This window comes from Boleophthalmus pectinirostris, unplaced genomic scaffold, assembly GCF_026225935.1.
Source record: "Boleophthalmus pectinirostris isolate CB_2022bp ecotype Guang Dong unplaced genomic scaffold, ASM2622593v1 HiC_scaffold_6, whole genome shotgun sequence".
In the NCBI taxonomy this organism is placed as follows: domain Eukaryota; kingdom Metazoa; phylum Chordata; class Actinopteri; order Gobiiformes; family Gobiidae; genus Boleophthalmus; species Boleophthalmus pectinirostris.
Window position 1 is genome coordinate 623,194 of NW_026571447.1, and position 131,807 is coordinate 755,000.

General features: G+C 45.1%; 7 protein-coding genes across 13 annotated transcripts in view; 4 read left to right on the forward strand and 3 right to left on the reverse strand.

Annotated features, from left to right (window-relative positions):
- Positions 1–16,881: 16,881 nt before the first annotated feature.
- On the reverse strand, positions 16,882–36,817 carry thbs3a (thrombospondin 3a). The gene is made up of 22 exons (XM_020922266.2): positions 35,282–36,817; positions 33,790–33,996; positions 33,297–33,550; positions 33,069–33,189; positions 31,900–31,982; positions 30,951–31,002; positions 30,725–30,873; positions 30,139–30,276; positions 28,148–28,222; positions 27,833–27,985; positions 27,625–27,735; positions 27,291–27,398; positions 26,790–26,949; positions 24,304–24,422; positions 24,009–24,061; positions 23,576–23,757; positions 21,398–21,576; positions 21,180–21,228; positions 19,726–19,922; positions 19,333–19,505; positions 17,707–17,846; positions 16,882–17,199 (listed from the first exon to the last, which is right to left on the reverse strand). Exons 1-22 carry the CDS (start codon positions 35,364–35,366, stop codon positions 17,138–17,140), a joined length of 2,850 nt encoding a protein of 949 aa, XP_020777925.1. The 5' UTR covers positions 35,367–36,817; the 3' UTR covers positions 16,882–17,137.
- A 139-nt stretch (positions 36,818–36,956) lies between these two features.
- Positions 36,957–47,525, reverse strand: LOC110157898 (metaxin-1-like). The gene is made up of 8 exons (XM_020922285.2): positions 47,395–47,525; positions 46,389–46,458; positions 42,446–42,525; positions 42,255–42,347; positions 39,916–40,098; positions 38,756–38,832; positions 38,314–38,471; positions 36,957–37,259 (listed from the first exon to the last, which is right to left on the reverse strand). Exons 1-8 carry the CDS (start codon positions 47,473–47,475, stop codon positions 37,033–37,035), a joined length of 969 nt encoding a protein of 322 aa, XP_020777944.1. The 5' UTR covers positions 47,476–47,525; the 3' UTR covers positions 36,957–37,032.
- Positions 47,526–49,570: 2,045 nt separating this feature from the next.
- On the reverse strand, positions 49,571–58,019 carry LOC110157895 (retinol dehydrogenase 13-like). Its single transcript, XM_020922283.2, has 7 exons — positions 57,986–58,019; positions 57,451–57,585; positions 54,801–54,992; positions 54,366–54,527; positions 52,333–52,452; positions 49,902–50,106; positions 49,571–49,673 (listed from the first exon to the last, which is right to left on the reverse strand). The coding sequence occupies exons 3-7, from the start codon at positions 54,976–54,978 to the stop codon at positions 49,571–49,573; spliced, it is 768 nt and encodes a 255-aa protein (XP_020777942.1). The 5' UTR covers positions 54,979–54,992; positions 57,451–57,585; positions 57,986–58,019.
- A 1,238-nt stretch (positions 58,020–59,257) lies between these two features.
- On the forward strand, positions 59,258–84,558 carry pogzb (pogo transposable element derived with ZNF domain b). The gene is given in 27 exon segments (XM_055163329.1): positions 59,258–59,673; positions 60,350–60,460; positions 61,968–62,042; positions 62,806–64,597; positions 64,815–64,822; positions 65,004–65,239; positions 65,480–65,636; positions 65,708–65,818; positions 66,392–66,902; positions 69,568–69,698; positions 69,845–69,945; positions 70,111–70,257; positions 71,456–71,587; positions 72,022–72,194; positions 72,285–72,428; positions 74,611–74,673; positions 75,181–75,293; positions 75,670–76,022; positions 76,084–76,154; positions 78,566–78,763; positions 79,878–80,061; positions 80,182–80,387; positions 80,451–80,844; positions 80,921–81,269; positions 81,362–81,392; positions 81,463–81,910; positions 81,912–84,558. Coding segments are annotated over 26 exon segments (7,866 nt in total). The 5' UTR covers positions 59,258–59,673; positions 60,350–60,351; the 3' UTR covers positions 83,541–84,558.
- Positions 84,559–85,223: 665 nt separating this feature from the next.
- On the forward strand, positions 85,224–95,310 carry mat2b (methionine adenosyltransferase 2 non-catalytic beta subunit). Of its 5 annotated transcripts, none has more exons than XM_055163664.1 (10): positions 85,224–85,384; positions 87,827–88,030; positions 88,408–88,522; positions 90,428–90,580; positions 90,723–90,916; positions 91,001–91,114; positions 91,425–93,904; positions 94,028–94,205; positions 94,391–94,488; positions 94,667–95,310. In XM_055163664.1, exons 1-7 carry the CDS (start codon positions 85,355–85,357, stop codon positions 91,596–91,598), a joined length of 984 nt encoding a protein of 327 aa, XP_055019639.1. In that variant the 5' UTR covers positions 85,224–85,354; the 3' UTR covers positions 91,599–93,904; positions 94,028–94,205; positions 94,391–94,488; positions 94,667–95,310. The 5 variants fall into 5 exon arrangements, with proteins under 5 accessions (XP_055019639.1, XP_055019637.1, XP_055019636.1 ...); XM_055163662.1 differs by having other exon boundaries at positions 91,425–93,894; XM_055163661.1 differs by having other exon boundaries at positions 91,425–94,205.
- Positions 95,311–107,140: 11,830 nt separating this feature from the next.
- On the forward strand, positions 107,141–124,515 carry dcst1 (DC-STAMP domain containing 1). Its single transcript, XM_055163330.1, has 16 exons — positions 107,141–107,203; positions 108,663–108,779; positions 109,052–109,126; positions 109,313–109,441; positions 110,696–110,835; positions 111,104–111,272; positions 111,668–111,811; positions 111,987–112,114; positions 112,501–112,658; positions 114,994–115,093; positions 115,301–115,396; positions 115,635–115,761; positions 116,122–116,238; positions 123,316–123,458; positions 124,247–124,348; positions 124,405–124,515. Exons 1-16 carry the CDS (start codon positions 107,158–107,160, stop codon positions 124,474–124,476), a joined length of 1,863 nt encoding a protein of 620 aa, XP_055019305.1. The 5' UTR covers positions 107,141–107,157; the 3' UTR covers positions 124,477–124,515.
- Positions 124,516–128,474: 3,959 nt separating this feature from the next.
- The window catches only part of adam15 (ADAM metallopeptidase domain 15), a 29,139-nt gene continuing 25,806 nt past the window's right edge, over positions 128,475–131,807 (forward strand). For 2 of the 3 annotated variants that reach the window (XM_055163537.1, XM_020922265.2), the window contains exons 1-2: positions 128,475–129,024; positions 131,229–131,314. In XM_055163537.1, coding sequence (XP_055019512.1) covers positions 128,910–129,024; positions 131,229–131,314 — 201 coding nt within the window. In that variant the 5' untranslated portion in view covers positions 128,475–128,909. The remainder of the gene's footprint in view (positions 129,025–131,228; positions 131,315–131,807) is intronic. The other variant, XM_055163538.1, reaches the window with a different exon arrangement.

Consider the following 131,807-nt stretch of genomic DNA (forward strand, 5'->3'; position numbering starts at 1 on the left):
CAGTGTGCGTCCCGGTAATGAAACTACTGCACATCACAGGTTTGTCAAGTTGCTGTGTAGTTTTGTATCTTGTTTTGTATCATGTAGGCTTGTGGGCGGAGCCTCGTTCAGGATTGTACTTTTAACTATAAGGAGGTTTGCCTGATCTAAAACCTCTTCAGGCATGTTTTTGATGAGGGAACATGATGGCTAAAATAAAAAAAAGTTGTTGCAGAATACCCCTCATGAAATGTCAGCTGACAAAACTTGTTTTGACAGATAATGTGTTTCTGTGTAAACTGTCAAACTTTTGGACTGAATTCTCTCTGATCTCATCAGTGGGTTTACTTCCTGTAATTTTCAACATATTTTTCAAGTTTTCTTCACAAATCTTTCTTGATTTGTGAGAAACTATATTTTATATTTACAGGTTTTATCCCACCAGATTCCATTCAATTTAGAGAATCATAAAAACCTGTCATAGGCCTGTCACAATAAAGACTCCACTTCTGGTTCAGTCACACACTGGAACAAGATCTTTTTTGGGGTCAGTATTCATTGTGTGTACTTTCCCTTTGTACTAGTGGGAGAGAAGGCTTCTGATTGGTCTGTTATTAATGTTCACATCTTGATTTAGGAACAAAATAGTGAAATAAAAACCCCAGGATCATGCAGAGCAGATTCAACCCGACAACAGCAGGGACAGAGAGAGGGGCCACACTTTTTCATTACAAAGTGAACAGAGTTGATGGAGCCAACCTGCGCCCATACTCACTTCCTGTTTGGAATGCAGTGGCTAGTGGTTTATCTTTGTCCAGAGACAGAGTCTATGAGAAGGCTAGAAATGCCTTCTGTGACTCTTTACACACTACTTAACGTGTGTATGACACGTGGACCATTCTCTCATTTATACTTCATTTGTTGTGTTAAAACCTGTTGTAAAGATAAATTATAGTTTTACAACAAACAAAAAGTAATTTGTGATGAAAATTACAGATAGTAGAGTTTTATTTTAGAGAGTCCCACATCGATGACATCACACTGGGAGAATGCTGTTCAAGAAACAATTTTTTTGAGATTTACAGTAACAGTTGTCGTGTCATCATTTCTAACCAGGAAGTACAATTTGAAATCTTAAAAATGGCCAAACTGGGCAAAAAAATGTACTTTACTTTTTTGTTTGTTTGTAAAATCTTGTGATCTTAAGTGTGGTTTAGTAAAATGAGTGATCCAATCTGTCAGAGGAATCTTTTAATTTCTGCAGTTTGTGTTTTTATATTTAGAATCGGTTTTGGGGAATAACTAGGGGATAATTATGTGGTTCTTTTTTTTCCAACAACATATAGCACTTTAAAATGTGCTCATGATCACGTTTGTGTTTCTGACATTCTCCAGTCCAACCATCGCTCAGACTGATGGAGCAGCTCAACTGAATGTTGTTCAGATACACATGTATGTCGTCATACACTGAGCTCGTGGCTGTACTCACTAATAATGATCAAGTTCAACATTTGTGAATTGACCTTTTGGAGATTTCCTTGTAAAGTTCAATGTGATCACTAGAATTGTGACCTCTGACCCCGTCTGAGAGTGTGACATCATCACCTACAATCTGAAAAGCACATATACAGCGCTTTTCCATCTTCAAGGCTCAAAGCGTTACGTCAGTGAACACACACACACACACTCACACTCACACACACACCCCCGGGTTGAGGGGGTCAAGTGTTCCGCCCAATTTATGGTCGTGCATCTAACAGTTGGCATCACGACACACAGAGTCTACGTCATCGTGAACCCTCCACAGGTACTTTACTTTCCCGCTTCATTTTGTAAACACGAACACCGTTTTTCATGCAGAGTTCATGCAATTTTGTGACTCAGCGCCTCCTAGCTTTGTGCTGGTGAATTACTTCGTGGCGCATAGAGCTCCTACACCCATGAACCAAAAACGATGGCAACAAGGCGACGGCGGTAGTGTGCGTGAGTCAATGGAGAACTATTTAAGTGTCTTGCTCAAGGACACAACAACAATGTTCATCTATGGGAGCTGGAATCACACCACCAAACTGTGGGTTAGTAGATATGACCTTTATTTAACCAGGATAGACCCTCTGAGATTAAGAATCTCCTTTTCAAGGGAGTCCTGGTCCCACAGGGGACCCTCCAGAGACATTATCAGAGTACGTCACTTTGTGCTCTACTGCGCATGTCTCCTGCAGAGAGAGACATGTCCTGTCTGTATCATGTCTCCTCTGTCCGCTGTGCCACTGTGCTACCAGTGATGTTTATGTCGAGGGATTTGAAACTCCAACCTTCCAGTCGGTGGACAGATCACTGTCACCCGTTTACGTTTGTGTTTTTAATCATTCATCATCAAAATCTATAATAATAAATACAAAATAATAAACACAAAAATCTGCATTTTATTTAAAAATATATTTGTACAAAAATAGTTTATATCAAATTCTGTTGATTTGGTACAAAAATATAACAAAATAAACATAATCTATTCATTAAATAAGACACAAGAATAAATATTCAAAAGGGGTCGCAAAGAACTAGACCAGGACTGAACCAGGTCTGAAACACCACTGAACCAGGTCTATAACAGGACTAAACCAGGACTAAACAGGACTACACTAGGCCTAAAATGGGACTTCACTAGGTCTAAAACAGGACTAAACCACATCTAAACCAGAGCTAAAACAGGACTAAACTAGGAACAGGCCAGGTCTAAATCAGGTCTAACCCATGACTAGACTAAGACAGAACCAGGACTTAACCAGGGCTAAACCAGGACTAGACTAAGTCTTGGTCTTGGTCTACAGTAGCAGGCGCATGTTCATGCTCATTACTGCCACCTGCTGGATCCAGCACTGGAGACACTGCAGAGCCCGAAGAGTCGAGTCCGAGTCCAAACTCAAGCCTGGACTCTGAGTCGAGTTACAGAACACCGGGTCCTGGTCCAGACCCTAAACAGAGAGAGACAGAAGGAAGGAGGGGCGAGGAGGAGAGCAGGAAGGGAGAAAGAGAGGAGGAGAGATGAGTAAATACACCACAAACAAATGGAAACGCCTCACACGAGAAAAGACGAGTCACAGTTTACGGCTCTTAAGGTGGACTCTTAAGGTGGAATCCCCTCTGGGTTAAACCTGCTTTGACTCATCTTCAGTGTCTCTGGGTTAAACCTGTCAGGAGCAGTGGGAATCATCTCCAGATACTGAGCAAGTCTACTGTGCCACAGACACTTGGAGAACATGCAAACTCCACAGTGAAAGGCCGAAAGTCGAAACAGGGACCTTTTTATTGTGAGAAAGTGCTAAACACTGCGGCACTGTTCCACCCCAGTTCTCAGACTCTCACAGACTGCTCCCCTGTGCTTCTGTGGGGCGGTCCTTGCGCCCTCTGCTGGTGTCCTGTACACACACATTAGACTGATGTACCAGCACACACACAGCCCCAGGGGGCGCTCTCACCAGGCGCAGCAGCAGGTCTTGGTTCAGCGTCACCGCGTCACAGAAATGTGGCGAGAACAGCGCCAAAGGGGCAGAGCAATTCTGCAGCCGAGAGAGGGCGCTAGAGAGCTCCAGCCCGCCCTGAAACAACCAGGAAGTGTCAGACCAGAAACAGCCCCCCACCCCCGCCCCCACACAAGCTGATTGACAGGTCTCACCTGCTCCAGAAGAACCACACGATCTGTACAGGAGAAGGCAGGAAAACCCTGCAACACAGAAACAAGACTAAACCAGGACTGAACCAGGACTAAACCTGAACTAAACTAGGACTAAACTAGGACTAAACTAGGACTAAACCAGGACTAAACTAGGACTACATCTGGACTTCCTCTCACCTGGTCTCTCAAGTGTTGTCTCATTTTGAGCTGAGCTTCTCTCAGGTTCTCAATGTCGGCTCGAACTCCGTCAAGTCGTTTACGCAGAGTCGCTGTGGCAACAAGGTCCACCCCCAACAAGAGAAGAAGACTCCAAATCCCACAATGCACTGCAAGAGAGAAAGGGGTCAGACTAGAGGAGCAGAGCCAGAGAAGCAGAGAGGATCCAACAAGAGCAGTAAACTGTTTCAGAACCAGCTTGTCTCTGATTCTAAAACCAGAGGAGCGGCTTTGTTATAACGCTTTGAAGAGTTTGGACAAAAAAACTTTTTGAAAGGTTTTTGTCTCAAAATAATGTGTAATAATCTGAATAATGTAATAAGCACAATCATCTGTGAATAATAATGTTACATGACTTATTACAGACTTTTGGTTCAAGTTTTTTTTTTTTTTTTTTTTTACAGTTTTATATCAGCACATTGTTTAATCTCAAGAGTCCAGTCCACAGAGTTACTCGAAGTTACTGTCGTCTGTCCTCACAGTGCGGAGGATTCATCAGTGCAGGACTTTTAGTTCTTTTATGGGACCTGTTTGCAGTGTTGTGCATGAACGAGTTCAAAAGAACACGTTCATTGAACACGTTCATTTTTCAGTGAACTTTGAACTGAACCCAACACTTTTGTAAATCAAGAACTTGAACGTGAATTTGTTCAAATTATGTGTGATGAACGACGTACGTCACTGTTGGGGTTCAAATAAAAGTCGGAAGTTGTTTTCACCTGACGAGTGACGATCTTCTCGCACTTAACCTCGCGAAACCACAGCCGCGTGTCAACACGAAGGCGACTCCACCTGCAGCTGCCCAGGGAGCACGATGTGCTGATGGTAAATGCACAAATACAACAATAGATACATGCTCTCTGTGGATTTTAACAGGGATACGCGCCTATGCTCACGTAGAGTCAAAAAAATAGGATGGATCCTATTTTCTGAAATCTACACACACAGGACGTGCTGCTCCGCGCGCGGCTCCATAGTGGTTATGGTTAATATCTTGTCAGTGTTGGGAGTAACGCGTTATAAAACTAACGAATTACTGTAATGCGTTGCTCTTTGCTGTAACACAGTAATGTTCGGCATCATAGGGAAAAAATTGTAATATTTTACTCGGTACAAATGTCAGTAACGCACGTTACAATGCTTTTTAAACCTGGATTGAAGTGGTGGGTTTTTCGTTTTTCTTCATACAAATTTGCTAAACGAAACGCCGGAGGTGCGCCCGCATAGACCGTGATCGTGAGCGAAAGGACCAACGCAGAACTCCGCGCTCCACGGAGCTAAACGCAGCTGACGCGCTCGGGGTTCTCTCAGGGGCAGTCCTAGATTCCTGGTTTGGTCCTGGTTTAGACCTGGTTCAGTTTTGGTTTAGTCCTGGTTCATTTCTGGTTCAGTCCTGGTTTAGTCCTGGTTCAGACCTGGTTTAGTCTTGGTTTAGTCCTGGTTCAGTCCTGGTTCAGACCTGGTTTAGTCTTGGTTTAGTCCTGGTTCAGTCCTGGTTTAGACCTGGTTTAGACTTGGTTCAGTCCTGGTTTAGACCTGGTTTATTCCTGGTTTAGTCCTGGTTCAGTTCTGGTTTAGTCCTGGTTTAGACCTGGTTCTGTTCTGGTTTAGTCCTGGTTCAGTTCTGGTTGAGACCTGGTTCAGTTCTGGTTTAGACCAGGTTAAGACCTGGTTTAGTCCTGGTTTAGACCTGGTTCTGTTCTGGTTTAGACCTGGTTCAGTACTGGTTTAGACTTGGTTCAGTTCTGGTTTAGTCCTGGTTTAGAATTGGTTCAGTCCTGGTTTAGACCTGGTTTAGTCCTGGTTTAGACCAGGTTAAGACCTGGTTTAGTCCTGGTTCTGTTCTGGTTTAGACCTCGTTCAGTTCTGGTTTAGTCCTGGTTTAGACTTGGTTCAGTCCTGGTTTAGTCCTGGTTTAGACTTGGTTTAGTCCTGGTTTAGTCCTGGTTTAGACCTGGTTTAGACCTGGTTTAGTCCTGGTTTAGTCCTGGTTTAAGTCCATATACGACGCAAAAGTTCAGCATCTTAACAGTTCTTTTGGTGAGAGTAAATTAAAAGTGCTGCAATAGTCATGTAATGTTTTACATTTTAAATACAGTAATATTGTAATGTAACAAATGACTCTGAAATGACACTAACAAGTCATAAATAACACATTACAGTTTTAAAGTAACTTGCCCAACAGTGTATCTTGTAAAGTTGTTGTAAACTAGAAGTCAGTTTGAAAAATAAGTTCAGCCTTTCATTTACAGATCTCACCTCACCTTAAACTAGTTCAAAATTAAAATTGTGAACTATGAATGTGAACTGTTCACTTTGAACAAATGTGAACTGAACTTTGAACTAGTTCATGAAAAGTGTGAACTTGCACAACACTGCCTGTTTGTTGGATCTGTTCATGTTAAAGAGCTGTTCAGACTCTTTACCATTTATTTATGACAGAAGCCAGTGTGAGACCTCGTTTATCTACAGATGAATCACAGAGACACGAGCCAGGCTCAGATGGGTTTAAAATGGTTCAGACTGAAAGTGGGAGAGTTTTCACCCTTTGGAACGATGCATCATGGAAATAATATGTTGCACCACAAGAATCATTTAAAAAAAGGTTCTTATGATGACAGATGTGTTTTTGCGCACACATCTGTCACTTGGTGACGCCTGCTCTCATCCTTGTGTTGGTTCATTTGTTAATCAAGATTTAAATACATACATTTGTCGCTTTTCAAAACTGAGATCCAGTTCAAGTTAAGGAACAAAAGAATTCAAAAGTGTCAACTCACCAATGTCACATCATCACTTTTGGGGTATTTTATCACTTTTCCATATCCAGTCCTTGATTTTATAACTGGTTCAGCTCCACTATGAAAGTAGCACACAGCCTACTGCCGCCACAGCTGCCCTGAGGCACACTCACAGCAGAAGCTGCCAATCTGCACCATCAGCCCCTCCCACCAACACTCACACATCACACTCAGACTAAGCTTGAGGACACAGTGACAGAGGAGCATACTCACTTGTACAACAGGATCCTGGAAATGGTAGTAGCAGTATACTGGTAGTGGTAATAGTAGTGGTAATAGTAGAAGTAGTTGAAGTAGTAGTAGTAGTAATTGTAGTAGTAGTAGTTTGATGTACTCCATGGTTATATTTATACTTGCAGAGATTTATTAATCACTTTTCTGCGAAGTGTAAAAGAGGAAGTGAAAGTGTGTTGGCCGGGTTGCGCTGAGGTGCTCCAGAGGTGCCTTTCTCTCACAACTCATCGCCACGGAAACCTGACGCAATCACATCAGACTCCCGACTCATTTTGCTGTGGAATTTTGGATTTAAATCTGCTTTACATTTGTTTGAGTCATGGAGCGATCATTTTCTGAAGCTATTTTAAAACAGAGTTCCGCTGATTCAGCACATTTCCATGGGTCAAGTGCCACTGAAACAAGAGCTCTTATCTCCATTTTATGGTTTCACCTGAGCGCCCGAGTCAAGTGAGGGCACAACCCTGTGCTCACTTCAGGTCAGCACCAAGCAAATGCAGACCACGTGTTTTCCTACTTTCACTTCGTAGAAACTGTCTGACCTTGCAGTGTTAGAATTAGTTTGCTCGACGGTAGACGGTACTTTTATACTTTCATTTAACCAATCGCTGCTATTTGGTCGTCACGTATGTAATGCGCCGCTAATGGGGCTAACTGTTTTTTTAAGTTTTCCCAAAGAACAATAACGTCTTTCCCCTTGATGAAATTCACCAAACATTCTCTTTGTTCCAGCTTTAAATCCTCGATCTCGGGAATCGTTGACAACACTGAATATATGGCTCTTTGCTGATTGGCTGGTGCCTTAACTTGCACTTCCGGGGTTTTTGTGAACCGTCTAGTGTAGTTTGATTCCTGAACTAATCGCAGAATAGAAATTAAATTGAGCGAAGACACTAGGTGGTGCCAGCCTGGCTAATAATATTCCACAGTATGGCATAAAACATGTCACTTTCTGTTTCCATAGAAACATGCAGGTGACATGAAACATCCAGAAAGTTACATACTGTGACCTAAAAAAATGTAACACTGATTATTTTATTAAAACTGTTATATCATGATATCATGAAAACAAAAGGTTTGAAAACTAAAGAAAGTCCAAAGAAACCAGCACTATACCAGGTCTAAACCAGGTCTAAACCAGGACTAAACCAGGTCTAAACCAGGACTAAACCAGGTCTAAACCAGGTCTAAACTAGGACTAAACCAGGTCTAAACCAGGTCTAAACTAGGACTAAACCAGGTCTAAACTAGGACTAAACCAGGTCTAAACCAGGACTAAACCAGTTCTAAACCAGGTCTAAACCAGGACTCTAAACCAGCTCTAAACCAGGTCTAAACCAGGACTAAACCAAGTCTAAACCAGGTCTAAACCAGGACTAAACCAGGTCTAAACCAGGTCTAAACCAGGTCTAAACCAGGTCTAAACCAGGACTAAACCAGGTCTAAACCAGGTCTAAACCAGGTCTAAACCAGGTCTAAACCAAGTCTAAACCAGGTCTAAACCAGGACTAAACCAGGTCTAAACCAGGTCTAAACCAGGTCTAAACTAGGATTAAACCAGGTCTAAACCAGGTCTAAACCAGGTCTAAACTAGGACTAAACCAGGACTAAACCAGGTCTAAAACCAGGTCTAAACCAGGTCTAAACCAGGTCTAAACCAGGACTAAACCAGGTCTAAACCAGGTCTAAACCAGGACTAAACCAGGTCTAAACCAGGTCTAAACCAGGACTAAACCAGGTCTAAACCAGGACTAAACCAGGTCTAAACCAGGTCTAAACCAGGTCTAAACTAAACCAGGACTAAACCAGGTCTAAACCAGGACTAAACCAGGACTAAACCAGGTTCTAAACCAGGTCTAAACCAGGACTAAACCAGGTCTAAACCAGGACTAAACCAGGACTAAACCAGGTCTAAACCAGGACTAAACCAGGTAAACCAGGTAAACCAGGTAAACCAGGACTAAACCAGGTCTAAACCAGGTCTAAACCAGGTAAACCAGGAAACTAAACCAGGTCTAAACTAAACCAGGTCTAAACCAGGTCTACTAAACCAGGTCTAAACCAGTAAACCAGGTCTAAACTAGGACTACACCAGGTCTAAACCAGGTCTAAACCAGTTCTAAAGCAGGTCTAAACCAGGACTAAACCAGGTCTAAACCAGGACTAAACCAGGTCTAAACCACTAAACCAGGACTAAACCAGGAAAACTAAACCAGGTCTAAACCAGGACTAAACCAGGACTAAACCAGGTCTAAACCAGGTCTAAACTAGGTCAAAACCAGGTCTAAACCAGGACTAAGTAAGGCTTAAACACAAGGAGAGGGTGTTCCAGTTTTAACACTGTTCTCACAGCTCAAAGCTCCAACACTCCCATCACAACAGGACTCTTCCTCCACTGCTCAGAGGCTACACCACCGCGCTGAAAAAGCAACGCTCACTATGCTAATGGTTGAAGTCTCTGGTCCACAAAATACAACACTAGTTTTCCATCCATGGAATTTTTCTGAAATATCTGCAGTATCTCAACATCTGCCCAATCCCACAGCATCAGGTCAGATTTTTGCTAAAGAACTTAAAACGAAACCTACTTGAATGGCACTAAATTGCTGATCTACTTCAGAACAGTGAAATGCGATGCAATCATGTCCACTGGAAACATGACTCTAATGCTTTGTAGAGAAGCTGTGAACAACATTTGCACAGCGATCTCCAAAGCCTTTCCTGCCTCCATTGATACTGACAAAATCCAGTCCTGCAAACAAAGAAACACTGAGGACCCTGAAGAGTTTCTCACAGCAGTGGATTTACCCAGTGGATTTATAAGACCTGATCACTTAGGTGTGACTCGTGATGTATGGGAAACATACTTGTGTAACTACTTCATCAATGGACTAAAAACAGACATTTCTTCAGCTGTGAAGAAAACTTGCATTGACTGGAATGCTGCTCGCCTAACTGAACTGAAAAGACATGCCACACATGCACATGAACAACTACTGAGAAAGTAATGAAGCAAGAGAGAATGCAGAGAGAACTGCATATGGCAGCTGTGACCATGTATAATAAGACTCAACAACAAGAAAATAAAAATCACAACACAAAACACTTCAGCCAACATGTAAACGCAACAAAGAGAGAAGAGACAGTCGATAAAACAAGAGAAGATTTTCTAAAGAACCATGCTTTATCTGTTGTCAACTTGGACATTAAAGACGAGAGTGCTCTTTCCACCATGAGCCCTCTGCTTGTACACCATCTGCTCCCAGTCTTCACTGGAACTACAAAGCACCAACACCCTTTTCCCTAACCTGTGATATCCGCTGCTGTGCTGACTGTGGCCCAGTCACATCCCCCACACACAGTGTGGGGAGTAACAGATTACTTGTACCGGAGTTACGTAATCAGAGTACAAATTATGAGTAACTGTATTCAGTTACAGTTACTGTTTCCATGAGTGGTAATTGGATTACAGTTACTTTGTTGGAATAAATTGATTCCTTGGTGGTCTTTTCCTGTTTTTACATTTTGGGCTAAACCAGGACTAAACCAGGTCTAAACCAGGTTTAAACCAGGATTAAACCAGGACTAAACCAGGACTAAACCAGGTCTAAACCAGGTTTAAACCAGGATTAAACCAGGACTAAACCAGGTCTAAACCAGGACTAAACCAGGTCTAAAACAGGATTTAACAGGACTAAATCCTGCTGTGTGGACGTGTCTCCTCATCTTCTATCAATAATATTTTTAATATGGTTAAGGAAAGTCTGGGCTTTTTATTTTCTTTTAGCAGACAAAACCTCTTATGTGAAGATTTCCTCATCTTTGCTGCTCTACAGCAAATCAAGTAATCCAAAGTAATCAGATTACGTTACTCACTTTAAGTAATTTATTGGATTACATTACAAACTACATTTTGGAGTATGTAATCTGTAATCTGTAGGGGATTACATTTTAAAAGTAAACTTCCCAACACTGCCCACACATGATCCTCCTCCAACTCCATGTGACAGAGACTGTCCACATCTGATGTAACAAGAATAAACCTTTGTCTGTATCCCAAAAACTCACCGAGCTTCGCAAATTAATTCATTATTTATCATCAAGAGATATATAATTTTTTTCTGAAACACTGTACAACAACTCAGCCTTATGTAACAGAAAACCCTATGTGCTGTCAGTCATCACATCATGTACAATTTCTCCTTACGCCTTCCTGGATAAAGATCAAATCAAATTCAATTGATTTGTACAACACTTTTAGAGCCAAAGTTTACCAAAGTGCTGAAGATTTACAGTGAAATAAATTATACAATAAGCAAAACATAATAATAATAATAATAAGAAGAAGAAGAAGAAGAAGAAGAAATATAATATTCCATCCATCCATTATCTTCTGCTTATCCGGGGCCGGGTTGCAGGGGCAGCAGTCTAAGCAGGGACTCTCAGACTTCCTTCACCCCAGACACGTCCTCACCCTATCTCTAAGGGAGCACCCAGCCTCCCTGTGGAGGAAACTCATTTCAAGCATTTGTATCCACGATCTCGTCCTTTTGGTCATTACCCAGAGCTCATGACCTTAAGTGAGGGGAGGAACGTAGACTGACCGGTAAATCTCTTCACCACAACGGTCCAATACAGTGACCGCATCACTGCAGATGCTGCACCAATCCACCTGTCAATCTCACGCTCCGTCCTCCCTCCAAGACCCCTGCAAACCACCCCAGTGCACATTGCAGGTCCTGGCCTGATGAAGCCAACAAGACAACATCATCTGCAAACAGCAGAAATTAGATCCTGTGGTCCCCAAACCAGACCTCCTCGGGCCCCTGACTGGACCTAGAAATTCTGTCCATAAATACAATGAACAGAACCGGTGACAAAGGGCAGCCCTGTCGGAGTCCAACATGCACCGAGAACAGGTCTGACTTACTGCCGGCAATGAACACAGCTCCTGCTCCAGTCATACAGGGACCAGACAGCCCTTAGCAAAGGACCCCGGACCCCAGACTCCCAGAGCACCCCCCACAGGACACCACGAGGGACACGGTCGAATGCCTTCTCCAGATCTACAAAGCACATGTGGACTGGTTGGGCAAACTCCCATGAACCCTCGAGCACCCGATGGAGAGTGTAGAGCTGGTCCAGTGTTCCACGACCGAGATGAAAACCACATTGCTCCTCCTGGATCCAAGATTCGACTATCGGACGGATTCTCCTCTCCAGTACCCTGGCATAGACCTTACCGGGAAGGCTGAGAAGTGTGATTCCCCTGTAATTGGAACACACCCTCCGGTCCTCCTTCTTATACAGAGGGGCCACCACCCCGGTTTGCCAGTCCAGATGTACTGTCCCCGTCCGCCACGAGATGTTGAAGAGGCGTGTCAGCCAAGACAGCCCCACAACATCCAGAGACTTAAGATACTCAGGACGGATCTCATCCACCCCCGGAGCCTTACCACCAAGGATCTTGCCAACCACCTCAGTGACTTCAGCCAGGGTGATGGACGAGTCCTCCTCCGAGTCCCCAGCCTCAGCTTCCTCTTCGGAAGACGTGACGGTGGGATTGAGGAGATCCTCAAAGTATTCCTTCCACCACCGGACAACGTCCCCAGTTGAGGTCAACAGCTCTCCCCCCGCACTGTAAACATTGTTGGTGAAGAACTGCTTCCTCCTCCTGAGGTGCACTGTTTTTGAATTGTTCAGCAGAATTATTTTAAAAAACAAACTAATGAAACTGGCCTGGACAAAAATGATGGTACCTCTAGAAAAGATGGTAAGTAAGTGGACAACAGGGACATGTTAAACTTCGGTGTGTCTCTAATCTGCATCACAGGTTCTTCAAACTTGTCCTCAGTCAGTGTGTCTGTTTAAAGGAGGACATGTGTCATTGTGCTGTTTGGAGACATGATGGACACAACACTGAACATGGACCAGAGAAAGAGAAGAAGAGAACTGTGTCAGGAGACTAGAAAGAAAATGAAAGACAAGCAGGTTAAAGATAAAGACAATAAGACCATCTCCAAGCAGCTTGATGTTCCTGTGATTACAGTTACACATGTTCTTCACAAGTTTGAGGTCCACAGGACTGAAGCCAACCTCCCTGGATGTGAGACGAAAATTGATGACAAAGACATGGATCCTACTAATAACCAAAGAGCCCAGAACAACCTCTAAACAAATTAAATGTGAACACGAAGGGCAAAGTACAGTGTCAGATCACACCATCCATCAGTGTTTGAGCCAAAGTGGGCTTCATGTGAGGACACCACTGCTGAGAGAAAATCATAAAAAAGTGAGACTGGAATTTGTCACAATGCAGATTGACAAGTCACAAAGCTTCTGGGAGAATGTCCTTTGGACAGATGAGACAAAACCTGAGCTCTTTGGCAAGACACATCAGCTCTATGTTCACAGATGCAGTAATGAAGCAGACCAAGAAAAGAACACTGTTCCTACTGTGAAGCACAGAGGAGGTTTGGTTTTCTTTTGGGGCTGTTTTGCTGCATCTGGCACAGAGTGTCTTGAATCTGTGCAAGGTACAACGAAATCTCAAAACTATCAAGGTATTTTGGAATGAAATGTGTTGCCTAGTGTCAGAAAGCTCGGTCTCAGTCGTAGGTCATGAGTCTTCCAACCGGATAATGACCCAAAACACACAGATAAAGACACACAAGAATGACTAAGAACAGAACACTGGACTGTTCTGGAGTGTTCTTCTGTGAGCCCAGATCTCAATTCTACTGAGCATCTGTGAAATGAGCTGAAACATGCATCTGGAGAAGGGACCTTCAAACCTGAGACAACTAGAACAGTTTGCTCATGAGAAATGGGTCAAAATACCTGTTGACCAGAGCAGAAGTCTCACTGACAGTTACAGAAATCGTTTGTTTGCAGAGTTTGCCTTAAAAGGTTTGCAACAAAATGTTAAGTTAAGGGTAACATCATTTTTGTCCAGGCCAGTTTCATTATTTTGTTTTTTCTAATGATTCTTTTGAATCACAAGTGAAAAACAATGATGATTGTTGATTTTTCTTTCATTGCCAGAGGGGTATCAACTATTTTGTCCACGTCTGTAAATAGGAAGGTGCCATTAAGAATCTTAAAAAATGGATTTTAAAATGTAGAGGGAGTCAGTTCAGAGATTTAAGAACAGCAGTGCTGTGGTCCCACCACTTTTTTCCAGTTAAAGGAGCTGCTGCGTTCTGGACCCTGTAGGCAGCTGAGCTGGGCCTGGTCAATGCAGCAAACACACAGTTACAATAATCAAGACATGATGTCACAAATGCATGAATGGCATTTTCAAAGTAAGCCAAATTCCGCATCCCTTCTCAAGAAGTGCTAAAGTTTCACAAATAGACTAAATCAGGCTTTCACTCATGACTCATGATTATTTGACTATTTGAGTTTACATTTTAAATCTTAGCAATGTCTGGAAAACCCTAAGTGCTGCTGCTGATCTAATCTCATCATGAGCATTACAAAACATTAAAACTAAAAAATAGCATATTTATTTCTTATACTAAAAATGTCAATGTGAAGATTTGTGGATTGTACCTGGACGACTGAGGGATTGTACACACAATGTCAAGATTTAGAAATGTCAAAATGGTCAAATTAAAATGTGACAATGTTGACACAGATATGAATCATTTTGGAGTAAAATTACAATAATTAATTTGTAATTTGTGAATAAGAAACAGCACTTAAACGAGAGCACTCAGCAGCACATCACAACTGTGCACATCTATAAACGGACCAGGACTAAACCAGGACTAAACCAAAGTGCAGTCTTTGCATCCTAGCTTAGTCCTTGTTACCTCCGCCAAGGAGGTTATGTTTTTGCCGGCGTTTGTCTGTTTGTTTGTTTGTCTGTTAGCAACATAACTCAAAAATTATGGACCGATTTTGATGAAATTTTCAGGATTTGTTGGAAATGTGAAAAGGAAGAACTGATTTCATTTTGGGGCTGATCCGGAAGAAATCCTGGATTCTGGATCACTTTGAAATTTTAGTTAACATTGTGGTAAATGGGGCCAAAAATTTTGTTTCTCAATATCTTGGTTAATTATTGACCAAACCCCATGAAATTTGACTCAGGGATGGACAATGGGATCCTCTTTCATATTCCAAATTGAAAGATACGAGACAAATATTTATGGAAAACACAATTAATATGAGGGGGACTGTAGTCCTTGGCGGAGGTCTGCACTCTCTGAGTGCTTTTCTAGTTTAATCCTGGTTTAGTTCTTGATTATTTCTGGTTTAGTCCTGGTTTAGTCCAGGTTTAATCCAGGTTTAGTCCTGGTTTAATCCTACAGTCACTGGGGTCAAATATATGTATGTCACTTTGCCTCATCATAATATTATTTTTCTTTTGTTGAATTTGAATGTATTTGTTTGGAGGATAAGCCCCTTGAGATGTGTCGCCATCTCGTTTTCAAGGGGGTCCTCCAGAATCATGTCTGAGTTTGTCTGAGTCATGGAGAATCTGCTGACGCCAGAAAAAATGACCCTGAATCACCCAGCACACTTCTGCTTTATCTGCCCCCGGGTGGACACTGAGGGACACCGCACCTGTATGTGTGACTGGACAGGGACACCGCACCTGTGTGTGTGACTGGACAGGGACACCGCACCTGTGTGTGTGACTGGACAGCTGGACAGGGACACTGCACCTGCAACCCAAAACATGCTCCAGGTCTCCAGAACAGTTGATAGTCAAGGTCAGTTAAATACAATCAATCAATGAACTTGTCCAGAGACGACAGGTGAAAATTTGCACTGATGCTACAACCTGATGTACAATGCATCTGTCCTGTCACGGTAAATGCAAAAATTTTGCACTGTCCCTGTCTCAAGTAAATAAATAAATATGTGTGACTGGACAGGGACACTTCCCTGCCTCCCATGTCCCTGTAGTTTAATCATTCTTGTCTGTCTGTCAGTTTTAAAAGTGATGTTAGTTATGACAAAATGGTTTTGTTTTGACTTATTTTCTGGGCTCCACACTTGAACAGCTGCAGTGAGGTTTTTAACCACACACACAGTCATGTGCTCTTCACTACACGGGCTTCATCTTCAATTCTGTGTTGATTTTAAAATTATGGTTTTAACTCTAAACGGACAGGTGCCCAAAGACATGTGAGACTTACTATGCCCTCACGCCTCAGGTCACGCCTCAGGTCACGCCTCAGGTCACGCCTCAGGTCACGCCTCAGGTCACGCCTCAGGTCACGCCTCAGGTCACGCCTCAGGTCAAGGCCTCCTGCTTTAAAACACAGGGGCTCTTCCTTTCAGGTTGTCACCCTCAGTTTGTGGCCTGCCCTGCCTCTGGTCCTGCAATGATCTGGATAGTGTGAGTATAGCCTCACACACAGCTTCGGGGCCAAATGAAGCTCATCAGGGCTAGCAGTTATAGTGGCTACTCTGCAACCAGGACTATGTTTGGGAATCCGAGCGCAAAACCAAAAGCCAATCAGGAGAGAGGCACTGCTGGTTTCGCAGGGGGTGGGCACTTAGCAATCATCTAGGGCATGTTCAAACCAACATGTAGAAGTCAGTTGCAACCAGAAGTCGAAGGAACCACTGCCCCCCCGTGCTCACTTCCTGTTTGGAATGTGCTGACTTAGCAGGATTTTATGTGCATTTATATAAAGAGTGTATGGACCCTGTGTGCAACACACACCACTCACACTGTACAACACTTCACCTGTCGAGTGGACAGAGACACTTCACCTGTTGAGTGGACAGAGACATTCACCTGTTGAGTGGACAGAGACATTCACCTGTTGAGTGGACAGAGACATTCACCTGTCGAGTGGACAGAGACATTCACCTGTCGAGTGGACAGAGACATTCACCTGTTGAGTGGACAGAGACATTCACCTGTCGAGTGGACAGAGACATTCACCTGTCGTGTGGACAGAGACATTCACCTGTCGTGTGGACAGACACTTCACCTGTCGAGTGGACAGAGACATTCACCTGTCGTGTGGACAGACGTTTATTTATCAAAACATTCTTTTTACATAGACCTTGGTGCAGAGCCTCGGGAGCGGCTCACTGTAGAAACACTTTAATGTTTGAATCAGAAACAAAAACAGATTTTATTTACAGAGACTTGGATCAGTGTCGAGCGAGTCTTCTCAGAGACACTCGTGAGAACTGTCTGTGTGAGCCAAAGAAACACAGGGACTAAAGGCTCTGATCCTGGTTCAGACCTGGACATCGGTCAGACTTTGATGTGCATCAGGACTTGTTTCCGATGAATCTGGAAATCCTCAGGAATTGTGTCTGAAAAACAAGAACACAGACTTTTAAACCAGGAGTAAACAAGGACTAAACCAAATCTAAACCAGGATTAAATCAGGACTAAACCAGAACTAAACCAAATCTAAACCAAGACTAAACCAGGTCTAAACCAAGACTAAACCAAGACTAAACCAGGTCTAAACCAAGACTAAACCAAGACTAAACCAGGTCTAAACCAAGACTAAACCAAGACTAAACCAGGTCTAATCCAGGACTAAACAGGGACTAAACCCAATCTAAACCAGAACTAAACCAAATCTAAACCAAGACTAAACCAGGTCTAAACCAAGACTAAACCAAGACTAAACCAGGTCTAAACCAAGACTAAACCAAGACTAAACCAGGTCTAAACCAAGACTAAACCAAGACTAAACCAGGTCTAATCCAGGACTAAACAAGGACTAAACCCAATCTAAACCAGAACTAAACCAGAACTAAACCAGGATTAAACCAAATCTAAACCAGGACTAAACCTGGTCCTGGACTCACCATTGCAGCGGTAGCGCAGGTTGGACCAGATGATGTTCTCCTGAGAGAAGCAGAAGACTCCGAGTCGTCCTCCTCTCATGGTGGAGTCCAGGAGCACCCCACTGTCTGCGACCTGGTGTGAGCCCTCAAACAGCCTGAGCCTGCAACATGTGACAGCTTTAAGGAAACAACCAACACAGGAGAGCATAAAGCCCAATTTTTGGTCATCAAATCTTCTGTGAACCCCCTCTGCAGAGTGTTTGCGTCGACCTATGTGCACCTCCAAAATTTTGTAACTACTCGTTGAACCGACGCAGACAGCAGGGAAAGCCACACAGACAGTGAGGGCTGTGATTGGTCGTCTCTACACACATTTTCAGTATTTCATTTTCCCACTTCATTTTGTAAAAATGAATGCCATTTTTAAACCCTCGCCTCCTAGTGTTGTGGAGGTGAATTACTTTGCGGTGCATAAACCTTGATGTAGACGGTGGCAGTGTGCGATGAGTCGATGCAGAACAATAATTTGGCCTTAAGCTTTTAGTGATGTCGTCCTGGCAGCTCACACAGGGTGTTTCTAGAAATTAGCTGCAGTGAAGCATATATGGAGGGAAAAACAGGCATTTTTAGTCAACTTGGTCAGATCCACGCATCTGGAGTGTTGTCATTTTTTAAAGGATCTTGAATATGGCAATTCAGTTTCTGTGGTTTTACGTGGTAAAGGACATAAAAATCTACAGCCTGATTTCTGTTGATTATTTACAGAAATTCATTTTATAACATTCAAATTGAAAAATATGTTTTGAAACTGTATCTTATGAAACTCATATGTTTCATACAAGCATTTTTTTTCAGATACACTTTAATTGGACACAGTGGTGTTTGATAGGAATAAATCAGATTTGATTTCTTTTAGTGCTTCTGATGGAGTTGAGAATAACTGACTTGTATCGTGAAATATACCTTTTTTTTTTCATAAATGCAGAAGGGTCATTCCACGCCATTTCACCAAATGGCTCATGCACTTTGATCTCAGAAAATTTTGAAAAAAATACCAAATTGTCTCTTACTATCATGTACCAACCCTGTGAAGTTTTAGTAATTTTCGATCAATACTTTTTTAAGTTACAGCTCATTCAGTAAGGGGAGTATGTGTCAATTTACGGGTGTCAGAGACCCTTAAATTTTTTTTGAGAATCAAGATATGTACTAGGACTGTTATAAAAAAAATTTGAAATAGGTTATGTGTGAGTCCTGTCCTGTTAAAAACAAGAAAATGCAACATGGTCCGATTTTCACTTGACATTTATGGCATGTGGGTAGTGATACAAATGTTTTTAAAATAATTTCTATTTGAAAGACCATGAAAAAGACCTTTCATATGGTACCAAACATATGTATTTTCTGAAGCTCTTTCAATTTTTAATTGTATCTTGAACATTCACATTTGACACAATGACACAAGTATACAGTGACCATGTACTATGTTTTATTCCAGCAGCTAAAGCTCCCAAACATGAAGAATGAACAAGAATGAATCAACAGGATGAGTTACCAGTTATCTATATCTATATGTCTATCTATATGTCTATCTATATATATCTATATATTTATGCAATTTGCAGTAGCAGTATTTGTAGTACATACCTGATGTACCCGACTTGTGGTCGGTGGCTCAGGCTCCACCTGTACGAGGTCTTGTCCCTCCAGCCCTGGTTCCTTGGGTCCTTCCACAGGAGCCGCACCTGTCCTGTCGTGTCCCCTGTGTGCCACAGGGCGTTACGCAGGTACTCCCCAGGGCCTGTGTCCGACTTCACCGCCTGAGGACCAATCAGAAGAGAGAGGGGGGTCAAACAGGAAATCAGAGGCCAGAGTGTGAGAGACAGCCAACCGAAGAGAGGTGAGAGAGCCAATCAGAGACAGAGAGGGGACAGAGCCAATCAGACAAGAGAGAGCACACTGGGATAGGGCTATGTCTCTCCTGCTCTTCTCCCTCTACCCTGCACCTCCTCCTCCTCTCCTCCCTCCTCCCCCTCATACCTTGAGTTGCAGAGCAGGCTCTGCGTTGGCACGGAACGGCACGGATTGCCAGTACGTCTGCTCTGTCTGTTTCCACATGACCACATAGAAAGAGGCGGAGTCTTGGTATCCGAAGATGAAGCCGGCGTAGTCATCATCAGTGACTGTGTTTACGTGGAAAGTGCCCTCGAAGTCCACACCATTAAACGCTGTGTAACCTGAGAACACACGGGAGGGCATCTGACACACAGGGAGGGAGGGCATCTGACACACAGGGAGGGAGGGCATCTGACACACGGGGAGGGCATCTGACACACAGGGAGGGCATCTGACACACAGGGAGGGCATCTGACACACAGGGAGGGCACCTGACACACGGGGAGGGAGGGCATCTGACACACGGGGAGGGAGGGCATCTGACACACGGGGAGGGCATCTGACACACAGGGAGGGCATCTGACACACAGGGAGGGAGGGCACCTGACACACGGGGAGGGCATCTGACACACAGGGAGGGAGGGCACCTGACACACGGGGAGGAGGGCATCTGACACACGGGGAGGCACTGACACACGGGCGGGAGGGCACCTGACACACGGGGAGGGCACCTGACACACGGGGCGGGAGGGCACCTGACACACGGGGAGGGGACACACTGACACACGGGGAGGGAGGGCACCTGACACACGGGGCGGGAGGGCATCTGACACACGGGGAGGGAGGGCACCTGACACACGGGGAGGGCATCTGACACGCGGGAGGGCATCTGACACACGGGGAGGGCATCTGACACGCGGGGAGGGCATCTGACACACGGGGCGGGAGGCATCTGACACACGGGGAGGGCATCTGACACACGGGGGAGGGCATCTGACACACGGGGCGGGAGGGCATCTGACACACGGGGCGGGGAGGGCATCTGACACACGGGGAGAGGGCATCTGACACACGGGGAGGGAGGGCATCTGACACACGGGGCGGGCATCTGACACACGGGGAGGGAGGGCATCTGACACACGGGGCGGGCATCTGACACACGGGGAGGGAGGGCATCTGACACACGGGGAGGGCATCTGACACACGGGGAGGGAGGGCATCTGACACACGGGGAGGGAGGGCATCTGACACACGGGGGAGGAGGGCATCTGACACACGGGGCGGGCATCTGACACACGGGGAGGGCATCTGACACACGGGGCGGGCATCTGACACACGGGGCGGGCATCTGACACACGGGGAGGGCATCTGACACACGGGAGGGAGGGCATCTGACACACGGGGAGGGAGAGGCATCTGACACACGGGGGGAGGGCATCTGACACACGGGGAGGGAGGGCATCTGACACACGGGGCGGGCATCTGACACACGGGGCGGGCATCTGACACACGGGGAGGGCATCTGACACACACGGGGAGGGCATCTGACACACGGGGAGGGCATCTGACACACGGGGAGGGCATCTGAGTTTTCTCACCCACAGCGAGTCCAGGGTCACTGTTCATGGTCTGCACGATCTCCATCCCCTGAGACACAACACGATTAACAGTAATGACAGTAATGAGGGATCATCACTGGTCGAGTCCTGGTCGAGTCCTGGTTGAGTCCTGGTCGAGTCCTGGTTGAGTCCTGGTTGAGTCCTGGTTCAGACCTGGTCTAGTCCTGGTCTAGTCCTGGTCTAGTCCTGGTTCAGACCTGGTTGAGCACCACCCAGTTGGGGTCTATCTGTGCGTCTCCCTCGGGGTCGAGGATGACGGTCTGAAAGGCTCTGAAGTCGGTGAGCGTGACCTCAGCGTTTTCAGGACAAGCGTCGATCGCGTCCTGCACCGCGTCATTATCGAAGTCCAGCTCACACACGTCCCCCACGCCGTCCACTACACACAGACACAGAGCGGGTTAGACCGGGCTCAGTCCTGGCTCAGTCCTGAATTAGTCCTGGTGTAGTCCTTACGGTCCATGTCTCTCTGGTTGGGGTTAGTCCTGGTTTAGTGCTGGTTTAGTCTTGGTTTAGTGCTGGTTTAGTGCTGGTTTAGTGCTGGTTTAGTGCTGGTTTAGTCCTGGCTTAGTCCTGGTTTAGTCCTGGTTTAGTCCTGGTTTAGTCCTTATGGTCCATGTCTCTCTGGTTGGGTTTAGTCCTGGTTTAGTCCTGGCTTAGTCCTGGCTTAGTCCTGGTTTAGTCCTGGTTTAGTCCTGAATTAGTCCTGGTGTAGTCCTTACGGTCCATGTCTCTCTGGTTGGGTTTAGTCCTGGTTTAGTCCTGGTTTAGTACTTACGGTCCGTGTCTCTCTGGTTGGGGTTAGTCCTGGTTTAGTGCTGGTTTAGTGCTGGTTTAGTCTTGGTTTAGTGCTGGTTTAGTCCTGGTTTAGTCCTTATGGTCCATGTCTCTCTGGTTGGGTTTAGTCCTGGTTTAGTCCTGGCTTAGTCCTGGTTTAGTCCTGAATTAGTCCTGGTGTAGTCCTTACGGTCCATGTCTCTCTGGTTGGGGTTAGTCCTGGTTTAGTGCTAGTTTAGTCTTGGTTTAGTGCTGGTTTAGTGCTGGTTTAGTGCTGGTTTAGTGCTGGTTTAGTCCTGGTTTAGTCCTGGTCAGTGTTGGGAAGGTTACTTTTAAAATGTAATCCCCTACAGATTACAGATTACACATCCCAAAATGTAGTTTGTAACGTAATCCATTAAATTACTTAAAGTGAGTAACGTAATCTGATTACTTTGGATTACTTGATATTGTCATGTTTTTTTAATCGACATGAATGTAGCAACCACATCCTGAAATTCTTGTTTGTTGTCTTCAAATTGTCTGAGCCCAAGTCTCCATGAATAAACAACTGTTTGCTGTAGAGAAACAAAGACCACGATATCTTAATATAAGAGGTTTTGTCTGTTAAAAGACAGTAACAAGATCAGTCTTTCCTTAATATTAAAAATATTATTGATAGAGAAATTATTTTTTATATGAGATCACCTTAAATTATGTCAACCTACTGTTAGGTGTCATGTTGTTTAGACCTGGTTTAGTCCTGGTTTAGTCCTGGTTTAGTCCTGATTTTTAGACCTGGTTTACTCCTGATTCTAGTTCAGGTCTTTAGTTCTGGTTTAGTCGTGGTTTAGTCCTAGTTTAAACCTGGTTCAGTCCTGCTTTAGTCCTGGTTCAGTCCTGGTTTAGTCCTGGTTTAGTCTTGGTGTTAGTTCTGGTTTAGAGGCGCACAGGAGGAAGTGCGGTTTACGCGAGAAAACACGGTTCACTCGCGGCGCACGAGACGGCGGTGTCCGCGCTGTAACTACGGAAGGAGACGTGGTCCGCGGGTTCTCAGGTTGATGACGATGATGAAGGTGTGTGTTTGTGTGTGTTTGTGGGCACGTCCATGTGGCAGGTCACTATAGGACAGTAGTGCAGATATTATGAGTCTATGCAGGTTGTTTTCACCAGTGCCAGTAGCTCCGGTTTCACATTTAAGTTGTAGGCGATTTTATATTTGTTTTTTTTATATATATATCTCACATCGGGAGAAGAATTTCCAAGACACAAATGCGTTTTTACCAATGCACTGCTGCTTCCACTGTGTGACTGACACTGCCAACTTTAACATGACGTTTCCATCGCTCTTATTGCGCGCGTTCTGTTTGGGTTTCCGGCAATGAGTGAAATTACCGAAATAAAAAAATAAATAAATGGGATGTAGCACAAAATGTGAAAACAGGAAAATACCGCCTTGTAATCCACTTATTTCAGCAAAGTAATCTAATTACCACTCATTGAAACAGTAACTGTAACTGAATACAATTACTCATAATTTGTACTCTGATTACGTAACGGCGGTACATGTAATCCGTTACTCCCCAACACTGGTCCTGGTTTAGTCCTGGTTTAGCCCTTACGGTCCGTGTCTCTCTGGTTGGGGTTGGGGATGAGTCGACAGTTGTCATGGTCGTCCAACACGCCGTCGTTGTCATCGTCGTGGTCGCAGGCGTCCCCCAGACCGTCATTGTCGGTGTCGAGCTGAGCGCTGTTCGGGAGGTCGGGGCAGTTGTCCCGCGAGTCCTGGAGCCCGTCTCCGTCTCTGAAACAACAGAACCGGTCAGAACGCGCTCAGAAACAGCAAATACAACAAACCAGGTCCACCAGCTGTAGTTCCACCTAAGTCTGTTCTTTAGACCGTGTTAAAACAAAGCTCAGATTCAAGTCTAACGTGGGTAACAGAACTTCAGACAGTGCAGTGTCTACAGTTAGCGTCACACCCCCAGGGAACAATAAGATCAGCTGCAAAGTATCAGTAGTTCTGCAGAATTAGAGTTGGACTTGGAGTCTCACGTGTCTTGGTTTGTATCGCAGACGTCTCCCACCAGATCACTGTCCACATCGTCCTGAAAAACACCAACAGCATGTGTGGATCATTATTTGCTCTTCCTCTCTCCTCTCTTCCTCTCTCCTCCTCTCCTCTCCTCTCCTCTTCTTTCCTCTCTCCTCCTCTCCTCTCCTCTTCTTTCCTCTATCCTAGTCTCTCTCTCTTTCTCTCTCTCTCCTTGTCTCTCTCCTCCTCTCTCCTTGTCAGTCATGGGGCTGTTTGTTTGTTTGTTTACCTGCATGGGGCTGTTTGTTTGTTTACCTGCATGGGGTTGCTGAGCTCTGGGCAGCTGTCACAGGCGTCTCCCACTCCGTCTCGGTCTCGGTCCGTCTGCATTGGGTTTGGAACTTTTGGACAGTTATCCAGAACGTTAGGGATCCCTGAAAGACAAAAGAACCAGAACTGAACCAGGTCCGAACCAGGTCTGAATCAGAGAGACAGAGGCAGACAGAGAGACAGAGACAGAGGCATGTGTGGTTGTCTGTGACAGTGTTTGAAAAACAAAACATGGTCTTTCAGAGGTCTTCCATTCTTCTTCAACTATTCATTTGTTTTATTATTTTGTTTAATTCTTGCACTTTGACCGAGCAGCTCTGAATGTCATTATACTGAATAATGACAATAAAGGCTTTCTGTTCTATTCATCACTCGTCACTCTGGTGCTGGTGAGAGCGTTCTGTGGCCACACCTGCCCCGACCACCACCTTTCACACACTGCTGTCACACAGGAGCACTTTCCACTAGAGCCCCCCTCTGGACCCCCTGTGGCCCCCTCGTGTTCCTCGTGTGGCCCCGCTGTGGTCCTCGCGTGGCCCCGCTGTGGTCCTCGCGTGGCCCCGCTGTGGTCCTCGCGTGGCCCCCCTGTGCCCCCCCTGTGGCCCGCGTGGCCCCCCTGTGGTCCTCGCGTGGCCCCCCTGTGGTCCTCGCGTGGCCCCCCCTGTGGTCCTCGCGTGGCCCCCCCTGTGGTCCTCGCGTGGCCCCCCCTGTGGTCCTCGCGTGGCCCTGCATGGACACGCTGGAGGCCACATGACTGCATTGCTCAGGTGTCTCAGCGATGGCTCTACTACCTGAGGCAACTGAGGAGCACCAGGATCCCAAACCAGCTGATGGTGAACTTCTACAACTGTGCCATCGCCTTGTGTGGTTCTCCAGCTGCCCTGAAGCCGGTCACCTCTCACTCCAGAGGGTGGTAAAAACAGCGGGGAAAATCATTGGGACCAGTCTTCCCGAGATTAGTACCATCTCCACTACCCGCTGTCTGAAGAGAGTGTGCAACATCCTGCGAGACCAACACCAGACAACACAACACCATACAATACAACACAACACAACACCATACAACACAACACCATACAACACAACACAACACCATACAACACAACACAACACCATACAATACAACACAACACAACACCATACAACACAACACCATACAACACAACACAACACCATACAACACAACACAACACACATACAACACACACAACACCATACAATACAACACAAAACACAACAACAACATACAATACAACACAACACAACACACAACACACAACACACACATACAAACACAACACAACACCATACAATACAACACAACACAACACATACAACACAAACACATACAATACACACAAACACAACACAACACAACACAATACAATACAATACAATACAACACAACACAACACAATACAACACAACACAACACCATACAATACAACACAACACAACACAACACAATACAACACAACACAACACAACACAATACAACACAACACAACACAATACAACACAACACAACACCATACAATACAACACAACACCATACAACACAACACAACACAATACAACACAACACAACACAATACAATACAACAACACAACACAACACAACACCATACAACACAACACAATACAACACAACACAACACAACACAACACAACACAACACAACACAACACAACACAATACAATACAACACAACACAACACCATACAACACAACACAACACAACACAACACAATACAATACAATACAACACAATACAATACAATACAATACAACACAATACAATACAATACAATACAAACAACACAAACAACACAACACAACACAACACAACACAACACACACAACACAACACAACACAACACAATACAATACAATACAATACAACACAACACAACACCATACAATACAACACAACACAACACCATACAATACAACACAACACAACAATACAACACAACACAACACAATACAATACAATACAACACAACACAACACAAACACAAACACAACACAACACAACACACAACACAATACAACACAACACAACACAACACAATACAATACAATAACTGTGAACTGGACTTTTGCACTGCTGCATCATAAATACAGTTAAATACACATTGCAGGTTGACTGCCCTCTGTCCCTGACGTCCCAGTTTTTTTAGTTGTTGTGGTTTGTTGATCTGTCCCTTTGCTGCTGCACTGATATTACTAGTTCTGTATTCTAATGTTCACATAGTGGGTGTAATGTTTATGTGATGGTGTCATAGGGGGGTGCTCTACACTATTATGCACTTTTAAAATACTATGCTGTTTGTATGAGGCTCTAACGTAATTTCATTGTTATTTTATATGACAATGACAATAAAGGAAATTGAATTGAATTGAACTGAAGGCGTCATCAGGTGTATGACAGGTGGTACAGGTGTAACAGGTGCATGACAGGTGCTTACCGTCCCCATCAATGTCCTGGTCGCAGGCGTCTCCCTGTCCATTGGAGTCCGTGTCTTTCTGATCTGGGTTTGGGACTGTGGGACAGTTATCGCACGAGTCCCCAAACGAGTCCGAGTCCGAATTCTGCTGGTCTTTGTTTGGGACGAGGCGGCAGTTATCCTGAGGTCAGAGGTCAGAGAGCAGAGGTCAGAGGGCAGAGGGCAGGAGACAGTGAGGTTTGTTAGTGTCATCACAATTACAGTGTGCAGAGGTCAGTGTGCAGAGGTCAGTGTGCATAGGTCAGTGTGCATAGGTCAGTGTGCAGAGGGCAGTGTGCAGAGGGCAGTGTGCAGAGGGCAGTGTGCATAGGTCAGTGCGCATAGGTCAGTGTGCAGAGGGCAGTGTGCAGAGGGCAGTGTGCAGAGGGCAGTGTGCAGAGGTCAGTACTAGTGATTGACTTTGGGCGTTTAGCCTCTGGGATTTCCCTGTGACTGTGACCATAGTCCACATGAGCCTTGTACCTCGACGTTCTTGATACCGTCTCCGTCTGCGTCCTCGTCGCACTGGTCTCCGATCCCGTCCCCGTCGGCGTCCTCCTGACCGCTGTTCGGGGTCAGGACGCAGTTGTCCTGGAAACACACAGGTCATCTGTGATGCTCCCGCAGGTCATACACGATTACAATAACTACATACTAAATGGACCTGTCTGCAGATGCTGTGATTGTTCCGTTTAAACCCTGGTCCTCCTTTGATCGTTTCATTTAAAGCTCCTCGCTTTTCTGATTGGCTCTCACCTGTCTGCAGTGGCTCTGATTGGCTCATTTAGACACCCTCTCTCCTCTGATTGGCTCTCACCTGTCTGCAGTGGCGGTGCGTGTCCTCACAGGGAAGAGAACGATCGGGAAAACCGTCGATGTCTGTGTCCAGTCCACACGTGTTTCCATTCCCCGCCCAGCCTACATTACACTGCAACACAGAGACCAGCACTGAACCAGGACTGAACCAGGACTGAACCAGGACTGAACCAGATCTAAATCAGGTCTATCCCTGATCTGGAATTTACCGTGCAGGTGACCTCTCCGCTGCGCTCCAGGGTGCAGTGGGCGTTGGCGTCACAGGGGTTAAAGGTCAGACCGGAACAGGACTTTCGTGCAAAACATCCTGAGGTCTGGTTCCCACGGAAACCGGGTCTACAGCCACCACATTTGTACGAACCCTGAAGTGGAAAGAACGAGTTCCAGGACAGTTTACAGCACAAATCTATAGAATATCTGTAAAATGTTGTGATGTCATCTGAAACCCCTGTAGCAGTAGAATTATTAGAAGCAATAGTAGTAGTAGTAGTAGCAGTAGTAGTAGTATTTGTTGTTGTACTGACCACAGTGTTGATGCACACAGAGTTGGGAGTACAGGCGTCGGGCAGGTCCACACACTCATCGATGTCAGAACACTCCTGAAACAGAAAAGGATCAGAACCAGACACTTTTGGCTCTTCCTCTCCTCAATCTGCCCTGACACAGACCTGCTGTCCACATTTTTTTTTTTTTTAGATTCTCTAGATCAGAACCCTGCATTTGGTTTCATGTTTGACCAAAACATTTGGGTTTGAATTTTATTCAAATTAATGAATATTTAGAGGTTGCTCGAGACACTTGCCCTATAGGGCCTAAACTACTACACAGAACCAAGTAAATAAGTATTCCAATAATTAGTCATTTTAAAACACTGAAACTTGCATAAAGGTGATTTAGAAAATCCAGCTCCACTGTGGCTTTTTTGGCTTTGTCACTAAAGATGCTCTTGTGTCTTTGACTTCTGCAGTAGATCCTGTTTCTGATCTTCAGTCTTTGTTCAGTTACATCTGAAATCTTAAATAAGCTTCACTTTGTTTCAACAACATCACTGACACTTTCCTGGAATGCACCGTTTGAGCAGCTTCTCAAAGTCTGCATCATCAGCCCAGGCTGCTGCAGAAGAGCTTCAAAGAAACACATGGTGCTGGTGGAGACAAAATCCCTGATCTGCTCCTTCATAATCTGCTTGATTAAGAGCATCACGTCATGTTGGTGGAACCTCTGAACCTTTTCCATTATATTGTGAAGCATCATTAGATTCTTCTGTTCTTCTGTCACACTGGAGTGGAAGAATGTCAGGACAACTATTTCTTCACTCAAGTAGCAAAGATGTTGCCCAAAACTGTTCAGGTGCTTTCTTCACAACTGAATGTTCAGACTGTGAAGCTTCTTAAGAAAAACCAAACGTGCAGGTGTGAGTCCGGCCACAGAACTCTCAGCAATCACAGCACGCTTCTAGTGTGAGTGCTCCCTTTAAAAAAAGTGATGTAATAGTTACTTTTCCTGGTAACTAGTTTCTTTTATGTTGAGTAACTCAGTTACAAACTCAGTTACTTTTTGGGAAAAGTAACTAGTAACTAGAACTAATTACTTTTTCAAAGTAATGTGTTCAATACTGCTGAAAACACAAATCCAGTCAATATCCAGGAAACTTTTGCCACTGAAACCTGCAGGGTTCTAATCAAGCTTATCTGAACCTTGATTTTTTTTAAATGCTGTTCTGTCATTGGTCCACCCACCAGCGGGAGAGTCCCACCAGAAGGAGCCAAGATGGATTCTCAAGAGTTTGTGAACTTACAAATATCAGAGAATTCATCTGTCTGTGTGATATCACGTCTGGTACCAGGACCAGACCAGGACCAGACCAGGACCAGGCCAGGACTAGACCAGGACCAGAGCAGGACCAGACCAGGACCAGGCCAGGACCAGAGCAGGACCAGACCAGGACCAGGACCAGACCAGGACCAGGCCAGGACCAGACCAAGACCAGGACCAGACCAGGACCAGACCAGGACCAGAGCAGGACCAGACCAGGACCAGGCCAGGACCGGACCAGGACCAGGACCAGAGCAGGACCAGGCCAGGACCGGACCAGGACCAGGACCAGGCCAGGACCAGACCAGGACCAGACCAGGACCAGATCAGGACCAGGCCAGGCCAGGACTGGACCAGACCAGGACCAGACCAGGACCAGGACCAGACCAGAACCAGACCAGGACCAGAGCAGGACCAGACCAGGACCAGGCCAGGACCAGAGCAGGACCAGACCAGGACCAGGCCTGGACCGGACCAGGACCAGGACCAGGACCAGAGCAGGACCAGGCCAGGACCGGACCAGGACCAGACCAGGACCAGACCAGGACCAGATCAGGACCAGGCCAGGCCAGGACTGGACCAGACCAGGACCAGACCAGGACCAGGACCAGACCAGAACCAGACCAGGACCAGGCCAGGATCAAACCAGGACCAACCTGGCGAAGGAGTCAGATAATAACCAGTCTGGACTTATTTGTACCTGTCTGTGGGTCTTGGCGAAGCTGAGGCCGGTACCACTCACGGGCGCCCCCCACAGGCCGGAGGGACAGGGACCACACGAGAATCCCCCCACCGTGTTTATGCAGAGGGCGGGGTCATGACACGGCCACACAGAGCACTGAGATCACACAGAGAGAGGGTTAGACCAGAGACCAGACCAGAAAACAGATCAGAGACCAGACCAGAGACCAGATCAGAGACCAGACCAGAAACCAGACCAGAGACCAGATCAGAGACCAGACCAGAGACCAGACCAGAAACCAGACCAGAAACCAGACCAGAAACCAGACCAGAGACCAGATCAGAGACCAGATCAGAGACCAGATCAGAAACCAGACCAGAGACCAGACCAGAGACCAGATCAGAGACCAGATCAGAGACCAGATCAGAAATCAGACCAGAGACCAGATCAGAGTCCAGATCAGAGTCCAGAGCAGAGACCAGATCAGAGCAGAGACCAGATCAGAGCAGAGACCAGAGTCCAGAGACCAGAGGAGACCAAACATCAGCGATCAGATCAGAGACAAAAGGTAGGAGATGTTTAGTTGTGCATTGAGAGTCCAGACCTCGTCCACGTCCTCGCAGTGTGTCCCGTTGCCTTCAAACCCGGTGGGACACGGACCACAGGTGAATCCTGGGAACTGTAAACTCTCCACACAGGCCACGCCCTTAAAGCAGGGGTTAGGAGAGCAGCGCGAGCGCGGCTCATGGAAACCTGCAAACCAGAGAGAACACGGGTTAGACGTGGTTCAGTCCTGATTTAGTCCTGGTCCAGTTCTGCTTCAGACTCACCACAAACCTGACACTCTAGGATGGTGTTTCGTATCAGAGACATTTCTTTCACCTGAAACAAAAGCAAGATTCAGTCAGAATTCCACTGTCTCCCTCTCCTCACCTGTCTCCTCCCCTGTCTCCCTCACCTGTCTCCCTCTCCTCACCTGTCTCCTCCCCTGTCTCCCTCCTCTCCCCTGTCTCCCTCTCCTCACCTGTCTCCTCACCTGTCTCCTCCCCTGTCTCCCTCACCTGTCTCCCTCTCCTCACCTGTCTCCTCCCCTGTCTCCCTCCTCTCCCCTGTCTCCCTCTCCTCACCTGTCTCCTCACCTGTCTCCTCCCCTGTCTCCCTCACCTGTCTCCCTCTTCTCACCTGTTCCTCCTCACCTGTCTCCTCCCCTGTCTCCCTCACCTGTCTCCCTCTTCTCACCTGTCTCCCTCACCTGTCTCCCTCCCCTCCCCTGTCTCCCTCACCTGTCTCCCTCTTCTCACCTGTCTCCCTCACCTGTCTCCCTCTTCTCACCTGTCTCCCTCACCTGTCTCCCTCTTCTCACCTGTCTCCCTCCTCTCCCCTGTCTCCCTCTCCTCACCTGTCTCCCTCCCCTCCCCTGTCTCCCTCACCTGTCTCCCTCTTCTCACCTGTCTCCCTCACCTGTCTCCCTCACCTCACCTGTCTCCCTCACCTGTCTCTCTCACCTGTTTCCCTCTCCTCACCTGTCTCTCCCCCTCACCTGTCTCCCTCCCCTCGCCTGTCTCCCTCACCTGTCTCCCTCACCTGTCTCCCTCACCTGTCTCTCACCTGTCTCTCTCACCTGTCTCCCTTCTCCTCAGCTGTCTCTCCCCCTCACCTGTCTCCCTCACCTGCCTCTGTCTCCTCACCTACCTCTGTCTCCTCACCTGTCTCGTTCCCCTCCCCTGTCTCCCTCACCTGTCTCTCCCCCTGTCCTGTCTGTCTGGTTCTTGGTCTCACCTGTTCTCGGATGTCCTGTCTCAGTTCTCCGAGCACCTGGTTGAAGATAATGAGCTGACCGATGAGAGCCTTCAGATGGTCTCCTGAAAAGACGTGGTGAGGGTGAGTCAGGTAAATCACACTAGGGGCATGAGGACAGATCGTGAGGTCAGCTGCAGATGAAGATGGGGCCGTTTCACTTGAAAACTCCTCCCTCTGTGGGCAGGACTTCTTTAACATAACTTAAAGAATTGAATATTAAAGTGACTCTTTAAGCCATGTTAGAATGTCGTTCCCTCCTCAAAAAATGACCTGGAGCTGTGTTTTGTTTCATTCACACATTTGAGTAACACTTTATTATTAGTCTGTCTACACCTCCAAAACTCAAAATGCTCGGTTCCATCTTGTGATGTTATGCAGTGGTAGTTTTCAACAGCTACCTTTATTCATTTACATTGATTGTTCCTGCTGCTGAAAATTCTATCTATCTATCTTTATCTTGGTATATGGAGTTTAAAAACACAGTGGAGTCACTAACTGTATTACCAAATGTTGGAATAGAACGTTTTCAGTTTGAGAGAAGAACTCAGATTAAATGTGCAGGGTTTGTGTGTTAAACATGTGTGAAGGAAACAAAACAACTTCTCTGTTTGTGATGATATAACTACATTATGACAGAGATCTGAAAATAATGTTATATGACCCTTTGATTGACTGTGTCCAGATGACCTCTGACCTGTGACCTTTCTGTCAAAGATGATCATCTTTGTACTGTCCTTATGACCTCTTGTATATAACTGTATTATACTGTATTTATAATACAATATTTTACGTCCTGTACATACATTTATATAATTTATGTCTTAACTGATTATAATAAAAAGTCAAGAGATTGGTATTACATATGTTTTTACTCTGTGTTATTATAATATATAGTGATGTGTGAGTTGCCGTGTCCAAGTCATTTCCCTTGTGGACTATTCTACCTTGGACCCCTCGACAAAATGAATTTTCTAAAATAGTCCAGGTTTAGATCAGGTTTAGACCAGGTTTAGATCAGGTTTAGACCAGGTTTAGATCAGGTTTAGACCAATAGTAAGGTCAAAGTCAGAGCTGTGCTGATCTGAACCAGGTGAAGGTGTGTGGGCTTCACCCACAAATGTGCATCAGCAGAGGGCAGTGTCACTGACCGAGGATGGCACCGACGTCACTGCTGACGGCATTCGACGAATCCTGGAACGGACAATCAGCCAGAGCGCCCGCTTTGGCCACACTGCCCCCTAGCACCAGACTCAAGAACTGCACTGAACCCTGTAAAAAAAGAAAAAGAGATAGAGGAAAAAACTACTGTGTAGGCAGAGAGAACTGGTTCAGCCCTGGTTCAGTCCTGGTTCAGATTCCGATTCAGACTACATTACCTGGACTCGTGCGTAAGTCTTCTGTCCATGCCTGACATCCACCGTCTCACTGTCTTCGGGCAGGTTCCCCAGAGCAGGAAGTGATGAGGCAGAATCGGCCAATCGGCAGTCAACATACAGCTCAGCGCTGAGGCTCTGGCGCCGCAGACCTCCCAATCGCAGCACCAGGCTGTGGCTCCGCCCATCAGCCAGCGGCGCGTTCTGAAGGTTCAGCGTGTGCAGCCGACCATCAGCACGAACATACCTCACCAGCACTGAGAAGAGAAGAACAGCACTGAACCAGGACTGAGCCAGAATTAGACCTGGACTAAACCAGGACTGAACCAGGACTAAACCACCAGCACTGATTTAGGGGAGAGGCAGTTAGAGGGCTGAATCAAGACTAAACCAGGACTAGGACACTGAGGAGAGAAGCAAGGTGAGGAATAGGTCCAGTGACCACTGAGGGGAGGATGCTCTGGCCCCTCCTCCCTCCCATCCGGTCAGCTCATACCTTTGTTGATCTTGCCCATGAGCGCCACCTCCAGGATCTTGCTGTGGTCCTGTTTGTCGTAGAGGCCAAACAAAACTCCGCCCAGTTTTGGCGGCAGCTTCAGAGTTGACACGAGGTAGACGTCACTGAGCATGCTCAGCCCTGCCCACAACTTCTCCACCGCTGCTGCCGACTGCCTCGCCTCCTGCAGCGCCAGCACATCGATCACTGCAAGAGAAAGAACCAGCTCTGCATCAGCTGTGAACCAGGACTCCACCTGGGTCTGGACTGATGTCCCTCAAAACTCAAAGCACTGACTGAACTCTTACCTGAAAACCAACACACCAAGGAGCTGTCACTGGAACTGATCCTGGGTCTGGTTCAGGATTAGTCCTAGTCCCAGGACTTAACCTGGTTCTAAACCTGGTCCAGGACTAAACCTGGTTCTAAACCTGGTCCAGGATTAGTTCTGGTTCTAGACCCGGTCCAGGATTAGTTCTGGTTCTAGACCCGGTCCAGTATTAGTCCTGGTTCTGGACCCGGTCCAGGATTAGTCCTGGTTCTAGACCCGGTCCAGGATTAGTCCTGGTTCTAAACCCGGTTCAGGATTAGTCCTGGTTCTGGATCCGGTCCAGGATTAGTCCTGGTTCTGGACCCGGTCCAGTATTAGTCCTGGTTCTGGACCCGGTCCAGGATTAGTCCTGGTTCTGGACCCGGTCCAGGATTAGTCCTGGTTCTGGATCCGGTCCAGGATTAGTCCTGGTTCTGGACCTGGTCCAGGATTAGTCCTGGTTCTGGACCCGGTCCAGGATTAGTCCTGGTTCTGGACCCGGTCCAGTATTAGTCCTGGTTCTGGATCCGGTCCAGGATTAGTCCTGGTTCTGGACCTGGTGTGCAGTGGAAGTGCCTGTGTCAGCTGTAATTTATTGTGTAATGTGTTTCTTGAACTTCCTCCTTCTGTGTGTGCGCGTTTCCATGGCAACGAGCAACATAAACACTCGTACGCGCAGAACACACATGGTGCACGCGCACACACATGCGCGCGCACCACTCGCACGCACGCGCATTCTCCAGAGGAGCCCCATTCCTCCGCAGCAGTGAAACCTTTACTGCAGAGTGGAAACTAGCGGTCAGCGCGGCCCCCTCTGCGCAGCTCCACGGGCTGAAACATGAGCAAAACTGGGTCTAAACCAGGACAAACAAGGTCTAAACCAGGACAAACAAGGTCTAAACCAGGACTGAAGCAGGTCTAAGCCTGGACTAAATCTGAATCAGGTCCATATGAAGATTAAACATTCCCTGATGAGCTGAGATGCGCTTTTACAGCGCGCTGATTCACTCAGAAGATGACACTTCCATTCGTCGCACCACAAGACAAATCCCCGTGAAACCAGTAAGTCACGTGACCCACGGACGGTAACGGCGGAAACGAACGGAACCGAACCACAGTGAGACACACACAACTTTTAGTGACAAGTTCTAAAAGTGACTATGACTCATTTGACTAGTTTACCTTGGATGTCCGCTCCATCCGTGATCCCGTGCACCCCCAGCCCCGAGATCAGCGCCGACACCAGGAGCACGAGCCTCCAGCCCATCCCTGAAGACCTCCAGAAGACCTCCAGAAGAACTCCAGAAGACCTCCAGAAGAGCAGAGGAAGCGGACCGGACTATTAAGCTTTGGATCTGCGTGGAAGAGCGAGGAGCTCCGGAGAAGGAGAGGAATGGATATACACAGAGGAAAAGTTCACAAAGTCCCGGGGTGAGAGTGCGTAAAGTCCGGGGAGGGGTGGAGGAGCTCCGCTGGATGTGACCCGGAGAGCAGCACCGAAGAGCGGACTCTGCGGTGAGTCTGAGAGGTTCCGATGGAGGAAACCCCGAGTAGAGCAGACAAGCGCACGGCACCGGGGGAGGACCAGCGGAGGAGGGGACCACGCGCACGCGCCTCAGCTGGAAAATTAGGCACGCGCCCACACTCCAGGCCCTGGTTCAGACAGTGTTCAGTCCTGTGTTTAGTCCCGGGTTTAGTCTTTTTTTTTTTTTTTAGTCCTGTCCTGGTCTACTTCTGTTCTAGTCCTGGTTTAGATAGTTTAATTAGTTCAGTCCTGTTTTAGTCTTGGTGAAGTTTACGCACACACCTGGCACGTGTCTTTCAAAACCCGCAGTAAAACATTAATATTGAGAGTGAACAGTCTGGTCCGATCTTGGTTTTACGCAGCAATTCCGCATGAGAGACGGACAAGAGTTCGGTGTTTTCACGTTTTTGGACCGGTTCACCCATTTCCACGTCAAGTTGTCTTTTTATTGATCTCAAACTTTATGCAAATATTCACGCATGTAACACTTCATACGTGCGCACGCTTAATAAACCAAGACCCAGATCTCTGACCGGGTGCGGGTTCGATTCCAGCGCCCCCGGGCCTGACGCAGCTTGAAGCCTCGTGAAACAAGCGTGAGGAGCCCGTGCCGTCAAGACACTGGTGGTTCTAAAAGTGAGTCCAGATGCTGCGAGTGAATGACGCCATCTCATGTGTTAATATGCTATTGTTGTGTAATATTAACACTATCACATCGTGTCACGTAACACTTGAGCTTATCTTATATTCGATTTATCTTTCCTCTCTGTAACCCTAATGTGATGAAACGTTCCACACTGGGGCTTTAACTCCACTGGATTCTCCTCCTCAGCAGCTACCCACCAACAAAATTAGCCTGATTTAAGCTGTTTCCCTCGTCATTGCAGCAGGGGACTCTGCATTCTTGTGGCTTTAATTCCCTTTTAAATGTGCTCATCTTGGGATCAGTATTTCACATGTTCTAACTTAAAATAATGTCTGCATTTGGAAATAGGACAGCTGCACATCAGACTAGCAAGCAGATGATTTTTTTTTTTTTTTTTTTTCATTTGTACCATTATGACTGCACAACACTGCCAAATCATGTATCACCCATTAAGAAACTCAAACTGGAGAAGGATGTGTGGACGTCACAGTGGGCCTGCACCAGTGGAGCTGAAAAAGGGGGTAAATGGGCAAAATGGCGTCTTGAAAATAAGTGATTAAAGATGACTCAAACAAGCACAGTTCACTCCAAATACAACTTCAGAGGGTTAACGAGAAGGAAACAACGAGAACATGGTTCAGACTCTGAAAAGGTGGGTCTGCTTTAACATGAGGAAAGAGCTCGGCTCAGGAGTCCACAGTAGCTTTAATCATGAGAACATGACATTTATATATTTGTGATATTTTTGGTTCCTTTTGAGGTTTATCGCTCATGCTCTTGCTCGTGTGTCTCTGGCTCCTCCGGCTCTTCGTCAGGCGGCTCCTCTAGCGCCCCCCTCTGGTGCAGACTGATAGACAGGAGCCCCGTGAGAACTGCATAACTCAACATGGCTCCCACTGCCACCAGAGCCGACAGCAGCTGCTTCCTGCGTTTGTGAGGAACGTTGTCCCCATCATCTGAAGCGGCAGGCGCTGAGCGAGGGGGTGGGTCTAAGGACAGCATACAACACAAATATGTCAAATACTAGAACTACTATGAATAAGATACTACAGAAATCAGGGGTAGGCAATTCTTTTTTTCCATGGGGCCACATGAGAAACAGAAAATATTGTGGAGCTAAAATGCTTAACTCAATTCTGCATAATATTAATTGTATTTCTTTATAAAAAGCAGTAAATCTCATTGTTGTGACGAGCTGCTCAGACTGGGAAGTTTATGTTCTGACTAAATGTGGTCCTGGAGCAATGCCCAGGTCTGACATAAATACTGCTACTACTGGCTGAAGTTTGATCCCTTGAAATTCTAAATTGTTGCTTCTTTTAGTTGTAAACACTTAATCACATAATCAGCACTTAGGTCTGATGTCACTTTAAGATCCTCTATTACACAATTCTGCCTCTAGATCAGAGAAGAGTTTAAACCCTCTAAAGATACACCATGTCAGTTCTTCTGGTGAAGGCTTTACACCACAGTAAGGCATTAAACTTGACTGTCTCCATGGAGACAAGCATGTGGCACCTCCAGACCTGTTTACAACTCAGATCTGTGGAGCGGTGACCATACTCATTGTACGAATGTATGGTTTTTGTACTTTTTTGTAGCAATAAAATATAATATATTTATAATATAATAATACTGCATTAGTCTTATACAGCGCTTTTCCAGATGCTCAGTCATTTTACAGTTCTGTGCATTTTTCATTCACTCCACACTCTGTGGTGTTAAGTTATCACTGTAGCCACAGCCGCTCTGCACCATCAGCCTCCACCGTCAGGCTTTGACGTGGAGGTTTGGCTCGATCATACCAGTGTGTTATGAGGGTGGGGCTTGTTGTGGGGGTGTGTCTGGTACCTGTTTTGGGGGCGGGGCTTGTTGTGGGGGCGTGTCTGGTACCTGTTTTGGGGGTGGGGCTTGTTATGGGTGTGTGTCTGGTACCTGTTTGGGGGGCAGGGCTTGTTTTGGGGGCATGTCTGGTACCTGTTTAGGGGCGGGGCTTGTAGTGGGGGTGTGTCTGGTACCCATTTTGGGGGACGGGGCTCATACCTGTTCCTGTCCGGGGGAAGTAGAGCTGCAGGATGTTGGAGCAGAAGCCGCTCAGGTTCTCCAGACTCTGAAGGTGCTGCTGGAGTTTGGAGTTTGGGAATTTGATCTTTAAAACCGGAGCCAAGTGTCCGAAAACAAACGCATCCAGAGAACAGGGACTGAAGCAGAGAGAGAGGAAAGAGGGACAGGAGAGAGACGAGAAGAGAGAGAATGAAGAGAGAGAACAAGAACAGAGAGATGAGTTGTCAGAGGAGAGAGAAGAGTGTGAGAGAAAGAGAGGGGAGGAGAGGACATGGAGAGGGGACACATAATGGAGGGGAAGGGGAGAAGAAAAAAAGAGTACAGAAGAGGGGGAGAGGAGGAAGAGTTGAGAGAGTGAAAACGGTTCAAATCAGAGCTGATGCAAATATTTGTGATTTTAAATAAACTAAATAAAACGTACGATTCTCCGAAGAAAAATTTGTGTTGTCCGAGTCTCTGCGAAAGAAGGTTCATGCACTCCGCCGCGTCCCGGAACAACTGAGAAAATACAGAGAGAATGGAAGGGGGAAACACTGAGACCTCACAGCAGCAGGGTTCTGTAACTGCTGCACACATTAGAGAAGGTCATGAGCTGGTATCCTCCAGCACGAGTCCTAACCCTGGATCTACTCCTGGAGGTCTAACCCAGAGACACTGAAGTGAAGGAAGAGGGGCAGAGGGAGAGGAGAAGGAGGTGAGGAGGAGGTGCAGAGGGAGTGGAGGTCTAAACCAGGTCTAAACTATGTCTAAAGTAGGACTAAACCAGGATTAAACCAGGACTAAAGTAGGACTAAAACAGGACTAAACCAGGACTAATCTGGACAAATTTTGGAGGAGGTACAGAGGGAGTAGAGGGGGAGTAGAGGAGGTGTAGAGGAGGTGCAGAGGAGGTACAGATCTTTGTGCTGATCAGATCTTGAGAACTTTCACACTGAACCAGACTTATGAGAGCAGGTCTGTGGAAAGTCTGACTCAGTGGAACTCTCTCAGTCTGAGGTTTTTCCAGAGCAGAAGCCGGAGCTGGTTTCAGAGGGTAGGGCCCAATTTGTGCCGGATTGCTCTGAAATACTACAAGAATACGAATGTAAATCAGGATTAACCATGATTAACCAGGACTAAACCGGCACTAAACTACGAAGACCTGAGCTCAAAAATGAGAAGTTTGGAGGTATTTAACAAACTCACTTCAAAAGAGTGTGCAAAGAATCTCAGGTTCTTGAGGTGAGTTAATCCAGTCATGGACCTGTTTTAGACATGGTTCATTCAGACTTAATCCTCCTATATGAGACTGGATTTAGCTCAGGATTAGTCTCTGGTGTAGTCCTGGTTCAGGTCTGTTAATGTTCACATCTTGATTTAGACCAAATGGTGAAATAAAAACCCCAGGATCACATACAGCAGGTTCAAACCAACATTCTCAGGTCAGTATGAGGAGCCTGACAGCAGCAGGTACAAAGAGAGGCACCACACTTTTTACACACAAAGTGAACTGAACCCAGAGTCGATGGATTAGCTATGTCCATTTATATATGAAGTCTATGGTAGTGTCTCTATGTAATTGTGACTTCTCTCAGGTCTCACCTCCTTCTCTAGGTTCTCCTCAGGCTCCAGCAGGTCCTCTCCTCTCAAGAGCCTCAGTCTCTCATTCTGCTGTCGGTGCATTCGTCCTGGTAACACCAAACTCAGAGGAAATGGCATGTGATCGGCAAACCAGCGCCGTGTCACCTCCACAAAGTTCTTACTCTCCACCCACGACCAGTAGATCTGAGACAGAGCAGAACCAGGTCAAAATGGGGTCAAAACTGGGTCAAAACCCACAACCAGATCTGAGACAGTGCAAAACCAGGACTAAACCAAGACTAAACCAGGACTAAACCAAGACTAAACCAGGACTAAACCAGGACTAAACCAGGTCTAAACCAGGACTAAACCAGGTCTAAACCAGGTCTAAACTAGGACTAAACCAGGACTAAACCAGGTCTAAACCAGGACTAAACCAGGACTAAACCAGGACTAAACCAGGTCTAAACCAGGTCTAAACCAGGACTAAACCAGGAATTAGAGCCCGACCGATATGGATTTTGCTGTGGCCGATATGAAACCAATATAATGGAAGTTGGAGCTGCCGATAGCCGATATAATCACCGATATATTTAGTGATGTAAAAATTCACTGTAAATGTTGAATTGTTTAAAAAAAACTTAGGTTTGGCTCTGGTGGATTTTAAATTGGGTTTATTTAGGCAACATGTATTGTTATTCTGCCTCTTTACATCATATTTACAGACAGTAGGTTGACTTAATGGCATTTTTGCATCACATTCTAGACACTAGTGATGGGTATTCCAGTTCTTTTTAGAGAACCGGCTCTTTTGGCTCGGCTCACTAAAAGCTGCTGGTTCTTTTGGCTCCCAAGTGGCTCTTCAGATTGTTTTGTTGCAAGCAGGACTAAAGCACGTCTAAACCAGGACTGAATCAGGACTGAACCAGGTCTAAACCAGGACTGAAAAAGGACTAAACCGGGACTTATTTATTTTATGCTAAACTACAGTCAAATATGCTCGGTTTTTTGTTTTTTAATCCTACGTACACGCAAATTTCTCAAAGTTTCGTTTTTAGCCGCTGCCGCTGTCAAACCACGAATCTGCACGCGGCGTGAAGAGAAAAAAAGTGAGAGAAAGAGAAAACACGGCTCCCAATAAGGATCAGGCTCCCGTCGTTCCCTTCAAAGAGCCGGTTCTAAGAGTCATTTCGTTCGCGACGGACCCATAACTAGTAAAGAAACTAGCGCTATTAGCCTTTAGGCGTAAATACGTGCGCGCCGCGGTAATTAATTATATGCGCAAATGTCATAATTCACAGCTCATTTACATATCAGTGCAGGTCCAGTAGCAAATATACGGCCAATATAGTCACTTTAGAACAGACCAATAGAAAACAGTCTGTTTATGTGCGGGAGCTACAGCAGCTAACCCATAACAAATGACAAAAACTAGCTTCAGAGTCGACATATTTCCAACACTCACCGCTCATACAGGCTCCTCCTCACATCACAAATCTGCACTAATGAATGTCCTTTTAATCCAGACTCAAACCGATTGTCCGTAAAAAGAATATAATCTCAGTGTTTGGATCTAAGTCTGCAGGTGTAAACAAACACACGTGAGTGACGCGACTCTGTGGTGTGTTCAGGGACAGTACGGACACACACAGACAAATGACTCCGTAGATAAATACTGATGTGGAGCCACATATTAGGACATTTATCTGTCTGTAAATTGGATTAAATGAACAGAATGTAGAGAGTCTAAGCTTTATAACGAGGTATAACATGCCCACCTGAAATATCGGCCCCTATCAGCAAGCATATCGGCCGATATGCCTAAAGTTGCCCATATCAGCCGATAATATCGGCCAACCGATATATCGGTCGGGCTCTACCAGGAATAAACCAGGTCTAAACCAGGTCTAAACCAGGACTAAACCAGGACTAAACCAGGTCTAAACCAGGACTAAACCAGGACTAAACCAGGTCTAAACCAGGACTAAACCAGGACTAAACCAGGTCTAAACCAGGACTAAACCAGGACTAGGACTAAACCAGGACTAAACCAGGTCTAAACCAGGTCTAAACCAGGTCTAAACCAGGACTAAACCAGGACTAAACCAGGTCTAAACCAGGACTAAACCAGGACTAAACCAGGTCTAAACCAGGTCTAAACCAGGACTAAAGGACTAACCAGGACTAAACCAGGACTAAACCAGGACTAAACCAGGACTAAACCAGGTCTAAACCAGGACTAAACCAGGACTAAACCAGGTCTAAACCAGGACTAAACCAGGAATAAACCAGGTCTAAACCAGGTCTAAACCAGGACTAAACCAGGAATAAACCAGGACTAAACCAGGACTGAGTCTGACCAGTGCTGGGAGCAGTTTCTCTTCGATGAGGGAGATGAAGGCGAGGCTATCTGCTCCCTCTTTGGCTGAGAGGTCGTAGTCAGCGTTGAACTTCTACAAAGATAATACACAAACATGAGACAAAGTGAAAGTATTTACCATAGAGACAGTATATATTCTATAGTCTTATGTACGCAGTCTGTGGGCGTTACCTGTTTGCGCAGGTGGATGATGATGTCACTGGGTCTGGTCAGAGTCTCATTCTGATGGGTCCTTAAAGCAGGAAGTGAACCTGAAGAAACGTTTCACTGTTAACATCACCAGTCACAAGCAGAGAAAATGTTGCATTTAATTTCTCTTATTCTGCAAAACTGTCTCTCCTCTCTGTAACTCTGCTCTAATGTGATGAAATGTCCCACAGCGAGGCTTTAACCCTGTTCTAATGAAGTGTCCTTGTCAGAAGTAAACCTGTAATCATCTTCTCAGTGATGATCTGATTCACAGTGCACTTTGTAAACACCCAGGAGCATTCACATCTGACAGAGTGAAATCTGAACTTTAAATTCATCCAACAATCTCAGGCATTTCAAAACATGTATGTAGAGGTGCGAATTATAGGGTTAGCACAGAATAAGAGCCCAGGAACACACGGGGAGGGCATCTGACACACGGCGGGAGGGCATCTGACACACGGCGGGAGGGCATCTGACACACGGCGGGAGGGCATCTGACACACGGCGGGAGGGCATCTGACACACACGGGGAGGGCATCTGACACACACGGGGAGGGCATCTGACACACACGGGGAGGGCATCTTACACACAGGGGGAGGGTATCTGACACACACGGGGAGGGCATCTGACACACACGGGGAGGGCATCTGACACACACGGGGAGGGCATCTGACACACAGGGAGAACTGCAGAGAATTGAGCTTGATTAGAACTCATACTGTGATTCTAGTTTGATTATGATATATTCATTCAACCCTAGTTGCTAGTGATGTGACGTTCCGTGTCGAGTCTTCTAAGCGTGTGCCGAGTAGGGAGGGGGCGTTTCCGCGAAGCGCTTATCGAGGCTTGATTCATTTAGGGGAGGAGCTGAAAATGATGACGTCCGAAGCATCGCTGCCCGGCTGTACCACGTGACTGATTCAGGAAGTGGTTCGGGTTTTGCCGCGAGTTTTGACAGCGATATAAACTGCTCAGGCTTTATTCAAAATGTGGGTGTTTGATGGAGAGCTGCGATCAGTGAGAGTTTGGAAGTTTGGAGACAGTTTGGATAGAGTTAGAGTTAGAGATAGAGTTAGAGATAGAGTTAGAGATAGTTTGGAGAAAAATAGAGATAATTTGGAGAGAGTTTGGAGATTTAGGAGAGTGAGGAGAGAGACTCAGGAGAGAATGGAGCCAGCTAAGAAGAGGAGGATGTCCCCTGTGTGGGAATATTTTGATCTCATTTCTCCCAACAAGGTATGTACAGTAATATTTCTACAGAAGTTTTTTTTTCCATAATTAATATTGTTTGTGCAATGCAGATTATCTTCAGCTGTCTTTATTTTTGTACAAGGTGAAGTGTTTGCTGTGTGCCAGGGAGCTGGGGTATAATAACAACACCTCATCCATGCTTAGGCACTACAGAGCTTTGCATGAGAATAAGGACAACACCGAATGTGGACCAAGACCAGGTGAGCCATCAAAGATGGTATGATGATATAGCATGCAGTAATGTGACTAAATGACATAGCAATATTGTACAACTGTAATAAGTTAATAAGTGTGATATTTGTATGTGTGTTTTGTATTTTCTTTCCTCAGGAGAAAAATGTCAAATCGATGAAGACCTGGTTAGCATGGTGATTGAGGACACCCAGCCATTTAGTATTGTGGAGGACAAAGGATTTAAAAGATTAGTTAAATTGTTAAATCCTAGCTATGTTCTCCCTACTAAAAAGGTAATAAAAGCATTGAAAATGGTGCTTTTACTGAATAAAAACTTTAACAATGTGGACAAGCAGGACTGAGGCTCAAACCTGAGCTTATCAGTTGGCTTCACAGCCACCACCTACTTTTAAACTAAATGCTTTTTCTTTCCTTTAGGCCCTGAAAGCCATGGTGGAGGCCAGGTACCAGGAGATGAAGGAGAAAGCTAAGGCCAGCATTGAGAAGGCAGCAGCTGTGAGTCTGACATCAGACATGTGGACCTCTATCAACACAGAGGCCTATCTTGCTGTCACCTGCCATTTTGTTGATGAATCCAGTACATTAAATACAGTTGTTTTGGGAGTGCAACATTTTCCCAAGGCACACACTGCAGAAAACATTGCACAAGTGAAAGGCTCACTCATGAGGGAATGGGGTATTACAGAAAAAGTTACATGCCTTGTAACAGATGGGGCTGCCAATATGGGGGCTTGTGCAAGGGAGCTACGGCTCAAACATGCCATATGTGTAGCTCACACCCTAAACTTAGTGGTGAAGAAGGCCTTTGACCAGATCCCTGAGCTCTCTGACATCCGAGCCAAGTCCAGGAAGATAGTGGGATATTTCAGGAGCAGTACCACTGCAAAGGTAAGTTCTGTGGCCTAATTACAGTTTCTTTAATGCTACTTTACTTTATAGATCTGCTGCCTTGACAATTTAATGCTTTTTTAATTGTATTTTGTAAGGAGAGGCTTGCAGTGGTGCAGGAACAGTTGGGGAAGCCTCAACTCAAACTCATCCAGGAAGTGGAAACCCATTGGAACAGCTCTTACAACATGCTGCAGACTGTTTGACCAAAGAGAGCCAGTGGGTGCTGCTTTGGCAAGTCTCACAACAGACATCTCACCTATTTCATCGGAGGAATATGGCATAATTTCCGAGTGTCTGATTGTCCTACGACCATTTAATGATGCAACCACCGAGCTCTCTCAAGAAAAAAAGGGTGTCTGGCTCAAAGGTCATACCTTTGCTTACTATGCTGGATCATTGTGTCACTGAAGAAATGGAAAAACCACAATCCATTGGGTCTTCTCTGGCTGAGAAGCTGAGGATGCTCTTAAGAGAGAAGCTGGATAGGATCCAAACTATGAGCATTATGTGCCTTGCAACAATATTGGACCCAAGGTTCAGAAAAATTGGGTTTCTCAGCCCTGTAAGAGCGGGTGAAGCAGAAAAAAGACTGAAAGCAGAATGTGCTTCCATAATGAGGGCTACCACCACCCCTTCTTCCTCCTCACCACCACCACCATCACAGCCAACAACCTCACAAACTGTTGTGGCTGTTCCCCAAGGTACTATTGTTATTCCATTTTAGTTGCATTTATATGAACTGTTAAACTCACAAAAAAACAATTCTTATTTCTTAGGTAACAACCTGTGGCGTCGCCTGGATGACAGAGTCAGGCAGACACAAACACAAAATGTAATAGCAGAGGCAAATATTGAGGTCCAACGGTACATGATGGAGCCAAATATTGGAAGGCTGGAGGACCCCCTTCAATACTGGGAGAGACAGAAATATGTCTATCCCCATTTATATAAATTAGCAGTGGCATTCTTGTGTACGCCTGCCTCATCTGTGCCCTGTGAGCGGGTGTTTTCGAAAGCAGGAGAAATATTGTCAAAAAAAAGAAATCGCCTGAGACCTGCCACAGTGGAGAAACTGTTGTTTTTAAATAAAAACCAATGATGTGTCCCCTGAACCATAATCACCCAACGTTACAAAAGCACAATCACTGTCCATACTCCAACTCCAACCACCCTCACCTCACTGGAAATGATCATTAGCTTTTTATATTTATATATATACACACACAGTATACATCACTACCATATACATGTTTTGCATACTTCTTTACTTTGCTGACAGTTTTATTCACAGGCTTTGCAAAATGCAACACACTTCAAATTCATGTCAACTGATATTTTTTGCATCCAGTAGATGTCCTACTAGAGCAAATGAAGCTTCAGGAAGCTTTGCACCAGAGTGAACCAATTGGATGAAGGGCTTCAATGCTTCATGAAGCTTCATCTGCCCATCACTACTAGTTGCGGTACCAGTGTATAGTTTGTGTCATAGTACTTGTGTACAGAGGTAGTATCACAGTACTTGTGTACAGAGGTAGTATCACAGTAGCAGAGGTGTGTGTGTGTGTGTGTGTGTGTGTGTCTGACCTGAGGGGCTCCTCCAGGGGTTGCTGATCTTATGGACCTTCAGAGGAGCTCCAGCGAACTGTGCATAGGCCTGGAAGAAGAACACAACACAAGAGTGAATACACAAAAGACACAACAACTGCACAAACACAGACTGTAAAGAAGTGGACTAAGTGAGCATGTCATCACCCACAGTGCTCACTCCAAATGAAGCTCACTGAGGCTAGCAGTTACATATTAGGAAATTATTAACAAACAAAAGTGAAATCAAAAAGGCAGGATCCTGTGTCGTGGGTTAATACAAACATTTTAAGACCAAACTGACGAGGCTCACAGCAGTTACATAGTGAGAGAGCGTTTTTCTATGTAAAGTGAATGTGTGCTGTAGTCGATGGACCCGGAAGCACGCACATGCTCACTTCCTGTCCATTTCTATATACAGACTATGGTACAAATATTAAACATGAGAAACTGAACAATAATGAAACACAGAGCTGCTCAGAGGCTCTCCAGTGTTTAGATCTGCTCCAGATGAGTTTAGTCCTGATTTAGTCCTGATTTGATCCTGGTTCAGTCCTGGTTCAGTCCTGGTTCTGTCCTGGTTCTGTCCTGGTTCAGTCCTGGTTCAGTCCTGGTTTAGTCCTGGTTTAGTCCTGGTTTAGTCCTGGTTCAGTCCTGGTTCTGTCCTGGTTCTGTCCTGGTTCTGTCCTGGTTTAGTCCTGGTTTAGTCCTGGTTTAGTCCTGGTCTAGTCCTGGTTTAGTCCTGGTTTAGTCCTGGTTCAGTCCTGGTTCAGTCCTGGTTCAGTCCTGGTTCAGTCCTGGTTTAGTCCTGGTCTAGTCCTGGTTTAGTCCTGGTTTAGTCCTGCTTTTGGGGCGTGTAGAATGAATGACAGGAGCGTGAAGGAGACTCGCTGAGCGCCTGTCCTCTGTCCTCTGGTCCGTGATCCTCTCTGTCCCGGCTCTGATCTGATCCGGTTCGGCTCAGTTCTGCTCGGTCATGACTCGGTTCGGCCCGGCGGTCACTCACCAGCACGGTTAGGCAGTCGGTGCTGACGGATGGTAAACCGAAGTCTCCTTCCCAAACAAACAAGTGCTCGGGCGCCGCCATGATGAGCGGAAGTGCGTGTGAGTGTGGCCGGAAGAGAAGAGCAGGAGGCCGGCTACACAGAGGACACCGCCGCGGTCTGCTCCGGAGCCCCGGAGCCTTTTCAGCAAGTCTCATAAAATATGTTTCTGTTTTATTTTTAATATTCATAATAATGATGCATTTTACTTAATGGCACCTTTGAAAACTCTCACGGTCACCTTACAAAAAAGCAATAAAAACACAAAGGTACAAGGAAAAAACACTAAAACATACAGAGGACACAGGACGACTCAACAAACAATGATGGATCCGTGTAGTTCAGATCTCAGAGGCCTGTCTGAGTCTGAGGAGGTGTTTTTTGTTGTTGTTGTTGTTGTTGGTGGTGGTTTTTTAATGGGATTTAAAAGAAGAGAAGGAGTCTATGTATCGAATGGATGATGGGGGGACATGGAGGACAGACAGACAGGACTTTCTCTCTCTCTCTCTCTCTCTCTCTATATATATATGTATGTATGTAGAGAGTGTGTGTATGTATAATATATATATATATATATATATATATATATATATATATATATATATATATATATATATATATATATATATATATATATATATATATATATATATATATATACACACACACACACACATATATATACATACACACACTCTCTGGGAGGGACAGACAGCACTTTTCAGTCCTGATCAAAAAACTTTTTTTTTTTTTACTACTTTTACTTCATTGCATTCCACCACTGCAAGACACTTTACCTTTAAATAAATAAATACATGAATAAATAGAATAAATACATTACACATTATCTATTTTATTGTCTTGGTTTAATACAATTTAAGCCAAAATTATCCAACATTTAAAATGTATTACAAAGTATATTCAAATGTGATTCAGTGTCACATTTCCTCTAAATCTGAAATCATTCCAAGGACACCCTGAGGTCCCTGTACCCCTAATGTCCCTGTACTCCTGAGGTCCTTGTACCCCTGAGGTCCCTGTACCCCTGATGTCCCTGTACTCCTGAGGTCCCTGTACTTCTGGTTGGTAAGCACTGCAAAACTGAAAAACATTTCTTCTTAAGGCCAAATTATTGTTCTGCATTGACTCATCGCACACTGCCACTGTCACCTTGTTGTTTTTGATTTATGGATCTGCATCGAGGTTAATGTGCCACAAAGTAATTCACTGCCACAACACTAGGAGGTGAGGATTTAAAAATGGTGTTCATGTTTACAAAAATAAAGTGGGAAAGCAGAGTACAGAAATGTATGTGGAGCAGCTGTAGAGAGGACCAATCACAGCTGATGGTTGGTCGATCAACGCAGACGCTCTGTGAAGGAGGTTCACGCCAACGCATGGCCATAAACTGGCCTTGACTGTGAGCTGGCACGCCTCTCCACAGATCTGACCTATAACTTGGCCTGGTGGCATCAGCTGCTTGTTTCCATGAAGAGAGATGAGTTTAATGCTATGCAATGAAACATTCGAGGCAAAGCAATAACATCACCATACAAGCAAGTGCTGAGAGCGACACAGTGATCTCCTGTGGAAGAACAGTCACAGGAAAGTCGTACAAACTCTTTCAGATTTGATTAGAGTCATTTACCACAGAAATACAAACCCCACATGCATGAAGAGTGTTTATTTCAGCAGTGGTACATGGTCTCCACATCTGGAGGATTTGAACACCAATTCAAATGCATATTTTTTATCATTGGCATTTTTTTTTTTTTTTTTTTTTTTTTTTTTTTTTTAGCAAACAACAATGATTTCCACAAATTCACAGTTGGTGTTAGTCCTGGTTTAGTCCTGGTTTAGACCTGGTGTAGTCTTGGTTTGGTCCTGGATTAGTCCTGGTTAAGTCAAGGTTTAGTCAGGGTTTATTCTGGTTTAGTCTGGATTTAGACCTGGTTTAGTCAGGATTAAGTCCGGCTTTACTCCTGGTATAGTCCTGGGTTAGTTTTGGTCTAGACCTAGTTTAGTTTTGGTTTAGTCCTGGTTTAGCCCTGTTTAGTCCTGTTTAGTCTGGATTTAGACCTGGTTCAGAGCTGGTGTAGCATTGGTTTAATCCTGGTTTAAACCCGGTTTAGTCCTGCTTTAGTCTGGGTTTAGTCCCACCAATCTGCAGCTCTCGTTCCACAGGTTCAGAGCCGTTTCATCATCTTTTGCTTCTGGAGCAGGATCCTTCTCGGCACAGTCACTGCAGCGAGAGAAGACCAGTTTAACCAGGATCCTAACTGGTTTTACAGGGGTCTGAAGAGTTAGTGAGATCAGAACAGGTTTAAAAGAGGATCTGGTCTGGTTTATCAAGGATCTGTAGTGATCTATAAGAGAATCTGAAGTGGTCTATCTATAGGAGGATCTGAAGTGGTCTATAGGAGGATCTGAAGCGGTCTATAGGAGGATCTGAAGCGGTCTTGCTGAGTACCTGAAGTAGGCCCCGGACTTGCTCTCCAGTCCGGGGGTGACAGCGCAGTAGACAGACGTTTGACTTCCTTCATACGGCGTCTTCATTAACAGAAGAGCAGGCAGGCTCAGCAGCGCCCCCAGCAGAGGGAAGGAAGACTGCACGTGACGCCCGAGCTCTGTGCGGATCACCCCAGGGTGCAGGCAGAAGCAGGACACCCCTGAGCCTGGAACAGTGCAGGGCATCAGGGTCAAACAGGGTGAAGAGGTATGAGGAGGGGTGAGAAGGGGGTGAGGGGGAGTCAAGAGGAGGGAGACGGATGAGGAGGGGGTGAAGAGGGAGAGACACACACACAGGGCCGTGCTGCTGAATCAAATCTGAATCACATTTAGTCATGTTTTACTGAGGCAGAACCACACGCTGAAAAAAACTTTACAAAGACGAGCGTGTCTGGAGCCGTGTCCTGTGTCCCCGATTCCAGAGGGTGACAAACCTGTGTCCTGACCTCACTTCTTTTATCTGAGAAAATGGAGAGTGCAGAGCTTTTTAATTATTATTTTTTTCCATTAATTAATCATTGGGTTTGTATAGCCCCTTTCAAGACAGCCACAATTTTCCCCCCCTTTTTGAACATAAGCTGACATGTTTGTTTTGACCCGAACAAAGCATGTGCCTCTGATTGGTTAAACCACCTGTCACTCATCAGGAGACAGACCCAGTCCAGATCCATTCATCTTTGTTAAGCTTTGTCAACATGTTTGCATCTTCCACTGTTGGGATGTGGTGACTGTGCAAGTTTGGACCTCTCCAGTCTTTTGGTCAGCACACCTGCCATCCCTCGACTCACCTGTCAGCTCTATTTTATTTATTTTTATTTTACCTTTATTTAACTAGCAGGTCCAACTGATCTGGCCAAGGTAGCAGCCAATACAATCAATACAAAACAGTCAAATCATAAAATATCACATAATAAAACCATTTACATGTTTCGGTCACCACACTTTTGACTATTTTCTTGAACTTATCAAGTGACACCATAGATACCAATTTAAGATCTTTCTGTAAATTATTCCAAGACTATGGAGCTGTAAGAAAAGGCAGGTTGTCCCAGCTCAGAGGCACCAAGGCACAGTGAAGAGCAACTGTGAGGAGGAGTAAAGCCAGTAACTACATGAGCTCATATTAAGGAGATTACTAAGGTTCCTGGGAAGGTTCCCCAGTAAATAAATATTAACCAATTCTGTTTTATGCAAATTGTTAGTGATGTCCAGGTACACAGAGTCCAGTTTGTACAGAGTGGAGGATGAAGCTGCACATACAAAGTATCACCATAGTCCTGAACAGAAAGAAAAGTTGCTTCTACCAGTTTTCTCTTAGCACTGAAAAAAAAGAAGCAATATTTATGTCTAAAATAGAAACCAATCTTTTGTTTGAGTTTTATATGATTGAACTCTTTGAATGACTCATCAGACATACTGACAGATATTGTGCATATTGTGCTCTTTCCAGGAACAACATTTTGACAATACCATACATTTCGTTTTTGAGCATTTAGAGTGAGTTTTAGGTTTGGTAAAGCCGATACTAAAGAATGAAATGCTGGCTGTGGTTTTGTTCCACATCAGTAATAGATAGGCCCTGGGTGTAAACTATCTGCATATAGATGAATATGGCTTGCAGATCTTTCCCCAGATCATTTATAAAGATAAAGAATAGTGATTTCATCCCTACAGGACGCCTCCCCCTATACTGAGATTCTGATGTGTGACCTCTGCACGCACTGGGGATGATCTGTAAGATCGTTCTAAAATATTATAATTTTAGAACCATTTAATCAAATTTTGACTGAACGCAACTGATCTTAGTTTATTTAAAAGCAAGCTGTAAACAACAGAGTCAAAGGCTTTTGAAAGTTCTCATAAAGTTCAAATAAAGCCGCTGAGTGTTGCTTTTTGCCCAGGGCATCTGTAATGTCTTTTACTTCCAGTAATTGTGCAAAAATTGAGCTATGGCCACTTCTGAAGCCAGATTGAGATTTTCTTAAAATACTGTTTTCAGCAAGGATCTGTTTTATCTGTGATTCACACACGGCCAGTGGCGATCCTACACAGAGTGCCGCCCTGGGTGGTAAAAATAAAAAAGTGAGGACCGAGTGAACTTGTAGAACAGAGACCGTATTAAAATCAAACACATCAGTATCCACTGGAACAGGTACAGGAGGATTCACATTGTGGCTTTCAGAACCAGCCACAATAAAATGTTCATTAAACAGATTAACCATGACTTTTTTATCATTCATTTCTTCTGAACCAACAATAATTTGTTCAGGAAGCGTTGAGGGTATGAGTATGTGTGCCAGTCAGAGATTTAACCAAACAGATGAATCTCTGCACACACACTCTGGCACAGAGATTGGAAAACTCCAGAAGATTTAACTGTTTTCCAGACTCACCTGTCAGTCTCTTTGCCAGATGGCGGGTGAACAGGACATTGGCGAGTTTGCTCTGTCTGTAGCTCTGCAGAGGAGTGTAGCTCCTACGATTGAAGAACAAGTCCTCCACATCCACCACCCCTAGAACAAGACCTGGTTTAGTCCTCTTTTCATCTTGGTTCAACTTTATTTTTTTCACTTAAAGCTTCTCTATGGAGCTAGTGAATGTTAAAAAGACAAAAAGAGAGAGAGAGATCCACACTAATCCCACATGAATCACATGTGCAAAGGATCCATCTACTGTATGTTCCTCAAAGTCCTGCTGTCTGTGCTGGAGCAGTGTCAGAGAGAAGAGACAGAGAAGAGACCAGTGAGAATGCACCCAGGTCCCACAGAGAGAGACGGGGCTGCAGGAACAGCTCCTGTGAGCCAGGTCCTCAGACAGTGATCGTTTCCTTCTCTGACAGCTGTGCCTCACACCCAGGGCCCTCGCAGCAGCTTTGACCCTGTGGGATCTGGGCCCCAAACCTGGGCTCAAAGCAAATCACTTTGATACACCTCCTCCCCCCTCCTCCAGACACCTCCTCCCCCCTCCTCCAGACACCTCCTCCTTCTCCTCCAGACACCTCCTCCTTCTCCTCCAGACTCTCCTCCTCCTTCCAGACACCTCCTCCCTCCTCCAGACACCTCCCCCCTCCTCAGACACCTCCTCCCCCTCCTCCAGACACCCTCCCCCTCCTCCAGACACCTCCTCCCCTCCTCCAGACACCTCCTCCTCCCCTCCAGACACCTCCTCCCCCTCCTCCCAGACACCTCCTCCCCCTCCTCCAGACACCTCCCCCTCCTCCAACTCCTCCCTCCTCCTCCAGACACCTCCTCCCTCCTCCAGACACCTCCTCCCCTCTCTCCTCCTCCAGACACCCTCCTCCCCCTCCTCCAGACACCTCCTCCCCCTCCTCCTCCAGACACCTCCTCCCCCCTCCTCCAGACACCTCCTCCCCCTCCTCCAGACCTCCTCCCCCCCTCCTCCAGACACTCCTCCCTCCTCCTCCAGACACCTCCCCCCTCTCCCTCCAGACACCTCCCCCTCCCCAGCCTCTCCCTCCTCCAGACACTCCTCCTCCTCCTCCTCTCCTCCAGACACCTCTCCCCCCTCTCCAGACACCTCCTCCCCCCTCCTCCAGACACCTCCTCCCCCTCCTCCAGACACCTCCTCCCCTCTCCCCAGACACCTCCTCCCCTCCTCCAGACACCTCCTCCCCCTCCTCCAGACACCTCCTCCTTCTCCTCCAGACACCTCCTCCTCCTCCTCCAGACACCTCCTCCCCCTCCTCCAGACACCTCCTCCTTCTCCTCCAGACACCTCCTCCTCCTCCACCCTCCTCCTTCCCTCCAGACACCTCCTCCTCCTCCTCCAGACACCTCCTCCCCCTCCTCCAGACACCTCCTCCCTCCTCCAGACACCTCCTCCCTCCTCCAGACACCTCCTCCTCCTCCTCCAGACACCTCCTCCTTCCCCTCCAGACACCTCCTCCTTCTCCTCCAGACACCTCCTCCTTCTCCTCCAGACACCTCCTCCCCCTCCTCCAGACACCTCCTCCTTCTCCTCCAGACACCTCCTCCTTCTCCTCCAGACACCTCCTCCCTCCCTCCTCCAGACACCTCCTCCTTCTCCTCCAGACACCTCCTCCTTCTCCTCCAGACACCTCCTCCCCCTCCTCCAGACACCTCCTCCCCCTCCTCCAGACACCTCCTCCTTCTCCTCCAGACACCTCCTCCCCCTCCTCCAGACACCTCCTCCTCCTCCTCCAGACACCTCCTCCCTCCTCCAGACACCTCCTCCCTCCTCCAGACACCTCCTCCCCTCTCCTCCAGACACCTCCTTCCTCCTCCAGACATCTCCTCCCTTTCTCCAGACACCTCCTCCCTCTCCCCAGACACCTCCTCCCTCTCCCCAGACACCTCCTCCCTCTCACCAGACACCTCCTCCCTCTCCCCAGACACCTCCTCCCTCTCCCCAGACACCTCCTCCCTCTCTCCAGACACCTTCTCACCTCCTTTGTGGGCGATGGAGGAGACGGTGATGATGCGACTGGGGGCAGAGCTTTTGAGCTTTGGCAGAAGCAGATTGGTCAACAGGAAGTGACCCAAATGATTGACAGCCAACTGCATTTCGAAGCCATCCTCCGTCAGCCACTTAGGACACATCATGACTCCTAAAGGAAACAAGGACACATCATGACTCCTCATTGACACTATAGCAGTTATAGTGATGTATTTGGGGCCAAGTTCCATTCCATCTGGAATAAAAGTATGATAGAAACCAAAGAGCTGATCGGGAGCAAGGCTGTTGAATAAAAACCCCAGGAGCAGGTTCAAACCAACATTGTCACTCGCGCCCTTCCTCACTTCCTGTTTGGAACTAGGATGTAGGGCAGACATGTCCAAACTATACCTTTGGTTAGGAATAGGGTGTAGGAGACACAGACCTGCGTTGTTGACGAGCAGGTTCACCCTCTCCTCCGTCTGCAGAACCTCAGAGCAGAACGTTCTGACGGAGAACAGAGAGGCCAGGTCCAGATGTCTCACCACCACGTTCCCATTTCCTGTGGAAGTACGGATCTCCTCTGCCGCCGCCTCACCGCGCACCAGGTCCCGGCACGCCATGATGACACGCGCCCCTGCAGCCAATCAGAGAGGAGAGAGAGGAGAGAGCCAATCAACGAATAAGCAGAAGGCCTATCATTTTATTTTACATCTGTTTCTGAAACATTATAAACCAGTGAGTTATAAACCAAAGCATTTTTGCTGAATCTTATGTTTTTAGTGTGCTTTTTGGACTTAAAACCTCCATGTTATTCATATTAGTTAGCATGTAGCTGGTTCACCTCTGCAATGTCCTTAAACTCTTAAATCTGATTTTTTGGAAAAGTCTGTGGGGAAAATTTATGGAAAATGTGCACTTCCAGAACAGACGTGGGAGGTCACTGGTGAGCTCCATTCCCACACACGGAAGGTTTGGTCACTACAGCTTTAGAACAGCTCTTTTTTGTGTGTTCGCAATAAATGTTTTCTTAACAGATGAAAACAGTGTGGCAGTGATGCACTGTGCAGGAACGGCCACAGCAGAACAAATGAGGTAGAGTAATGCAGCTTGAAAGGCTCTAGATCAGTGTTTCCCAATGTTATTTTCTGGGGACCCATATTTTAAAAGTCACAAACCTTCTGACCCAATTCAATAGACATTATTCATAAATCACAAAATAAAGGTTTGATCATTATTGATCATTAATGAGGATATTTTACTGTTGACTGAGTGATCGTGTCTCTGAACTATTTGTATTACTCAAGTTTTATACAATGAAAAACAGTGATTGAAGCAGCAATAAAAGGATCCATGAGTCGCCTATTTGGACATTAAATGTAGAACATTTCTTTTTCTTTCAACATTTAGTTGAACCTAGCCACGCTGGCACCACCTGCCTCCACTCAGTTTCATTTCTCTCCAATGACTAGGTCAGGAATCAGAATAATACACTAGACGGTTTGCAAGAACCCTGGAAGTGCGAGTCCAGGCACCAGCCAATCAGAGAAGACACAGACTGTGTTGGCAACGTTTCCCGAGATCGAGGATTTAAAGCCGGAACAAAAAGCATGTTTGGAGAATTTCATCAAGGGGAAAGACGTTATTGTCCTTCTTCCTACGGGATTTGGGAAAAGCTTAATATAGCAGTTAACACCGTTAGCGGCGCATTACATATGTGCCTACCAAACGGCAGCAATTGGTTAAATAAAAAAAAGTCGAGTGAACAAATTCTAATGCAGTGAGGTCACTTCATGAAGTGAAACCCGCTGATGAATCAGACAAAAATGAACCAGTAATATTAAAACAAAATAGTCAAACTAGTAGGGATGTGATGATATCCATCTCTCTCGGTACGAAATTATTACAATATGCATCTCATGGTACGATATTTATTGCAATATTTTGGAAAGACTAATACAATTGTAGATGGGAGTCTTTTTTGCTTTTAAAATACCCTGACAAGATTTTGGTGTGAATCATCACTGTCATAATCCCAAGAATTCAAGTAAAAAACATTCCCTCATGTTTTCTGTGCTGAAGTGGATCATGGGATATGTAGTTGCTTATGTTTATAAGCTGTTGCTACTATAAAATAAGGCATTTAAGCAGAGGAACTTATGATTTGATATATTGTGACATCCCACCGTATTATTGTGAGACTTTTGACAATATGATATCATGATATTTCGGTTATTGTTACATCCCTAAAAACTTGTCAAAATAATTACAAAAAGATTAGAAATGATCCAAAACATGTCTTAACATTTCAACAGTTCTAATGAGATAGGTGAACCTGTCTGTGTTTTTGCAGCGTGTTCCATTCTGGGTGCAGAAGGAGAGCACAACACACAGATCAGGCAACCCAAAAGAAAACCTCTTGCAACCCACCTGAGGGACATGACCCAGTCTTTGGGAAACAATGCTCTATATTACATAAAACAGACTTAAAATGCTGTAACCTCTTCAAAAACACTGATGTTGTGTTTTGTTTCATTCACACATGTTTAAGCAACACCTTATTATGAGTCTGTCTATCTCTAAAGCTCAAAATGCTCTGTTCTACCTTGTGATGTCATGAAGTGGGAGTTTTCAAGTAAACAGCTCCTATTACTAGGGATGTAACAGTATCGTAATAATGTACCGTCAAAAGTCTCACAATGATATCGAGGTGTCACAATATATCAAATTATAAAATCCTTTACTTAAATGCATTGTTTTATTGTACCAATAGCTAATAGACATCTGGAACTACATATCCCATGATTCATTTCAGCACAGACAACATGAAGAAATGCATTTTTACTTTAATTCTTGGGATTATGTCAGTAATAATTCACATTAACCTAACCTAACCCTAACCCTAACCCAGAGCATTTTCTGTTTGAGAGAAGAACTCACTGTGAACTGTTTGTGATGTGGAAACTACATTAGAACATCAGAAAATAGCCTGTAGTTTAATTTGTAAAATATATATCTGACTCCAGAGTGGAATGATTTAAAATCCCTTGTGTGCCCCTGTGTGACCCCAGTGTGACCCCAGTGTGACCCCTGACCTCTCTGGGCGAAGTCTCGGCACGTCTCTTTGCCGATGCCGGTGTTCGCTCCCGTCACAACAGCCGTTTTACCGTCAAGTCTCACAGAACATCTGCATCTGCCACCGGCGATCCACCGCCTCAGAACACACACACCTGACGACACACAGCACACGTCAGGGATCTCTGTCCACACACACACGAACAGATGACCTGTCTCCAAATGTCTACAGTGACACTCAGATTCAGTCCTGGTTCAGCCCTGGTCCAGTCTTGGTTCAGTCCTGGTTTGGTCCTGTTCTGATTTAATCTTCTCAATGGCAGATGGTGGAACAGTGATGTAACAAATGACATAACAGCTTCTCAGACATAAACAACGTATACTGGTCCTGTTTTAGATCTATTTTAGACCTGGTTTAGACCTGGTTTAGATCTGGTTTAGGCCTGGTTTAGTCCTGGTTCAGTCCCTACTTCAGTCCTGGTTCAGTCATTACTTCAGTCCTGGTTTAGTTCTGCTTCAGTCCTGGTTCCATTCTGTTTCAGTCCTGGTTCTTACAGATGACGGTGACCCCCAGAGCAGTCCCCCAGCGTGACAGTGGTTCAGTCCAGGCTGGGACACCTGTTTTGGGCCAGGGCAGGATCAGGAAGCCCCCAGGTCCCTGGTTCTGCTGGAGCTCCATAGTGTGACTGAGAACAAACTCAGAGGTTGTACTCAGACCTCAGAGGATTACAGAGGATTAGAACTGATCTGATCCCAGGCCTGTGTGCAAGACACAGGAGACTATACGCCACAAGGCAGTCATGGCACTGGTGCGATGAAATGTCCCACAGTTGGGCTTTTACTCCGTTCTATTGAAGTATGTCCTCAGAAACTTCCCTGGCGTTTTGTAGTTGTTTCTGTAATCCTGCCACTGCTGGTACATGTCAGCAGTGTGATCATAGACCCTATATATGAGTGGACAGAGCTAACGCTGTAGCCGCCGCACATAGGAAGTTCTCCAGGAGGAACTTCCGGCTCCTTCTGACTCTGGCTCCAATGGACTTACATTGGACTTACTCTCTCTGTACCTGCTGCAGTGAGCCTTGTCATTTTGGTCTTAAAATGTTCATATTAACCCGCTCTACATGATCCTGAATTTTTTTTCCACAATTTTGTCCATCAAAAAAATCTTATTATAGAGCTTGGCTCCAGATTCGCTCCTGTAACCGTGAGCATCACAAGCCTCTTTTGAGCGGCGCTGAATGCTCTGGGTGACGTCACACTCACTTAGACCACTTCTTTAATACAGTCTATGAGCGTGATCCATGAAGCTCTTCTGGGGTTTTAAAGTGCACTCATCTTCAGAGCATATTGCCAAATCATTGTCACTAAACCCTGAAAGTAGCTATTGTTTTGGGCTTCATTTGAGCTGCTTCACTCTTCGATGTGACAGTTTGCACCCACAGAAGAACAGAGCTTTAACCACATCACTGCAGCGCTCGTCCTCCTCCCTCCCATCAGTCACCAGCACGTGTGTATATCGTCTGTGTATCTATAATCTGTGTCGACAGTGTACTGATTCTGAGTGTATTAACAATGTATTAACAGTGTATTAACGGTGTAATAACAATGTAATAACAGTGTAATAACAGAGTACACGCGCTGTAATCCCTGTGCTTGTGCACTATGACAGACAAAGAGGAGGGGGCGTGCAGAGGGAGGAGTCAGCCCGGCTGTGTCTGCTTCTTCCTGAGCTTGCCTCCTGTTCAGAGCCTCTCTGGGCTCGGTGCTGCTCGGGTTTCTCTGTCCTCTTCCTCCTTATGAAGTGGAAACGTGTTATTCAAGCCTCAAAGTGAAACATTTGAGGCGCTGCGTGTCTGTGCAGCTCACACCGTCCGCCATGTTCTGTGACGTCAGCGCGCTACTCCCACCCCCGCGTCTCAACAAAAACAAAATGGCGGCTGCTGCTGTTCCGTCACAGACAGAGCCCCACGCGCCCCCGTGCCCGCGCCTCGTCCCGTGACCCGCACCGGCCCGCGGGCCGTGAGAGGCCGTGCGGGGCCGTGCTCCGGGCTCCTAGAGCTCCGCAGCGCCGGTATACCCGTTAAACCCGCTTTAAACCAGAGCCACGGAGAAGACCCGCAACACAGGGAGGACGTGACGTAGACCACGCACAGACTATCTCAGCCAATCAGAACGCAGAGAGCTGCGGCGCAGTGAAAGCAGCGCGCCTGAAACTGACGCAGAAACTGCGCTCAAATCAGGTAAAGATTCTGTTGTTCTGGAGCTGTTCGGCCCGGCTCTGCTCCCCGGTTCGGTCCGCACAGTATGGGCTCACACAGGGATCTACACACCGGGGCTATCGGACCAAACACGCCCCCGGAGGCTCCAGCCACAGCGGACCAATGGCTGAGGTCTGACCGGGCAGAGGCGCGCTGTTCCGGGCAGACGGAGGCAGGAGGACCCGGGGAGCGCGCTGTTCCGGGCAGACGGAGGCAGGAGGACCCGGGGAGCGGAGGAGCTGGCGTGTCCTCGGCTCCAGTCAGACCAGAGTCTTCTGATTTACTCCTGATTTTCTGTTTAATCATTTGTCCTAACACCGGGACGCGCGCGGATGGTTCTGAGTCTGTAGTGCTGCAGATTTAAATGGGGGAAAGTCCTGATACTATTTCATTTAAACAAGAGATTGAGACAAAATTGTTTTTTTTTTACTACAACATAACAGCATGTGATGAACAGTGAATTTCTAAAAGATAAAAGTAAAATGAAACGGAAAATGGAAACTTTCATGTATTGTTTTATTAAATGTGTGTGACACCGGGACATCACAGGACAGTAGATGACCTAACTCTTGCTAATTTCTCTCTAAAGTTTGATTTGCTGCAGTCCTCTTTTTGATGTTTCGTATAATTTTTAAATTTATGTTTGTTTCTTTGTCAGAGATGGACACACAGCTGTTTATGGAGTGTGAGGAGGAGGAGCTGGAGCCATGGCAGCAGGTTGATGACACTGTGGAGGAAGATGATGACTTTATGGACTACACCCGACCAGGTCTGAACCAGAAATAACCCTGTCTGAACTAGAACCAGGGCTAAACTAAACCAAGCTTTGAGCCCTCCCTAGCTTCGCTCTAGCAGCTATTGATCTCATTAATCAGAACTGCTTGTTTTTGACATCACACACTGGGACGACCTAGGCCAGCATTCAGGAAGTAATGCGAAGGAAAAAAATGTATGGGGTCATTCCACACCAAATCTCCAAATGCCCCCACTTGACCATCTCAGATTTGACTAAAAAAATTCTAGGAGGTTCACACACACCGTTTTAGAAAGACAAGATGTCTCTTTTTAACATATCCAAAATTTTTGATGGTGGTCTGCCTTATTTTTTTCAAAATCAATTTTTGAAAATCGTGTTCACATTAATGTACGTTTGTGTCATGAAATCAGGTTGTTTTCTTAGCTTCTGAAAACTTTCTTAGCTTCTGTTTTCTTGGCTTCTGCATAGTCCATGACTGATGTAAATTAATGCAAACACCACATTTTCAAGAATTTATTTTGCAAAAATAAGGCCAAAAACCATCACAAATTTTTGATATGTTAAAAACAGACATCTAGTCTTTCTAAAACGGTTCATTTTATGTTAATGGGTTTTGTCATTTCTTTGGTATAACATGATAAATATGACACCAAATGTATTTTTTTTTTCCATTTTGAACACTTAATATCTTGTAGAGCGTTCATCACAAAGGGTCAGTTTTAAAATACAAAATACAAAGCATGTGTGGGAAGGTGTATGTTCAATATCAAACCTCTGTCTTTGAAATTGCACTTTCCACAGTCCTTCAAAGATGCCCTCATATTTGAAGAGTAGAGTTTTTGAGCAAATTCAAGCCCCCAGATATCTGTGACACATCAAAAGCACATGTGTAAAAGTCCAGATTCTACAAGAACTTTTGCCAAATTTTAACCACTGAAAATTTGAAGGACCGACTTAAATAGTTTTTTAGATACAGCAATCTAAAAGTGACTCCTTAGAAAACTCTGCTCAAAACATGTCAGGGGGGAGTTGACAAGATATTTTTAATGACAAAACTATAAGGAGTTGGGAGCTAAAATCTGGGACTTTTCCTATTGGAAAGTGTGTGAAGCTCCTAGAATTTTTTCAGTCAAATTTGAGATGGTTGAGCGGGGGCATTCGGAGTGGAATGACCCTATGGCATTTTGCTCTAATGAGCACAGGCCTCTGAAAACCACACAGTGCTATCTTTGGTTCAGCTTCAGATGCTTCCATGCCTAAAGACTCATGCCTCACACACATGTGCACCATTATATCTGAGTATTTAAATCTTTACATATTAGAATGGGTATTTAGTGTAATGCAGTGTGATTTAAAACTCTGAATTCACTCCAGACATGAGCTGCCTAAGATTAGTGTGTTAAAGAGTCTGCCTGCCTGTCTAAACCAGAACTAAACCAGAATGAAAAAAAGACTAAAACCAGGACTAAACCAGGGTCTAAAATGTCTGATAGTAACTTGTCTTTGCATGTTTATTCAGTGGAGGACTCCCCTGACTCCTCCCCTCCGCACGAGTCTCCACCCCCAGCTCCACCCCCTGCACCTGCACCTAAAGGTGAGTTACCAAAAGTTCCAAAACTTTGTTTTAAAAATATTTACAACATTATTGTAAATATGTAAAATTCCATCATAGACTTGATAAATACATATGAACCTACGGGGTCGAATTTGATTGCTGTTAATTGCTGCTACCCAAAATGAACAAACATTTAAAAAAGGGTCAAATTTAACCTCAAAAGCCCAGAGTGCCACTTCTGGTCCCTGCATAGAGACACGTAGTGGATGAATATTGAACTGACACGAACCAGAGTGGTAGTGACAAGATGGTTGACCACATGGTATTTTTGTTGACCTGGAAACCTACCCAAACAAAATCGTCTTCTCAGCAACCAGTGGTAGGTAAAATTGTGTATTTTTTGTTAATCTATTTAGTATTAGCCTGCAGAATGCCTAGAAGTACTTTTTATATTCTTTTTGGATAAATTAGCGACTTCAAAAATGATGGGCCAAAAATGACCCTCTGGGTGTTTGGGTGAAAAAATGACGGGTCAGAAATGACCATTTGGTTCTTTGATTGACTTTGTAGATGGAGCATGGTGACAGTCCTGTATTTGTGTGAAAAGTGCTCTATACATAAAATTTGATTGATTGATATAGAGGTCTAAAGCCATGCATGTAAATACATTACTATATAAAGAGAGGTCTGTATTCTGTTGATTGATTTCATTCAATACCAAGTGTCTGTGGATAGATTTTACTAAGTTACCAGGTAGTACAGGGCCAGAGACTAATAAAGTTAATGCCTATTATCTTTTCAGGGAATATGGCCGCTCCCTTTTCAGCACAGGGAAAGGAACAGAGAAAGTTCACTGTAAAACAAGTATTAGAGCAACTTGAAACTGATGATAGTGACTTTGGCCTTGAATTGGACAGTAATAGTGATTCTGATGAATTGTTTCAACCAGAAGAAAGTGATGATGACGAATCTTCTGCCCAAGACAATGACTCGTCCAGTGATGAAGATGTGCCATTTTCCAAGACTACTAGCCCACAGATGGAGCCAAATTGTGCCGCAAATACTTACAGGTGGCGAAAGAAAGGCTTTGAGGCGCCTGACGTGAGCTTTCAAGGTGAACAGGTTGAGTCTTACCAGGATGCCACAACAGACACGCCACTGGTTTACTTTCGACGCTTCATTTCCCTTGATATGTTGGAAAATATTGTTGAGCGTACCAATCGACACAGTGTTCAAAAGTATGGGAAATGTGTAGACACTTCAGTAAAGGAAATAGAACAGGTTCTAGGAATGTATCTCAGGATGGGATTAGTTAAAATGTCTGGAGTACGTCAGTACTGGGAAAGTGAAGTTCGTTATGGGCCTGTGGCAGACGTAATGAGTCGCAACCGATTCAGCCTGCTACTCTCTGTCATCCACTTTGTTGACAACGAAATGGCCAGTGAGGAAGTAAAAAAGGATCAACTTTGGAAACTGAGACCATTTTTGGATTCTTTTCGGAGACGATGTCTGACTATAGCTCCTCGCCAAAAACAGTCCATTGGTGAGATGTTGGTGCCATACAAAGGGAAATTTAGTGGCATAAGGCAATACATCAAAAGGAAGCCACAGCCTTGGGGTTTGAAAGTGTGGGCACGCTGCTGTGTCACTGGCTTCCTGCACAATTTTGACATATATCAGGGAAAAGGTGATGGTAATAAACAAAAAGGGAAGAGTCAGTTAGGAATTGGTGGAGACATTGTGTTGAATCTATGCGAATCACTTGCAGAGAAAGTACATTTCCAGATTTTCGCTGACAGTTTCTTCACTTCGATGCCCCTGATAGAGAAATTATTGGCAAAGGGAATCTACTACACAGGAACTGTGCGAAAAAAACGTATGTCTAAGTGTAACCTGATAACGGACAAAGACCTCTCCAAGAAAGGCCGTGGATCCTATGATTACCGAATCGAGTCCAACACCAACACTGTTTGTTTGAAATGGCAAGACATGAAAGCAGTCAGTTTGATGTCAACGTATGCTGGACCAGAGCCTTTGGGAAAAGCTTGGAGCTGGGACAAGTCCAAAAAAGAGTACACCAACATTGATCAGCCGAACATCATCAAGGAATACAACGCTTCCATGGGAGGAGTTAACATGCTGGATGCACATCTTGCACGCTGTAAATTTCCCATTAGGACCCGTCGTTGGTATATGATACTTTTCTGGCATTTCTTGTCTGTTGCAGTGATCAACGCATGGCTTCTTTACCAGCGTGACTGTGAGGCACAGGGAATCACAAGATCAAAAGTACTCAAACTTCGCAAGTTTCAGGGTTTGGTTGCTCAAGGCCTGATTGATGTTGGAACAGCAAGACAGCGAGGTGCACCACCTACTCCTGGCCCCTCCTCCCCACCACCACCAAGATTTGTTCGATTTTATCAGAGTGCAGATGTTCGTTTCGACCAAATCGCCCATTGGCCCGTCAAGGAGGAAAATCGCCGTCGATGTGCTGTGTGCAAGGACCTCAAAACTGAAATGTACTGTGAAAAATGTGCAGTTCCTCTTTGCATCAACAAAAAAAGAAATTGTTTCAAAGACTACCACAATGTCTAGTGTGATTTCCTCTCTACAGAACAGATTTTTGGGTAAGCAAAGACCCATGGTGTTGGTTTTTATCAGTCGTGAGTCTGTGTTTTCTTGTTTTGGTTGGCCAAAGTCTGTTTGTACATTAGAAATCCAGTTTTAACATGCAACAAATAAAGCAAAAAAAATTTTTGGTGGCATTGATGGTGTTTGTTATTGTGATTCTTTGAAATGATACGCCTAAAGCCCAATGGGTCAGATTTGGCCCTAATCCTAAATTAGGAATAAAGGGTTCAAATTTAAAAAGTGGATATTTTGGTGTTCAGTGAACTTATAGCAGCCATTTAATGCATAGTTCATAATTTTCCAAAGGGTTCTTAGGTTCCTTAGTTTCTCCAGGGTTAAATGTCTCTCTCAATTTTATCTCTGGTCCAGCTCCGGTCCTGGTTCAGACTCAGACACGGTCCCTCCCCGTCTCTATGCCGACTGCTCCCGTCACTATGGCAACACTAAACATCAACAAACCCACACCCACCATCCTCAAGACCACGCCCACCACGAAAGCCCCACCCATCGTCCAGCAGGCCACGCCCCTCATTCTTTCGCAGCTTCCTCAAGGAACTTTCCTCGTTCCAAGCACCAGACCCCAACAGCTGCTCATCACCACACAGGTATTAGACGAGGACTAAGTTTACACTGGTACTACACTTGTGCTACACTGGAACTGCACTGGGACTAGACTGAGACTAAAACAGGGACTAAAACAGGGACTAAAACAGGGACTAAAACAGGGACTAAAACAGGGACCAAAACAGGGACTAAAACAGGGACGAAACTGGGTCTAACCCAAGTCTTAACTGAATTTAAGATGGGCTGTTGCTCCTGGGACTAAACCAATGCTCTTATTCCAGGGCTTCCCGATGGTGAACTCAGGAACTCCTCTTGTCTTAAATCTTCCTCCGGGTTCCACTGTCCTGCAGCCTGGTCAGACCCTCGTGAAACCGGGCGAGGTCCTAAAACCGGCTCAAACTCTCTTCAAACCGGGTCAGCCGCTCACCCTGATCCAGTGTAAGCTCCTCCTCTATAACCCACTCTGTACATGCTGTAATGTTATTGTAACTCGTGTTTGTGCTCCACAGCGCCCTCTGTGGGTCAGATTGTTCGTCCTGTGACACCTGTGCGAGGCCCCGCCCCTTCCGCTGCACCTGGACTCATGCACCTGACAATCCACACCAGCACACCTGAACGAGGTGAGCAAACAGCCAATCGCAGTGCAGCATCACCTTAAGGTTCATATCTCTGTAATTACTGGGCCTTTCCTCATGAAACAAGAACTGGCACAAAGTTAAACATCTTCCCTGGCAGTAAAAATAAACAAACAAACTCAGATCAGATTTGTTTTTCATAATAATAATAATAATTTTATTATTATATTATTATTATTATTATTATTATTATCTGTTGATTGATTGGTCGTATCTCTGTGTATCTGACCCAAACTGCTCTCACAACTTTACATCTACACTGGGAGTTCATGCAAAAACTGCTATTAGTATTCAGAAGCTCTGTGTTTGTAAAACTGATTAAATTTATGAATCATAAGTTTAACTTGCCTTTTTACAGGTAAATACCATAAAATACCAAATCTTCCAAGAGCAAAGGGATGAGGAACAATAGTATGTTGTACTTGTTTTGGGTGAATATAGCATTTTCCAAACAATAAAAGACAACATGGTGATCCACCTATGTTATGTGCTACAGGTAATAGCCCATAGATGTAAAATACCTCCTGTTTAAACACTTCCATGGTTCCTGTTTTCCAGTGGCTCCAGTTGGCAGTGTTTCGTCCGTCTCTAGCCCCGCCCTCCCTGCCGGCTCGACTAATGGCGTGCCTCGCTCCATCACCATTTTGTCGCCGCCCAAAGCTGCCCCTACACGACCCTCCCCACCCACACCTCCACAGCCCCCACTGCCCCCCTCGATCTCCATCTTGAAGTCTGGTCCTGCCCACGTCTCCTCCTCTCCCGCCAAGGTCACGCCAAGCCCAGCCCATGTGACCATTGCCCCAAATCGCACTGTAGTCACCTTCTCTCAGCCGCGCCTCGTCACCATGCCCCCCTCTAGCCCCTCTTTGTCCTCTGGCCCCTCCCTTTCCTCTGACCCCACCCTCCCCTCTGACCTCTCTGACCCCTCCCGCGTCATCATGAGCGTTGAAGAGTTCTATTATGGATCGCACGATGGAGACGAGCGACTCAGAGACAGCCACAAATACACGGCAATGTTGGTCCAGTTCCCTTGCACAGTCTGCCCCCACCAGGCCAACAACAACCTCAGGTAAAATCCACATCTGTACATACCTCTGTACATACCTCTGTACATACCTCTGTACATACCTCTGTACATACCTCTGTACATACCTCTGTACATACCTCTGTACATACCTCTGTACATACCTCTGCACATACCTCTGCACTAGAGATGCGCGGATTGCGGTTACAACCGCGGTATCCGCGGTTAATCCGCGGGTCGGGCGGATGACGTGACGAAAAATTATATTTTAATTAAATTCGGGCGGGTGGCGGTTTAACTACTAAAAAAAAAAATAAATAAAGTTATTGTTAGTATTGTTACCTACATCTGAAAAGACGAGTCTCATTGTCTATGCTTGTAGTATGAAGTGTACGTCATATCCTTAATTAGCCCATTTGACCTCGTTTTTATGTTCTGAAGGTTAAGGTTGTGTCGGGTTATTGATAGCCTAAGGTTTACGAGGCACATATTATATGCAGCTTATTTTATTATCTTATCTTATTTTATTATTTCTAATTTATTTCAGCTGTTTGCCAACACGTAAGTGGCTATAGGGCCATATTTATTTAGTTATGCATTTTTGTTGTTGTTTCGATATCAGATATATTTTAAAACACATTATAGCGTAGACTGCCACTCGGGGTATTTAAAACTTAAAGAAAGACCGATGGAGTGAGGCTATGACTTTGAAATAACATCGGGCAATGGCAGAATGTTCTGAATGTAACAACATCCAACGAAGGCAAGAAGGTTCAAAAACAGCCTAGTCGGAAAACGTTGTCAGTTAATTAGCTGCGCAAGAAAACCAGGTAAGTTTGGGGTTGTTACGGACAATTAAGAATGCGAACATACACGCTGAGCGAATTTTGGAATGAATGAGCTATAGTTTGCATTTTTATCGAGGCTCCTTAGTTTGTTTGCTGTATGATTGTTCTAAAATCAATCGGCGGATGGCGGGCGGGTGCGGTTTTGAAAACCTTCGGTGCAAAATGGATAGCGGGCGGATGATGAGTTTTGTGTCGCGGTTGCGGATGAAAAAATAGCCCATCCGCGCATCTCTACTCTGCACATACCTCTGCACATGCATCTGTACATACAGTAGCTATCCCACTAACCACCGTGTTCCAAACAAACAGTGGCTCCATTTCACTGTCTGTTAAAAAGAACATGGCCCCTTTTCTCTGTACCTGCTGCTGTCAGCCTTGTCATTCAGACCTTCAAATTGCCACGTTTACATGAGAGCTTTAATTCTGAATAAAAATTATTTCATTCTGAATTAAAGTTAATTCCGCTTTAAAAAGACCATGTATATACTTAATACCTAAAAATTATTATTCGTAATGAAACTTAATTGGATGGTTTATTCCGATTTTAAAGCCGAATGAATTTATTCCTCGATTATGTAAATGTTTATTCTTCTTCAAAATACATTACCGGTCAAAGGTAACACCCTAATTTTTCCAGTTTTTTATTGCAATTCAAGTCGTGCAAGTCCAGTGAAGAGCTTGAAATGGTACAAAGGTAAGAACTGAACAGACAGGGTTTTAAAAAAAAAAAAAGATAAAAGAACAAAACACAAGTCCAAGTTCTGCCAAAACTACCTCAGGAAAAAAGAACAAGATGGTAAAACTTGAAAACCTGGAGTGTCCAGCACAGTCTCCAGACTTGAACCCCATCGATCTGGTTTGGGATGAACTAGGACAGAAGAGTGAAGCAACTTACAAGTGCCACAGTATGGGAACTTCTGAACAGACTTGGGAAGAACTTTCTGAACAATGTTTGATTTCTATTGTAAAAAGAACGAGCAACGAGTGTGTTCAGCTGTTCTATCTGCCAAAGGTGGACACACACATCAATCAAAAGTTTAGAATACGTTTTGGTCAACAGTAAACAGTAAAAAATTGTAAAAAAGTGTGGTGTTTGAAAACTTTTGACCAGTAGTGTAATTTTGGTCGTTCAGCACATGCTAGTCGGGTCGCCTTTCTGACGTGATCTGGACCATCCGGTTCCACCAGTTCTGGCTTCGGACTTTCATCCACGTCTCTTTGGATTTGTGAGCAGGATGCGGGAGTGGACTGAGGTTTAGCAGCCTCACACTCAGTTTCTCCTCAGCTCACAGACTTAAAACTTGATGAGACAGTTCTCCAGCTGCTGCGCAATTATCGTCGGAACGACTGTGAAAAAAGTTTGGATCATGTTTGTGTCCACGGTGTAACGAGAAACTGAGATGACAGAAAAGCTGGTAGTAGCAGAAGTGTTTTTTTTTTTTCCGTAGTCGTAAATACATTCATATTCCTGTCCAATCAGAACCCTTCCCCACTCCCAGACGCTGAGCCCAATTAAATAAAGGCGATTTAACATGTTTTCCATGTAAACCTCAATTCGGAATTATGATTTCCATGTAAACTCGAAGGAGAATATTTCAATTCCAATCTATTTAATTCAGAACAATTCATTCAGAATTAAAAAACATGTAAACATGGCCAATGTTGGTTTGAACCTACTCTGATTCTTGATTAAGGTACAAAATCCACTATTTTGTTCCTAAATCAAGATCTGGACATAACAAACCAGTCAGGTGCCTTCTTTCCCAGAGGTCGCTCCCACTACCGAAAGCAACAGGTTTGATTGACAGCTAATTTGGTTCTTGTTTTGACCGGTTTTGTTTCACTCCCTGATTTGGTCCCAGGTTGATGCAGCACATGTTGACTCACTGGAAGCCGGCGAATCGCGGTGAAGACAAAAAGAGCTGTAAATTCTGCTCAGCCCCAGAGCTGCAGACTCATCTGGACAAGGTGCACGGGCCCAACCCCTCCAACAGTAAGAGCCAATCACAGCGCACCACACAGCTTCAAGGACAGGGTCAGAAGAGCAGAGTAGAGGGGATCAGAGGGGGCAAAGGAGTGAGGGTCAAAAGAGCAGAGGAGAGAGGGTGGAGCAGAGCATTGAGTTGTTTTACGTTTCAGGTCTGTGTAGGATCTGTGAGTGGGCGTTCGATAATGAGCCTGTGTTTTTAAACCACATGAAAACGAACCACAAACCAGGAGAGATGCCCTACATCTGCCAGGTACTGTCTCTGCCACTACTGCAAGTACTACTACTAATACTACTTGTACTACTGCTACTATTACTACCAGAAATATCTACTACTGCTAATACTACTACTGCAACTCCACTGTTGTCCGCTGTGAGTCATGTGCGAGTTACAAGGAGGTTGTGGGTTCTGTTCCAGGTGTGCTGTTATCGTTCCTCGTTCTACTCAGATGTGATCCAGCACTTTGCGACTTTCCACAGAGAAACACGATTCCTCCTCTGTGTCTTCTGCCTCAAAGTCCTAAAGAACTCTGAAAACTACCAGCAGCACCTGCTACGCCACCAGGTGAGAGCGGGACTGCAGCTTCTGACCTCTGACCTCTGACCCTGAGCCCCCTGACCAAACTGAAAGCGAAAATCACAAAGTGAAGTACCATCATTTCCTCCACAAACAAAAAATCCTGTGTAATTTTGCAGAAACAAACTGCTATACTTGTAGTTTAGGGCTGAACAAACATGTTCTAATGTCATTATGTAGTAGTTCATCAGTTCATAGTTCAGTTTAAAAATTCTTTACATGTTTAAATCACATTTTAAACTTTGAATAGAATTCTAATTATTAAAACAGAAAAAAAACACAATTAGATATTTTTCTGAATTGTTCAGCCCCGCTCCCTGTAGAAACACATAGAAGGTGCCGGTGCTGTGAGCCTATGGAGCGCGTACTGATGGAATGGCCTCCATACGGGGACAGGACACTTGAGCATAAGAATTAGTGCAATTAGAGCTCCACCAAAAGTCATGTTTCACTTTTCCCACATATTTTAGAGCAGGAGTCTCCAACCTGTAGCTTGGGAGCTACCAGTAGCTCTCCACCCGTCCAAGTAGCTCACCAAGCCATTTTGGAATTATCCCATTGTGGTTTATTACATGCCTGTTATCATTGTAAATGTGTCATTTTGAAGCCCAACTTTGCGCTTTAATAAATGGACAGTGGTTTATGTTTTATAGGCATTTAACTGTACCCAAAGACTCACTTTCTTATAATCATCTCAATTTCTTGTGGCTACTAAAATGTGTAGCTCTCTCTCTGTTATTTTTGTTTTGTAAATGAGCTCACCGGAGACCCCAGTTTCAGATTGTATAAAAACACTCTCTATGTATATATTTTATATGATACATGTTTGTTTGGATTTTTAAGGTTAAAAAAAAAAATTGTAGATATATAATACTTCATAACTGTCACATTTATTTATTGGCTGCTGGCTTTAATTAGTTTAACTGAATTTGACTTGTGAAAGAATTAGCCTTTGTTCATGCTTTGTTTATAACAATAAAATAATCGCATAACTAAATAAAGTCTCTAGTGACCATCTTGAGACCACATCCGTTGCTGTTGCTCAAGTTACGTCTGACCAGCCGTGCGTCTTCTATGTATTGCTGTGCTGACCCTCTCTCACCTCTGAGCCCTCTGCCCTTTGACCCCTTTGACCCTGACCTCTTCACTCTGACCCCTGACCCCGTCATGTCTGGTCTCTCCTCAGCACGAGGCGTTCCACTGTAACCGCTGCAGACTCCAGTTCATTTACCTCAAAGAGAAAGTCCACCACAAAACAGAACATCACCGCAGCTACAGGAGACCGGCCCGACTCGAGGGGCTGCCCCCGGGGTCAAAGGTAACTCCCACGCACCTGTACGCACCTGTACGCACCTGTATGTAGGGGGAGATTGGGTTTATTCCTGGTTTAGTCCTGGTTTAGTCCTTGTTCAATTCTGGTTCAGTCCTTGTTTAGACCAGGACCAAAGGGAGTGTTTACACTTGAAGTGTAAGTACATGTAGACTTAGTTTAAAGTTCTTGTTTTAGTTCTGGTCTTGTTTAGGTTTAGTTCCTGGTTTAGTCCAAGTTTTAATTAAATTTTAATGTGATGTTTGTGTGAAAGCAGCCTATAGAGGACAAATGTATAATAAGACTGGAGCAGGACAGAGAGGGTAATACGTAAGGTACTAAGTGTAGTATTAGCTGTAGGAGGAGTTATAGTAATAGATGTAGTTGCAGTATTAGTTTTAGTACTTTTTTCATCTCCCATTTGCCTGTCCTCTCTGCTGCAGGTGACCATTCGGACATTCGGGCGGCGTAGGCCTGCCCTCCCTTCAGAGATGCCCCACCCCTCACAACCAAGCCCCGCCCCCTCGAACATGATTCAGCCCATCAGCATCAAGACCGAGCCTCAGCCCCTACTCCTCCAGAAGGCGCGCACCGCCCACAAGAAACTCGAGCACAGGTGAGAAAGGACGGGGCATCTGACACGGTACAGCGCAGAAGAGACAGAATCCCCGCTGTGACCCCTGACTCCTGTGTGTGTCTCCCACAGTACTGCCTTGGTCGGCCTGTGGCGCTGTGTGGAGTGTGGTGACCAGGCGACGGCCCTGTCGGCTCATTACCCCACACACGTGCGCTGTCTGCTCTGCTCCTACGGCACCTGCTGCTCCAAGGCCTATGCCAGTCACATGGTCCAGTGAGTCGTACACTTGCACACATGTGCACACGCACACACACACACACTCAGAGACTGACACGCTCACAGTCACAAATCTTCTCTCTGCATTTGACCCATCCTTCAGTGTCTCTGGGTGAAACCTGTCAGGAGCAGTGGGACCCATCTCTAGATATTGAGCTAGTCTTTGTCAGGATTACCTTAGCTGGAGGATTTAACCTAGACCCTAGGGCCGACCGATGTGGATTTTTTTTTGCATCCGATGTGATACCAATGGGATTTTTGACATTCAAATGTCTCTTATTCAGAAACTAGAGGGACTATTGAAATAAGTAAAGTATCAGAATGTAGGAAAGAGTTAACACTCCAACAGGGTAAAGTTAAACCTGTGATATTCTTTCAAGTTCTTGACAAAAAATTACAAAACTCATGTCGGTAACGGAGGGAATGAAATATGCAGCACTTTTTGGGCAATAAATCCAAACAGTGATAACTCTTGGTTCTCACTTCCATATCCTTAACAAACTGGTTTGAATATTTGCTTCATATAGTTTTCTACCATATGGTACAAGATTAGGTTGAAAAACCTCTTACTTTTTGAGTCATGAGATTTTTTATTAAGAAAGGTCATGGTAACGGAGGGAAAAGTAACGGAGGGAAAATTGTGCAAACAAGTAGAAGGTGCAAGATTTTACATAATTTGTCGCTTTTTTCTTCTGAATACTTTAATATTACTTCAAAATGAAAGGAAACTATTTCTATAAAATATGTCAGTCCTTCCAAGCAAATTTTTATCATTTTAAATAGTTTTTTTTTGAAAAATCATGTACCTTCATCAACAGTTCAAAGATGGAATAACACAAGATATGATGAAATACATCCATTTATTTACATGATTTGTAGGTCTTTGAAATTTGGGAAATAATTTTTGTTCCATATTTCAGCTGTTTAAAACGTATGGAACTTTAGAACCAAAAATGGTACAGAAAAAAGGCCAACAGTTTCATAAACTAGAGTACATATGTATCTGTTGAATCTATTTTTATATCAAATGCATTAACTGGAATTTTTGGCCTTGCTGTTTACTTCTGCTTGACCGGGCCCCAATATAACAGCCTATATATTTAGTGATGTAAAAATACACTGTAACTTCAACTGATTATAAAACTTAGGTTTAGCTCTGTTAGATTTTAAGTTGGGTTTGTTTAGGCTACATTTACCGTTATTTTACCTCTTTACAGTTATATTTAATGATGGTAGGTCAGCCTAAAGACAATTTTGCATGATTTTCTTACCTGTAAACAAAGTGAGTGAATTGCCCCTTAGCCTGTAGTGGTTACTGTAAATGTTTGTGCGCTGAAAAGTAGCTCTAAAACCGACACATTTGCTTTCACCGTGCACACACCTCTAACAACACAAGTCTTCACTAATAAGTGTCCCCTTAGTCCTGACTCAAAACAATCATCTGTAAAAATAATATAATCCAACATGTTGACAGCAGCTGTGTGTGTCCTCTGTCTGTGGGACAGTCCTCTGTCTGTGGGACAGTCCTCTGTCTGTGGGACAGTCCTCTGTCTGTGGGACAGTCCTCTGTCTGTGGGACAGTCCTCTGTCTGTGGGACAGTCCTCTGTCTGTGGGACAGTCCTCACAGTAGTTTTGTTTGTGGTCTAAACTGCATTGGGCACTTTTACTTATAGTCAGTATCATGGACTAGACACAAGAGCATTTAAAGCAGCACCTCGCTGGTGTAAACAAGAGCATGTGAGTCACATGACGTGACTCTGGGGGTGCGTTCAGGGGCAGTACGGCGTCACATTCGCAGACAAATTACTCCTGATAAATACTGATCACATAGTAGGACATTTATCTGTCTGTAAATTGGATTAAATGGACATAATATAGAGAGTTTAAGCTTTATAATGAGGCATAACATGCTCACATTGAATATCGGCAAGATTTAGGCCGATAGCCGATATGTCTCGAAGAGCCCATATCAGCTGATAATATCGGCCAACCGATATATCGGTCGAGCCCTACGAGACACAGACAGTGCCACAGACGCAAAGAGAATATGCAAAGTCCACACAGAAAAAGTAGAACCATGAACATTTTTGCTGGTAGGTCAGAGGGCTAACCACTCTGCCACTGTGCTGTAATGTGTATCATATTTAAGATGTTTAACTTGACTCTGGTCTCTTTCAGCTCTCATCACTTTCCTCGCTCCAAAGAGCCAACCCCACGCCTCAAACGAGAACCTCCGCCCAGGTACTGCAAATACTACTGCAAATACTACTGCAAATACTACTACTACTACTAGTACTACTAGTACTACTAGTACTAGTACTACTACAGCTCCGTCTGAGCCCGTCACTACTGATGGTTTAGATTTCTCTGATCATAGACTGTGGACTGAGGAAGTGTGACGACACCCACAGTGTTCGCGTTCAAATGAAGCTCATCAAGGCTTGCAGTTAGAGCACCTACTGTATTGCTAACCCTAGTAGACGCAATCTTGGGGAAGGAAAGCACCTGATTGGGCTATTATTAATGTTCATATCTTGATTTGGGGACAAAATAGCAAAATGAAAAACCCAGGATCATATAGAGCAGCTTCAAACCAGCATTTTAAGGTCAGAATGAGGAGGCTGACAGCAGCAGTGAGAGGGGACATGTGTCACTGTGGAAAGAACAAGACATGTCACAGTTTGTACAAGATTCTAAATGACCCCCCCTCTCTTTCTCTCCCTCTGTGTCTCTCTCTTCTCCTCTCAGTCGTTTCTCAGTTATCTGCGCTGATTGTCGGTTCAGAGCGCCCTCTGGAGATGAGATGGCCGTGCACCTCGCCCTGAACCCCACCCACTCCTTTGCCACATGCACACCCCGAAGTGAGCACGAGTACACGCACACGCACACGCACAGCCGCGTGCTTTGGCCAACTAAATAAATTCTTGCTGGTCTAAAGATGCAGGTGAAGGTGCACATCACACTAGTGCGTAGTAGATTTAAAAACATTTGACCAAAATGACTGTAGAAGGAAGTGCATGAAAATGGGGGTTGATCAGCAAAATGGCATGTTGAAAATAACCGAAGATGACTAAAACATGCACAAATCACTCTAAATAGAACTGCTGAGGGTCAATGAGAAGGAAGCATGTAGAACATGGTTCAAAGCTGTGAAAAGTCCAGTTGGCAGAATAGCTCTGCTTTAAACACTTCATTTTCTCTTAGGCTTTAAAACTCATTAACAAGTTTTTCTTACAGTTCTGACGGACTTGGACGTGGACTTCTCTTTGCTCGCACCGCAGCGTTCTGATTGGCCAACTGCTTCTCTTCCTGGTGTGATCCCGCGTCCTTTGGCCTGTGATTGGTCGACGCCGGACTGCAGCGTGGCGGGCGCACCTCCGTTCACACACTGGAGCGGTCCCAGTCATAACGTACCACGCTCAGGAGACGCCATCGACTTCTTCGAACTCCTGTTTCCCGCTGAGCTTGTCGACCTCATAACAGCGGAAACCAACTCACACGTCAAGACACTGCGCTTCCTTTTTCACGACCCACTGCTCTCTGATTGGACGACGCTGACGAGCAGCGAGCTGAAAGCTTTCCTGGGACTGGTGAGTCTAAACCAGGATTAAGGTGGGACTGAACCAGGACTAAACCAACCTTGTGTTGCAGGTGGTCCTCATGGGGCTGCAGACACTCCCAGACCCTGCTCACTACTGGTCTTATTCCCACTACGACCAAAGGTGAGTCTATTCCAAATGCCCCGCCACTCCCCAGTCTGCACCAGTGTCACTCATGCTAGTGCAAGTTGTAATCTCTACTAAGATAAGTGTCTTTGACTATATGTACTGTGTGTGTGTATGTACCATATTTTTGGGACTATAAGTTGCTCCAGAGTATAAGTCGCACCAGCCCAAAAATGCATAATGAACAATATACATAAGTTGTACTTTTTGGGGTAAATTTATTTTATAAAATCAGAGACCAGGAACTGACATTTCCTGTTGAAGTTCTAGTAATAAGAATAGAAGAGAGAACAACAGACTGTTAACGTCACATATAAACAGTTCTTCAGATAAACTATAACTAGTGCTGTCATGCGATTAAAAAAATTGAGAGATTAATTAATTATGATCTGTAATTAATTAATCTAATTAATCTCTTTTTAATCTCATCTAAAAATTGCTGAGAAAAGCCTTCAATTTGAGGTATTTTCATTTAAATTCATTATTACATTATTGTGGCAGATCAAAAGACTGATATAGATTTAAAAAAGTGACTTTATAAAGTCATTTATTGTTTAACAAATCTCTCCAAATTGGCTGTTGAGCCCAAGTCTCCATGAATAAGAAACTGTTTGCTGTAAAGTAGCAAAGACTAGGAAATCTGAACATAATAACTTTTGTCTACTTAAAGACAATAAAAAGTCCAGTCTTTCCTTAACCATATTAAAAATATTATTGATAGAGAAATGCTTTATATATGAGATCACTGGTTTTAGTCCTGGTTTAGACCTGCTTTAGTCCTACTTTAGTCCTAGTTTAGTCCTGGAATGGGTTAGTCCTGGTTTTAGACCTGGTGTTAGTTGTGGTTTAGTCCTGGTTTAGACCTGGTTTAGACCTGGTTTTAGTTCCGGTTTAGTCCTGGTTTAGACCTGGATTAGACCTGGTTAGTCCTGGTTTAGTCCTGGACTGGGTTAGTCCCGGTTTTAGTCTTGGTGTTAGTTCTGGTTTTGAGGCGCACAGGAGGAAGCGCGGTTTACGCAGCGTACGCGAGAAAATGTACGCGGTGCACAGGAGCACGTCGGTGTCCGCGCAGTAACAACGGAAGGAAACGTGGTCCGCGCGTTCTCAGGTTAATGACGACGATGAAGGTGTGTGTTTGTGTGGGTTTGTGTGTGTTTGTGTGCGTGTCCCCTCATGTGGCAGGTCACTATAGGACAGTAGTGCAGACATTATGATCATCAGGTTGTTTTCACCAGTGACATTTAAGTTGTAGGCGATTTTATATTTGTTATTTTCTTTTATATTTCACGTCGGGAGAAGAATTTCCAAGACACGAATGCGTTTTTACCTGTGCACTGCTGCCTCTGTTCTACTGGCTCTACGACCTCGTCCATTGTGCGACTGATGCCGCCAACGTGAACATGACGTTTACATCGCTCTTACTGCGCGCGTTTTGTGTGGGTTTTCCGGCAATGAGTGGAATTACCGAAATAAAAAAAATTATAAATGTGTTTTTTTGTGTGTGTGTGGTGTTGTCCCAACAACACATAAAATCTGATTTTATAATAAAGCAACTCGCAGACAGAAACAGTAAAGTTAGAGATTAAAAATGAGATTAACGCGATTAAAAAACATAACGCGCTAAATATGACTGTAATTAATTAATCGCAATTAACACGATAATTTGACACCCCTAACTATAACATAAACAACAGAACAGAACAAGTTTACCAAACTCTCCATCTCACTCCAAATCACTAAATCCATTCAATTCTTCATCCTCGGTGTCACCTCTGAACAACTTTGCGACCTCCGGAGGTAAACGGAGCACCGCTTCCTCTTCTGTGTCGCTGTCGTCAGACTCAGCATCAGTTCCAGTTAGAATTATTCGGGCCTTTCTGAATCCCGACAGGATGGTTTCAGTGTCACTGAAGTCCAGACTTTGTCCATCCATGATGCTCCCTCCTGGTGTCACAGGTTTCTTGCTCAATTCAAACTGTCTTTCTGCTGCTCGATTACTGTTTTCAGCTGAATATTTCACTACTTGCAGCAGGACAGCAGCTCATTGAGCAGGAGACATGTGCAGTAGAGTGAAGTGACAGTGGTACAGGAGTAATAGGAAGAGCAGATACTGACTAGACTAGAGCGCCCTCTCTCTGTCAGTGTAAAAAGTTTAATATTTAACTTGCACCGGACTATAAGTTGCATGACCACCCAAACCATGAAAAAAGTGTGACTTATAGTCCAAAACGTACGGTATGTATGTACACTGCAAAATAGACAGACTGCACATAAATTGCAAGTACTGTGACTCCAGAGTGTTTCACTCTGATCATTTCCTGTCTGTTCAAGTTAAATAAAGTGTATTAAATAAAAGTCATGTGATGTGTAAAAGAGCGCCCTCTCCTGACCACTCTGCCCGTTTGTAGTTACATGTTTAACCAGGTCATGAGTCACCGCCGCTTCACTCAGATCCTCCGATCGCTCCGCCCAGGCAGCACCGACCCCACCCCTGTGCACAGAAGCCCCGCCCCCCTCAGCAGAAGTCCCGCCCACCACAGGGACCCGCTCCAGATGTTCCGGCGCATGCTGCAGATCCAGGGCAAGGCCATGTGGGACACCTACAGGTCAGACTCTGTCATTACATCACACACTGTTAAACACACTGTATGGACTGAGGGAGAGTGGCACCACCCAGAGCGCTCAGCTCCAAATGAAGCTCATCAAGGCTCGCACTTACAGCCATGAATCTGGAGCCATTTTAAGGTAGAATGGCAGTGACAGCAGCACTTACAGGGAGAGGGGCCATTTTTTTTCAATAAAAAGTTCACTTCCTGTTTGGAATGCGGTGGCTAGCCATTTTTAGTCTGCTGTTTGCAGACGATGTTGTCCTGATGGCTTCATCGAACCAGAACCTGCAATGTGCACTGGGGCGGTTTGCAGCCGAGTGTGAAGCGGTTGGGATGAGGATCAGCTCTTCTAAGTCCGAGGCCATGGTTCTCGACTGGAAAAAGGTGGCTTGCCCTCTCCGGGTGGGTGGGGAGTCTTTGCCTCAAGTGGAGGAGTTCAAGTATCTCGGGGTCTTGTTCACGAGTGAGGGGAGGATGAAGCGTGAGATTGACAGGCAGATCGGTGCAGCGTCTGCAGTGATGCGGTCGCTGTATCGGGCCGTTGTGGTGACGAGGGATCTGAGTCGAAAGGCGAAGCTCTCGATTTACCGGTCAGTCTTCGTTCCTACTCTCCCCTATGGTCATGAGCTCTGGGTAATGACCGAAAGGACGAGATCACGGATACAAGCGCTCGAAATGAGTTTCCTCCGCATGGTGGCTGGGCGCTCCCTTAGAGATAGGGTGAGGAGCTCAGTCACACGGGAGCAGCTCGGAGTAGAGCCGCTGCTCCTCCACATCGAGAGGAGCCAGTTGAGGTGGCTCGGGCATCTGTTCCGGATGCCTCCTGGGCGCCTACCTCGGGAGGTGTTCCGTGCATGTCCCACCGGGAGGAGGCCCCGGGGAAGACCCAGGACACGCTGGAGGGACTATGTCTCTCGGCTGGCCTGGGAACACCTCGGGGTCCCCCCGGAGGAGCTGGAGGATGTGTCTGGGGTGAAGGAAGTCTAGGAGTCCCTGCTTAGGCTGCTTCCCCCGCGACCCGGCCCCGGATAAGCGGACGAAAATGGATGGATGGATGAGTTACAACATCACATTTTATGTTTATCTCACGTTCTCTGACCCTCTGATACAGACCCAGGTGCTGCCTCAGTCTGGACCGTGCCCTGCTCCCCGGAACCCCGAGCCAGGATCCAAACCAAGGACTAAACCAGGACCAGGGGCCATACCAGGACTGTCCCAGACCTGGGCCGGCTCTGCCTCAGGTCTGGCTTCTCTGTGACTCAAAGTCTGGATACTGTCACCGGCTGCACATCCAGGTGAGACTGGTCAAAAGAGATAAGTCCAAGTCATGTCACACCTCCAAGCCTTACTTCTAGGTTGTTCTTATGATTTTCCTCAGACTCTCACACTGCTCTGTCTCTGTCTGTGCTCCTCAGACCTCCCCTGGACCTGCTCATGGTCCAGACATGTCCCTGGTTCTGGATCTTCTGTCTGGGCTAGAGCATCGTCCCCATCAGCTCTTCCTCTCCAATGCTTTGTGCACCGAAGACCTGCTGCACCTGCTCCACCACCGAGGGCTGTACGGCTCCGCCTCCTTCCCCCGCAACCACCCCCACTTCCCCTCTGAGCTCTGGGACGACAGGTACGGGACCAGGACAAAACCAGGATTAGATCAGGACTAAATCTTGTCCTTTCTCTTTGTCAGGCCTCTGGAGCACCCGGGGGACTTTGTTCAGAAGCAGAGGGGTGTGGTGTTGGCGACACGGTGGAAGGACGTGAAGGAGATGGGGTGCCTGTCAACCAACGCGGCTCCTGGTCACACGGACGCCGTCTGGAGGAGGTCCCAGACCAGAGTCGGTACCCTGGACCGGCTGGACCGTCCCGAGGCATTCAGACTGCTCCAGGAGAACATGAGAGGGGCCGACATCTGCAAACAGCTGTTAGCCTGTAACGCGCTGGGGGGCGTGGCCTCAGAGCGCCGCTGGAGAAACCTCTTCTGGTTCTTGGTGAACATCAGTGTTGTCAATGCCTTCATCGTCCTGAGGGAGACTAGGAGAGACTGCCCCCCCAGTTGGGTCCAGAAGGGGCTCTTCACACAGGTGAGGTCTGGACCAGGACTAAACCAGGACTAAGGACCAGGACCAGGACCAGGACTAAACTCTATGTGTGTTTCAGGCACGGTTCCGCAAGCGTCTGGGGACGCAGTTGGCCAAATGTTTCCGGTGCTCGAATCCTGCTGACCCGCCGCCACTCAATCTTCCTCCCATCGCTCCTGCCATTGCACCTGTCCTTGCACCTGTCCTTGCACCTGAGCTTGCCCCCGCCCTCACCCCTGCCCCACCAGGGCAGGAGGCACAGCGCCACCGCATCGGCAAAATCAGCAGGATCTGCAAACGCTGTAAAAATTGTCACTCCAAAAACTTGCGTCACGAGAGCGTGCACGGCTGTGTCGTTTGCAGCGTGAACCTGTGTCAGACCGGCACCTGCTTCTGGGAGTTCCATGGACTAAGCGCCGACACGCCCGGTAAGACCTTTAGACCAGCTCTAATGTTTAGACCTACTTTAGTCTGGTTTAGTCCTGTTTTAGTCTCGCTTTAATGATGTTTTTTCTTTCAGTTTCTCCCAGACTGGGTTTTGTGATGAAGACGTAAGTGTCTGTCTTTGTTTTTTGGTATAATCCAGTGTTTGGACACTCACAGGCCTCTCCTCTTTTGCAGGGGGCAGATCTCATTCGTCGAGCCGAAGAAGGAGGGAGGCTTTAGTGCTCCCATCGAGGAATCAGATGAAGAATATGAGGAGTTCAAACCTGAGAAGGTGGAGTCTCCAGAGTCCATGGACCAATCATTTCCCTCGATTCTGCAGCAGCTGTTTTCTGAGCGTCAGCTGCAGGTGGCGCTGTGTGCTCTGTGTGAGGGCGTGAGCAAAGCCACGCGTGTCTACGCCACCGAGCCGCGTCTCATCCACCGATGGCTACGGGAGGCTAATGCTAACGTCCACCCCGACCCTGAGAGTGAGGGGGTGGAGTCTGAGGTGGTGGAGCGCCTGGTGAAGTTTGTCCTGAGCATGCGAGCAGGAGGGGGCGCTCACGTACACTGGTCTCTCAAAGAAAGTGTCCTCACTCCGACAGAAGGGCCTTCACTCCCTCAGATTCTCATACGACTGGGCCGTTAGCTTCATGCTACGAGCCAAGCTTCAGTTTCAGGGTGTGGGCACGCGTGTGTCTCAGGAGCTCCCTCTGCAGCTGGGGCAGCGCGTTGCAGCGTTTCAGACGTTTACTCAGAAGGTGATCCAAGGCCACGCTCTGGCGAGCAGCGCTGTGGCGTCCATGGACGAGCTGCACCTGTTCGCAGACCTGAGCCGTGCATCAGACGTGCTGCAGATGACGGGGACGTCTCCTCTGGTCACTGTTTACCTCACGGCGCTCTCAGACGGGACGCTGATGCCCGCCTTAGCTCTGACCGCCTCCCCGCTGGATGAGGGCACTCTGCCGGAGTTTGTGCTGACGGACATTGCTCCACAGAGCACAGATGAGGCTCTGGAGCTGTGGAGAACGAGGGTCTGGACTGAACATGTGCGAGACCTGCAGCTGCAGAAGTGTGTGCTGATCGTAGATGCTCACGGTGAGCACACCACAGACGCCTTTCTGGCCGCGCTGAGCGAATCAGGAACGCTCCCCGCTGTCATTCCCAAAGGCCTCGGTTTCAGGCTCCACCCCTTGGAGATCTGCGTCAAACCTCTGCTGCAGAGGTATCTGCTCCGCAGGTGGAGAGCGCTCCCTCCAGGACACACGCAGGCGCTGCACGAGGACGCCCTCGCCAGCATGTGGGTGAAGTGGACAGTGGAGGCGCTGTCCCACATCAGCTCACTCCCAGAGGTCATCCAGAGGTCTTTTAGGGTCGCTGGAGTGTTAGAAGAGAAGGAGGAAGAAGAGGAGCTGCAGCAGGTTCAAGACGAGTTGATGAAGACGCTGAGTTTAAAGTTGGCAGATGTGGAGATGAGCTGGGAGCAGGAGCAGGACTTCTGGAACATGGAACCCTCTGAGGAAGACAAGATGGAGGAGCAAAAAGAACGGGAAAAGCAGAGCAGGAAGGAGGAAAGTGAGACGGACACTGAAGATGAGACTGGACAGAACAAAGAGGAGGAGAGAAGAGGAGGAGAGAGAGAGCAGGAGGAGGAAGAGAGAAAGGAAGAGAGAGAGAACATAAAAACACAGGAGAGGGAGAAAGGAGAGGAAGAGAGAAAGGAGGGAAATGAAAGGTTAAAGGAGAGAAAGACAGAAGAGAGAGAGGAGGGAGGAGAGGAAGAGACTGAGGAGATCAAGGAGGAAGAGATAGAGGAGAGAAGTGAGGGAATAAGAGAAGAGGGAAAGGAGGAGAGAGACGACATGGACGCCAAAAAAGCAGAAACTAGAATGATAGAGGATAGGGAAGAGGAAGGAGAAAGAGAGGCAGAGCAAGGCGCCCAAAAAGCAGAGGGAATCACAGAGGAGAAAGGAGAGGAGGGGAGAGAGAGAGAGAGGTGGGAGGAAAGAAAGGAGGAGGAGGAGAAGACAAAAGAGCCTGAAAAGGAGGAAAGAGAGGTGGAGAGTGTGAGAGCGGCAGGAGAGGAGGAAGAGGAGACAAAAGAAGAGCCTGAAAAGGAGGAAAGAGAGGTGGAGAGAGAGAAGGCGGCAGGAGAGGAGGAGAAGGCACAGCCGAGACATGAGACTCGGATCTTGATGGGAGAAGATTTGGGAGACGAATGGCAGGTCAAAGTTCAAAGTTCAGAGGAAGACGACAAAATGGACGAAAGCTGAAAATTCTTTTAATGAATACTTTACAGGGACGTCACGCTGGGGAGGAGCATTGCTGTTCTACATGTATGTCTGTGGTGGAATGTTCAGCAGTTACAGAATGCACACATTAGCTGTTAAAGTTTTTAGATATTGTGAAAAACAGTAAAAACTCAATGTCACATGTTCAGGAGCCTGTGGTCCGTCTCAGCCTTCATAGTTCTGTTTAGGAATTGGATATTCAACAAAAGGTAAAAGTGACTAACTTTTCAGATCTAAAACCTTTTTTGTCAGTGTTTGCTAATGTGTGTATTGTTTCCATCATAACTGCTGAACATTCCACCATACACATACATGTAGAACACCCCCAGTATGATGTCACTTCAACGTATCAATATCTGGAAATCATGAAAAAAACAAATGGACATGTTTAGTGAAGTGTGAGTGTGAGCGAGTCACAGCCAGGCTGAGGAAGTATTCAAGACATTCCATCGTTTTACAAACATTTCAGGCTCAAATGTTCCAGAGTGTTCCCTCTGTGTAAATCTTTTGTGTAAATCCTTTGTGTAAATGTGAGATACGGACTCGGAGATCAACCACAAAGAATCGTGTTTTCTTATAAATCTGTACAGTTTTTCATTCTTATAGTAAGTTTTAGTTATTTTGTGGGACTGAAGTTCAAATCTGAAGCTCTTTGTCTAATGCAGTTTTTAAAAATAAAAATCTAAACTCTAAACATCATTTTAGGTTTAATAAGATCACAACTGTTAAGACTTAAATGGCCGATATTACACTATTTTCTAATCTGTTTTAATGTAGTAGAACTAACAGACCTAGTTGTGTTGTGTTTTATTTCATTCACACTTGTTTAACATTCAAACCCTGCAGATTGAGTTCTTCTCTGACTGAAAACATTTTCCACAGGGTTCCCACGGTCATAGAAATCCTGGAAAAGTCACAGAAACTGAAATTCTCATTTTCCAGACCCGGAAAAGTCATGGAATTTTAGTATCTCTCTCACGCAACTCCAGCATTCTGTTAAGTTGTCATGAGGTTATGATGATTATTTCTGAACGTCTGCACCTTTTGTTTAAAAGAGACGACAATAAATGAGAGGATTTTGAATGTTTAAAAAAACTATAATCAGAACCATCAGGTGAGTGGAAAGAGTTCACATTTCATATTTAGCCCTAAAAGTCTGATCAGTTCTACAGATGTAAGTGCTGCAAAGTCATGGAAAATTCACTTTAGGTCATGAAAAAATTTTGAAATTTTGTCAGTGAAAAACGGTGGGAACTCCGTTTCCACCTCATGATGTCACGTGGTGATTGAGGAAGTTCTCCACTGCATTTTTAAATTTCATACAGCCTTACTAGAATCATTTGGATAATTTTAGATCTAGAATTGCTGAACTGTACTGAAGTAAAGTTAAAAAGGGTTATTGACATGAAACTACTGTGACATCACAAGGTGGAAAAGAGCATTTTGAGCTTTGGAGATGTAGACAGACTAATAAAGGGTTCCTCCAGGTCAGTTTTTGAGGAGGTAACGGCTTTAGAACATGACTGAAAGCTCACAAGAATCAAGTTTGCACAATATAGACCCTGGAAACAATAAAGGCACCAGTCCAACACGAGCTGTCCAGCAGAGGGCGCTGCGCAGAGACGCAGGAGCATGCGCAGAAGCAGCGCAGAGGAGGAAGCGACGCAAAGTCAGTGCGCATGCGCGGGTATCGTTGGTTCTCCAAGGTTCTGCTGCAGAGATCCACTTGGTTCCGCTGGGTTCGGTCCTTCTGAGCCCGGTTCTGCTCTGTTCTGCTCGGAGTGGCGCGGGTCCAGATGCCGGGGTTCCGCAACGAAGAGCCGCAGGTCAGTGTCTTCTGCCCGGGTCCTGTCCCCGGGTCATGTCCTTGGGTCCTGTCCCCGGGTCCTGTCCATGAACCAGTGATGAAAGGATTATTTGAACATGTATTTAGTTACAGAATACTGAATACCCGAGTCCAAATGTGTTCTGTTCATAGGCCAGTCACAGTACTCTTTCTGAATACTTAGAATACTTTTACTCCGAGCTGCTTTGAAATGATAGTGTCAAACAGTGGATTAAAAGAGCTTTAGTTTGATCTGCAACTTGGAACCTCAGTGATACAGTTTGAAACTTTGTGTGATGAAGTGCTGCAGGGTGTTCCTTTGGTTTTAGAAAAGTAGCTGTGTTCTGTATACCATTACTAACACTCACACGTAGTATTCTGATCTGTATTCTCGGTGCAGCCCAGCCCGGAGCGCACGGGTCCGGTCCGGTCCCACAGACTTTGCACGGTCTATGGTCCGGTCCATCTGCGTCACAGTCTTACTTATGATTAACTATTGGAAAAGGGCCGAAACCTGAAACCATCGACCAGTGAGAGGGTCAGAGGATGATTCTGTGAATGAAAAGATGCTGCGCGGGCGCTTCTGTCTGTCAGAGTTCAGTCCAGGGTTCTGGTCTGTGGCTCTGGGGGATTTCATGTCACAATAACATTCAAGGTTCACTCACAGTTCTGCACATGAGTAAAACAGGACCGTTCGACTGTTCAGGTAAGCTCGGATTTGAGCAACATGAGGAAATGCAAACTTCAGACTGGTGAGATGCGTTCACACGGCTCAGGTTCGCTCGGAGCCGGTTCTGCGGGTCGGAAAGAGCTGCTCTCATCACACAAACATGAAAATAAGCCGAGATTAGCTCCAGTCCAGACACGTCCCAACAACAAGAGCCTCGGTAAACTCATTTTCATACAACAACAGACTTTTGTCTGTTGTTGCATCTGACTTCAGCGCGTCAGGAGCAGAGCAGCTCCGGGGAACCTCCCCCAGGACTGAACCAAGGACTGAACCAGGTTTACACTTTTGTCAGTGCTGGTTTAGTTCTGCTTTAGACTTGCTTTTGTCCGTTTTAATGCAGGTTGTGGAAATCTAGATAAATGTGTTTTTGGTGTGAAATGTTCCTTTGGTGTTTGTTCAGCTCAAACACGTGTGACTGGAGACTGATATCTGCATCTGAACACAGTCTGTGGCGTGAGACTGGTGTTACCAAACCCTGGATAAAGAAGTGGACTGAGGGACTGCGACGTCTCCCACACGTTAGACTCCAAATGAAGCTCATCGAGGCATGGCCTAGAAAAAAGAAATGGTGTTGTAAATGGAATTTATAAACTCAAAATTGATAATCGTATATCTGAACATCCTAAAGAAATCTCAAATTGTGTTGAGAAGTTTTACAAAAAATCTCTACTCAGTTTCTGACTCAAATAGTAATTTGCCATATGTTCTCTCTTCAATAAAAGATGACGTTAGAATCATTGACATGAATCCAGATTTGACTGTGATATAACCCTGTCTCTAGATGACAAGCCCCAGGGAGCAATGCTCTGATTGTTGAGTTTGATGAAGCATTTCAAAAGCAGATCTCTCCATATCCTTTGAACGTGTTTAAGGAAGCCAGAAAAAGGGTGAACTTCCACCCACTTTGTGTTAAGGTTTAATAACACTACTCCCCAGTTACTCTAGTGGACAATGACGCTGATTGAATAGCTCAGATTTTTGCCAAAAAATTCAAAAATGTCTAGACACAATCACTGATGATTGTCAGGATTTATGCAAAAGAGACACATCAGTACCAATATTAGAAGGATTTTAGTTTTCATTGATTATAATGAGTTCATAACAGAAAATTTTTTATTCTCTTTGTAGATGTATACAAGGCCTAGCAACCCTGTCAATCAAACCTGTTGCTAACGCTAGTGGGAGTGCCCTGTTCTGTTATTAATGTTCATATATTGATTTAGGGACAAAATATTGAAATAAAAACCCCAGGATCATGTAGAGCAGATTCAGACCAACATTGTCAGGTCAGAATGAGGAGCCTGACAGCAGCAGAAACAGAGGAGCCACACTTTTTACATCCAGGGTGAACTGCAGCCGATGGAGCCCATGCCCATTTCCTCGTCTGTGCTGGAGGAAATGAGTGGTTCTGTGGATCATATGTGGAGGGGCATGTTTGTGTCCAGCCCTGTGTGTCCCCTTGGCTCTAGGACACAGTTTAAAGAAAACTCACACTTTTAAACAGGGGACAGTGTAGTATGTTAGATTTGTTAGGCTTTTTGGAGCTTTCCACCATGTTATAACATCGTTCTGTCATTAGAAACAGCACTAAAGAGGTTTTAGATGTCCTCCGTGTATGTTTGAGTAATCTAGTGATCTTCCCTGGGTCCTATTAAACCCTCCTTGCAGTTGACAGTACGAGTCCACTGTTTTTACATTAAAATGTGTTTCCAGGTGTCTGAGGGGGTAGGGCCAGGGACCAGGGGACGTGTCCTTGTCACCGGGGCGACGGGGCTTTTGGGGCGGGCCGTATGTCGACAGCTCCGTGACGACGGCTGGAGCGTCATAGCAACAGGATTCAGCCGTGCCCTCCCCGGAACACTGCGCTGCGACCTGACGTGTGAGGAGCAAGTACACCTCATGCTACAACAGCACAAGGTACTACTACTACTACTACTACTACTACTACTACTACTACTACTACTACTACTACTACTACTACTACTACTACTACTACTTGGACTATTAGTACTACTACTACTTGGACTATTAGTACTACTACTACTTGGACTATTAGTACTACTACTACTTGGACTACTAGTACTATTACTACTTGGACTACTAGTAGTAGTACTACTACTACTAGTACTACTAGTACTACTACTACTACTACTACAACTGCTACTACCATACCCTCTGACCTGTGACCAAGTACACCACGTAGTACAAGAGCACATGTACTTTGACTTCAGATCCTGCTGCTTGTGTGTGTGTGTGTGTGTGTTTCACACTTGTTACCCGTTGGTTGTCTCCAGCCTCACGTGATCATTCACTGTGCCGCTGAACGCCGCCCTGACGTCGTCGAGCGAGCTCCTGACTCTGCTCTCAACCTCAACGTGCACGCCACCGCTGTGCTTTCCAAGGAGGCAGGTATGTCCTCTGACCTCTGCAGTGTATGACCTCTGTATGACCTCCATATGACCTCCATATGACCTATGCCCCATGCAGTGTGACCTCTGTACACCCTAGCTGCATCTCATTTCTCTTTCCTCCTCACTTCCTTCTCCTTGATTCCACAGAGCAGCAGAGGAGAGAGAGAGACTATAAATTACTAAGGATTATTTTCTAATATTATTTCTAATATTTTATACTATTACTATTCCAGAACTTTGAAATGAATGACAGATCAGCATCTTTGGTTTCAGATAAATGTGTTGGAACATATTTTATTGTTAAATTCAGCATTAATGTAACATGTCAATCATCCTTTAGTTGTGTAGATGTGACAATACAAACTCTTCACTGTTTGATTCTTTTATCTGATGTCTGCCTCCTGAATACTCACTCAGGTTTCCTGTGGTTTCCTTCCCTTGTCTCCTCTGAGCTTTGGGACACCACTTGTGGTGCAGAATCGAGGAGAAGGAAGCGATTAAAGAGAAATGAGATGCAGACAGGGCGTACAGAGGTCACCCTGCAGAAGTCAGAGGTCATGACTCCTGAAACTGTGAAATGTTTAGGTTTATTGGGATAAAAACACTGGTAAAATCCTGTCTGGCTGTAATCACAAGCACATGAAACCTTAAGGCCGCTCCACCCTACAAGATTTTTCAGTCTGAAATGATTTTAAATGTGTGACAAATAGTGCACATAACAGACATGAGGAGAATCTTAAGAGATTTTAAACCTCCGATTGTAAAGACTGCAGCAGGATCTATCTGCAGACCACAGGATATAAAGCTGTGTGCACGATCATGTCAACTGTAACCAGGCACTTTGAGACTCCTAAGTGTTCAAAAGATCAGAGCTCTGCACTTCTAATTTAGATCCAAGTCAAAATGGTGATGTTTAATGCACAGAAGGTTAGTGATAAAGTCCACAGGAAGTAGAGTCACTGTCACTAATCGATCTGTGCACTGTGTGGATGTAAACAGACACACGTGAGGAACTACTCTCACCTTTTTACTTTCAAACTGGATTCACAGCGCTGTTGACTGGGGGTCTTTATTTATGAAGGACAATTTCTATGGATAATGTGGATGAGATACTGCACTTTAAATTGACCAATTTACAAGAGGTGAGGAATAAAGTTTTCTCAGTATTTTCTCTCCATCTCGAGTTTGTATCTTGTACCTCTGTGTCTGTCACTCCCCTGCCCCTGACGCTCTGGTTTATTGGCTGTTACCGTAGTGTTGCTGGTGTTTGATGGTTATGATCTCACAGTGACACCACACACGAGGAGCACACACACACACACACACAAAAGGAGTGCAGCGGCTTCAAAATCGCACACACAGACACAAAGTTAGGTCCTGTGTGTGTGTGTGTGTGTGGCGGCCTTTACGCTCAGATCAGCGTCCTCCATGTTTCTGTGCTCTCATCTGCTTGCTGGAGCTTTTGAGCCTTAAATGTGCTGTTCACACCAACACTGAGCTCACCTTTCACTTCAGATACACACATTCATGTTGTTGTCATGCCAGTATTTGCACTATGATTCACACTGATAATGTTACTTCTGTTTCAGTGCTCTAAGTGTCATTTCGTTGTCCCTTGTGACAATGACAATAAACCTTTGAATCTTAAAGAAGAACACAAACACAGCAGATTACTTGGAGTTTGTCGGTGTGAGTGTTGCCGTGGTGACCGGTGTTTGCTGTGCAGAAGCATCTGGGCATGTGCAGTTTGGTAATGACATGCCCTCTGACCTTTACAGTGTGTGACCTCTGACCTCTGCTGCTCCACTTCTGACCACCACAGTGTTTATGAGCTCTACTTTATTTGTGTTTTTTTCTGCCCTTCCTCCCGCTCTTGTCTGTGTGTTCTCTCCCTCTCCGTCAGCGGCGTGCGGGGCGTTCCTCCTCTTCATCAGCACAGATTACGTGTTTGATGGTCGGAACCCACCATACGGAGAAGACGACGCCCCCAACCCCCTGAACCTGTACGGACGCAGCAAGTTGGAGGGAGAGAGAGAGGCCCAGAGGCATTGCCCCGGTACGGAACCGGGACTGAACCAGGACTAAACCAGGACTAAACCAGAACTAAACCGGACTATAGCAGAACTGAATCGGGATTAGACCAGGACTAGACCAGGACTGAACCAGGTTTAACCCAGGTCTAACAGAGTTCTCCTCAGACTGTGTGGTGCTGCGGGTGCCGATTCTGTTCGGGGAAGTGGAGCGGGTAGAGGAGAGCGCGGTGACTGTTCTCTGGACCTTGGTTCTGGACTCGGCTCAGACCTGCTCGTTGGACCACACCCAACAGCGTTTCCCCACTGAGGCCAGAGATGTAGCACGGGTCTGCAGCAACATCTGCTCCAGACGCACACAGGTACTGGACCAGGACTGGACCTAGTCTGAGGTCCTGGTTTAGTCCTGGTTTAGTCCTAGTTTGAGTTCTCTTCTGTGTGGTCAGGACCCGTCTGTGCGTGGCGTGTTCCATTATTCGGCTCAGGAGCAGATGACCAAATATGAAATGGCCAAAGCCATCGGCGACGCCTTCCACCTGCCCTCTGATCACATCGTCCCGGTAACAACACACATCCACTTTTCTCCTCTCTCTCTCTCTCTCCTGCTCTCTCTCCCTGTCTCCTTTCTCCTCCTATCTCTCTCTCCTCTCCTCCTATCTCCCTCTTACTGTCTCTCCTCTCCTTCTTCTCTCTCCTCGCTGCTTCTCTCTCCTGTCCTCCTGTCCTGCTCTCTCTCTTCCTGTCCTTCCTCTCCTCCTATCTCCCTCCTCTCCTCCTCTCCCCTCTCTTCTCCTCCTCCCTCTCTCTTCTCCTTTCCTTCTCCTCTTTTTCTCTGTGTATATCTTGTATTCTTCTGTATTCTGTCCATAGTTGACGGCGCCCGGCCCAGGCCCCGCCTCTCGCCCTCTGAACGCACGCCTCGCCTGCTCGCGCCTCGAGCTGCTCGGCCTCGCCGTGGAGCCCCGCCCCTTCAGAGCCGCCATCTTGGATTGCCTATGGCCATTCACCCCTGACCGCCGCTGGAGGCAGACCGTCTTCCACTGAACTACTACTACTACTACTACAACAACTACTGCATCTGCTACTAGTACTGCTACTGCTGCAAATACTTCTACTAGAGATTGACCAATATGTTTGTTTTTTTCATGACTGATGTCGATAGTTTAGAGTCAGTGTCCGTGGAGCTCTGCTGTTGCGCAGGGCTGATTTAGATCATTTTCTTCAAATTCTGTCACTTAAAGGCCAGTATGACTCTGATAATTTCACAGATTTCTTCTCTCAAACAGAAAACACTGCAGCTAGAATTATTTGGATAATTTCACATACTTCTGTTACTGTTGCATCTATATCTACTGCTTCTGCTACCACTGCAAATACTTCTGCTGCTACTAAGCAAATACTATTACCGTGATTTACTTTAGGCTCTTGGCTCTTGACTAAAATGTTTAATTTCCATTTTGGGTTTAAATGTAAAATGATGCACTTCTGTTTAGTGAAGCATGTCGTTTGTGATTCATGGAATTTCAAGCTGAACTCAGGAACTCTCTCTGAAGTGTTGGTCCTGGTTTAGTCCCAGTTTAGTCCCAGTTTAGTCCCAGTTTAGTCTCTGTTTAGACCTGCTTTAGACTCTGTTTAAACTCGGTTTAAACCCGGTTTAATCCCGGTTTAATTAATCTTAAAGTCTTAATTTAGTTTAGTTTAGGCCTGTTTTAGACCTTGTTTAGTCCAGACACAACCAGAGGAAACGTGAGAACAGCTTTGAAACAGAAAAAGAAAAGATTTTGTAGATTTTTTTTGTTAAAAAAGTCAAAACAAATCATAGAATAAAAATCATATTGTTGAAAATTTTAAAATCTCCTTTTTTACTCACTTCACCTGTCTGTGTGTGGACGGGGACTCTTCACCTGTCCGTGTGTGTGGACGGGGACTCTTCACCTGTCCGTGTGTGTGGACGGGGACTCTTCACCTGTCTGTGTGTGATCATTGAGATGCAGACCTCAGAACATTTGATTAATTGCAGATAATTGAATGCTGTTTTTGTATGGACCCTGCCTCTGCTCTGGTCCTGCTCTGGTCCTGCTCTGGTCCTGCTCTGGTCCTGCTCTGGTCCTGGTTTGGTTAATGGTCTGATTTGAATGTAGACTGGGTTTTCATTTGTCTGACTGGCGTAAGACTCAGACTTTTACCCAAATCGTGTCTAAATGAAGCAAGATGAACCAGTTTGGGATCACAGAGGCAGGGTTTAAAAGAGTCCCCCCCAAAATCCAGAACTCAAACCAGACTAGAACTGAACTCATCTTGGACTCCATCATGTCAGGTAAGTTTGAGGAATCCTGTTCTGCACAAGAACCACAGAGTAATCAGACAGGTGCAGACAGGTGTAGACAGGTGCAGAGCTCTCATTGTATCCTGTTTTTATTTTTCCAGATGAAAAAGCATCTCTCCTGCTTCTGATCTCAAGTGAGTGTAGAAGTTGAGCCTAAACCAGAACTAAACCAGAACAAAACCAGGTCTAAACCAGGTCTAAACAGGACTAAACCTGGTCAAAACCAGGTCTAAACCAGGACTAAACCCGGTCAAGAACAGAACTAAACCAGGTCTAAACCAGAACAAACCTAGGTCTAAACCAGGACTAAAGCAAGACTAAAGCAGGACTAAATCAGGTCTAAACCAGGACCAAATTTGATCTAAACCAGGGACTAAACCTGGTCTATCCCAGTCTCTCTGCAGTGGGTCTATGTGGGGTCCTGGCTGATATCCGAAGGACTTTCATTTATGTGGAGGAGAAGCTGAACTGGTCTCAGGCTGTGGACCGGTGCTTAGAGCAGGACTCATTCTTGGCCTCGATTCTGGACCTCCGTGAGAACTCTGAGGCCTCGCCCCCGAAGGACAAGTACTGGACCGGACTGAGCCGGGCCTGGACCTGGGCTCTGGAGGGGGACTCGGAAAGGGCGGACTCACACTGGACCCTGCACTGGGCGGAGAACGAACAGCTGGAGGGAAGGAACTGCACCTCCCTGGGGACCTTGGACCTCAAATGGGTCTCCAAACTGCACCGTGAAGCTCAGATACGCCTCCTGCTACAGCGGTGAGTCACCACGGGGGCGCTGCAGAGCTCTGGTCTGGCCCATGGTCTGGACTGTGTTTTCTGTTGTGGAGGTGGACCAGATGCATCATATAATCGAGGGGTCCATGGACTGGGACGAGACTAGGGACTTGTGCCGGTCTCAGTTCACAGGCCTGAGCTCTGCCCGGGATCAGAACCAGATTCAAAACGTCTTTAAAGCGTTCCAAAACCAGCACCGGACCACCACCCCAGCCTCTACAACCACTAAAGCAGGTACCATCGTGTATGTCAGATGCCCTCCTGTCTCTGTAGTGTTAGACTGAGATGGGGGCAGATGTTTTTGGTTGGATGTAGGGGTAGTGTAGGAGGGTGGGAGGGCATCTGACACTTGTGGTTATGTCCTCAGGTCTGGACAGGATCTGGATTGGTCTGTCCTGGTGCTGGGCGTGGTGGGACCAGAGGCCGGTCTCGTGGAGTCACTGGGATTCGGACCCTAAAGACTGGGGGCTGCATGGTTCTGGACAGTGGAGGCAAGTGGAGCCAAGAGGACTGCACCAAGGAGCACGGATTCATCTGCCAGAAAGGTCCTGAATTGAGTCTGAACTGGGTCTGAACTTGGTCAAAATTGGGTCTGGTTCTGGTCTAGTCCTGGTCTGGTCCTGGTCTAACTCTGGTCTAAATGGACTAAACCCAACTGGGCTAGTCCCAGTATGGTCCAGGTCTGGTCTTGGTCTAGTCTTAGGTTAAGTTTGATCTGGTTTTGTTGCAGATGTTGTGGAGATGAAGTGGACAAAACTGAAGTTGCATCTGAATACAGGATCTGCAGATCTCACTGATCCAGTGGTCCAACAGTCCCTCCTGAACCAGGTCTAAACCAGGACTGAACCGGGTCTAAACCAGGACTGAACCGGGTCTAAACCAGGACTGAACCGGGTCTAAACCAGGACTGAAACGGGACTGAACCAGGACTGAACCAGGACTAAACCAGGACTAAACCTGGATTGAACTAGGACTAACTCAGTGATAAAACTGGGGTCTGACCCAGGATCTCGTTGCAGATTGGTGAGAGGCTGCAGAGGTCAGAGGTCACTGGAGTCAAACTGAGCTGGAGTCAGTGCAGAAAGGATCCCTTTAACACAGCGCTCCCCACTGGCTGTGTGCTGAAGGTGCAGCCATGAAGACGAGGAGGAGAGGAAGAGGAGAAGAGGATGAGGAAATGTCTGAAATCTGTTTTATTTACTTTGGTGTATTTTGTAGTGAATAGAGATGTTCAGGACTAAACCAGGACTAAACCATTTTCAGACTGAAATGGGAACAATAGTGAAATTTACTGTGTATCCATTAGTTTATTATATATTTATCTCTCCTACTCCTACTCTTCCTACTCCTCCTACTACTACTCCTCCTACTACTCCTCCTACTACTCCTACGTCAGTTTCTCAAATGGAGAATCAGTTGTAATAATGACTGAATCATTAGAATACAGTTTTGTTCCTGTACAGTCTGTTTCATAGAGCGTGTATGGGAGCTATACATTCTGTCTATATGTGTATGTTCCATCTAAAACACTGACATGTTTCAGTGTTTCAGTGGTCTGCAGGCTTCAGAGTGACAGTTCTTTGTACAGCTGTTACAGAGGCTTCATGCTGTTTGTCAAATTCAATAAAGCACAATACAACTACAGAAAAAGATTTATTGATTTAATAATATGTGGTTAGTATAAAAGTCAAAACCAGGACTAAACCAGGACTAAACCAGGACTAAACCAGGACTAAATCAGGACTAAATCAGGACTAATCCCGGTCTATACCTGGTCTAAACCTGGTTAGGATTCAGGAGTACATATTGAATACAAATGTAAACAGTTTAATATCATTAGTGTTTTGGTCCTAAACATGAGAATAAAGTTAAAACACCAGAGTATTTGAAGGATCATTTCCTAAACATTTCAATCTGTCATTGATAAAAGTGTCAATTTCACAGTGTCAGAAACGTCTCATTTTTAAAGTGGTATTTCCCCATTTGAACAGAATTCAGATCAACTTTAAGATTTTTCACTTTTACATCAAAAGAAATTTCCAAATCTAAATACATCATTAGTTTGAATAGGTCGTCCCTCTTCTCTGCGATTGGACAGTTTCTCCTGGGCAAGTGCTCTGACAGGCGCTCTGGCAGGTGCTCACATGACTTCGCAGGTGCAGTTGACACCCTTCTCCTTGGGCGCGGCGTCGTACAGGGTCGTGGCCTGAGAGTTGACGAGGCCCCAGAAATTCTCGAAGGAGACGTCCTGTCCACTCTGCACCCCCATCTTCTGCAGCAGCTTCTCCAAAGCATCGTCCGACTCCAGGGTCTAGAACAGAGACAAAGACCGGGTCAGGGCCAGAGACCGGGTCAGGGCCAGAGACCGGGTCAGAGACCGGGTCAGGGCCAGAGACCGGGTCAGGGCCAGAGACCGGGTCAGGCCCAGGATTGAAAAAGGCAGAGTTGAGTTGGGTTCTGGTCAGGAGCACCTGTGGCTGAAAGGTTTTAAAAAGAGGACACTGTTTTCTGGATGAATTAGACCCATAGACTGTAGATCTCTGGATAACGCAAAGACACTCGATGCCATGTTCAAAACAGGAATGGAGTATGGGAAAGATTCTGCTCCTCTGACTCCAGGAGACCTTTGTCACAGCAGCCGGAAGGTTTGCAGAACTTCTGGTGAATGTTTTTCTGTGCCAAAATGTGTGTGTAAATGTGTGTGTAAATGTGTGTTGTATTCTCCAGAAACTTCATAAATCACCAAATCTTCAACCAACAAACTCCACAAAGGATAAACATTCTTCATGAACAATTTATCCACAAATATCAAGAGAAGAAAGACCAAAACTTAAAGGAAACAACGACCACGCGTTAGAGACACACTCAACTAAACTAATGTTATGGTCCTAGAGATGTGTCACAGTCCAACTGCACAAATCTCTCTATCTACCCTAATATCTAAATCATGAAATCGATTTTTAATTTTAATGAGTAAATAAGTTCTTTCTGTTTTATTTTTATTCATGAGCATAACATTAGTTTAGTTGAGTGTGTCTCTAACGCGTGATTGTTGTTTCCTTTAACTTTTGTTCTTTCTTCTCTTGATATTTGTGGATAAATTGTTCATGAAGAATGTTTATTCTTTGTGGAGCTCGTTGGTTGAAGATTTGGTGATGGGGCAGATTTATGAAGCTGGCGGAGAGAAGGCAAGACATTTCCACGTTTTGACATTGAAAAGCATTAACCAGAAGTTCCGCAAACCTACAGATCGGCACTTCAGCCTTTGTGAAAAATCTATTGGCAGTGACTCTGGCTGCAGTTCAGTTTGTGGGTAAACAGCATCGCTCTTCTCTCTGTACCTGCTGCTGTCAGACTCATTCTGACCTGAGACTGTTGGTTTGAACCTGCTCCACATGATCCTGGGGTTTTTATTTCAACACTTGTGCCTAAATCAAGATGTGAACATTATTAACAGACCAATCAGTCGCCTTCTTTCCCTGAGGTTGCTCGCGCTAGCTCTCGTTAGCAACAAGTTTCATTAAAAGCGTTGCTAAGTGCCCAATCTGCCAATAGCCTCACTCCTGATTGGCTCTTTGGTTGCTATGGTACTCTTGGTCGGAATTTCAACTATGAAACCGGGCTCCAGATTAGCTGCAATAAAGTGAGGTTCATTTAGAGCCGAACGCTGAGGGTGACGTCACACTCTCTGTGGTCAAATAACCCGTGACAACTCTTTTTATCACTTGTTCTAAACCACATCTAAACCAGGTCTAAACCAGGTCTAAACCAGGTCTAAACCAGGTCTAAAGCAGGACTAAAGCAGGACTAAACCTGGTCTAAAGCAATTCTAAACCTGGTATAACCCTGGGTCTTACCTTGGACAGCGCAGGCATCTGATTGGACAGCAGCGTCTGGAACTGTGTGGTGTTCATTGTGGGTTTGTTGTCCGAAGCTTTGTAGAACTCTGAGACCAGAGTGTTTAGGGCCAGCTCCAAGTCCGAGTACTGAGGAAAAAAAACAGGTCAGAACCAGGACTGAACCAGGACTCAGGTCAATCAGGTCATAGTACAGAGGGGAGAAGATCAAACACTAAACCAGGACTAAAGACTGTGTGAATCAGGACTACAGCAGGTCTAAAGCAGGACTAAAGCAGGTCTAAAGCAGGTCTAAAGCAGGACTAAACCAGGTCTAAAGCAGGACTAAACCAGGTCTAAAGCAGGACTAAACCAGGTCTAAAGCAGGACTAAACCGGGTCTAAACCAGGTCTAAAGCAAGACTAAACCAGGTCTAAACCAGGTCTAAAGCAAGACTAAACCAGGTCTAAAGCAGGACTAAACCAGGTCTAAAGCAGGACTAAACCAGGTCTAAAGCAGGACTAAACCAGGTCTAAAGCAGGTCTAAACCAGGTCTAAACCAGGTCTAAACCAGGTCTAAACCAGGTCTAAAGCAAGACTAAACCAGGTCTAAACCAGGACTAAAGCAGGACTAAACCAGGTCTAAACAGGACTAATAGGAGTCAGATGTTTTGCTGGACATATTTTGTGAATGAGGATAGAGTCTGGAGAATGTGTGGAATGTAACTGAGACTCACATCTGACTCTCATCAGGCCAGAGACTACAGCTCCCACAATACACCACTCCAGAGCTGACCCCTCCCCTCAGCCGCACCTTCACTACTGCTGCAGAAGGGAGGAATAGAGCTCCTGCAAAGTCATGCAATCCCAGCATGCACCTCCAGACCTCACACGGACACCTCCAGGCCTCACCCGGACACCTCCAGGCCTCACCCTGACACCTCCAGACCTCACGCTGACACCTCCAGGCCTCACCCTGACACCTCCAGACCTCACCCTGACACCTCCAGACCTCACCCGGACACCTCCAGGCCTCACCCGGACACCTCCAGGCCTCACCCGGACACCTCCAGGCCTCACCCGGACACCTCCAGGCCTCACCCGGACACCTCCAGGCCTCACCCGGACACCTCCAGGCCTCACCCGGACACCTCCAGGCCTCCAGGCCTCACCCGGACACCTCCAGGCCTCACGCTGACACCTCCAGGCCTCACGCTGACACCTCCAGACCTAACCCTGACACCTCCAGACCTAACCCTGACACCTCCAGACCTAACCCTGACACCTCCAGACCTAACCCTGACACCTCCAGACCCTGACACCTCCAGACCTCACCGGACACCTCCAGACCTCACGCGGACACCTCCAGACCTCACGCGGACACCTCCAGACCTCACGCGGACACCTCCAGACCTCACGCGGACACCTCCAGACCTCACGCGGACACCTCCAGACCTCACGCGGACACCTCCAGACCTCACGCGGACACCTCCAGACCTCACGCGGACACCTCCAGACCTCACGCGGACACCTCCAGACCTCACACGGACTCACGCGACACCTCAGGCCTCACGCGGACACCTCCAGGCCTCACGCGGACACCTCCAGGCCTCACGCGGACACCTCCAGGCCTCACGCGGACACCTCCAGGCCTCACGCGGACACCTCCAGGCCTCACGCTGACACCTCCAGGCCTCACGCTGACACCTCCAGGCCTCACGCTGACACCTCCAGGCCTCACAGTGCAGTGGAGCAGTGGAGAATTCCCACAGAAACTAATGGCGTGAGTCACAATTAATGGACAGATAAGCAGTACTTTATTGATCCAGAAGAAATAACATTTTCTGAAGTTTCAGAGATTGTGAGTTATTGTTGCTCTGAGATGTAACAAGACAGAAGAAAGCCTGAGCGTGTTTATTACACTGACAGGAGTGATTTAGCTGTAATGGAGCGACATCTGCACATTAGTCAGAGCACAACGCATTATCAATATTTTATCCATTTTCCATTATTTAAACTGTCAGTATCAGTGGCCCAGGATCATGTAGAGCAGGTTAAGATCAACATTTTAAAACCAATACCGAGGCTCACAGCAGTTACAGAGTGTATTACAATGAGAGTCAGAGTCAGTAGGAGCCAGAAGAGCCTCTATGCTGCTCACCTCCTATTAGGAACATGACTACCATTCATACAGTTTGTGTATGAGAAGATGAAAAGCAAAGCAGCTCTTCAGATACTGCAGAGTTAAGGCGAAATCTACACAATCTATTCTTTTTAAAATCACACCCGTGCAGGTATAAGGCTTACTCATGTTTAATCTGATTAGTCTGAAGAGAAATCATTGACATAAACACTCCGAAAGTGACTTGGTGCTATTCATTACCCATAATCCACCACGGCCAACATGGCATCTGTCAGATTTAGTTACGTGGGTGCAGGAGCTCTATGGACCTGAACTATATATCACAACTGTGGGTGGGTAAAGGGGTTTGGGGGTTTGGGGTCCACTGCCTCATCTGTCAGGATTTTGTGCCTGACCGTGTAGGGACTACCGGTAGGGATGGGCATTCGATGAAATTTTATTAATTGATCGTCGGGAGAATTAAGATTGATTTTCGATTAATCGTTAATGTTTTATATAATAAGTATCATCATTATTATTACTATTCTGCATAAATAAACTCAACTTACGACATATAAACCAGAACCACATCAGCCTGTTTTGAGATTATAACGTGTTTAATGCAGCTTTGCGCAAGTAGAAACGAAACTCAAAACCACATGGCTAATTTGCATAAACTAAGCGAAGAAAAAGAACGCTCCTGTGCACTGAGCTTTTGTCAAACTAAAGAACGCGACTCAGTGGAATATATGTGTTGTTTCTGTGACAGAGGGATGTTGATGCTGAAGGTGAGTTAGTTCTGTGTGTGTGTCACGATGTTTTCAAAGATCGTACGTGTGCAGGTTTAGTGCAGCTCTTTATGTTGTAGTAACTGGGCTACAGCGTAAATATGCACCATGATGAAACCGGGATACAGATGTGCATGTAAACACACTCACTGAGAGGTACAGTGTCTCCAAGGAGGTGCCAGAGCCCAAACGTGGGACTGAGGCCGCAACACCAGTACTTGAACTACGCCCAGAAACCTATATTCGGTTTGTCGATTAGAAATTAATATAATTGATGAAATTCTTAATGATCATTTATCGATGAGTCGACTAATCATGCACATCCCTAACTACCAGAGATGACCAGTTTGGTATTGGCTCAACAAATCCATATAGGCCCATCTCCAGGGTTTACATTAGAGGGACCCTCGCTCCGCCCCTCCGCACACACTTATGAACTGGAACTGCAATTTCAGTGGAAGCTCTTCTCACATCACAAAAGGCTGCGATGATTTTTTATAGAAATCCTCTGCAAAGAACAAAATATCCTTTATTGAAAAATCTCACTGTAGCTGTAATTCAGACCTGTACTGAAATGTCCCTTTGCGTCAGATGCCCTCCCTGTGTGTCAGATGGGCTCTTATTCTGTGTAAAAGCGGCTAACCTTCAGACCAGTCACACCTGATGACATCAGCAGGTGTAACAGAGTGCTGTGAGCTGTGCAGAGGGAGACTAAATGTGCAGGAAATTCAAACACGTGAAACAAAAGACAGCTCCAGGACTAACTAAGTGTTCAAAAGCAGATATTGGACCAAACCAGGACTAAACCAGGACTAAACCAGGACTAAACCAGGACTAAACCAGGACTAAACCAGGACTAAACCAGGACTAAACCAAAACGGGACTGAACCAGGACTAGACCGGGACTAAACGGAACCAGTAAAATGATGCTTGAGGCAGTGCATTTTTACCCTTAACAAAACCAAACTGTTCCACAAACCACAAACAGGAAAAACAAAGCCCCACCCACTCCATCGGGTGATTGACGGGCTCCAAACAGGATGCACTCAAAAAAAAGTTAACAAACGGCAAAAAAATGATGACAAACCTGCTCCTCCCCCCAGCGCCCGCCCCGACCTGAACCCTGTCCAAACTACAGGAATAAGACACGGGGAGGGCATCTGACACACGGGGAGGGCATCTGACACACGGGGAGGGCATCTGACACACGGGGAGGGCATCTGACACATGGGGTCATGTTTGTCGAGGTTCAAAAACAGGGCTAGCAGCTTTTAAGAGTCAAATTTCCTCCACACTCACACACTGGGGGGGGAGGGTCTTGCCCATTTACACAATGACAGTATTCCTCTGTGGGAGCTGGAATCACACTGCCAACCTGTGGCTCAGTGGATGTGACGGCTCCAGTGAGATTCAAGCTGCCAACCTTCAAATCAGCGAACATTAGGGATGTAATGATATCCAAATCCCTCAATACAATATTTTCACGATACGCATCTCATGGTTCGATATTTATTGCGATATTTTGTGGAGGCTAACAAAATTGTGAATATGCAGCTTTTCCTTTTAAGAGCCTTGGAAAGCCTTTGGTACTGTTATGATTTGAAGAATTAAGATGTAAAAGTGCTTAATAACAGTTATTTCTTCATGTAGTCCGCAATAACAACACCAAAGGATCATGGTCTATGTAGTTCCCCCTGTACACAAACTCATTCAAAGTGCTTTACAGAATAAGAAAGACTTTAAAATTACCATGACTCTTAATTTAAGCAAAGAGAGTTGTAATCTGATATATTGTGATGGCCTTTGATATTATTGTGAGACTTTTGACGACATGATATCACGATATTTCAGTTGCGGTTACGTCCTTAGTGGACACAGAATAAGACCCCATGGACACACGGGGAGGGCATACGGGGAGGGCATCTGACACACGGGGAGGGCATACGGGGAGGGCATCGGACACACGGGGAGGGCATCGGACACAGTATTTTGTAGTTTGTACACTGAATTGGGATCCTTAAAGATGCATTCTGTAGCTTTTCTGTAGCTTGTTGGGAGGTCTGCTTGTTTCCATGGAGATTTTATAAACAGAATATACCTTGTCTGTCTCCATGGAGACAGACTGAGTTACAGGTCAGATCAGCGGAGAGGCGACCATATCAAGAATTGCATGTTTTTGAGCAATTGAACAAATGAACCGAGTTTAATGCCATACAGTGGAGTGTTCCAGATAAAACAAAAACATTTCTGCGTTGAGAACCAGGGGGCAGATTCCACTCCAGAAAAGTTCCACAATGCACCTTTAAAGAACTGAAATAAACTCATGAAATCAATCTTTGACTTTGCATTTAATCTTTGCATCTGCCTGAGAGAATGACAAGCATTAAAATTTTAATCACCCATTCTTTTTCATTTTTTTTCAGCTCAGTCATTTAGCTGACAACACTTACACCTGATGCCCCTCCTTCAGCCTATTCACTACAGATTAGGTTTGATTTGGATATCTTTAGGTCAAAGGGTGAGTGTTTACAGACTACGCCAGCAATGCCACAAAAGACAATAATTCTGCTTTGTTACTAAGTCTAAACCAGGTCTAAACCAGGTCTTGTGTAATTGTATAATTATGCTTTATTTGACACTAGTCTCTTGCAACTTTTGCTATTATTACCATTTATTTTTTCCTCTTTGTTATGATATTATATTGTGATGTGTGAGCTACTGTGTCCAAATCATTTCCCTTGTGGATCAATAAAGTTTGTCTAAGTCTAAACCAGGTCTAAGCCCAGGTCTGTAGGTGCTGTAGGACCCTGCCTCGTTCCCAGAGCAGCAGAGGTCTGAGTGGTGGAACAGGTTCAAACACAAGACACATTGTTTTAAGCAGAATCCATGTTTTTAGGAGGAACGTGTCGTTGATCTGGGCTGAACTATTTAGGAAAAATATCATCTTTTTCAGGCAAACATTGTGTCTGTGATTAGATTTGTGATTTCTGTTTTAATTAAAGGATTCAGTCTCACTCACTCACTTTAAGACTGAAATCTGAACTGTCAAACTAATACAAGAATCACATTTCATCTGACACACAGGGAGGGCATCTGACACATTTCATCGGGCATCTGACACACAGGGAGGGCATCTGGCACACAGGGAGGGCATCTGGCACACATTTCAAATAGCGATTTCAATAAGATGTAGATGAATTGTGCAGCCCATAGCCGGCTTCTTTTCAGATTAAAGGGAGAAAATAATAAAGTGGTCTGAACTAAACTCGAGGTGCAGTTAAAGTCACTTCTGACCTCACTCTGGACTAAGTCTGGTTTTATTTGAATATCACATACAGTGAGACATTTCACAAGTTTGTTGAGTCAGGCTTAGATATGCGAGTTTGATTCTGCCTGCAAATGACAACCACACCCTCAACTGCAGGGGACTAAAGCAGGGGCAAAACCGGGACTAAACCAGGACTAAACCAGAACTAAAACAGGGACATGACTAGGACAAAAGAAAGACTAAACCAGGGTCAAAGACTGGGACTAAAGCAGAACTAAAGCAGGACTAAACCATGGGCAAGACCTTGACTACAGCAGGACTAAACCAAGGGCAAAACTGGGACTAAAGCAGGACTAAAGTAGGACTAAAGAAGGACTAAACCAGGGTCAAGGCTTCAACTAAAGCAGGGGCAAGACCGAGACTAAACCAGGGTAAGACAGGAGATAAAGCAGGGGCAAGATGTCAACTAAAGCGGGACTAAACAAGGACTAAACCAGAGGCAGGATGGGGGCTTAATCAAGACTAAAGCAAGGGCAAGACTGGGACTATACCAGGACTAAACCAGGGGCTAGGGGGCTAAACCACGGCTGGGACAAATCCAGGACTACAGACCAAGAATAGTAGGGTCTACACCGGGACTGGGACTAAACCAGGACTAGAGCAGGATTAAAGCAGGGGCTGCACCAGCACTGGACAAGGACTACACCCTGAACCAGACCTGGACTGATGCCCAAACGAGGACTTAAACAAAACTAGAACCAAACCGGGTCTACAACAAGTCTAAGTGAAGACAAACCATAATCTGAACTAAACCAGGACTAAAACTTTTTAAAGTAAAAAGTAAATGAAGAGGATTTGACGCGTTACATGAAAACAAACTCGAGGTTATAAAGCAGGACTAAACTCAGTCTAACCCCGCGCTAAACAAACAGTAGATCACATTTAGGGTCTGGTCTTTGGAGAAAACCAGTTTTACGTAATAAACTAGTACTAGAAAGTAACTAGGGGTGAACGAAACTAAACCTGATCTAAACCGGGACAGAAAACAGCAGAATATAAAGACTAACCCAGAACTAAGTGTTTGTGGAAAAATCCCTCAAAAGTACCGCTAATGTTTGTTGGAGTAAGTTTTTAATCCCGGTACACGCCCTGCACGTCTCCGCTGTCAGGAATCCTCGGCTGTTTCCGCCTGTTTCCGACGCATTCCCGAAGACATTCCTGCACTTCGAACACACTTTTCCTGACTTCTACGTTCATTTGAGAACCTTACCTTAATCGCCATTTGGAAAAAGTTGGAAAAAGTAGGAAAAGTGAGAAAAAGCCGAGGTTTTCCGGAGATGGACGAGAGGAGCCGAAGTGTCCCTAAGCGCGCAAAGCAGAGACTGAAGCGAGGCGGAACAGGAGCAGTGTGAACGCGCAGAGCACGCCCCCTGCCACATGCACCTGAGGGAAGGGTCACGTGGGACACCTGAGGAGGGGTGGGGGGAGGGGTCATGCTTAGAGTAGAGTAGCCAAAAAATGTACTCAAGTAAGAGTAGTCTTACTTCATAAAAACATGTATACATAAGTACACAAGAGTAAAAAAAAAAGTATTTGGGGAACTACTACTCAAGTAAGAGTAACTTTAACTGTAACATCAGATTTTCAATTTGAAATAAGTCACAAAATTTGATATTTTCAAAGGACAGATACAAAAATGAGACAAACTAAATCATATCTAAAGGAGCTGCAAGAAACAAATGTTCAAATCATTTCAGATTGTCATGTGAAGCTTTTGTCACTTTAGACTGTGGGAAGAGGAAACAACTTTTACTCAAGTAAGAGTACTGTTACACTGCACAATATATCACTCAAGTAGAAGTAGGAGTAAAAGTATGCTGCTAGAAAAGTACTCTGAAAAGTATAATTTATATTAAAAAAAATTTACTCAGGTAAATGTACATGAGTAAATATAACTGAGTACCCACCTTGGATCATGCTCTGGAAAAATGGTATGGGACTTTAGGCTCTTGGGATCTGAATCTTTTTATCCATTCATGTCAAAGATGTTTAATGACAGAAGCCAATGTGAGAATTCATTTATCTTCAAATGAACCACACACAGACATGATCCAGGCTCAGATGTGTTCAATGCATCATCAAAATCAAAATAAAATGTTGTTATTAAGATGTTATTAAAATTTTAATAACATAATTTGTGCGTGTGTGTGTTTCTGTACTGATTCTTGTCTTGGTTCAGTATTAATCAGAATGAAAATGCATTAAAATTAGAAAGAAATTTGATAAATTTCAATAGATTTGAGATCCGATTTCTGAAATGTTCAAAAGAGCCGAAAATGTGTGAAGAATAATTTAAGATTACATAGAAATATGTAAACAGCCTTATGGCATCTTCATCGTGACATTTCTGTTAAAACAGAGAAGTCAGGTGAGAACAAGAGTTTTACTCTGCATTGTGATGAGGGCATCATTTCAGATGTTGTACAAGGACCTGTACAGCTATGAGAGATGGTTCAGTCCTGGTTTAGTCTTGGTTCAATCCTGGTGAAGTCGTGGTTCAGTCCTGGTGAAGTCCTGGTGAAATCCTGGTGAAGTCGTGGTTCAGTCCTGGTGAAGTCCTGGTGAAGTCGTGGTTCAGTCCTGGTGAAATCCTGGTGAAGTCCTGGTTCCGTATTAGTGGGGCAAAGGTGAGATTCAGAGGAATCCTTAGAATGCAGGTGAGAACAGGTGGGAACAGGTGAGGGAAACCTGACACCAGTTTATCTGACAGTTCAGGCCTCAGGCAGTTTATATTCAAACACCAAAAGACCTGGTTTAGTTCTGGCTTTGTCCTGGTTTAGACGTGTTTTAGATGTGGGTTACACCTGGTTTAGACTTGATTTAATTTAGCATTAGAGGAGACCCAGTGTCCCATGACCTGAACTGACATTTTTTACGTCATAATTCATATTAAATAAAACAATAAAAATAACGATCACTAGTACCACTTCCCTCAAAACCTCAGATAAAGTCTGTGGAAACACATACACAGACCTAAATTTAATTTAGACTTTACTCCCAATTTAACCAGATCTCAACCTGGTCTGAACCAGGTCTAAACTCGGTCTGAACCAGGTCAAAACCAGATTAAACCAGGTCTAAACCAGATCTAAACCAAGTCTGAACTAGGTATAAACTCGGGCTGAATCAGAACTGATTCGGTTCTGAACGGTTCTGGTTGCTGGCGGCTGTTGTCCACTGGATGGCGGTGTTTCCTCAGGGACATTACGGAACAGTTTACAGATTTATGTACAGTTTATATGTACATTTAGTTTATGCTTTATCTGACTCCTTCCTCTTTTTCTCGGTCCATTTGGGCCAAAAACACTGCACTCTGGTTAGATGTTTTTGTCTCCTGGAAAACCAACCAGCATTTGCTGAAGTTCTGCTAACGTCAGCTGCTACAGTTGAACACTTATTTTATAAACAAGAGCAACGGGGAAAATGTCTCAAGCTCGTTGTAATCCTGCTTCGTGCTGTTCTCAGAGTTGTAAGTTCAGTTTTAATCATTGTGATAATCAGAAATGATAAATATATTATAAACTGTATCTGAGCCTAAAGGCTAAGAGCTAACTGCTAATGTAAACTGACAGTCACGAAGAGCTAACGTTCATTTATTGGTACACTTAGAAAGAAAACATTGGTCCAAAAATAAAATATTATAGCTAATGCATAGTAGTTATTATTAATTAGTTATGATTAATCGCTTTATATTTTTAACTAATGTGAATAATAATAATGTGAATTTTATCATTTTGAGTTGACATCAGAAATCCTCCAAGCTGCGCCACTCTGAACCTGTGGAGGGTGATTATTTTCAGGTTTCATATAAAATTAATTTTCAGAAAAGATTACTCCAAGTATCATTTGCTAAAAAGGGTATACAGAAAAATAAAATGTGAGTAAGGTTTATTACTGTTGATATAAACTGTAAACAAATTAAAAAAGAAGACCTTTTTCACAACGGCCAGAAGTACCTCGCTGTGGGATTGCGAGACTTCAAGAGACTTTCGGTTAATGCTTTTCTATGGCAAAATATCTGTAAATGTCTGGCGTATTTTCCCACCAGCTTCATAAATCTGCCCCAACAGTGATCACCAAATCTTCACCTAACAAGGTCCACAAGGGATAAACATTCTTCCATGAAAAATTATTCCAGAACTATCAAGGGAAGAAAGACGAAAGCTTAAAGGAAACAACGACCACACATTAGTGACAGACTAAACAAAACTAACGTTATGCTCATTAATAAAACAGAAGTACTTGTGAACTCAGACTGATTCTACAATTAAAATTTAAAATAGATTTTAGGATGTAGATATTGGCATAGATAGATTTGTGCAGTTCAAATGCTACAGATGTTCACAGTTCACATGTCGAGCATTTGTACTGCACAAATCTCTCTGTCTATGCAAATATCTACATCATGAAATCGATTTTAAATTTTAATTGTAGAATCAGTCTGAGTGAACAAGTTCCTTCTGTTTTATCATGATCATAACGTTAGTTTTGCTCAGTAGTTCAGTAATGCGTTGTCGTTGTTTGCCTTTAAGTTTTCGTCTTTCTTAACAAGATAGTTGTGGATAAATTCTCCATGAATAGAATATGTCCTTTGTCGGCCTTGTTTGTTAAAGATTTGGTGATGGCGCAGATTTATGAAGCTGGTGGCAAATATGCTAGACATACCCACAGACATTTTGCCATAGAAAAGCATTAACCAGAAGTGACGCTTACCCTACATCACGTCACTTCCTGCCTATAACACACAAACTCAACTTAATTTCATTATGTCCATTCTCATTATATAATGTACAAAACAATTAAATTTATTGTTGCTCAAGTCACATATGACAAGCATTTATTTTTCTAGATTTTTACAGTTTATGTATTAAAAATTTGTTTTAATCAATTTATTTTATTTAAGGCCAGATGTCTTGTGTATTTTACAGTTTGGCGCAGGTGCACGGTCAGGTCCCACCCTTCACCTGTCAATCATCTGTTCATGCAATCAGAGGGTCAGCTGAGACACGTGCTCCGAGCGCTGCTGGGGGCTTTCAGTGGAGCAGGTTCTGCCCCCTTAAGACCCCCTCTAGTCCTGGTTTAATCCTGGTTTAGTCCTGGTTAAAACCTGGTTCAGTCCTGATTCTGTTCTGATTTAGTCCTGATTTAGTCCTAGTTTTGTCCTGGGTTACATCTGGTTTAGTCCTGGTTCAGTCCTGGTTTAAACCTAGTTTAGATCGGGTTTAGTCCTGGTTTAGTCCTGTTTTAAGACATGGTTTAGATTTGGAAAAAGACTCGTTCATTTACCAATTCCAGTATTTTTGCTGTTGTCGCTTAGTCCTGTTTCTAGGCATCTCCCACAACCTGCCTCTGAACCTGGAGCTGAAGCTGATCGCAGGAGCCCTCTTCACCGGTCAGACTTGGTTTAGTCCTTGTAAACCTTTTTTGCTTAGGCTGTAGATCTGGTTTAGACTTGGTTCAGTCCTGGTTTCGATTTGGTTTAGTCCTGGTTTAGTCCTGATTTAGACCTTGTTTTAGACCTGGTTTAGTCCTAGCTTAGACCTGGTTCAGTTCTGGTTCAGTCTGACTCTTGTTGCAGGCTTGTGCGCTGTGAGTGGGGCTTGCTCGTCCTTCGTCAGGTGTTCTCTCCTGCTCACATTTCCCATGATGCTTGGCTCTAGAGGCAGAGCTTACATCCTACTGCTCCTCCTGTCCCTGCTCTACTCAGGTAACCCACCTGTCCTCACCTGTCCTACACCTGTCCTACACCTGTCCTCACCTGTCCTACACCTGTCCTACACCTGTATGTAGCCAGAGACACTTCACCTGTTCGTGTGTGTGTGTGTGTGGACAGAGACACTTCACCTGTCCGTGTGTGTGTGGCCAGAGACACTTCACCTGTCCGTGTGTGTGTGGGGGTGTGTGTGTGTGTGTGTATGGACAGAGACACTTCACCTGTCCTTGTGTGTGTAGATAGAGACACTTCACCTGTCCATATGAGTGCTGACAGGGATACTTAACCTATTGTGTGTGAGGACTGGGACACTTCATCTCTCATGTGTGTTACGAGTATGTTACGTGTGTGTGTGTTACAGTTGTGATATGTGTGTTACACGTGTGATACACGTGTGACACATGTGTGAGATGTGTCTGTAAAGTGTGTGTTACATGTGTGTGTAAAGTGTGTGTTACGTGAGTGATACATGTGTGTGACATGTGTATTAAGTGCGTGTTACATGTGTGATCCATGTGTGTGATGTGTGTGATACATGTGTGTGACAGGTGTGTGACAGGTGTGTGATGTGACATGTATGTTACATGTGTGTGACATGTGTGTGACATGTGATACATGTGAGTGACAGGTGTGTTACAGATGTGTTACATGTATGACATGTGTGACAGGTGTGTGACGTGTGTGACAGGTGTGTGACAGGTGTGTAACAGGTGTGTGACATGTGTGTGACAGGTGTGTGACATGTGTGTGACAGGTGTGTGACGTGTGTGTCATGTGTGTGACAGGTGTGTGATGTGTGTGACATGTGTGTGACATGTGTGTGTCATGTGTGTGACAGGGTTGTGACATGTGTGTGATGTGTGTGACAGGTGAGTGACAGGTGTGTGATGTGTGTGACAGGTGAGTGACAGGTGTGTGACAGGTGTGTGACATGTGTGTGACAGGTGTGTGACATGTGTGTGACAGGTGTGTCATGTGTGTGTCATGTGTGTGACAGGTGTGTGACAGGTGTGTGATGTGTGTGACAGGTGTGTGACATGTGTGTGACAGGTGTGTGATGTGTGTGTCATGTGTGTGACATGTGTGTGACAGGTGTGTGACAGGTGTGTGACGTGTGTGTGACTTGTGTGACAGGTGTGTGATGTGTCTGACAGGTGTGTGATGTGTGTGACAGGTGTGTGACAGGTATGTGACATGTGTGTGACATGTGTGTGACGTGTGTGTGACGTGTGTGACATGTGTCCTCAGGTCCACTTCATAATATGCATGTGAACGTGGAGGCGTGTGCTCTCAGTCTCTCTTGTAATCTGGACCTGCAGGTGAACAACAGTCGTGTTCTGTGGAGGCAGGCTGTGGTGCCGTTCATCAGCATTGCCCAGGAGCTCACGGTAACAATACATGTGGGGTCTAATACACACACGTGTGGGGTGCAATACACACGTGTGGGGCCTAATACACACATGTGTGGTCTAATACACACGTGTGGGGTCTAGTACACAAATGTGAGGTCTAACACACACACATGTGGGGTCTAACACACACACATGTGTAAGCACAGAAGAGCTCTTACAGTCCTGTCCTGGTCTATCCCGGTCTCTCTGTGGTCTGGTTGTAGTCCTGGCCTAACCCAGGTCTCTGTGGTCTCTCTGGCTCCAGGGCAGCACCGCAGATTTGGGGATGGAGTCTCTAAACGTGAGCATGGCTTTCCAGACCTTCAGACAAGAAGTGATGCGCCATTATGGAGCCGAGCTGTTAGCCACTGACGCTAACAACGGCAATGACACACAGCAGCAGCTCACTACAAGTACCATGATGCAGTGCGACGGTGAGGCTCTAATTAGTGGTGTTGTCACAATGCTAAAATTTCAAATTCAGTTTTGATACTGAGAAGTAGACTCAGTGCAGATTCTGATACAAACAATAAAAACACTATAATGAGTGAATGGTAGCACATTCTTTTGGGTGTATACTAGTCTATGTGCTCTTTTACTTGTTCTGATACAGCTCAAGAACATTCTAAAAACATTCAGGAAAGGTTCATTTCTGTCCGGTGAATGGGATTTTTTGTATTTTTTAGTATACCTGCTCAAATGAGTATATAGTTTCTTTGCTACTTTTAGTACTGATTTTGATCTGATTTTCGATACATTTGACAGCCTTACTCATGAGTGGTTCTGTCTGAGTGGCTGTGTGTTACTCGTGCTCACTTATCATTGGCAGGTGTGGTCCAGGAGGCGGTGCAGCGCTGCTCTGAGTGGTTCAGTCTGAAGTGGGCGGAGTGCATGTCCACAGTCTCAGTCCCGGTCCTGAACCACCTCCTCTGTGTCCCCATGAAGTTCAACTTCCTCTGCGACATCCTCCGAGGTTAGACCTGGTTTAGTCCTTGTTTAGTCCTGCTTTATCCTTCATTTGATTTAATAACATGTCCTGAGTCTGATGAATGCGTGTGTCTCTCTCTTCTTACTTGGTCTTGACTGGATTTGGATTCTGGCCTTGACTTTGTCTTGAGTCTGTTCTTGACCCCGTCTGGTGGCCTCAGTGATGACGCCCTGGTGCAGAGAGCACCTCCCGGTGGAGGGCAACATGGGTCACCTGTGGGACCAGCTGAACCGGTCCATGGCCCACTTCCAACAGGAATTCAGTGCCAGCATGGTCCTGGAGGTGAAGGCTCTGCTCCTTAACAGCCTCACAAAGTGTCTCTAAACTATTGATTTAACCAAGAGGAAGTTCATACAGTGAAACAGTCAGTGATTAATAACACACTTATTTTGAACATTCACAGGAAACAAGCACATGCAGAACTGTCCCTGAGCTTCTGCAAGGAACAACTCCAAAAAGCACTGTGGCGAGAGGGCTGACAGTGGCAGCACTCTCACCACAGTGTCTCAAGTTCAATTTAGACAGACATTTGGATGTGGAGTTTGCATGCTTCCACAGCTTCCTTGTGCCTGGGTGGATTTCCTCCATTAACCTTAAAAATTGCTCTGGTCTAAACCTGGTTTTGCTCTGGTCTCTGGTCTCTGGTCTAAACCTTGTCTCTTTGTGGTCCTCAGGAGGAGCAGCACCAGGAGGTTGTGGAAGGACTGATTTTGGACCAGATCTTCACAGACGCAGTCCGGGACTCACTCCTCAGACTCAGATCTGGGTCTGAGGTCCTGATGGAAGTTCTACAGACCACTAAGTCCCTCACCTTCATCACCATCATCCTCCAGTAAGACCTGGTTTAGTCCTGGTTAGTCCTGGTGTAGTCCTGGTGTAGTCCTGGTCTAGTCTTGGTGTAGTGCAGGTTTAGTCCTACAGTCTTGGTTTAGTCCTGGTCTCTATATCTTAAAATTAGTGATAAAACTCTTTAACTCTAGACATTTGATTGAAGAAACTGAAGAAACTGACCAATTCTGTGTCTGAACTAGTTCCCAGTGCCAAGTCGCTCACCTTCATCTCCAGCATCCTCCTCCAGTAAAACCTTGTTTTATCCTGGTGTAGTTCTGGTTTAGTCCCGGTGTAGTCCCTGGTGTAGTCCCTGGTGTAGTCATGGTATAGTCCTGGTGTAGTCCTGGTGTAGTCCTGGTGTAGTCCTGGTTTAGTTCTAGTGTAGTCCTGGTGCAGTCCTGGTTTAGTTCTAGTGTAGGTCTAGTGTAGTCCTGGTTTAGTTCTAGTGTAGTTCTAGTGTAGTTCTAGTGTAGTCCTCGTTCAGTCTGTAGTGTGACTACATCTGACCCCACGCTGGCACCAATGTATATGTGCATATGTAGGAGAAATCTACATGGGCTCACAGCGTGATACCGTGATGTAGGGGGGTAATTGATGTTACAGATTGGAATTTAGGAGTTCTAAGCTAAAGCAGCACTCACGTGGTCTTTGTGAGTGTTTGGCTCTGACTAGAAGTAAATTTGGGGCACCACTCAACAAATGTTAAGAAATATTACCAATCCAATTTAATCAATTATCTATGCTAATTAATTAATTAATAATTAATTAAACAATTGATCTGAAGGTTTGTAAATTCTTGACCATATCAGTGACCTGCATATTCTGAATGACATCACTGGAAATAACATCACTATTCACCAAAGCAAACTGTGGTTTATGGATATTTATTGACCAAGTTAAACAGACAGCATTTAAATATCAAATATGTAAATGAGTGTAGGTCGCTCTAAACTGGTGTCTAGAAATGTGAGATTAGGCACAACTTTAAGAGTTATATAAAGTTCTGTGCTGAGTCTAGATTGGTACAACAAGCCATTCTGTAACAGTGCGCATACAACCCTGGGAGAGTGGAGATTTCCAGTCACGAGGTGGTCCTGTTGGGTCCAATGAGGGTTTGAGTTTCTCAGGACGTTGGTTCTGAAGAATCAAACGCAAAGAAATGGACGAACGCCACGTGATCTGATTAATCTTCCAGGCTCAGTCAACGTCAGGCTGAGGGACGCTCTCCTCTGTTCCAGAGGATTGGAGGACACGTTTCTGTGTCTTTGAGGTCTAACAGCGCGGGTCACAGATTAGGGCTAATCAATCAAAAAGACTACATCTGCAAAAAATGCAAATGTTTAAATTTGGAAAAATATGAAATCTTCGCTTTCAAATCAGATCAGCTACAGGTATTCGAATGAAAAACACGTCAAGCGACGGGCACAGCTTGAACAGAGCGAGAACTTGGGCGTTGTCCCGTTTGTTCGGCTCTACTACATCTTGACCATTCTGAGCTGAACTGCTTCAGCGATCTTCTGCTGAACAGAGATCTGAATGAATGAATGAACTGGTCAGAACTAGGCGATCTGCAAAACTGGCTTCTCTGCTGAGGTCTGTTTTCCTTGTCTTAAGTCTTAAGATAAGCGGGAAAGCTGACCAATGGTGGGTCTGCGTGTGGAATGTGAGTTAGTTGAGTGGGGGTTTTATGACGTAGCTCACATATTCACACTATGTACATTAACGGTCTTACACAAAGAAAGTTTTCACATGACATTTACAAAATCAGTATTAAACACACTGGCCATAGTTCATTGAGTGAATTGAATTTCATTCCTTTCTTTCTCTGGAGAAACTCTATTGGCTTGAGATTCAGAAATTGTTCCATCAGAAATCCCATAGTGTCGATTATAGTCAGTGAACAAACTTCGGTCAGTTGAATTACCAATAGGTGAAGCTTTGTAGAAAAGTTAGTTTGTAAAAAGGTCTTTAATCCTTTAGGGGTCTTTGTGTGTTACCTCACGCAGGGAGTGCAAGTGGGGGAAGGGCAGAGTGTCATCAAAGTTAACCCCTGTCAGAGGCTGTTGTCCAAACCTTGCGCAAGTCTATCCCCTAAGATATCATGTCAACAGCCATGATTTCACATCTTCCATAGGTCAGAGGCCAGTCCTCTTACAAGTCCAATAGTGTTGATTCAGTCTTGGCTTAGTCCTGGTCTAGTCCCTTTTAATCTTACAATTATCTTTGATTCAAAGAAAAAAAAAAAAAAAAAGGACAATTCTGGGTCTGAACTAGATCACAGTGAACAGGTCTAAACCCAGCCTAAACCAGGTCTAACCCTGGTCTCTCTCCTTCAGAGCAGTGTGGTACCTGGTGCGGTACAGGAGGGACCTTCGCTTCGATAATGTTTACATCACATCATATTTCAGACGCATTGAGACACGAAGGAAGACTCAGGTTTGAACACTCACCTAAAACTTTAAATGCCCTCCCTGTGTGTCAGATGCCCTCCCTGTGTTCATGGGGTTTTATTTGGAGTAAAAGCTGCTAACCCTGTAGTTTAGACCTCTACAAACAGGTTCTGAAATGCATGGGATAATTAGATTAGTTTCAGATTTCAGTTTCAGTGAATGCTTCTGTATTGTGAGTTGTTTCTGTGTCCAGGGAAAATGCGGTGTCTTTCCTCTGTCCAAACTTGACCGGAGCTGTTTCATCCAGCCCTGCAGTCTGAGAATCCACCCACAGGAGGCGCTATCAGTGGTACTGTGCACTACCACCTCAGTCCTGGTTTAGTCCTGCTCTAGTCCTGATTTAGAACTAGCTGAGTCCTGGTTTAGTCCTGGTTCCGGCCTGGGTCAGTCCTGGTTTAGTCCTGGTTCAGTCCTGGTTCAGGCCTGGGTCAGGCCTGGGTCAGGCCTGGTTCAGTCCTGGTTCAGTCCTGGTTTAGTCCTGGTTTAGTCCTGGTTTAGTCCTGGTTCAGTCCTGTTCTCTGCTGCAGTTCTCTGGTCTGGTTCAGTCAGTCTCAGTTGGACTTCTGACTCTGGTTCTGGTCTGTCTGGACCTGGTTCTGGTCCATGTTCTGGAGATAGTGAGCCACAACACCGTCACACAGTTAAACATTACAGGTAAAAAAAAATACTAATACTACATGTACTACTTTTTTATTTTTTTTTATTTTTTCAGGGACAGTTCATATAATATAACTACTGCTACTATTATATTATTATATATAATATTATTATGTACTATAATACTACTATAACTACTACTACTTCTTCTACTAGTAATATTACTGATACTACTATTGCTACTAGTACTACTTCTACTACTACTACTCCTGCTGCTCCCACTGCCCCTACTACTGCTACAACTACTACTACTGCTATTACTACTACTACTACTACTTCTGCTACTGCCGCTACTATCAGTGCTGCTATGTTTAGATGTAGTACCACAGTACTTGTACTTTCTCTTATGTGTCTCAGGTGTGCACCAGGTGGACCTGAGAGTGGGCGGGGACTCCATCATGGCCCGCCTCCTCAGGAAGACTGTCTCTGCCTTCAACAGCTCTGCCCACTTTGACATTGACAGCAGCAACAAAGGTAAAGTATGTGTTAGTTAAGACAGCATACATTTTGTATTGTATTTATATATTTATTTTGTAAATATTAAGTAAAGATTTATATTCTTATACAATGGAACATATAACATTAAGTGAAATCATAATAGAAATGAAAATAACCACAACAAAAAACTTGCCCAAAAAGGAGAAGGAAGAAATCTCACCCCCACTCTTCTAATCTAACACAATGAGCTTTTTTTTTGCATTTTTCAGACATTTTGCATTATACTATATGAATAAATAAATAAACTCAACTTTACCACATATAAACCATAACCATTCTACAGCCACATCAGCCCATTTGAGAATATAATGTGTTTAATACATCTTTGGGCACATTTGTTTACATTTTACAGAAACAAAATTAAAACCGTGTGGCTCATTTGCATAAACTGTAAGCCTGAAAAAAAAAAAAAAAGCTCTTTCATTGTGCGCTGATGCATCAGCTGCTGTTGAACTAGGGTGGCCTCGTTATCAACCTTGAGCTACTCTCACCTGGCAAACCTTTTTAATGTTTTTCGGTGTCCTGGTGCTTTGAGGTCCCTGGCACTCCCACTGGACACCAAGACATATGTGTCTGCTTTGTACACTGTGCACATGGCCTCCCACTTGTCCCGACTGGGATAGAAGGTGGGGAATTTCTTGTACAAGTCATTGTTAAATGTGCATTTGCGCTTCGGCATGTTGCAGGCTGACCAACTGTCTATGTCTGCTCTCTCCTTCTGAGTCACAGAGCTATGAGAGACGCTCAAGTTAATGGCCCAATGAAAGATCATGAAAACCCGGACATTTCCATAACTTCATAAAAAAAACCTGGACAGCCAGGACAGGATGCGAAAATGGACATGTCCGGGGAAAAACAGATGTTTGGTCACCCTAGTTGAACTAAAGGACATGATTATGAGTGTTCTCTCTGTGACAGAGGCGTGTTCTGCTCATAGTGAGTGTTCTATGCATATATTGCACTGGAGATGGTTCATGTTTTCAGAGATCATACATGTGCAAGTTGTACGTGCGCAGGTGATACGTGTTCAGGTGATACATGTTCAGGTGATACGGGTTCATGTCGTACGCGTGCAGGTCGTATGTGTTCTTGTCGTACATGTGCAGGTTTAGCACAGCTCTTTATTTAACAGTCATTTCAGTGACTTTATTTATGTTGGTCACTTTATTTAGATGATGTTAATCAAGAGCATGGACTACTTTTTAAAATGCGGGTCAGGCACAATATTTCAAATATTTTATTGCGGTTGTGGGTGGGTTTGTTGAAATGGTCGGTTGGGCACAGGTCGTTTATACATGGACCCGTGTATCACTGGTTGCTGGTGTCACGGCGCCCCCTTTATTTTTTTATTTTTTATTTTTTTTAATAATAATTTTTATTTGCAAACTACATAGATTACAACAAATAGGAACCAAACGACATACAAGATACAAGACAGACATTACGACTGAACATTACATACAAATAGGAACAAAGATGACAGGGGTTGGTGACAGTGTGAACCTTATGTGCGTGTCTGTGTGTGTGTGTGTGTGTGTGTGTATGTGTGTGTGTATGTGTGTGCATACGCGTGTGTATGTATGTGTGCCGGGGGGGATAGACAGGCTATGCGGATGATTTAATGTTGACCTGTATTATTGCTATTTAATTTGAGTATTGAAAATTTGTTAAGTGTGTGTTGGCATTTTGCCTCAGATCCCCACTGAAGTGGGAGCAGGCCAAGCCACACTCATGCCCACCAAGGCGGGTGCGGGGGCCACCCCCAGGGCTCCACATGTGGTCGCCCTTCGACCAGGCCGGCCCACCCCCCAATGAACCACCTCCCGGTCTGAATGCTCCCCCTCCCTGATATATATGTACATGTGCATACATTCACACGCACACATGCATGCACGCACCTGCCTGCACAGGAATGTGCACGCACATCCACATACACACAAGCCTACACACATACTCACACAATTCACACACACATGAACCCACATTCATCCCTGGTTGACTTGTGATGCATTAAAAAAAAAAATTGGGTGTGATGCATTAAAAGTATCAGGGAGGTAAGGAGCTTGGGGGTAGACCAGAGAGTGAAGCCAGCACAGAGGGGAGACCCTGAGGGGACGGGAGAGCACGCAACCGGGCACCCGTAGGTGGACCCCCACACCCAACACCCAGGTGACAGCAGAGAGGGCCCAGCCCGCTAGGGACCTGAGGCAGACAACTTTGTGCTGTGTTCCTAAGTCTGTTAAAGTTCTGTTTTATATAGCCTGTCTATCCCATCCCTGTTTCTTTATAAAATTAAGCGGTGTGTATGGCATTGTGTGTGTTTGTACAGGTGTGTGTGAGTGTGTATGGGTGTGTTATGTGTGTGTGCATGTGTGCATGTGTATGTACTCTCAGGACTTCATCTATTTTAATGTCAAGCAAAAGGTGATAGGCAACCAGACAAAGAAAAGTGTTAAGGAACGAGGAGGAGAAGAGTAATCAAATATGAAATTACATTTGTAGAAAATGGAGGCAGGTGGACCAGGGTGAGTGTGGTGCTGTTGTGCTGACGGGGGTAGTAGATGTGTATTCCAGAGAGATATGGTCAATGAGTAGGTTTTTCCAGTGTGTCAGATGTATGTTGTGTCTTGATTTCCAGTTCATGAGGATAGTTTTCTTGGCGATAGTTAGGGCCACAAGGAGAGGTTTATGGTTTTTATTATCTATTGAGATTATTGAAAGGTCTCCTAGAAGACAGAGTGAGGGGGACATGGGGATGCGACAACCCATGAAGTGGGATAGTGAGTCCGTGATTCCTTCCCAGAAGTGCCTGATGGGTGTGCAATGCCAGAAGGCGTGAATATAAGTGTCGGGGAGGTTTTGTGTGCAATTTGTGCAGTTAATTTCTGATGTGAAACCCATTTTCAGCATTTTTTGACCAGTGTAGTGAGTTCTGTGGAGTACCTTATATTGTATGAGTTGTAGATTTGCATTTTTTTGTCATGAGATAAATGTTTTTTACAGATCTGGGTCCAGAAGTTGGCATCACGAGTGAGGGAGAGATCTTGTTCCCATTTTATTGACGGTAATGATATAGTTTTGGTCGGAGTGAGATATTATTTTATAAATCTTTGAAAGGAGTTTTTTGGGGTTGGGGATATTGATTAATTCTGAGATTGCAGGGGAAAGGCATAGATTTGCTGTACTAGAATTAATTTTTGACTGTATCGAGGATTTGAGTTGTGAATATTCCAGAAACTGATTACTCGTGATGCCAAACTCCTGGACCAGGTATGGGAATGATACCAGGGTGTTATTATGGAAGAGGTGTTTTAAATGTGTGATGCCCTTTTGCACCCAGGAGTGAAAATTAAGTGTTTTTTTGTTGCTAAGAAAATCAGGGTTATTCCAGATGGGGGTGAAGTTAGATAGTGAGATAGTTGAACATGTGATTTTGTGGAATCTCCACCAGGCTGTCAGAGTGGATGCTATGGTTGTTACTTTGAAACATGGATGTCGTTTGATTGATTGGCTGAGAAAAGGGATATCTGAAATCTGAATGTCCTTACAGAGTGTTTCTTCTATGTCTAGCCAGGTGTAATCTGAGTGACTGGGGTGTGTCCACTTGTATATGTACTGTAACTGATTTGACAGAAAGTAATGATAGAAGTGTGGTGCATCTAATCCGCCTGTTGCTTTGGGTTTTTGAAGTGTTGTCAGTTTGATCCTTGGTGGCTTATTTTTCCAGTAGAACTTGGTGATTATTGAGTCGAGGGAGCTGAACCAGGTGCTGTTGGGTTGGATTGGAATCATTGAAAAGAGGTAATTTATTTTGGGAAGTATTTTCATTTTGATTATTGCTATCTGCCCAGAATGGATAGTGGTAGATTCCTCCAGTGGTATAGATCGTTGTCTATTGTTTTGAGAAGTGGAGTGAAGTTGAGTCCAGTCAGCTCTGACAGCCTGGAGGAAATGTTAATGCCCAAGTATGTGATGTGACCGGTGCATAAAGGAATATGTGATGTATGAGCTGTCGCATCCCATTTGGTGTTGTGTAATGGGAGGATGGAGGATTTTGTCCAGTTTATTGAGTAGTCAGAGATTTTAGAGAATGATTCAATGAGGGTAATGATTGTGGTTTCTGGAGTGTAAATAAGATGTCATCGGCATAGAGATTTATTGTATGTTGCATATGAGCTGTTTGAAATCCTTGTATGCGGGGGTTCTGACGGATGGCTATTGCGAGTGGCTCAATGAAAATGGTGAATAGGGAGGGGGGAGAGTGGGCATCCTTGTCTAGTCCCTCTGTGCAGTGTGAAGTAGAGGTAAGATCTTAAGACCGAGCCCAAGCCCGACCCGACCCGAAATTCGGGTCGGGTCGGGTCTAAAATGTCAATCATTACTTCGGGTCGGGTCGGGCTCGGGCTTCAAATAAATATATGTTTATAAAATGTATGCTAAAACAATGTGTGGATACTAAACTAAGGAATACTTGTCATAAAATAAATAATATGGATAAAACAAGTAATGTAATGTAATTGCTATTTAACTACTAAACAGGATCCGCAGAGCCAGAGCTCTGCGCACGTGAACGCCCCCTCTTAATTTAATAATCTTCCCCTCCGCAAGTCTGCATCTATTTTGACTTGGTGTCCCCAATATGGAGGAGCAAGAAGTTAAACTAAAGGCAGGAGAACTGAAAAGACAAACACGCACCGGTAAGAGTGAGGTGTGGAAAAGCTTCAAATTGATTGTTGAAAATGCTACAGAAACTTGCGTTGGCTTCGCTGAATGTCGTCAATGTGGCGCTTTGCTTTCATACGAGAGCAAAAAGACTGGCACCTCGACGCTGAGCACTGCTCCTCCTCCCGAGTCCTCACAAATAAAATATAACATTTCGGGTTTGCTTCGGGCTCGGGCCTGCAAATCAAGTTAATTGGTCGGGCTCGGGCCGGGTCGGGTTTTAATACCCGCGGGCCGGGTCGGGTCGGGCTGGATTTTTTAGGCCCGATCTCACCTCTAGTGTGAAGCATTGTGATGTTAGACCATTAGTAATGACAGAGGCTGAAGGTGAAGTGTACAAAATTTTGATCCAGTTAATAAATGATTCCCCAAAGCGAAATTTGTGTAGTGTGGCGAAGAGAAATTTCCAGTTTACCTTGTCAAATGCTTTTTCTGCATCTAAGGTTGCTATGATGGCATCTTCTTCTTGTAATGATGAGTAGTGGATTAAATTGAACAGTCTGCGTGTATTATTAGATGCTTGTCTACCTTTGATGAAACCTGTCTGATCTGGGTGAATTATGTGAGGGGTGACCTGTTCTATTCTATGGGCGAGAGCTTTGCTGAGGATTTTTATGTCTACGTTAATGAGAGAGATAGGGCGGTAATTTGATGGTAGGGTGTGGTGTTTATTCGGTTTGGGGAGGAGTGAGATGATAGCTAAATTCATATGTTCTGGAAATCTGGACTTTTGTTTGATTTCAGTTATTGCTTTGGTGAATAGTGGTGCTAAAATGGACCAAAAGTGTTTATAGAACTCAGCAGGGAAGCCATCGGGACCGGGTGCTTTGTTATTTGGCATAAGGTTGAGGGCTGTGGAGAGGTCTTTTTCTGTTATCTGTGAATCTAACATACTAATCTGTTCTGTATTAAGTTGTGGTGTTTTGATGTTCCTGAGAAATTAGTCTATGTCTTCTTGTTTTGGGTCCTGTTCAGATGAATATAATTTTTCATAAAAATTTCTGAATATTTCATTTATTTCCTGTGGTGAGTAAGTGAGCTTCCCTGCTGAGTTTCTGATGGTGGGATTTGTATTTTTTTCTTGATTTCGTTTGATTTGATTTGCCAGATATTTACCAGATTTATTGTTGTGATGAAAATGTTCTTGTCGAAGTCTGTGAATTAAGAATTGTGTTTGTTTATTTGTTATGTTGTTAAGTTGGAGTTGATATTTCCTTAAGTCATTCTGAGTTTCTGTTGTTGAATTATTAGCATTAAGTGTTTCTAATTGCTTGATCTTAAGTTCTAGACTTGCTTCTTTTTCTTTTTCTTTCTTTTTTTTATGGACAGAAAATGAAATTATTTTACCTCTTAAAACTGCTTTGCCTGTTTGCCAGAGAAGTGTGGATGATGACTTTGGGGAATCATTTATTTCTAAGAAGGATGCCCACTCTCTTTTGATATAACTGTCAAAATCTGGGTCATTGAGGAGGGATAGGTTGAAGCGCCATCTAGGGGCCTGTTTATGTTGCTTGTTTGTGTTCCATGTAATTGTAACTGGGGCATGGTCACTGATGATGATAGGGTGAATTCTTGATTCGGAAATGTCTAATATAACGGAATTACTGGTCAGTAAGAAATCAATACTGGAGTATGAATGATGTACCGGTGAGTAAAAGGTGTATTCTCTGGTGGTTGGGTGCTGTAATCAAAATCCTTCATGTACTGTTTTACTATTTCAGTAGATTGCCAGATGCGTTTGTTGGTTGTGTTATTGGAACGGTCAAGTGATGGGTCTATGATTGTGTTAAAGTCGCCTCCGATTATGACTGGACAGTTGGAGATGTTTGAGATGGAAGAGAAGAAGGAGTGGAAAAAAGAAGGGTTATCTGTATTTGGGCCGTAGATATTACCAATTGTTACCGGGCTATTGTTGATTGATATATTAATAATAACAAAACGCCCTTCAGGGTCTGTGATAGTTGTTTGCTGATTAATATGCTCACGCCTCTTTGCTTGGAGTTGTAATAAGAAGAGAAGGAGTGGGTGAATTCTGAAGTTTTTAATTTATGGTGGTCTATATGTGAGAGATGGGTTTCTTGTAATAAACAGATGTCTGCCTGTAGATTATGAAGATAATTGAGTAGGAAACACCATTAATTAAGCCTTGATTTATACTTAGTGTAATGCAAATGTTTGTGCTGTAGTGTTCACTATATGTTTATCTAGGGAATTTGAAAAAATATATTGACTATGTTACTATTTTTGGTATAAGCTTTGTGAGCCACCAATTAAAGGTCGGCGAGCCGCATGTGGCTCGCGTCCTGCGCAATGAGTATCTCTATCTTACAGCATGCTCAGTGGCGCCCTCTGTCCTCTCGCCCTCTGTATACTGGAGCTGTGCCGCCTGTGTCCTGATGATGGCGCTCTGTGGCCTCTTCCAGATCTACAGCAGCCGCCTGAGGAGAACCATCTGTGCCTTCTACCACCCCCAGGTACTGAACCTACTGAACAGTCTAAACCAGGACTAAACCAGGACTAAAACTGGACTAAACCAGGACTAAACCAGGACTAAACCAGAGTTAAAACTAGACTAAACCAGGATTAAACACATGTTGTATGTACAGGTAAAGCTGATATTCAGGTAATGCCTGAAATGACCAGGCAGTGTACAAAAAGAATCACTATTCTATAGAATGCCTAAAGGCGTAAGGCCAAGTACAGAATATGGACTGATTGATTTTTGCCATTGTGTTGGGCATTAGAATGTCTAGGAGTCATTTCTATTCAGTCTACACTCTATACTATGCTCTATACTCGATACAAAAAGTGTTTTTTATCTGGATGTTTATGTCAAGTCAATTTGAATGAGGCAAGAGTGAAAGATGATTTAAAATATATGTATTAGTTCAACAGTAATGAATTGTGAATCACAGATCACATGGGAATTCCAAACTATTCAGGGCAGTTAGCCTATTCAGCAACACATTTACATGAACCTTTTATTATTATTATTATTATTGCTGTTGTTGTTTTTAGTATTGTTATTATTATTCACAGTCCGTCTCTGTTGTTGAAGTTGATAATAGAATATCTATTTGTTACTTTGCATAAAAACCCCAGACATTCTATAGAGTGTAACATGTACCGATTTGACACATACTGTCCTCCATGGGGACCGTACCCTTAATCCCAAGTGTCGAGTGCCCTCCTCGTCTTGTATCCCTGTCTCAGATGCCCTCCCGTATGTAAGATGCAGATGCCGGTGTGTGTGTTTTTTCAGAGGGAGAAGAGGAGGGTTCTGTTCCTTTATAACCTGCTGCTCCAGAGAAACAGAAAGTGCTCAGGCTCAGACAAGAAGCGCTACACACACCACTGGAACACGGTACAAACATGTATGACCCGACTGTTGTAGACGGCTCTGACCCAGTCTCTGTGTAGGTTTGTGGTCTGAGTCACTGCTGTGGGACTGAAGACCAAAGAAACCACGAGGTCCACTACCAGGTCGAATAGTCCTGGACCAGAACCAGGACTGAACAGCTCATAACAGTCCATAATAAATGATCTAAGTCTGTCAGTGATTAGTCTTTCTTTATATTTGCTGCTAACACATCACATATTTAGATCACCGTGTTACCTTTTATCATTTTGAAAATGCTATATTCACAGAAAACAACATTTCACTTTTGATTTGACACTTCATGTCTCACCCTCCTCTGCTCTCCACACTAAGTCACTCCTCCTTCAGAGCGCTAACACAATCAACGAGCATCTCTTTAATGAAACTACTGTACATCACATTAGGTTTGCTATGTTGCTGAGTACAGTTTTGTATCATGTTTTTGTATATTTATGGAGAACTTTTGTGTAGAAGCATGGGTGACAGGTTTGACAGGGTGAAGGTTTGTGCATGCATGGAAATCTAAATCATCTAAAAAACCTTTTCAGACATGTTGATGATCAGGGAACAATGTTATAACATGATAGAAAGCTCAAAAAAGTAATATGCAGAATTAAGTACACAGATCCAGGTTTAACAAAGGTCTCTAGTCCTGGTCCTGGTTGAATTCCAGGTCTTGTGTTGTGTGGCACGTGTAGATGCATAATCCCATCCAATAATAATCCAGTATAAATCCTGTATTCCTCTGTTTAATCAGTGTGATCCGGTTTGATCCATGAACTCTGCCTAAAACACCTCAGGAATGTGCTGAAGAAGTAAACCAGGACTAAACCATAAGTGAACCCAAACTAAACCAGGTCTGAACCAGATCTGTACCAGAACTAAACCAGGTTTGACCAGGATTAAACCAGGTCTAAACTGTTGTGGGATTCTGAAACTGAGACGGTCCTGGATTTGAACCCGTTACGTCAAAGTGCTCTTTTGTTGTGTCCGTGGACATGACACTTCACCCACACACCAAGTGTAAGTGTGGTGTCTGAGTGCTGATGGTGGCAGTTGTTGATGGTGCAGATTAGCAGCCTCACTTTTGCCTGTCCCAGGGCAGCTGTGGCTACAATAATACCTCACCGCTGAGTGTGGAGTGAGTGAAGAATGCTGAGGCACTTTATATCTCGACAAGCGCTGTATAAAATTCCAGTTGTAATAAAACGTCACAGCGTCCGTTTCTCTTATAGACCTTTAGCACAGTGGAAGAAGTGCGGCGCTGTAGGGTTGTGGAACTTCTGGTTAATGGTTTTCTGTTTCAAAATGTGTGTTTAAATGTCTGGTGTATTCTCCAGCAGCTTCATAAATCTGCCCCATCACCAAATCTTCATCCGACAAGGTCCACAAAGGATAATCCTATTCTACATTCTACAATTAAAATTAAACATTGATTTCATGTCTGTATTGGCAGACATATTTGTGCAGTTGAGATGTTCACAGATGACATCTGTAGCATTCGAAATGCACAAACCTATCAATCTATGCAAATATCTACATCATGAAATTTATTTTTTAATTTTAATTTTCTAATTGTTGAGTCAGTCTGAGTGAACAAGTTCCTTCTGTCATGTGTTTTATTCATGACCATAACGTTAGTTTTGTTTAGTGTGTCACTGTGATGGAAATTTACATTGTGGAACGATTTCTCTCACTTTGTCTTTGTGTAAATGAATGTGATTTCTACCTGATACCCAGACCAGTTATTAACATGTGTAAAGGCTCAGCAGATACAACTGTCTCCTCCTTCAGGAAGCCCTTTGCTGTCTTACCTGTACTCAGCTGTATGTTCATTTAGTACCAGCCTCTGAAACTAAAGTCACTCTGCTTTGATATGTATGTACCTTGTATTTATGTATAAATACTCAGAGCTCAGATGCTCTGGGGAGGGACTTGTGAAATGGGGCAAGATGTGGTTGGGACACACTGCTGGTGAAGAGAGGCTGTTGGGCTGTGGCCAGGGCAGACCTAGGCCCTGCTGTAACAAGAATAAACTTTGGTCTATATTCCAAAAACCCATCAGGCTTTGCAAATTGATTTATTATTTATCATCAAGAGATTTTCTCCACAGCACTGATATGTGCTCGTTGTTCTCTGTGTCGGCGGCAAGGTGGGGCATTTGAGGGCCGTGCCCCACCCCCCAACAGGCCGTTATTATTACTATTTTAAAATGATTTTGATTGGCGCATTTCACTTCGGGCTGAGGGCACAAACTTTACTGTGACATCAATGACATCACAGTCTCTGTTTATTTAGTGTAGTGTGATTGGACAACTGTCCTGTCACTCACGTCACGTCACGTCAACCTGCTGCGTCAACTCGTAGCAGCTCCACGATTAGCGGCAGCTGCTACTTTAGCCTAAAGCTCCACACAGGAAATGGCGAGAACAGAGCCAAAGACACACGGACAGACCCGCCGCCGGGACCCGGGACTGTCGCCGCCCGGACTCGGGGCAGTCGCCGCTGGGACTCTCGCTGCCGCCGCCGGGGCCAGGGCAGTCGCTCGCTGCTCTATCCGCCTTTGCCCGCTCGTTTCTGGGTGTAAAAGTTTGACCTGAGCATAGCGCGCAGAGGCATAATTCTACCTGGTGTCCTGGTGCTGATATGGACTGACCGTAACTTTCAGATTGAAGTGGGAAGTGGGATTAAGACTAATTTTACAACCATCTTGTGCACTCGACTCCCGGACCTCGCGTCACGGACCAGACTGGACCAGGATTTGGACCAGTTTCATCTCTTCATATTGGACAATAGACTTTTGGAAACAGAACCAGTGGGACAGTGGATAGAGGAAACATTCTGCTTCAGCCTCTGGAGAAGGTAAGGGGCTGGTTTTCATTAGTTTGCGGCAAATCTGAACTTGGAGCCTCACAGGTAAATAGTGTTATAGTGTTATAGTTAAATAGTGCGTAAATGAGCTGGTGGGTGCGATGGAGCTGCTCTGGTTCTGTCGTGTGCTGTAGGAGCGGCATCTGTGTTCATGTCTCTTATTGTAGTTTTACTGACGTTGTTGGGTCTGGGTGTGAGCGGCGTGTTACGTTGTGTTGTTGCATAAAGTTTGCGCTTGGCTGTTCATTGTGCTCTGATCGATACTGTTCAGCCAATACTAACCAAAATATCTGTTTCTGGTATTTGTTATAATACTACAGCCTATATATATATAATACATATATTAATCATAATATATATTTATAATTTTGCCCTTGGTGCCCCTCCCAAAAATTATACCATCAGCCGCCACTGGTCCTGGTTTAGTCCTGGTTTAGTCCTGGTTTAGTCCTGGTTTAGTCCTGGTTTAGTCCTGGTTTAGTCCTGGTTTAGTCCCGGTTTAGTCCCGGTCCCTCAAGCCTCAGGTGTCTATAGGACAGGACAGGACTGGACGGCGACTCGCGTACCACGTTCACTACAGCCCTGGTGCTGTCCGATGCGTGGCTATTTCTAGTTCAGAGGTGTTTTTGACAAGAGGCTGTTGTTTAATGTTTACAACCAGTGGCAGGACTTATTGTTTTTTAATAAACCTCAACCTTTTATTATTGTCTTGTGTGCCTATCGTTTACCTCACAGCCTCAACAACTATTGCAGCTAATAATAATAATGATCTTAATATAATAATGATTATAATAACAACACATAATTAGCCTAATACTGTTAAAGAAAAACGTGTTTGATAGCATGTCTGCTGTGTATGACTCCACCGCGTTAAAATATTTCTCAAATGGTAGTGCCCCCCCTGCTGGTGACCCACGCCCCTCCAGTAGATGTGCTCTGACGCCGACTCTGGTTGTTCTCCTTTAAGTTTTCGTCTTTCTTCCCTTAATAGTTGTGGATAAATTGTTCATGTTAGAATGTTTATTCTTTGTAGAGTTTGTTGGTTGAAGATTTGGTGATGGGACAGATTTATGAAGCTGCTGGAGAATACGACACACATTTACACACACATTTACACACACATTTACACACACATGTACACACACATTTACACACACATTTACTCACACATTTACTCACACATTTAGCCACAGAAAAACATTCACCGGAAGTTCCGCAACCGTACAGGGCGGGACACTGGTTGTGAAAAATGTCTATTGTGAGTCCGGTTTTCCATGTGGATTATGGATCATCATAGCTCTATGATGTGGATCTGTGACCGCGGCTCTGCCCAAACTCTTTTGCACTGAGCTCACTTCCGGGTGTGTCCAGAGTCACGTGACCGTGGACATAAACCTAAACCGCCTCTGCGCTTCAGACCTGGATTGTACTTGGAGCGCACTTCCTCCGCAGAACCGCTGAGTCCAGGACCGAGTCTGTTCTGTCTCCGGGAGTAAGAGCCCTGCCTCTCGCTCCGTGCCGCGCCCCGCCGCAGTCCCCGGAGCTGCTGACATGGAGTTGAGATAACGCTCCTCCTGCCGCTCCTCCTGCCGCTCCTCCTGCCGCTCCTCCTGCCGCTCCTCCTGCTGCTCCTGTGTCCGGACTCGACATGCGGCAGCGGTAACGCGGCAGAGACATGACCGCCGCTCTGCCGCTCCTCCTGACGCTGATTGTTTCTGCGCTCACTGACGCGCGGTCTCTGCGCACCCGGAGCTCTGCGGAAAGTCTGAGCGCGGCAGAAGCGGTACAAGGTGCGTCACATGTTCAGCTGGGGTAAAAACAGTCTACGGCCGAACCGCGTAGCATCGGCCAAGTTTGTGTCAGTCTGCCGCGGCGGAACTGTGTTTACACCAGAGAAAAGTGCGACCACAAAGTTTAGGCGCGGATCCCAAAGTGGATATGAGGAAGCAAAAGATGACAGAAGATAGTGAGAGAGCAGAGGAGAGGGTCAGAAGAGAAGAGAGGGTCAGAAGAGAAGAGAGGGTCAGAAGAGAAGAGAGGGACAGAAGAGAGGAGAGGACAGAAGAGCAGAGGAGAGGGTCAGAAGAGAGGAGAGGGTCAGAAGAGAAGAGAGGACAGAAGAGAAGAGAGGGTCAGAAGAGAAGAGAGGGACAGAAGAGAGGAGAGGACAGAAGAGCAGAGGAGAGGGTCAGAAGAGAAGAGAGGGACAGAAGAGAGGAGAGGACAGAAGAGAAGAGAGGGACAGAAGAGAAGAGAGGGTCAGAAGAGAAGAGAGGGTCAGAAGAGAGGAGAGGGACAGAAGAGAAGAGAGGGTCAGAAGAGAGGAGAGGGTCAGAAGAGAGGAGAGGGACAGAAGAGAAGAGAGGGTCAGAAGAGAAGAGAGAGACAGAGCAGAGGAGAGGGTCAGAGTTGAACGATAGCTGGGTTTTATTCATTTGTAATTAAGTAATAAATCTATGTATTGTCATTTTAACTTGGACTGTGTGTGGACTGACACAGACCAGTCCCCCTTTGGTTCTGGTCCTGGTTCTAGTCCTGGTTCTGGTCCTGGTCCTGGTTCTGGTCCTGGTTTTGGCCTTGGTTCTGGTCCTGGTTCTTGGTTCTGAGCCTCGGTTCATGCAGGTTTAGTCCACTAAATAACTAAATCTTACTTTCAGTGATTTGTGCTTCAGCTTTGAAGAGGAACCCAACAAGTGCTCCATCTCCTGTCCATCAGAACATCGCTTCAGACAGCAGCTCTGCTCCTCAGATTTACCAAACATCTCGACTCATGTGGTCTTGGTCTGGCCCTGGTGTAGTCCTGGTTCAGTCCTGGTCTAGTTTAGGTCTGTGTTTCGTCCCTGTTTGGTTGTGGGGATTGTGCAAAGCTGGAGGGGAAGTGAGGAGAAAAACAAAGCCATGCTAATTGCTGGAGTAAACAGTGCGTCGTCATGGCAACAAAACACAGACCCTTATTTGGTAGAAAAGTGAGCGTCACACATAACAGAACCAGCAACTCTGTGGTAAAGCGGCAAATGGAACGGGAACGGGACCGGAGCAGGGACCAGGAAAAAAAAAACTGAACTAAACCAGATCTGAACCAGAACTAAACCAGGTCTTAACCGGGTATTTCCCATAATCCCCTGCTGCTAAACTTTAAGAAGATTTCACATGAGTGCTTGTTAGCTCAGAGGCTAACGTGGATTAGCCTCAGTTTCCCTGGCGATGGGTCAGAGGTCAGGGGTCATGGTCAGGAGGGTTAAGGCCCAGTTCTTTTTGAGGAGGTAACAACATTGTAACATGTCTTAAAGCTCACTAGAGTCACTTTTGTGTAATATAGGAGTTTTAATAATAATAATAATAATAATAATAATAATAATAATAATAATAATAATAATAATTCATATAGTGCTTTTCAAGACACCCAAAGCAGGAGCAGGTCTTGGAGGTTCTGAGGGGCCTGGCCGTGGATCTGGTGTTTTATGGGAAGCCATTGCAGTGGGCGAGAGTGGGTGATGTGTAGTCAGGGCTTGGTGTGAGTGAGAACCCCGGCAGCAGAGTTTTGGATGTATTGAAGCCTGTCCAAAAGCTTTTAGGAAATCCCGGACAGGACTCCGTTGCAATAGTGGAGGCGGGAAGTCATGGATGAGTGGATGAGTGTTGGAGCAGCCGAGTCTGGGAGAGATCAACAGGGGTGGCAGATGTTGCGGAGGTGGTAAGAGGCAGATTTTGGTATTGATTTGATGTGGGGTTCAAAGGAGAGGGTTGAGTCCAGGTTGTGTTGACTGTTAGGGACGGGCGGGTGTCATTGCCATTGATGGTGATCACCAGAGCTCCAAACGTCTGGAGCAGTGGTCTGGTGGCCACATCCATAAGCTACTGAATTTGAGAAAGTTGGATGATAAACCAGGTCTGGACAGACACTGAGGGGTATGATTTGTCCGAGGGGGAGCGTGTAAATATAATAAAAATAATAACCACTGTTTATTCTGAAACTTGATCATGCTCTCTGCAGGTTTGAATCGGCGCTTCCTGGTGGACACAACACGACCTTTTGCTCTCGTCAACGGAGAAAGAACCAGCCTCAGAATTGCTCTACAGGTCAGACACTCTATACTACAGCTACTACTACTGTTACAACTACTGTTACTACTACTGTTACAACTACTGTTACTACTACTTCTACTACTACTGCTACTACTACTGTTACAACTACTACTACTACTACTGTTACAACTACTGCTACTACTACTGCTATTGCTATTACTACTGCTACTACTACTACTACTGTTACTACTACTGTTACTACTACTGTTACTACTACTTCTACTACTACTGCTACTACTACTGTTACAACTACTACTACTACTACTGTTACAACTACTGCTACTACTACTGCTATTGCTATTACTACTGCTACTACTACTACTACTGTTACTACTACTACTACTACTGCTACTACTACTGTTACTACTACTACTACTACTACTACTACTACTGTTACTACTACTGTTACAACTACTGCTATTACTACTGTTACAACTACTGCTATTACTACTGCTGCTACTACTACTACTACTACTACTACTACTAC

What these genes read in the sequence shown, in the direction of transcription:
- dcst1 (XM_055163330.1), top strand. Translation starts at nt 107,158, where the DNA reads ATGTCTCAAGCTCGTTGTAATCCTGCTTCGTGCTGTTCTCAGAGTT. An exon ending in GCATGGTCCTGGAGGTGAAG is followed by an intron (nt 112,115 to 112,500) that starts GCTCTGCTCCTT and finishes TGTGGTCCTCAG; the next exon opens with GAGGAGCAGCACCAGGAGGT. An exon ending in GTGCCTTCTACCACCCCCAG is followed by an intron (nt 123,459 to 124,246) that starts GTACTGAACCTA and finishes GTGTTTTTTCAG; the next exon opens with AGGGAGAAGAGGAGGGTTCT.
- LOC110157898 (XM_020922285.2), bottom strand. Translation starts at nt 47,475, where the DNA reads ATGGCGGCGCCCGAGCACTTGTTTGTTTGGGAAGGAGACTTCGGTTTA. An exon ending in CCCCTGGAGGAGCCCCTCAG is followed by an intron (nt 42,526 to 46,388) that starts GTCAGACACACA and finishes ACGTTTCTTCAG; the next exon opens with GTTCACTTCCTGCTTTAAGG. An exon ending in CTTCCCCCGGACAGGAACAG is followed by an intron (nt 37,260 to 38,313) that starts GTATGAGCCCCG and finishes TGCTGTCCTTAG; the next exon opens with ACCCACCCCCTCGCTCAGCG.
- LOC110157895 (XM_020922283.2), bottom strand. Translation starts at nt 54,978, where the DNA reads ATGGCGTGCCGGGACCTGGTGCGCGGTGAGGCGGCGGCAGAGGAGATC. An exon ending in CTCCATCGCCCACAAAGGAG is followed by an intron (nt 52,453 to 54,365) that starts GTGAGAAGGTGT and finishes GTCTTGTTCTAG; the next exon opens with GGGTGGTGGATGTGGAGGAC. An exon ending in TCTGGCAAAGAGACTGACAG is followed by an intron (nt 50,107 to 52,332) that starts GTGAGTCTGGAA and finishes GCACTGTTCCAG; the next exon opens with GCTCAGGGGTGTCCTGCTTC.
- thbs3a (XM_020922266.2), bottom strand. Translation starts at nt 35,366, where the DNA reads ATGGGCTGGAGGCTCGTGCTCCTGGTGTCGGCGCTGATCTCGGGGCTG. An exon ending in CCTAGAGTGTCAGGTTTGTG is followed by an intron (nt 30,874 to 30,950) that starts GTGAGTCTGAAG and finishes TCTGGTTTGCAG; the next exon opens with GTTTCCATGAGCCGCGCTCG. An exon ending in CCTGCGCTACCGCTGCAATG is followed by an intron (nt 17,200 to 17,706) that starts GTGAGTCCAGGA and finishes CTTGTTTTTCAG; the next exon opens with ACACAATTCCTGAGGATTTC.
- mat2b (XM_055163661.1), top strand. Translation starts at nt 85,355, where the DNA reads ATGCCGGGGTTCCGCAACGAAGAGCCGCAG. An exon ending in TCCGCAACGAAGAGCCGCAG is followed by an intron (nt 85,385 to 87,826) that starts GTCAGTGTCTTC and finishes ATGTGTTTCCAG; the next exon opens with GTGTCTGAGGGGGTAGGGCC. An exon ending in TCTGCTCCAGACGCACACAG is followed by an intron (nt 90,917 to 91,000) that starts GTACTGGACCAG and finishes CTGTGTGGTCAG; the next exon opens with GACCCGTCTGTGCGTGGCGT.